The following is a 141097-nucleotide window of genomic DNA, read 5'->3' as shown; positions in this document are numbered from 1 at the left end:
TGAACCCCAGTCCTGTCCCTCTGGATTTGGAAGCTGTATCTTTGCAGAAATAGTTACGACGGGGTCATAGTGATGTAGAGTGGGTCTTGCATCCAATCTGAATGATGCCGTTACAGGAGGGGACACAGAAAACCACAGGGAGAAGACACCATGTGAAGACAGAGGCAGACAGTGGGTGGAGCCACAAGCAAGCAAAGTCAAAGCTGTCAACAACCAGCAGTAGCAGGAAGGAGTGCCAAGGGCTTTGGACAGAGCACAGTCCTATCAATATTTCATTTCAGGATCCTAGCTCCCAGAATTTCCACATCTGTTGTTTTGAGCCATCCAGGCTGCCATACTTTGTTTTGGCAGCATTAGAAATCAATAGTGTGGGAGGGCTGGAGAGATGGCTCAGTGGTTAAGAGCACTGACTGCTCTTTCAGAGGACCTGGGTTCAATTCCCAGCACCCACATGACAGCTCACAACTGTCTGTAACTCCACTTCCAGGGGACCTGACACCCATGCCAAAGCACCAATGCATATAAGGTAAAAATTAATAAATTAAAAAAATCAATAGTGTGTTTAGGTAACAATATTGTATACATAAAGTTTTTTATGTACATGTGACCCAAGAAGGATCATATATATATTTTTGTGTAAAAAAAAAAAAGTGTTTTTTAGGCCAAGTGTGGTGGTACATGCCTGTGGTAACCCCAGCAACTAGGAGGCTAAGGTAAGACTATCATGAAGGGAGCCAGGTGGTGGTGGTTCACACCTTTAATCTCGGGAGGCAGAGGCAGGTGGTTCAAGGGCAGTCTAGTCTACATGAGGAATTTCAGGTCAACCAAGAAGATACATAGTGAGCCCAGCTAAAAAAAACAAAAACACGGAGAAAAAGGAAAAAAGAAAGGAAAAGAACAATGTTTTAATTGCTTCTCACCCTTTTGGCTAAGATCACATATAAAAATATTTTAAATTTATTTCTTATTATTGCTTATGTGAGTGTGCGTGAGTGGACGTGTCTGCCGCAGAGCACACAGAGGGCAACTCTGTGGAGTCAGCTCTCTTCTCCCACCTTTATGTGGTTCTGGGCTCAAACTCAGGCAAACAGGCTGGCAAGCCAAGCACCTTTACCCTCTGAACTGGTTTGCCAGCCCAGAGCACTTTTCTTTTCTTCTTTTTTTTTTGGGGGGGGGGGGGGGTTCGAGACAGGGTTTCTCTGTGGCTTTGGAGGCTGTCCTGGAACTAGCTCTTGTAGACCATGCTGGTCTCAAACTCACAGAGATCTGCCTGCCTCTGCCTCCCTAGTGCTGGTATTAAAGGTGTGCGCCACCAACACCCGGCTCAGAGCACTTTTCTTAAAAACAAACTCTTATATCTCTTTATGAACTTTATATGCATTAGGTATCTTGTAGTCAAAGTCTTTGGAGATCAGGAACACTTAAGCCAGAATTATCAATGGAGACTGAGTCCCCCCCTAAGGCAGCCCTAAGCAGCCCCTGACAAGAGTGGGACAGATGCCAGACTGGCGGCCAACAAAGCCAGCAAATGATGGAGAAGCACCACGAGGACCAGGTAACACAGCTTGCCCAAATGTCACGAGGAAGAGCTACAGTTGCTTCTTACACAGTCCTAGATCACGGAGGAGGAATGGCCGGCCGTGGATTATGGTGGTGATGGGGCATGGAGGTGCAGGCTCGTCACCCCACAGAATCCCAACAGCACAAAGATGTATGTAGTCAGATTCTAGCTGGCCCACCATCTCTCTACAAAGGTTTTATCTGATGTGCTCTCTGTATCAGTGGCAGGAATTGCCATGTCAGTGGGAAAACACCACCAGCAGCAGCAACAGCAGCAGCCAGGGCACCAGGCCACCCTGGCTCAGAACCTTCCTTCAGTTCCTAAAAAACTGCTTTCCATTCTTCCCAGACTCTGTTCCCATCCACTTTGTCCCCAGCAGCAAGGGAAAGGCCATCTGAGATGGCAGGCACTCAGAGACTGCCCATTTTTCCCTAATTCCCAGAACTCTCTATTCCAGGCACCCTCCTCCAATGACCAGTTACCTCAGAAAACAAAACCAAGTGTGACTGAGAAGGGAACACCTTTGAGCCAGCTCTCAGGTACAGTCACAGACCTCAGCCCACCTACTTTCTGCAGAGTACCCAACCTCAAAATAAAGATGGCATGTGCCCACCCTCAGGATGTCTTCATCACGGTTCTCCTACTTGGTTTTTTGCACTAGAAATGTGCTCAATAACCCTCATGACCTGTATTCCAAGTTCTCCCCAGGGTCTGGATCATTCCGCTGTTCAAAATGTCAAAAATCAGTGTTTCAGACCAAACACAGCTTTGAAGTGTGTGTTCAGAAACCCTACCCTCTCACCCTTTCTCACAGAAGGGCACTCTGCAGAAGAGTGGGTGGGTTGACTTACCATCAGGAAACTGACTCAGGCTGGCTGCGTGTGGACGGCCATGGCACAGCCTAGTATTCTCAGTAGGGAAGGCCTTCAACACACATTATTAACCTGGCAGAGAGCAAGATTAAATCCCTTTCTGGGTAAAAGGGCACTGAAGAAAATAAAAGCAGGAAGCTTTTGCTCTGCAGGCAGAGGCTGTAGGACCTGTCTATGGGGTTCAGTGCTCGCTCAGCTGAGGAACAGCGCAGTGCATACATGAAGGAGGGGGTGCTTCTGATGTCTCAGACCCTTTACCTGGGGAAGGACATCAAATGAGGCACAGACAGACAGAAACCTCAGAAGAATGATGACACGAACAGCCCTGCCTGTGACGCCTCCTCATGGTCCCCATAGACTTTGTATTCTAGCAATGCTCAGAAGAGCCTGCAGAACCCTGGCAAAGGCTCCTCACACTTACGGTGTGCTCACTATTAGTCAGACTCTGGCAGGTTCCTGTTTCATGGAGCCCCTTGCAGCACCCTGAGCACGTGCTGGACTGAAGCCTGTCCATGAAGGTGGCCTTTGCAAGATGCCCTACATTGGAGGCAGCATGCCCAGAGCCATTTTCACAAAGTGGGAATGGACACGTGCCCTTTTGCCAATCACTTTACTTCAGGAGCACTGCACTCTAACAGAGTCCCTGTCCTTGTGAGTTCTCACGGAGGATGTTTCTCTCCAGCTTTAGGCAAGCAAGCCAGTCCCCATCACAGTACTTTCCTCATTCTGAGGTGGGCACGAAGACCTGTGTGAGTCTGCAAGTTGAGAAGTGAACACCAAGTTCACGCCCAGTACCCCGTGCCCAGCAGGTGCTTATCAGAGCTCTTACCACAGATGAGCTTATTTACAAGAAAAAGAGGAAGGCAGGGCTGGGGCAGCTCAGGGGAACTTGCTGAGCACCCATAGGGTTCCTGGCTCAATCTCTAGTGCCACAGATCCAAGTGCTTCACAGCTGGGCTGTGGCAAGACTCTAGCCTTATTCATTTCTTCATTCTGAAGCAATGAAGGGCCTGCCAATTCCCTAACTCAATGACACTGTATCCATGTCCTCCTTCCTTACTCATGAGTAGAGACCCAGCTTCCCCACATAAGAGCCAGCCCAGGTCTTCACAGTGTGAATGTGTAGGTTTTTTTTTTTTTTTTGCTTTTTTAAGATATATTTATTATGTACAGTGTTCTGTCTGCATGTATGCATGAAGGCCAGAAGAGGGCACGAGCTCTCATTATAGATGGTTGTGAGCCACCATGTGGTTACTCGGAATTGATCTCAGGTCCTCTGGACGAGCAGACAGTGCTCTTAACCTCCGAGCCACCTCTCCGGCTCCGTAAATGTGTATTTTGACTGAAAACTGTCCACTGAGTTTAATTCAGGTTGCACACTGGAGCATGGACACCAGTAGTTATCCCACTGAAGAAAATGCTTCCCTACCAGCAACGGTTAAGTGCCATAGCTCCTCAGGGAGGGTGGGGTTTCATGAGCCCCTCCTCATTTATGATGGAATGACGCTGGCTCCGTCTTGTGCAGCAGACACAAGTGTCTTTAATGTGAATGTTTTCAGTAACATCCAAGTGCTTACATGTCAGCAATATGTGGGAGAAACTGTCAATCTGTGTGAGTGTGCATAACTTTTCAAATAGAATTGTTAACTGTGGTACCAGAAATTTGGTATTCAACTGTATGGCAATAAATAAACATGGAATTTTCAGTCAGTTTAAAAATCAGTCCCCACAAACAAAACAATCATGGCAAAGAGTTCTTATCATGCTTGCTCCCTTCCTCTGGTTTTGATATAATTTGGAAATCTTTTCATAATTTCCTCAAATATACACAGCTACCTTTCAAAGGCAACCAGCCTAAGAGGTGATTTTTATGACTGATAAAGTCAGGCCTTAACGAGTGACATAATGATTTTATAAAAGTCAGTTTAAACCAGTAAAGTTTTTTTTACCCAAAACATTATCCTGGATTCTAAAGATTTCAGAAGAAAGTTATAAAAATGTATCACACACAAAACAACAACAACAAAAAAAACAAAAAAATAAAAAGCTGGCCAGTAGTGGTTCACACCTTTAATCCTAGCACTTGGGAGGCAGAGGCGGATCTCTGAGTTTGAGGCCAGCCTGGTCTACAGAGTGAGTTCCAGGACAGCCAGAGCTGTTATACAGAGAAACTCTGTTTCATCCCCCCAAACAAACAAACAAACAAACAAACACAACAACCAGGGCTTGGGCAGGTTGGCAAGATGGATCAGTGGGTACAGCACTTGTCAGGCATGCTTGACACCTCAAGTTCAATCCTCAGAACCCAATCAAAAGGAGAGAACCAACTCCTGAAAGCTGTCCTCTGTCCTCCACAATTCTGAGGACTGTGGCACACATGCCTGCGTGCACATGCGTGCACACACACATGCACACCGTACACACAATACTAATAAATCATTGTTTTTCAAAATTTTAAGGGGGGTTGGGTGTATAGCTCAGACTGTCCAAACCTAACCTAGACTGTCCAAAGCCCTCAGTTTATCTTCAGCATGGAGGAGGAGACAGAGAAGGGAGGAGAGAAGACAGGACTCAGTTCCCCAGAATTTCTCTAAGCAATATCCTTCTATTCTTCCTTAAAAAGTAAGTCTGAGGTGATCCCACACTACACTATTTTCAAAAGGAGGCTCCTCTCGAGTCTACAAAATGAGGAGTCCCTGCTGCTGCATCACTGTTAAGGCGTCTCTTGAACTCGCTCTGCTGGCACAGCTGCCACACTCTGGAGCACGGCATTAATGTAGTGGTTTCCTGCGGCAGTGAGAAAGAGCGAGGGGAGAGAGACAACGGCCCAGCAGGATCACAGCGGCGAGGACCTCTGGTTAGAGCATCCACTCAAGGCAGAGACCCCATGGAGAAGGCCCTACAGAGACGGGAGGCCCTTCTGTGGACACCCATCCCTTACAGGGTGTCCTGACTAGTATTAGTCAATTTGAACCTGGCTCTACCAGACATGTTTCTTTAACTTTTCCAAGCCTCAGTTTTCCTATCTGCAAAATATGGATAATACAACTCGTCCCACAGTCTTAGCAGGGTTCGATGAAGTAAGACAATATTGGGAAGATGTCTCTTATTAGATCCCAATAAATCCCTTACCATCAAGGAAACTGGATTTCAGGTTGTGCACAGTGGCTCATGCCTGTAATCTTAGCACTGGTGGGTCTGAGGCCAGCTTGAGACACAAATCAAGTTCTAGGGTAGGCTCAGCAACATGAGACTACCTCAAACAAAACAAGTCAAACACCCATCTCCTAAGCAGTAAGTGCAGCCTTCTACCTGTGAAACGTTTGTCTTCCTCTCCTCCTTGCAGAGGAGTGCCCTTATTCTCTGGCATGTACTTCTTGGCAATGGGCAAGGACATCAGCCGAATGTGATGGATGAAGGAGCGCCAAGTGTGAGCTCCCGAAAGCACTGGCTCGGGTGCTAAGGAGCTAAAAGGCTGAATTACAAAGTAGGCAGTGAACAAGATTAATCCCAGAGTTAGGAGGACCTAGAAGGAAAGACAAGAGTGACATTAAGAATTGCCCCAACAAGAAAGTTCCCTAACACTGAGGAGAAAAACAAGCCTCTTCCGCTACGTCCAGTGCACCTAGAACTAATCCATTCTCATAAACGAGCCATTTGATTGCACCTCCAAAAGCATTTAGAGCTCAAGATCTATGAGGCCTGCACGACTCCCCAAGCTTCCATCCCAAGACCAGGGGCTCCTCTACCACACACACACAGCTTTCACAAGTTCCAGCCGAACCACAGTTCCACTTCCTAGTAACAGACAGAAGAGCAGTGGCTTGTTTATGCTAGAAAAGCTTAGTTCAGTACTGGGACCCGTCAGCAGTAGGGAAGGGAGCTGTAGCACCCGACACAGGCGTGGCCCGTCCAGCCGCACTTTACCTTATACACAGCTAAGAGGAGAGGGTACTGGGGTGGCCCCCTCTGAGGTTCATTCTTTTCCAGTAGCTGTCTGATAAATTTTTCGATTGCCTTTTCTGACATGCCACACTGATGGCCTGTCTGTCTCACCAGATCGACAGTCTCTGAAAGCTTGTCATAGATGCTGATCTCATTAGCAGCAAGATCCATGTCTTCCAAAACGAAATCCCTGAGAGGACAAAGAAAGGTGAGTCTTTCTTTCTTCCTTCCTTCCTTGCTTTCTTCTTTTGAGACAGGTTTTCTCTGAGTATCCTGGAAATGGCTCTGTAGAGCAGGCTGGCCTCAAACTCACAGAGATCCCCCTGCCTCTGCTTCCCCAGTGTTGGGATTAAAGGATGTGTACCACCACCAGGCAAATGACTATTTCTTTAAAATTCTTTCTGCTCAAGGCTACTTCCTTTCAACAATGTTTCTTGATCATCTGAGACAACAGATTTTGTTTTTACTCCCAAACCACACTAGTTCTATCAAACACAATGAGCATATACAATGTCAAACTGTTGTATGTGCAACACTTTTCAGATTTCTGTTTTGAGACCTTATCTTGCTATGTCGCTCAGGGTGTTAGAGTTCTCGGGCTTGAGTGATTTTCTTGATCCAATCTCTCCAATGCTGAGATTACAGTCTCAGACAGGCCACTGCATCCAGTTAGGCATGGGTCATAAAATGTCATTTAACTGGGCTGAGGAGTGGTCACACACACCTTTAATCCCAGCATTTGGGAGGCAGTGGGAAGTAGATCTGTGTGAGTTCCAAGCCAGCCTGATCCACAGAGTTCCAGTCCATAGTTAGACCCAGACTCAAAAAGTTTTTTAAAAAATATGTTTAGCGTTTTTTTCATATAGGTGAAACAGTGCTTAGCGCCCCCCCCCCAAAAAGCAGAAGGTCCTCTTACTTGCCTACTTTAATCTCAAAGTGCTTCTACCCTTGAAAAGCTCTGACACAGAGCCTGTGGGGTCTTCAGTAAGAAGATGCTGTAGAGTAGGTCAACAGTCAAGCAGCTCCACAGGGAAGCAGTGGCCTCCTGACTGTCACCGCTCAGGGCACAAGAGTGCAGCTCCTCTTCCTGAAATGGGGCTCCTGTCTCTCATGGGCATCTTCTGTTTGGTCTCCTTTCTGTCTACACACTTGGTCCACAACTCTGAACACAGCCTGCACATCGGAATCACCTAGAGATTTTTCAAGATTGCTCTACCCTGCCCCTCTTGCATGCTGCTCTGGTCATGCTACCCCAGCAGACAGGAGTCCAGGGTGAGTTCATGAAGCTCTATTCCTCACCATATCTGACTTTGAAACACAGCCACCCCAGGGGATGGGACGTGGAGGCTCACTGTGTTTTGATCTATATTTCTCTGAAGGGTGGTGATGCCGAGCATCTTCTCAGGTGCTTACAGGCCATTTAGAGTCCCCTTCTGTAGGAATGACTGCCTCATGCACATTTCTATTGGGCTGGGTCATTATTAGTCTGTAGGAATTCCCAATATGCTCTGTCCTGGACAGCAGGCCCTTGTCAGACACTGCAAACATTCCCTTCAGACATCTAAGCTCACCTTATTCCTGCTGGCAGTACTAGGGTTGAACCAAAGGCTCAGCTCCATTTCTTTTTCCTTCTTTCTTCCTATATTTTTAAAATGTTTACTTATTTATTAAGAAAAAGGTCTCACGTAGCCCAACCTGGCCACAGACGATGTGCAGCAAAGGCCTTGCTTTGGTGTGCACTACCACACCTAAGGTTCTATTTGACTTCCTTTTTGTACCTTTTCTCTCTTTTTTTAAGCTATGTATGTGTGTATGAGTGCAGGTACGTGCACACGTGTGCAGGTGACTGTAGAGAGAAAAGGTTAGCATTGCACTAACTGGGTGCTAGGTACTTGGATTCTCTGTAAGAGCCCGCCTCCCACCCCAACTCCACTCTCTTGATGGCATCTTTTAAACTCTGCAAAATCAACTTCTCCCTCTGCCATTTGTGCTTCTGCATCACACGGAAGGAAACAGCGCATCGCTCAGTCTCACTGAGGTTTTCTTAGTTTTTAAAGGTTATTTTATGGAAATGGGTATATGGCTGCATACCCTATGTGTGCATGGTACACTTGGAGGCCAGAGGATGGTATCAAATCCCCCGGTATGGGAGTTATAGACAGTTGTGAGCCACCATGTGGTTGCTGGGAATGGAACCCATGTCCTCTGGAAGAGCAGCCAGTGCTCTTAACCACTGAGCCATCTCTCCAGCTACACAAACGCTTCTCTTTATGTTTTCTTCTAAGAGTTTTATTAATTATTATTTTGCTTTTTTTTTAGTAAAAGATTTTATTTATTTATTATGTATATAGCATTCTGCTTCCATGTATATCTGCACACCAGAAGAGGGCACCAGATCTCATAACGGATGGTTGTGAGCCACCATGTGGTTGCTGGGAATTGAACTCAGGACCTCTGGAAGAGCAGTCAGTGCTCTTCACCTCTGAGCCATCTCTCCAGCCCTATTATTTTGCTTTTGTTTTGAGACAGGGTTTCTTTGTATAGCCTTGGCTGTTCTATAACCAGCTCTGTAGACCAGGCTGGCCTCAAACTCACAAAGATCCACCTGCCTCAGCCTCCTGAGTACTGGGATTAAAGGTGTGCGTCACCATTGCCCAGCTCTAAGAGTTTTATACTTTTAGCTTATACATTTAGTTTTTTGAACCACCTTAAATTTATTTATGAGTGATGTAAAGAAGGATACAACTTCACTTTCTTATAATGGATATCCTGTTGGTCAACTACCACTACTTGAAGACTCGTGTGTGTGTGTGTGTGTGTGTGTGTGTGTGTGTGTGTGTGTGTGTGTGTGTGTGTGCGCGCGCGCGTGTGTGCGTGTTGCAAGGCTGGAGGCTGAACCCAAGGCCTCACATATGCTAGGCAAGCACTCCACCACTGAGTGTTTTTACTTAGTGCATAGAAGTCTGAAGCAGGAGGGTTAAGATTTCAAGGTCAACCTGGGCTTGGCTGCTCATCAAACTCCAGAGCAGCCTGGGCTATAGAGAGAAACCCTCTTTTATTGTGTATTTGTTTTTAAAGGAATACACATGTACCATGTCACTAAGTTTTGAAGTTAGAATCATTTGGGGAATGAAGTGTGTGAAATAAGAGCTGAAAACAATCAGTAAACTACTAATGGGGATGTGATATTTTATAGGACAGGCACTGTGGGAAAACAGCTATCAGTTTTAAAGTTAGACAATGAGTTAACATGTCATACAACAATTCTACTCAAAACATATGTCTACACCAATACTGGAAGACAAATGTTAGCAGTGGCATTATTCCTAACAGTCCTAAAATAGAAGCAATCCAATGATGTAATGAATGCAGGAACAAAACGTGATAAATCCACTAATGAAATATCACAGGAAAATAAAAAGTGATGGTGTCCTAATGCAAGCTATGTGACCCAGCCTCGCAAACACTGTGCTGAGGGGAAGACAACCACAAAGACCCCCGAAAGCAGGTGAGTCTACAGTATAAAAAAGGAGACTAATGCTTGCCTAGAGGAAAAGAGTGGAGAGAACAGGGAATAATTATTGGGCAGTGTTAGGGACTTTTCTCTAGAGTAACAAAATGTCTTCATCTTAATCATCAATGTCGGTCATACAAATTGTGAGCATAAACTATGCTTTCCAAGAGGGTGAACTTGGTGACAAATTGTATCTTAATAAAGGGCTAGTGTATGTTTATGAATTTTAACTTACCCTGTTGTGGCATTTATTATTGTACACTGTGTTCCATCTCCTCCTCTAAAGTCTATGAGGGCAGGGCACACACGGTACATATCCTCACCAGAGGTCAATGTCTGGTGCATACAATAAAGATTTGCATATACTAGGTGACAAAGAGAGTGATAAACTGGCTGAGAGTCGGCAAAACCAATCATAAGAGGATTCTTTTAGAAGTCTATGGGTCTGGGGGATGTGGCTTAGTTGGCAGAGTGCTTGCCTAGCATTCGTGAGGCCATTAGTACTGAGTAAACATGGGCATGGGGATCAGGAGTTCATCCTCAGTTCACAGAATGTCTAGGCTGGCTTATACAGCCCTGGCAGGCCTAGAACTCACAGAGATCCTCCTGTCTCTGCCTGGGCTCAAAGGCATGTATCAGGGCTGGAGTGATGGCTTCGTGGTTAAAAGAAGTGGATTTTCCTTCAGTGGACCTGGGTTTGATTCATAGCACCCGCAGTGGCTCACAACTATCGGCAGCTCCCTTCCCAGGGAATCTGATGTCCTGTCTGGCCTTTGAGGACACTGCAAGCATATAGGGCACAGACACACATGCAGGCTAAACACCCACACACACTAAAACATGAACTATTTGAAAAATAAAGTTGTTTTAAAAGCATCCATCACCATGTCCAGCCCTCCAATAGAGAATCCCTAACCGATGTGTCCCTAACTATTAACTACTTGTTAGTGTGTGCAGAATAGAACAAGTCACCCAGTTGAACGCTTTGACTTCTGGGTGAAGGAAAGACACATCTGAAGCCAGCCAGCTGCACCTGAGCTTCATCTGGCCCTCACTTCTTCCATGAAGCCACTCTTGATGAGCAATCAGGAGGGACTATAAAAGCACCGCACCAAGAGCCACTCCAACGACAAACCAAACAAATGAAGATTAGTGTTTCCAAGGCAGGCGCTGGTGGCCCAAACCTTGTGATCCTAGCACAGTGGGAGGGGTTGGGAAGCTGAGGATGGACTCAGTGGGCAGAGCACCTGCTCACTCGCGCAAAGCCCTGGTTCCAGTACTGTAAGAAACAGCATTTGGCAGGTACAGGCAAGAGGATCAGAAGTCCAAGGTATTCTGGCTACAAAGCAAGTTCAAGGCCAGCCTGAAATACATTACCCCCCTCCCCAAACAACAAAAAAAGGAGACATTTTCAAAGAACGATAATTAGGTGATCTCTGTGATTGTAAAAACCCCACTGCTACTCTTATAGAGCATCACTGGGCACAAAAGGAATGAGCACTGTGAAGGAAAGACAGTCATGGTGCACGCACCACAGCACTCGGTGACTGCTCCAGGGAAAAGGTGAGGGCCGTGTGGGTGCGGGCGTGTGTGTGTGTGTGTGTGTGTGTGTGTGTGTGTGTGTGTGTGTGTGTGTGGTGTGGTGTGGTGTGGTGTGGTGTGGTGTGTGTGCGTGGTGCAGAGCAGCTGTGGCAAGAACAAGGCTCTGGGCTCAATTCTCAGCATACATTCAAAGGGGAACAAAATGCCAATACCATATGATCCTTTTGTGCCTCCTAATTCCAGAAACAGCACTTTCCTGTTTAAACTGGAGACTTGAAAAATTATCACACAGAGAGAACGTTAGTAGGTGGATGTAATGTGAATTAGGTAACAACGATGGTCTCGCCCATCTAAACACATGAAACACAAAGTCACACTGAGCAAGCACAAGAAGAATGAGGGAGTCGGTTGAGGCTTGATGACAGACAATCCATTTACCTCCAAAAAGAGGGTCCAGACTGGCAGAAAGGAGCTTTGTCTCCGAGGGAAGTTCGGAAGAATGAGCTTGAGTCTGTAACAGTGGTTTAACCCTGCAAGGGCACAGGCAGGGTCACCAGGGGAGTTAGGAAACCCAGGCCTCTGTCCCACCCCTGACATACAGTCGTCCTCCGTTAGCACTGGCGAGATGTTTCCAGGCCCCCCCCATGCAAGCCTGAAACCACACTGGACTGAACTGTTAGACACGCCAGGCTTTCCTCATACACACTTATGAGTAAGTTTAATTTGCCAATTAAGCAGTGAAATAACAACAATAACTAGTGATAAAATAAGAATAATGACCATACACTCTAATAAAAAGTTATATGAATTTAGTCTCACTCTTAAAATGTCTTGTACTTACCCTTCTTACGATGCTGTGATGGGCTAAATGCCTCCTCAATCACATGAGGTGAAGGACACAGGCATCAGGGTTACCCTTGGCAAGACACTGCTATGTTACTACCAAGTGGGTGGCAGGCACAGGACGGGAACACTGACAAGTGATGACTCTGCCCCAGGCATCAGCACACTACTCAGAAGGACACACTAGAAATGTACACTGCTGATGAAAGGTACTAAAGCCACAGATACTCGAGGCTACTGTACTGAGTTCCTAGAGTCCTGGGAGTGCAAGTGAACAAACGCTTTCAAGCCTCTTTCTTCCCTGCTGATCATTACAGGCACACTCCGGGCCAGGAGTCTCGCTCAACAGAAGAGCCAGCCTTGGTTCGATGCCCAGCACTGCAAAATGAACCACAGTAACAAAGGAACACTCCCTTTAAAGGTGATTCCTTCAGGACAACAGCTCTCAACCACGAGTGAGTCTGTTCTTGGGGGCCATTTGGTGATGTCTGAAGAGTCCTATTAGCATCTAGTGGGTAAGGACCAGCGTCACACAGGGCCCAGACAGTCCTCCACAATCAAGAACGGTCCTTCTTAAAGAGAAAGAGCTGAGCCTGCCAGGGGTGAGCCAGGGTGCTGGTTCGCCGTGGAGGGGAACTTCAAGAACAGAAGCAGGGGCAGCTCTGATGAGATGTTCCCCACAACTCGACCTGGGCCTCAGTCCCTGTGGAAACAGCATAGGAGCATGGCTCATGGAGCTGCTGGGACAGAGCTTGTCAGCAAAGTTTGTGGAAGAGCTGAGCACGGTCATTCTCAGCTATAAATCAAGTTCAGAACCATCTTGGGCTATGCAAGATCCTGATTCAAAAACAAACAGGGCTGGAGATGATGGCTCAGCAACTAAGAGCACTTGCTACTCTCACAGAGGACCTGGGTTTGGTTCCCAGTACCCACAGCATGACTCCCAACCACCTGTAACTCCAATCCCAGGGAACCTAATACCCTCTTCTGACCTCTGCTGTTGGGCCCCAGCCCCCACGGGGTCTCTGTGAGTTGTTTGTCAGCCAATAACCACAGGTGCATCCTGTGTTCTAGTCCTGGCTTACGGCCTCGGCCTCACCCCACTACACCTGGGAAAACACGAGCTCCTCTTCCACGAGCTCTTCCACCTGGGGTTTCTCCACCGTGCTGTAAGTGTGTATAAGGCTGCTCTCTCCCTGAAGTAAGGAAGAGGAATAAAGCTGGACAGATGCACATAGCATAAGCGGTGGGACGACTCTACTTTTAATTAAATCTCCATGCTTTCGCCCGATTCTCAGACTTAGTCGTGGCGCGGACCCCAAGTGGAGGCTTCATTATTTTAGTCGTGGTGCAGATACCACACTCTGCAGGCACTACACACATAAGGTACACACACACACAGACAAAATGAGTACATTTTATATAAAAGTCAAACAAGTTTGTGGAAAGCAGAAGAGGCTAAGAGAGCAGAATAAATGTAATTGTCACTTTTGTACTAGCTTGTCCAGTGACATGTCCTGAACACTGCCCAGCAACTCTAAGATACAGCGCTGCTCCATTGATGCTTTGGCTACAAAGCGTACATCCCAGCTGCTAACAATAAGGACAATACCCAGTGAAACTTCTCCTGTTGGGTTCCCTAGTTAGCTGTGGGGTGTGCTGTAGTACACTCTTCATGAATACACTCCATTGTTCAGTGTCACCCCAAGGTTCTCAATGAAGACATAGTCTACTAAAGAGAACAATGCATCCATTAGGTTGCGATTAAAAGCTACCAAAAGCCAGGTATGGTGGTGTATGATTTTAATCCCAGCACTCCGGAGGCAGAGACAGGTGGATCTCTGAGTTTCAAGGCCAGCCTGGTCTACAGAGTGAATTCCAGAATAGTCAGGACTGCACAGAGATCTTGCCTCAAAATAAATAAAAACACAAAGACTACCAAGAAAAAGCTGAACATATTAAAGGGGAAATAACTGATAAAACATTAGAATGATTTAATTCAAAACTATAAGTACTTAAAATTTACACACTGTACATTCATTTTCACTGTTGGTAAGTACGAAAACTTAAATAACATGGGTCTGTTGGAAATGAACAACAGATGATTAGCATCCAGCAATTGTACATGTGGAGAGATAGTCAAAATAAGTGAAGCGTGGTTTCTGAGGAGATATCTGCATCCCAAGGTCACTGCAGCACTCTTTACAACAGCCCAGACAGAAGCAACTCAAGTCCACTCACATGTTAGTGGAGTTGATTTACACTCGTTAAAGAAAAGGTGGGCATAAATACAATGGGAATTAGTTAGTCTTAAAAAGAAATGCTTAGTGAAGTCACACATAATACTATACAACTAATGTAAACCAGGAAAACATGAACAAGCCATGATGAAATAGCAACTTGTAGGGGGCAGGGGGACCCCCAAAACTTAGTCAAAGATCAGAAAGTTTTAGGAGGCTACCAAGATGGCACAGTTGGTAATGTGGCTCGCTGCCAACCCTAATATCCTGAGTTTGAGCTCCAGGACCCACATGGTGGAAAGAGTGCCAAACCTGCAGGTCACCCCTGACCTCCACATATGCTCCACAGCAGGTGTACACTCATACGTGAATATATTATACACACAAAAATGTGGTAAGGCTTTAGTTATAAAAGAAAAATAAATTGTAGAGATCTGCCATATGGCAGAGTGCCTAGAGTAAATACTGTACTCTATACTAAAACTAGGCTTAAAGAGACTTTGAACACAGCACAATGATTGAACACTTTCGTAGCACAAAGAGGGCCCTGGGTTTAATCCTCAAGCCAGAAACAAAATCAAAATAATGGCGTCGGGGGAGATGACTCTGAAAGCGAGAACACTTGCTATACAACCCTGAAGACCCAAGATCAATCTCTGGAACCCACAGGGAAAAAAATGCCTGATACAGTGGTAGGCGCTCCTATGAGCACTGTAACGCCAGCGCTCCTGTGGGCAGCGAGGAGAGAGGCAGGGGCTAGCTGCTCAGCATAGTGGCTGCCTCAAAGTGGAAGAAGAAAACCGACTCCTAAGTCGTCCTCTGACCTGACCTTCACAGGTGCTTAATGGCATGTGTTTATCTGCCTCACACAATTCACTAAATAATGAAGTCTCTGAAAATAAAATGTTTTAAAAATGTTGAGATAGATCTTGTGTATAATGAGGCAAGAGGAAACCTTCTGAGATGGTGGACAGGCAATGGCTGTGTGGTGATTTCAGTGACTACTTCTCTCCAGCCCCACCAGGCTGAGCATCTTAAAGATATACAGCTTTCTGTATGCTGAATATACTCGGAAGTTTAACATGTCAGGCATGGTGGTGCGTGACTATAAACCCAGCAGAGGCAGTGGGTTCTCTGTGAGTTCAAAGCTAGTCTAGGTCACACAGAGAGTTCCAAGACAGCCAGGGCTACACAGAGACCTTGTCTTAAAAAATCAAAAAGGGGTGGGGAAAGAAAGACAACTAGTTTAACACAAAAATTACAGTCAAGGAAAACTTTACTGTTTTTGCATTCTATCATGTGACCTAATGAACCTCTTTCTGTGCATCTCTGTCTGGCAGGACTTGAGTGGGTTTCTGTTTTGTTTTGTTATTTCTAGCACTTCTGCACTCTTGGCAGATCTACCCCTTCCTACCTTGAGAGAAAACAGCCACCCCACCCCAGACTTTTTACTTTGAAAGATTTCTAACTTCTGGAAAACAGAAAGAACAATGAACATCTGCACAGTGTTCACTTGAACCCACACGTCTGTTGTCACCACTGGTCCACAACTTGTTTCTGTTTTTATCAGAATCATTTGAAATGAACTGTGACACATTATTAAATATTTCACCCTAAATATTTCACCATCCCATAATAAGACTCCTGTATGCAACAATGAGCAGGCTTCGTTACCATTTTCACTAAAATTACTAATTCTCTAACATTACCTAATAATATTCAGTATGTAGTCAAATCTCTCTCTCTCACTCTCTCTCTCTCTCTCTCTCTCTCTCTCTCTCTCTCACACACACACACACACACTCTATATTTTTTACAAATCCAAGACCTAACTAATGAGCTTGACTGCTGGCTCTATGTATTCAATACAGACATTCCTAGTTTCACTTTGTCCTCTGACCTCGCAGCACAAGTCTGCACATCATTAAACTTACCTCTGTCTACTTCAAGCCTTGCTTTTTCCTGTTTCTACTATTTAAAAACTGTCCCTCTGATTTGTAGTAATCTCTCGGTCTCTTCCCTTCGGAGCGGAACGCAGGAGGGGATGGTCTCACTTACTGTCTTCTTCCTCAGGGTTCCATCCCTCCACTAACCTGCTGAATCATATCCCTGCAACTTCGCTTGACCAATCCTTTTCCCGGTGCCAAGTCCAAAGGGCATTTTTCAGTGACCTCTACTAAGCCCTGGCCATTACTACCCATGTTCTCCCCAGTCCTCTCCAACCTTGGCATGACTGTGGTTCTCATGCTGGTTAACATTCACCAGTTGTTTTTGATCTTCTCATGCCCCAAATCCACAATTCTCGGATAGAGCCCAAGAGCCACCCATGTAATTACCAAACTGTGGAAGGGGGCGCATGACTGAACTTGTCTTTCCTGTCAGCTCATTCGCCCCTCAACTCCCTTCTGACATGTTTATTGTGCGTGCATGCACACACGTGGAGGTCTGCCCTTCTACAGATCCAGTCATGCCATCAGACTCTGACCTGCTGAGCCATCTCTCAGGTCCTCTCTTTCTTCCTTTTTAAAAATGAAGATACTAGTCCTCTGAATTTAAATTGAAACTTTCCTGTCTGCCTCATTCAGCCAATGAAACCACCCTGGATCCTTTTGATTCAGGTGTGATGTCCATAATTGCAACACTCTAGTAGCAGAGGCAGGAAGATCTCTGCAAGTCTGAGGCCAGCTTTGATCTCCAGGCCAACCAGGGTTATAAAATGGAGATTTTCTCTAAAGAGTGAATAATTAACAACAAAAGGAAGTTTCTACTGTGGCCCATCACACAGATACAGTCTGGCTCTGAATTCCCAGCCCTCTTCTTCAGTCTAAGCTTGTTTTTGTTCATAGTTTTTTTCTGAAACGTCATGGGTCAGGGTTAAGTACCTGCTGATCTTCTGGGCAAAGCCTGGTTGCTAAGGACACGGGAGCCAGAGCTGGGAAAAGCTGGATCCACCTAGCTGCTTCTAAGTGTTGACAACCTCCTTAAATCTTGCATGTTTCTTTTCTAAAACAGGGGTAATGAGCCAGATGAGGGGTACACATCTATAATTCTAGCACTCAAGAATTAGAGTCAGGCCGGGAGGTGGTGGCGCACGCCTTTAATCCCAGCACTCAGGAGGCAGAAGCAGGTAGATCTCTGTGAGTTCGGACCAGCTTGGTCTACAAGAGCTAGTTCCAGGTCAGCCTCCAAAGCCACAGAGAAACCGTGTCTCGAAAAACCAAAAAAAAAAAAAAAAAAAAAAAGAATTAGAGTCAGGAGGATTAGGAGTTTCAGCTACAAAACCTGGGCTACATGAGACCCTGTCTCAAAAAAGGGGGTGGGGGGCTAATTATAGCTACTCCAACCGAGGATTATACAATGGTATATGTGGAATATTTGTTCCAGTCTCTAAGTAAATTAAATACCTAATAATAATTGTTCTAAGATGAAGTCTAGGGGCTGGAGAGATGGCTCAGAGGTTAAGAGCACTAGCAGCTCCTCCAGAGGTCCTGAGTTCAATTCCCAGCAACCACATGGTGGCTCACAACCATCTGTAATGACATCTGGTGTACAGGCAAAACATGCAGATAGAACACTGTAAACATTATAAATAAATAAAATTTTAAAAAAAGATGAAGTCTAAACTACTTCTCACAGCCCTTTTTAATCTGGCCACCACCTACTGATCCATCTCATTTTCCATTAACCCTTTCTCATCTCCTGTTTCACAGCCATTGGCTTTTGTACACATAATTTCCTCTTCCTAATTTCCATTGCTTTGTACAAAGAATGAACATGCTAAACCCTCACCCTGTAGTTTGTCCTTTGAGCCTCATACAAGTCTATCACTTAGTGCTTCCTCCTCCATCTCCCTCCTCACTGCACTGTGAGTTCTTCAAGGCAGGTGAGTGAGAAAATGCAGGCTGCAAACATGGCTGTGATCGATCAGGTCCACTTACTGACATTTCAGAGGACCTGGGTTTGGTTCTCAGCACCCACATGACAACTCACAACTGCCTATGCTTATCTCTCTCTCTCTCTCTCTCTCTCTCTCTCTCTCTCTCTCTCTCTCTCTCTCTCTCACACACACACACACACACACACACACACACACACACACACACACGCCAAGAACCTGGCCCTCTTCTGGCCCCCTGCACACATGTGGGACACATATACTCACTCAGAATCACATACATAAGAATTAAAAGATAACAACTTGGGGCTGGGGAGGTGGCTCAGTGTTTAAGAGCACTGGCTGCTCTTCCAGAGGACCGGGGTTCAATTCCCAGCACCCACATGACAGCTCACAACTTCTGTAACTCCAGTGTCAGAGGATCCAATGTACTCCCACAGACCTTTGGTCAAACACCAATGCATATAATAACAATACTTTTAAAGAAGATTTTTTTTAAGTGGAGAAAATAAAATGAAAAACTAAGACTAGATATGGAAATTCACTTCAGTTATGGCACCTGATAAGGTGAGTTCACACAAAGGGCCCACAGAGCACTCTGTTTCCAGACTGTATCTAGGGGTTGGTTCATGTCACTTCCTTTGAAAAGGCTGGTGAAAGTTATTGAGTAGCAGGCTTGGAAGATAGTACTTGGTGTGGTACAGAGTAGATGGGGGACAGGGACTCAACTGGGTCACAAAAATGCTCCAGGCAGAAAAGGCAACACCAAAGTACATAAATGAGTAAGTGGAGCAAACACAGCTGTCAGGTGGCTCAGTGATTATGAGTGACCACTGCTATTTCAGAGGACCTGTGTTTGGTTCTTTCCGGTACACATGTTAGAGTACATGAACACGAGTCAAAACTGCAAGGCAGCAAAGGCGGGCTTTTCCACATAAACACACGTGTGTGTGTGCATGCTATACACTATGTGTACACTTGGGGGTCTTGGGGGTGGGTTTGTTAAAGATATGGTTTCATATAGTTCAAGCAAGCCTTGAACTTCTGATTTTCCTGCCTAGAATTAAAGGCATTTATCACCACGCCTGACTTAAGTATGTAATCTGTTTTGTTCCCTTTCAGTACTGACAACTGAACATACTAGTCCAGCACGTCACACCATTCCCTTCATGGTGTGTTTTTTAAGAGACAGGGTTTCTCTGTGTAGCCTCAAGCTCACAGAGATCCCCCTTCCTCTGTCTCCCAAATGTTGGGATTAAAGGTGTGCCACCACTGCCTGTCTCCCTACATGTTCTTAAGAGAGAAACTGAAATAACTTCAAGTTAACCAAATGAGAGAGAAATGTCTGTAAAAGGTTCTACCTGGAAACTACCAAATGAGCAATGAGAAGGACTAGCGCATACTAAGTATGTAGCAGTCTGTACTACCAAGGGCATGGTAACTAAGAGAACATTCAATACCCAGGCTGTGTGAAACAGCAGTTTCCAGTTGTGCCTTGCCCTAAGTGGCTCCATGTCATGAGCAGCGTTTGGAGGCTCTTTAAGTCAAGATGCAGAGGCAGGGAGACCACACCACCACCTGTCAGCACCTCTCACAAGGCACAGATTGACAAATCCCTTACTTCTAAAAGTAAAGCACATAAACCTTTTCACCTATAAACTTATCAAAGGAGACAGAGGTGGTGGCACAGGCCTTTCATCCCTGCATTTGTGAGGCAGAGGCTGGCCTCTTTGAGTTGGAGGCCAGCCTGGTCTACACAGTGAGTTCCAGGTCACCCAGGAAGAAAAACAAAACAAAACCCAACCAACAAGCAATCAAAATAAATTGGGATCCTATGAGCACTGAGTGTACTGAATTCCTAGCAGGAAAACCAGATACATTAGACTGATCCAGCCAGCACCCCTACTTGGACCCCATGAAGAGGAAGACTTCTAACCCTGTAATGGCAGCAGCCCCTACATGACTGGTCATGTGACTATGAGTGTGTTCCCTAAGGGCTGACAGAGAACTCCTAACTACCCCTGAGCTCAAGCAGGGCCAGAACCCCCCCACACTGTTGACGCGGCCACCTGTCTGTCCTTCTGGATAAGAAGCTCACCTCCATGGCAAGCTCTAGCTCAGGGCCTCCCTGGGCTCTGAGAGCCTCGCATCTTACCTGAGCACTTGCCTTTTCCTGTACATCTGTAACCTTCTGTAAGGCCTCTTTTAACTCTGCTGTGGCCTCTTTACCCCCAGTGCAGCCCCTCAGTAACCCATACAGTGACGTAATTATTGTGGATGTGTGGTGTCACGTGAGAGAATCTCTCCCCGCCCCCCCCCATGAAGACTGGAATAAAACAACGTTATTTTTTGTCAATGGCCAGCTGTCAAGGGGAATCTCGAATTCTTGGCAAAACCGCAGCCCCTGGGGCCCAGTCTGTGACTCTGTTCTTGGACAAATCCTGGCACCGTGGAAAGGCAAACGTGTCCCTTTACGCGTGTCCCTATCGCGGCATACTCACGACATGTGGCCTGCAAGGTTAAGTCTTAAGATGCGATGGCACAGCGGGCGGGGGTGGTTTTTCTCGACTGCAGACAGTCCTTTTACACTCGGGTCAGTACGGCAGAGACAGCGTACGTTCCCTTCTGAAACCTGAGGCGCCAGGCTTATCACGTTAGGTCCACGTTTTGTTTTGCTTTTTTTTTGTTTGTTTGTTTTTGTTTTGTCTTTAAATTAAAAAGAAAAATATCTCCTCCTCCACAGTTGGGGGAGGAAGCTGTCTGGGAAGTGAGGGGTGTGGGGATGGACTCTCGTGATGCTACAGGGAGGGGGATCCGTGCGTGAGTGACCAGGATGGCCTCGCCGCCCTCGGCAGGGCCTCCGGAGGTGTCTGCGGGCGGGCGGCTGGGGCCGGGGCCGGGGCAGCGGAACGCGGGAGGCCGTCGCGGAGGGACGGGAGCGGAGGGAGAGGCGGCGGCGGCGGCGAGCTGGGGCGGGCAGGGGCGGCGCGAGGCTGCGGCGGCCGCGCAGGGCGAGCGGGCGAGCAGGGCGAGCAGGGCAAGCGTGCGGGCGGGCGGACGGGCGAGTGGCCTCCCCCCTCCCGGCCTCGGGCCCCAGTCACTCACATGCGGGCCCGCGCCCTCTCGGGCTCCTCCCGCCTCGGGGACACCAGCCGCCGGGCCAGGAGGCTGGGCCAACCACTTCCTGCTTCCGGCAGCGCGACCCGGAAGCGGCCCTCACGCCGCCGGCCGGGCCTCGAACACAAAGGGAAAAAAAAAACCTCCTCGCGCCCGGCGCTCCCGAAACGCGGTCCGACGAGGTCTCGGGGCGCGCGGAGGGAGGACCGGCGGGGCGGGGGTACGCGGGACTCTCGCGGTGTCTGGGAGGCCTGTGCGCTTGCGCCCCCTGGCGTCCACCGCGCGCTACTGCGCCTTTTCTTAGCGCTCGCGATGCTCGCCTTCGGGAAGCAGGTCCAGGTCTCTCCCGTGCGCGCCTTGCCTCCGCGTTAGTGTTTATTGCCGATTCCGCCGTGGGCGTTACTGAACGGTACTGCCCCGACGATTCTGTTGTAGCATAAGCATTCTCACCACGCTTAACCCTCTACCGGCCAAGCGAGCTTTTACGGAGCTGCTTAACGCACTGGAGATTTTTCTCACAGGTAGGGAGGGTGTGGCCGTCCGCACTGGATGCCAGATTCTTCAGCCCAAATTGCCTGTGACGTTAGAACTTAAAAGAAAAAAAAAAAGATGACATTTTACTCATTTTACTCATGTGTCTGTGTGTCTCCATGAAGGTGTGCTTCAGGTGAGCACGTGCGCCCTCGGAGGCCAGAGGCACTGGCCTCGCAGAGAGCCGTGAGCCGAACGACGCAGGATCTGAACTCAGATCCTTTGGAAGGGCAGCTCGTGCTGTCACCAGCGGAGCCATCTCTCCAGCCCCTGTGTCAGAGCCTTTCACTCACTTCTGCACGGGACCTGCAGGCAAAAACCTGGGCTCAGCCCTCATGCTACAACAGGGTCGGACAAACCGGAGAGAGAGGGCAGACTCAGGGCCATCGGGCCACTCTGTGCGCTGACACACACACACACACACACACACACACACACACACACACACACACACACACACACACACACACACACACACCACCAGTACAGACACACCTACCATCGGCCACTCTGTGCGCTGACACACACACACACACACACACACACACACACACACAGTACAGACACACACCATCGGGCCACTCTGTGCGCTCACACACACACACACACACACACACACACACACACACACACACACACACACACACACACACACACACACACCAGTACAGACACACCTAAATCTCCTCTCCCGACACCTGCTCCCGATTACCTGTTCCCTTAGCTGACACACCGAGACTGTTGGAGCGGACCTTTTTTATTCACCCTTTAAAATTACACCCACGCAAGCCGGAGCAATGGTCAGCAGTTATCAACACTGGCTGCTCCTGCAGAAGACCGGGGTTCAGTTCCCAGCACCTACATAATGTCTTAAAAGTGTTACTCCACGGGACCTGATACCCTCCTCCCACCTCCGTGCGCACTGGGCACACATACATGCTTTCGGGCAAAACACGCATACACATGAAAATAAATAAACCCAAAACAAAATTTAATTCCAGGTCCACTATGAACTAGAAAGAATTTGGGTTAATTTAGCAATTTTAATTTGTGTTAGCACCACTTACTTCTAAGCCAGTCTGGCACCAAGGAAACTGTATAAAAACATAAACACGTATAGACAGAACACACACATGTGTGCAGAGATATGTGCAAAGCACCGAAGCAATCCTTACTCCCAAATCTGTGCTTTTTAAATTACATGAGTTTTCCTAGAATCCTGGTAGAGAACTTACCGTAGAAACATGGACCTGGAGCCTAAGTTGGCCAATGATAAGGCTTAAGGTACAGATGGACACCCAGACTGAAGCATGCATTTGAAACTTGAAGCTAGTAGTGTGGACGGAGGCAAGACTTTCTCCTGGTCCCAGTGATGAATGGCACAGGAGGAGATGACTTCTAGATGGAAATGGCTTCCACTCTGTCACTTTAGGCCAAAGTTTTGTCTTTTTTTTTTTTTTTAAGATTTATTTATTATGTATACAGTGTGCTGCCTGCATGTACCCCTGCATGACAGAAGAGGGCACCAGATCACATTACAGATGGTTGTGAGCCACCATGTGGTTGCTGGGAATTGAACTCAGGGCCTCTGGGAGAGCAGCTAAGTGCTCTTAACCTCTGAGCCATCTCTCCAGTCCTAGGCCAAAGCTTTTGACTCTTTTAACTAATGGTGAGCTGAACAACTTCCCATGCTTGTATGCCTGTCTAGAACAGTAGGGGGCGGGGTTGTAAAAATAGAGATGGCTGGATCAGGCATCGTCTGCCTGTCCTGTGCCAATGGAGACTATGGAGCCCTTCCCAGACCAGGCTCTGCAGGTCATCCAGTGTCAACTGTTAACCCAGCTGCTGTGGTCACCAACGCCCAGGCTGTTATTTGGTCTGCGAGCACCCCTGGTAGGCTTCCCCTTACTGGATTGGAAGACACTGTCTAGCCAGTGCCATGTTCAAAGATACAGGCAACCTAGTAGCTAGGCCTTCAACCTCTTACAGAATAAGAACCTTCGAAGTTCTAGAAGCCTCTTCTTCAGAACATCACCTAATGAGAGTCCTGAGGAGAAGGCCATTGGAGTTCCTGCTACTTGGAGCTGTGAAGAAGACCTGTGAGGTTGCATTGAAAAGGAAAGAGCTCTTTCCTCTGAGGGTACCTGCTTCACAGGGAACAGTGCAGGTCAGAGTAGCAGCACCTTAGACAAGAGGCTAGGAGAGAATGGAGAGCACCTTTAGGATTTTAGGGTCCAGGGTGAGAGAAGATGGTTCAGCAGTTAACAGCAATGGCTGCTCTTCCAGAGGACCTGAGTTCAATTCCCAGCAACCACATGGTGGTTCACAACCATCCATAATGAGTCCTGGTGTCCTCTTCTTGTGTACAAGCAGAACACTATATACATAATAAATAAATAAATAACGCTGGGGTTTGTCCAGAAAAACAAAAGCAAAGAAACCAATAGAATATCCCAGCATTCAGGAGGCAGAGGCAGGTGAATCTCTGAGTTTGAGGTCAGCCTGGTCTACAGAGCAAGTTCCAGGACAGCCAGGGCTACACAGAGAAACCCTGCTTCGAAAAACAAACAAACAAGACCCAGAACAACAACAAAGAAACCAAGATAACATGTAAGCCTTACATAGCAAGGCAATCCAACCAAGCAACACTCTGGAACACTCACCCACGATGCTTCAGATGGAGACAGGAATGAGCCCCCAATATGTCAGGTGAAGGTGACAGAGACATAGATTGACAATGTCACCTTTAGCTGCCCAAATTGGTCCATTCATCTTTTAGAGATCTTGACTCAGGCAAACTCAAGGATTCATGACCTGGATACAGCAGAGATTTCCAGGCCTAACTAATTTAAAGCAGAGTTGGAGATTTTTATGAAGATATTTTTAATGCCTTAAGCCATGAGGATTAAGGGAGAAATAGAGGCACTCAGAAAGACAGACATATCTAAGCACAAGGATGCTGTTATGTGCTTCCCAAGGGAAGGTAGCTGAAAGGAAGCCTGAGATAAACCCTGCCCAAGGAGGAGGGGGAAGGAAGGGACGAGGGAAAGGAGGAGGAGGAAGGGACAGGAGTGTCTATGCGGTAGCCTGCTGGGATGACCCCCAAAAGCTCTGGGGAGAAACCCCCTGAAGGCCTACTGATGCATGAGGAGTGACTCAGGCTCACCATCACCTCATCCAAACTTACAAATACAGCAAGGCTGACAAGTTGGCTCACACAACACATGGATCAGAATGTGGGTCAGAGAGGACCGCACATGGCACTGAGCTGAGGGCCTGACTTGACCCTGGACTTTTAAGTCAATGTAGCTTGCCTTAATATAACACAACACAGTTGTAGAACACATTGAAGATGCCAAAACTTTAAAGATGTTTCAAAACACTTCAAACACTTAAAAAAAAAAAAGATAAAAAGCACCTATGATGTCAGGCTGTGGGAGCTAGCTGCTTTGATGTTTCAGTGTGAGCTTCTAAAATGCTGGGCAAGTGCTCTACCACTATGAGCTATAGCCCCTGCCTCTGGTGTGTGTGTGTGTGTGTGTGTGTGTGTGTGTGTGTGTGTGTGTGTGTGTAGATCTTGCGGGTGTCTGTTATTCTCTTCTGCTGTGTAGATCCCTGATTGAACTCAGCTAATTAGGCTTGGCAGCAGAAGCATTTATCCTTTGAGCCATATCCCCAGCCTAAGAGACTATCGCTCTTGGGGATGGAGAGATGGCTCAGGTGTTAAAAGCACTTACTGTTTTTGCAGAGGGCCTGGATTCTATTCCTAGTGTACACATTCCAGCTCAAAACTGCAGGTAACTCCAGTTCTAGGGGATCAGATAAACTGTTCTGGCCTCTGCGGGCTCATGAGTGCCCATAGACACAGGGCACATACACACACCAGATACACACATACACACAAAATAAATAATAATTAAAAAGTCACTTTTATTTATCTAGCCTTTGATGGGAGAGTTCCCCATGAACTCTTATCCCCAGTTCTGTTTGGTGTATAAGTCTGCTGCATGCCAAGGGCTCAGATTTCTGTAATATCTTTTGCTCAGTTTTCTTGGGAACTGAAGGTTGTTCTGGTTTACGTTTGCTTTGTTTTTGCCTTGCTGTGCAGGAAGTGGGCAGGTGGGAGGGAGGATGCATCGTAGAACTGAAGAGATGATGTAAATATTTCCCTACTTCTTTGTTGTTAATTATGGGATGTTTAATATAAAACATACATTTTCCTTGTGGCTCACTGAACTTGGAGCAAGCTGTGTTGTGCTATACAGGTTGGCCAGCCAGCTCCATGGATCCTTAGGTCTCTGCTTCCCCAGGGAGGTCATAGGTGCATACCCGCCTGGCATTTCCATGGATGTTGGGGATCTAACCTCAGGTACTTGTGCAACAGGCACTTTACCTCCAGCCCTAATAATACTAGTTTATTCATCCCACCTCTGTCTTGTCCTCCCTCTGTACCTCTTGACCCTTCCTTGTTGCTCCTGTCACCCTGAACAACTTTGGGGTGGCAATCTATGAAAAGCCAATGGTTTATTTTTATTTATTTATTTATTTTTGAGACATGGTTTCTCTGTGTATCCCTGGCTATCCTGAAACTCACTCTCTAGACCAGGCTGGTCTCGAACTCACAGAAATCCTCCTGCCTCTGCCTCCCGAGTGTGTGCCACACAGCCGGGCGCAGTCACTTAAGTCCTGTCATCCTCCTTCCCAGCCTTTTCCTTTTTCCATGCGGTCTTTGCTTTGGAGGCTGGAGGCTGGAGGCTGGATGCGGCACTTAACCGCGGGGCCTCAGTTTTCACATCTGAAAACCAGGAACACTGTTGTCTACAGGATGGCTTTGTAAAACACATGTAATAAAAAGTGATGGTGGCGCACGCCTTTAATCCCAGCACCCTGGAGGCAGAGGCAGGCGGATCTCTGCGAGTTCGAGGCCAGCCTGGTCTCCAGAGCGAGTTCCAGACCGCCAGGGCTGCGTACTTAGTATTTATATATAGCTCATTTCCGAGACATCCAAATCAGGGAACTAAAAACCGAGTCCCTGTTTGGCCATCCCTCAGAATGAAGACGGCCTAAACAGACCAATCACCGACCCGGGGCGTGGCGCGGATCACCGCTGAAGGAGCTTGCGCTCGTCCGGGTCCCTGCGCTGCGTACCTCCTCTTGCACCCGCCTCCCCAGCCTCCAAAGAACCCCTTCGTCTTCCTTATCCCAGCGCCCTAAACCCTATCACCAAAACCGGCTGACCGGCGGGAACCGGAAGTGTGCGCGCCCGGAACGGGTCCCCAGCGGACTCCGCCGGAAGTAGCCATTGCTAGGGGCTGCCTTCGCTCAGCATGGCGGCTATCCCCCCTGACACCTGGCAGCCGCCCAACGTCTACCTGGAGACCAGGTGAGGGTGGGGGCTGGACGGGCCGAGGAGACCCGGGCCCCCGGCTGACAGAGGCCGGCCTGGCTCGCACGTGGACGGCTCGGAGCTGCGGCCGGGAGTACCCGTGAGTTCCCGAGGGGCCGCAGGGAGCCCCTCCAGCGTCGCGGCCGACCGCGGCGACTCCTGTCTGCGGCCCTTTCCCTCCCGGTTCATTAGTTCTTTTATCTATATCCGTCTCCTCGCATTCATTCATTCACTCACTCACTCACTCATTCACCCACCCATTCTCAACAAGTGTGAGTTGAGTCCACAGCCATGCACGCAGGACCTGTACTTTTGAGGGCACCCAACTAGATAAAGCGGTGTGTTATGGTGAGGGACACAGATGCGTGAACACGACGGGGAGAGTGGTGAGCACGGTGCTTTGAGAGGAGAGGAAGACGAATTTTCCCTCCAAGAGTGTGGTCTGGGCGCTGGGGGTAGAGAGGGCCTCCCTCGCCGAGGTCGCTGCCTCCGTCTCCAGCACCGCAAATGTGGTGTGTTTGGCACGTCTACTCCTGGCTCTCTGGAGCTGGCAGCAGGAGGATCAGAAGCTCAAGGTCTGGGTTGGCTGGGGACCGGTAGAACGAACTGGCTCTGGACACCAGGCCGGCCTTGAACTCATTATCAGAGGTCCGCCTGCCTCTGCCTCCCAAGCGCTGGGATTAGAGGTGCCCGCCACCGCTCCTGGGTCTACTCGTAGCTTTCTTACTGTGGCAGATGCTGTATCTGTTGTCTTGGGTCCGTATTTGTACACCCGGACTCTTAGGCAACTGTAACTTTTCTTAGAGGACAGATATTAGAAGTTGAAATTGTTCAGGGACACATTAATTATATAAGTGCTTCATTCTTAGTTATCTGTTGTATTTAAAAAATTCCTGCTAGGGCTGGTAAGATGGCCTAGTGGGTACAGGTGTCTGCCACCAAGCCTGAGGGTGAGAACCGTAGGATCACCGTGTGATGGGAGGAGAGGCCTGACTTCTGACCTGAAAGTCACCCTAACCTCTTTCTGTGTGTCACGGTGTCACGGCACATTCTCTCTCTCTCTCTCACACACACACACACACACACACACACACACACACACACAAAATAATACGTTAATTAAGAGCAGTACCCATCAACACACAAAATAGGAAGGAAAAAAAATCCCACCAAAATAAGCTCCCAAGAGAACAACACCTCAGGTGGCGCCTCCCCACGGTGGCATTGTGACTAAACCTGTGTTGGTTGGTAGCCGTCAGAAAGATGAATTTCAGACATGGAGGCTGCCAGAAAATGCTTTTCTAGTACATCTGTATTCATTTGTGTATTATAGATTTATTTGTTTTGTTTCTTTGAGACAGTTTCCCAGTGTAGCTCTGGTATCCTTGAATTCAATCTGTAGACTAGGTCTCAAACTCAGAGATCTGCCTGCCTCTGCCTCCCAAGTACAAGGATTAAAAAGGAATATGCCACCAATACCAGGCTCTACTGGAGTACTCACACTGCTGGGCCCCCTGTCTCTGGGCCTTATAGACATCCGGTCCCTAGAGCTCAGTGTGTGATGACGTAAAGCATGGGCCCCTTGCCTTGTCTCTTGCTTCTCCCTTAGCCATAGAGGTACTGGAGGGAGAGAATAAAAACCCTCCTACTGGGAGTGTGCAGACATGTGCAATAAACCAGCCTTGGCATCTGTTCTACACATTTGCTTCTTTCGAGGCCAGAGGTATCAGATTCCCTGGAGCTGGAGGTACAGGTGGTTGGGAGCCTTCTGATGGGAGAGCCAGGAACTGAACCCCTGTCCTCTGTAAGAGGACATGAGTCATTTCCAGCCCTGTGTGACCCTCATTTTAACACACAAACTGCTTTTATTTTTCTATTCAATTTTGGCCTTAATAGGTGATATATTTACACGATCAAAAATATAAATGTTAGAAAAGGTATTTACTGAACATCCTGCCTTTTATTTGGCCAGTCACTATCCACCCAACCTATACAAATGTATATAAATTCCCCACACTGTAATATCTTTTTATTAAACCTACAGATGACATGTGAGGCCCTTTTTCCTTGTTTAGGGTTGGTTTCGGAGCATCAGTATATGCGCTTAGAATCTTGACTTGTCTGTGGTTGTTTTGCTTAGAGCATATGCCAGGAGCGGTTCTGTGTATCACACTCGGGTGATTGGCTGTAGCCTTGTTGCTTTGTGGGTTGTTTCCTTCTGGATATGAACCCTGGTCACAGTTTGAGAAGGATGAACTCTGGTCACGGTTTGATGGCTCACAAGGTTGAACAACAGAAGTCCTAGTAACCCACTCTGCTGCTTGCTGTGACCTTGCCATGACCTTGCTGACTGCCTGTGTCGTCTGTCCCAACTGCAGCATGGGGATCATCGTGCTGGAGCTGTACTGGAAACATGCTCCAAAGACCTGCAAGAACTTTGCAGAGTTGGCTCGGCGGGGCTACTACAACGGCACCAAATTCCACAGGATCATCAAAGACTTCATGATCCAAGGTGGTGACCCAACGGGGACAGGTACAGTTAAGCCATCACAGGCTGTCTTATGTCTCACCCTGCCACATCTGAGTGGGAAGGCAGCCGCAGCTTGCTTTTCCATTTGCTGGATCTGGTTTGTTTTTCTTTTGAGACTGGGCCTCATAGCCCAGGCTGGCCTCCTGCTCACTGAGAATGCTCTAATCCTCTGATCTTCCTGACTTCATTTCCTCGGTGCTGGGATTTCTGTGTGCTTCTGTAGTGCTAGGGATTGAACCCAGGGCTTCCGGTACACTGGGCAAGCGCTCTGCCAACTGAGCTGCATCGGTAGCAACACCCCCTCCCATCTCTCTGGCAGATAGGCTATCAACATAGCCCAGTTGTCCTTGAACTCATGATCCTCCTGCCTCCACCTCCCACATACTGGATTGGGCACGAGCTGGCTCTGGGTCATTGATTCTTCTGGTAGTTCCTGCCTTCTTCAGACTCATGTGTGTCACTCACTGGAGAGTAGTCCTCACTCCTGAGCATGAAAGTTCTTCATGACTTTCTTGTGCCGTTCGCCGTTCACAGACGATACCGCCAGAATCCTAGTGACATGGAATTGAGTCAGTTAGAGCAAAACAAGACGATCCCAGGTCTTGGAAAATGAAGTATTAGGTTCCCTTATTAACTTGTTCACATGATATATGTGGAGCAGCTGCTGTGTCAGTGACTCTAAGCTCTCGGGATGCAACAACAACAACAACAAAAAGAGTGCAGGCCCGATTCCCATCTAGGCGAGAAGTGCATGGTGGAGTAGGCTGCTCTGGGTGGAAGTACAGGCATGTGCCCCAGGACCTGTTCACGTGCCCTGGGAGCCCAGGCCTGTGCGTCCCCAGCCCAGCACGTTACCTTGGTTGAAGATTTGCTGACAGACTGAACAGGTGGTGCTCCTCAGGAGGAGATGGGCAAGGGTGCATCCGAGGCCCTTGACTGACAGTGAAAGGGGGAGGACTGAGTGTGGAGGGGGGAGGGCTGAGTGTGGATTGGGAAGGGCTGAGTGTGGAGGAGCCGGTTGGACTGGGAGGTCAAGAGCTCGGTCTTTGTGAAGATTTTGGAAATACTTCAGAATCCTCAAGGAGGATCATGTGGGGTCAGAAGTTGGAACTGAGTGTGGGTTAACGGGAGGTCTGGCAGGGAGGTGGGAACTGGGAGCCCCAGGTGCTTAGATGGCATTTTGGTCTTTGTATTGGGGTTCTGTGTCTCATGTGTGTGCCTGCGTATGAGGGTCACAGGCTGACGACTGGTGTCTCCCTGGAATGTGCGACACTGTATTCTGTAAGGGGCTGCTGTGGGGTATTTGTACACTGTGTGAAGATGTGTTGCTGTGATTGGTCTAAGAAAAAGCTCAACAGCCAGCCAGGCAGTGGTGGTGCGCACCTTTAATCCCAGCACTCGGGAGGCAGAGGCAGGTGGATCTCTGTGAGTTTGAGGCCAGCCTGGCCTACAGAACGAGTTCCAGGACAGCCAGGGCTGCAGAGATAAACCCTGTCTCAAAAAACAAAAAAATAAAATAAATAAAAATTTAAAATGTTTATTTACTCATGGTAACTTTTAAAAATATTATTTTACATGTATGTTTTTGCCTGTGTGTATGTCTGTGCCATGTGTATGTTTGAAGGCCAAAATCCCCTGTACCTGGAGTTACCACTGATGGCTGTGAGCTGCCTTGTGGCTATATTCTGGTGGATTTGGCACTCAGCGCATCGCTTATTTTAACAAGGGCTGGGGGCAATGTTTCCTTTTTCAAATACTCTGTGTGTATGTGGTGTGTGTGTGTGCGTGCGTATTGTGTGGTGTATGTGTATGGATGTATATGTGTGTGTGTGTGAGTGAGAGAGAAGGGGGGAGCTTTTCTGGGTTGATTCTTACCTTCTTGTGTAGTTCTCTCTTGTTTGCTGCACAGCCTACTTTGAGTAGCTAGCCTGGAAACTTCTAGCAGGTTCTTCTGTCCCTGTGACCCATCTTGCTGTGAGAGTGTTGAGATTATAGATGTGCATCACCACAGCAGTTGTTTTGACTGAACTTGGGTGGTCAGGCTTGCATGGCAAGCCCTTTTCCCAGCTGAGCGGTCTCTGGCCAGGGTTCCATCTCTTGCTTTTGATTTCGAGGACTGAGGGGGTTCTATTTTGGGGTTTGTTCCTGTTTCAGACTCTGCCTGTTGCCTTTGTACTTTAAAAGAGACCTTGAGTAGGTATAGTATTGGAGCCACCTTCATCCTCAGATCTTTTTTTAGAAAAGTCTAGTCGTAGCCTTCTGGTTTGAATACAGCTTCAGGAAATCCAAGACCAAATGTGCTCCCCTCAGTACAGGGAGTCAGAGCAGCCTGCTGGAGCACTGCCTGACCTGGCTTACTGCGTTCTATGTCTGTCACATTTCCTGTGGTCAGCAAGGTGGCTTTCCCTTTCCCTGCCTTTGCTGACACCCGCTCAGACCTTCCCTCCGCTTACCCAGTTCTAGGTGTTTGCACTGTTGAGTAGCTGTGTTAACTCTATTAGTGCCACTTGGGTCCCCGGCTCCGCTGTGTCTTTTCACCTCCCCTGACTTTCTTACTATGGTCTGCAGAGTCAGCCCTCCATGTCTTGAGGTCCTCAGAGATATTGCCCTCCCTCCTCTTCTCCTGTTGTCCATCCATTTGCTGGGGTCTGTCCCACACCATTTCTGTTGATGTTGGGATCAGCACATATGTTGTCCCTGCCTTGTTTTTGTTCGGGAAGGCTAGCCTCTGCCTTGTCTTCCCAGATTCTAGTAAATTCTGTCCCAGAGTTCCTCTGTCCTCACCCCAGGCTCCAACTCATCCCCCAAATATGACCCTGAAGGTAGCCAGCCCTGCCCCACTTGTGTGGTGAGTATGGGCTTGTGCGCTAGGGCTGTGCCTGGCGCCCTCTGTTGGCTGTTCTGAATTGCAGGCTGGGGGACTCTGTGCCTAGCGCCCTCTGTTGGTTGTTCTGAATTGCAGGCTGGGGGACTTCTCAGGGCCTGGCTCAGCCTTCAGTCATCCAGGTGTGCAGGGAGAAGTGACTTTCTTTCCTTGGTCAATTCTTCAGAATTTTACAAATATTTGTTCCTCTTTATTTAGCAGGGTCTTGGTGTGTAGCCCTGACTGGCATGGAACTCATAGCTCCTCCTGCCTCTGCCTCTCCAGTGCTGGGGTTAAAAGTGTGCAGCACCACGCCAGACTGTTTGTTTCCCTTTATTTTTGCCCTTGAAAAATCTTTGTGTTTTGTTCATTTCACTGGGTATTGAAGCAAGGCAAGGCTGATGTTCACAAAAGTCCTTCCTGACTTTTCTCCCTGTCTGTTCTTTGAAACAGGGTCTCATTGTGTAGCCCTGGGTGTCTACTCACTCTGTAGACCAGGCTGGCTTTGAACGCACAGAGATCCACCTGCTTTTCCTCCTAAGTTCTAGGCTTAAAGGCGTGTACCACCACACCCCTCTCTCCCTTTCATTGCTATAATGAAATGGGTTTTAATCTGTCATGCCAGTGTGCCCAAAGCTCGTGCTGTGTGAATGGGAAGCAACTAGAAGTAAACTCTTGGCACAATGCTCGTCTGTGTCTCTGTAGTTGCTCTGCCATTTTCCTAATGTCACATTTCCATGGTGTACTTTTAATGAAATTGAAGCACTCAAAAGATTTCCAATAACGCTGCAGGCTCAAGTATAACAAATGTTTGCGCAGCCTGCCAGCAGGTCTGTGAGAAAAGCAAGCAGGAGGCAGCTCTCCTAGGCCCTAGACTATGCCTGCCAGCGGACGAAGAGACAGCTTTTGCTAAATGCTCAGGTAGATACCTGAGCAGGTAACATGGTAGGTTGTCAGCAAGTTGGGTGTTTCTTCTCCATTCCTGCTGCATGCAGCCTGGCTACTCAGGAGCCTTCCTCACACCCATGCTCCTCAGGGACATTCTCGGTTCAGGTGCTCTCTGACTTCCTGCATTTCACTCTTGAGCCAGACCCCCCCCCCCACCTCTACCCTGCCCCTTTCCTCGGCTTTCTGTGAACCTTTTATCTGGTTCTGCTTAACCTTCCTCACCCTCTGGCGTGTCTGCTGACATTTGCTCTGCTCTTGGCCTTGATTAATTGCACAGGGTTGTCTTACGAGGCAGCTTTCCTCTGATTTCATCTCCTCTTGGTAGCCCCAGGAACACCTGAATTTGTCTTGTGGAACAGCAAGCCATTGCTAGTTTTCCTCATTTAGGGAATCTTTGCGAGAGTCGGATGGGTAGCCTGCACCGTTTCAGGCTGTGCTAAAGCACAGACGCTGAGGCGTTCTCTCCCGTTATGGAGCTCCCAGCTCCACAGGAAACAAGCTGTTCGTTTTAAGAAACAGGAACATGGTGACGGCATGAATGTGCAACTTTGTGCTGGCATCGTGTGGTTGTGTGTATCAGGTAGGTTGGATACCATGTAGTGAGGGACTGGTGCAGTGGACTAGGGCCAGCCTGGAGAGGAGGCCTCATGGATGAGCCTTGCAGGAATCATAGAATGCAACTCTTGGGAAGCCAAGGGCAGGCACGGGGTGGAGTTGGATGATTCTGACCTGCACGGATAGAGAAGAGGAGAGGAGCAGTTTGAGCAGATTGAACACCTGTGGGAAAAGCACGGGTCAGGGTAAGAGGGGCCCAGATAATGCCGACTCCGCTGGCCAAGGGTGCCGGTTCAATTCGGCATGATCAGGTTTAATTTGGCACTAGGGACTCTTGTGACAGGAGTAAGATGAAAACACCTAAGAAGCTGAGTCCGGCTGGGATCCATGACAAGGTAGAGTAACATCCAGGTGCCAGGCAACAATGGGGGGGCCCAGTGTGTTAGATCCGAGTCCTGCCTCACGCAGTCGCTTGTCACACATGTACAGCTTAGGTGGAGAGCATGGCTGTCCATTCCTCCTGGGGTTATTGTGGGAGCTACATGAGCTCATGCTGGTCATATGGTTGGCAAAGGCTTGGCACAGAAGCAGTGCAAAAGATTATTTTGGTTAATCCACTTAGTTCACAGGTATCTGCTAGACTCCTGTCGGCTCTCTGCATGGGCTGCAGTCCAGCAGGGAGAAAGCCCCAATGAGACGGTGGAAGGTGATCCGTTCCGATGGAGTGCCAAGTCATGACAAGTGACTTGAAAATAGTGGCTGTAGGTGGGAGAGCAGAGTGTCTTCCCTTGGCATTATCGGTTGAGGCGACAGCTCTGATGTGGGCTGGGCTGGCACTGAGGGATGTTTAGCAGCTGGCCTGCCTGGCATCTACCCACTAGATAGTAGACCATTCAGTTTTGACAACCAAATATGTTCCTGATATTACCCAGTGTCCCCAGGCCACAGGATGGAGCAGTGCTGTCTGGGGTAGTGCACATAGGAAAGGCCTCTCTGATAAGGTTGAGTAGACTCTGAGTACCAGAGGCAGTGCAGGAACACTGCAAAGGACATCACTCAGGCGCCTCAGAGCAGGCTACTCGCCAAGACACAGTTCAGGAGGCAAGCCACAGCAAGGCAGGGAGGGGACAGTGACCACAGAGTGTCCTGTGGGGCGGTGGTGTGAGTCTCTCCTGAGTGCGGTAAAGTGTGGTGACATGCACACAGGATTTCAAGCAGGGCAGTGCAGGCTCCCCAGCCTCTCTCTACATGAAGAGGCTGCCTGTGGAAGAGGAGGGTGGGGGTGGAGTCCAGAGAGGGCCTTAGTTGTCGGAGCTAAGATAGTTGTAGTTTGGACCAGGGTAAAAACAACTGTTTGATCCTTGGAAAGCAGATACCCAGGCAGTTAGGTGTTCAGAGATTAACTAGGGGAGACAACCAGGGAGAAGAGATATGTTTTCAGGACACCACAGACTGTCCCCTGAGAAAGAAGGTGCCAATGGAGAAGGAGCTGCCAGAGAGGGGGATACCAGGACAGTCCTGGAGAAGGGCAGTACTAGCTGTGAGAGGCCTGGGGCCTCAGTGGAGCCGTGGGACGAGTATGTATGGGGAGTCCTCAGGGCAGAATGAGGGTGGTGCTCCCTAACTCTCAGGCTGAAGTCAGAGTGAGGAGATAAGCCATCTGCCCATGTGAAGGGGACCCAGGACAGGACTGTGGGGCTGGGCCTTTGCTCTCATTTTAAGACAGGAAGAGAAAGCTGAGGCAGGAAGGGTGGCTGTGGGCTTCCTCGCAGGTGGTGGGTAATCTGACAACATCTCAGAAGTAAGGGAGACATGCCAGGGAGGGAGAAGAGCAGGGGAGAACCAGGATAAGTGGAGGACGGGAACCGGCCAGGCTGACTGCTGGCCACTATAGATGGTGACTGCCTGCTGTCCTTGTTAGTGGGTCCAGCATTCCTGATAGCTTCCGTGCTCACTTCCTGTGTGCCTACATGACTTCTGAGAGTCTCTGCCCTACTGTTACTAAGTGGCTGTGTCATTAGGTGGTACGTTTGGCTCTAAGTAACCAACATGGCAGTCATTGTGTCTGTGTTGTTTCTCCCACACTATAAAACACCCTCAGGAAAGCAGGGTTCTCATTGCTTCACTTCCCAGCACAGTTGTCGAGGGCCAAGCCTGCTGCATGTTCCTATGTGCCCCTTTTAGTCTTTGACCTTTGATCTTGGACTTGTCTTATGGTAGCAAGAGGGCTGCAGCTGCTTTTGAAGGAAGATGAGAAAAGGCAACAGAAAATGCATAGGAGAGGGCTCGTCTGCATTTATTTGGAGGGTGCTGGCTTCTTGGAAGCTTGACCTAGTGGGCTTGTTTACGCTGTAAGACAGAACTGGGCCATGAGCCTCAGCTAGCTGCAAAGGAGCCACCCTGTCCTTGTCTTTGAGGCCAGAGAGGGTGGGGGAAGCACTGGGAATGCCCAGGTACAGTGACCTGAAGTGTCCCTTGGAGGCTCTGTTGGTCAGCTGACCAGGTGTCCAATGCCCATGTAGTCCTCCTTATGGACGCTGCCTGCCATGGTTCCTTTTGGCTTGGATAGGAATCTGCTGCCTGTCATGGGTGGGATAGGGACAAGTGGCACCAAGCATGGTGACCCCTGTGTTAGCCCACGCTTCTTGTGTCATGTCTTAGATGTCAGTCTGTTCCTCTCCAGGATTCTGGGGGTGGGGAGCACTGGAGAGTCTTGGAGATAGATTTCACCCGTCTGTCTGTTGTCTGTCTGTCTCCCCAGCTGAGACAGCGAGAAAGGTGATTTATTGTACATGAGTAACAGTTGGCCACAGGTGAGACCAGAACTGGTCCAGGATGCCTCAGACCCAGGGCTGTTGCAGTTGTGAAGCAGGGAGCGGATGGTGACTCTTCCTGTGTGATGCTGTTCCCCTGTGCACATCACTTACCACCATCCCTGTCCCTCCCTAAGCTGATAGCTTTCCCTTTCCCTCTCACTTTGGGGAAGCAACAGCCACCTTGGATCCTTCTACAGCAGGTGCCTGGAGTGGTGGGTTGGTAGAATTGTGGGCAGTAAGCACAGCAGGGAAGGTGTGTTGGTAACAGAGTCTGCGGTAACAGAGCCCCACTGGGCTTGGGGCCTGGGCACTCTTGATGGAATACTCCAACTCCCTGTCGGGGCATGAGTGGAAGGTTTCTGTAGGGGTCAGGTACACCATGCCACTGCCCCTGTTCTGTTCTATGCTTCCTGCATGTTGACAGTGAACATTCATTTAATGAGCAAATGTTACTGTTTTACCTGAATGAAGCCAGTGACCGGAACACTGTAATGTGTCTACTGGTGGCTGGGTTGCTCGCTGCCTGCAACATCCCTGTGCTCTGAAAAGTCCTTTGACCTTGGGCTCTTCTTGTGTGGTAGACTGTGGGGCTGGTGGGTCACTACTTGTCTTCTGATTGGACAGGTCGCGGTGGCGCTTCTATCTATGGCAAACAGTTTGAAGATGAACTTCATCCAGACCTGAAGTTCACTGGTAAGTATGTGATCTGGCTGGATGGGCAGGAAAGGGAATGCATAGTGAACGCTTGCTTTTTTGGCTGTGGTTCAAGGTACGTGCTTGACACCATGGCATGGCGCCAGACAGCTGCCCAGCCAAGGCGCCACAGAGTGCCCTGGCAGATGAAAGAAAACAGCGCCTCTAGAGAGTCCTTAGCGATTCCGAGTGCCGGCCTGTGTTCTGGACTCTACCCACTTGTTAAATGCTGTAAAGTAAAGGCTCTGAAGCATCCTCACAGGGAAGCAAGGCCTTGGGGCTCTTGAGAGGAATGAGTAACATGGGCCAGTGGCCAGCAGTGAGGAGCAGCAGTGGGCCAGTGGCCAGCAGTGAGGAGCAGCAGTGGGCCAGTGGCCAGCAGTGAGGAGCAGCAGTGGGCCAGTGGTCAGCAGTGAGGAGCAGCAGTGGGCCAGTGACCAGCAGTGAGGAGCGGCAGTGGGCCAGTGGCCAGCAGTGAGGGGCAGCAGTGGGCCAGTGGCTGGTGAGGAGCGGCACAGGTGAAGCTGGACAGAGGTGGAGGTAGAGGCAGCACGGCTGTTGGGGTGCTGCAGGAAGAGTGGGCAGGCTGTGGGCCCTGGAACTGGGGTTAGAGACGAGGGATCCTTGCTCATGTTCTTCTCGCTTCTCATCTCCCCCAGGAGCTGGGATTCTTGCAATGGCCAATGCAGGGCCAGACACCAATGGCAGCCAGTTCTTCGTGACCCTCGCCCCCACCCAGTGGCTGGATGGCAAACATACCATTTTTGGCCGAGTGTGCCAGGGTATAGGGATGGTGAATCGAGTGGGCATGGTGGAAACGAACTCCCAGGACCGCCCTGTAGACGATGTGAAGATCCTTAAGGCGTACCCTTCTGGGTAGGTGTGATGCTGTCGGGGCACACCCAGGTCTTCGACGACGGTCCTCTGTGATGAACCATCTTCCGATGGCAGAGTGCCATGTGTCAGTGCACACCTATGCTGACACCCTGGGACAAATGAAGCAGAGGGGACGTCTTTGGAGGCATTTGTATTCTGGTCAGCAGTCACAGACTTGAAAAGCAGGCAGTGTTGAGGCATTAACTGCACAGCCCCTTTCAGCCTCCGTCATGTGCTCTTCCAGGAACACACACAGCTTTCTACTTTCCCTCAGAGCCTGAGCATCAACACTGCCGCTTCTGACACTAAACATCCCACGCAAAGCCATATTGAATTTTTGCCAAATGAAAAACGCATCCAACAATCAAGTTGCTAAGAAGGTGTCGAGTGGGGAATGATAATGCTTAATGATGGAGAAATAGGTCTCTGAAAAGGAAACAGAAGCGTTGACCTTTGCCCCCTGGGAAGGACTGGCAGTGCACTGAAGGCCAGTCCTTCAGGAGCCTTGCTCACATACACTGACGTTTGTTAGGGCTTTAGAGAAAGTAGGTAAGAGGTTTTTATACATGACATGTTTGTTTTTTTTAATCTTTCTGGATTTACAAGGGGCATGGGGTGGGAGGGAGGGTGTTAATACCTGTGTAATACATAGTCATTTCCACAATAAAGTACCTACCATTGGTGTCTGAAATCAGAGCTGTGATCTTGGATTCTTCTAGATCCCTGCCCTTGAGACTATAGGGTGTCACTCTATAGTATTTGTGGGCCTTACTATATAGACCAGGCTGGCCTTGAACTTGGAGAATACTTTAGCCCTAAGTGCTGGGACTAAAGGCATGCTCTTGGCCATTTTAGTGTTGATGGTGGTGAGGAGTGTTGTAACATTCCTGTCTTCAAGATTCACACTCCTGGGTTTGTGTGTGTCCTCCAGCTTCCCCCATGCAGGAGCAGCTTCTGTTGAAAGAGGCAGAACCAAAGGAAGCCTCCAAGGGATGTCAGCTAGTGTTCTGAGTGAGGGCTGAGCTAATGGTGAACCAGACGAGTTTTAGTTTGCTCTTCTACTGCTGTGCTAGGGCACCAGCCAGAAGCTGCCTGGGGCAGCAAGGGGTTGTTTCATCTTCCAGTCCCAGGCCACAGTCCATCATCCAGGGAAGATGGGACAGGAGGCACCAAGACAAGAACGAAAGTGATGACCACGGAGAGACGCTACCCACTGGCTTGCTGGCTCAGCCACCTTTCTCAAATAACCCAGGCCCACCTGCCCAGGGGTGGCCCTGCCCAAGTCACAGCCTGCTGTGCCCTCCTCTATCGGTTAATAACCAAGAGGACACCCACAGGCCAGATGCAGGCAGTTCCTCAGTTACGTTTCCTCTTCCCGTGTGAGTTGATTAGCTGTCACAGGTGGGTATGCTATTGGGCACAGTCTTCCCTGAGGCAGTGCGCTGTGGCTTTGCTTCCTTACCTGGGGAGCCTCTTAAGGTACTGTGTGCCCCAGTGTCGTTGTCTTACCTTTTGGGAAGTGACCCAAGTTGCATTCCACAAGCCTTCACCTTCAAGCTCTTTCTTCTCTCACCAATGAAAAAGCCTTGCGATGTCCAGAAGTCAGCAGCCATTAGGTCCAGGAAGGGTTCATTGTCTTCCATTTGTCCAGGGCTAATGCACTGTATTAAATGTGTAAGGTCTTATGTGCATGGGTTTGAGTACAGAAACTAAGAAAACTGTCTCAATAATGAAGAAAAAGGAAAAGCCCTGAAAATGGCTTCGGCATGCAGAGTCCCATACTCTGTATGTCTCCCAGCCTGGAGCTGCTTTGCAAAGCAAAGCACAAGCCACCCACTGGCTACCTCACAGAACTATAACTATTGGACTTTTCCCCTACAACACAGGGCCTCTAGGAAGCCTGAGGCGCAGATACCTGCCTCCTGTCCGGGAGCTTGCTTAACAGGATCCTGCTGAATTAGCCTGTGAGTTGTGTCACTGTGTCAGGGTAAGAGCCATCAGACTGTTGGTGTGACTGGGGTCCACTGTCGGAAGCGGGGAGGGGATTTATGGTAAGCACCCGTTTGTGACCGAGATAGTAATGAAGGAGGCAGTGGGACTTCTGGGACTCCACAAAGGACGGAAAAGAGGCAGCCTTTGTGGGAAGAGTGTGGAGCTGGAGAGAAGGTTTGAGGTTGGGAGTAAATAAGCCAGTGGAAGAAACCTTCAAACAAATGTCTAGAGTAAGGTGTCCTTACTTGTGCAGCCTGGCCTGTCACAGGTGGCTGTCTTCGTTGAGGCTCTGTTCATTAACCCTCAGTCCCCTGGAGATGGTAACTGCTGGTCCAGATGCCACACTTTGTTTGAGTAGCAAGGTCTAAGGTCATGTTTGCTCTGACATGAACCTGAAGAGGCAGCTTTAGCAACCATGCAGGGTGAGCAGGCCCTTGACCCTGTGGTCTGCCTCCGAGGACCTCCTCTGTCTCTCCTGGCTGGAGAGAAGGAAAGCCCAGGCTGGTTCCAGCATTTCTCACTTAAGCTGCTGAGATGAACACCAGGGACAGTGCCCTGCTGTGTCCCCTTAAGTGCAACAAGTACCACAGTGCCTGAGGTGGGGCAGTAGGGGTCCCAAGGACCCTCATATGGCTGTGAAGCGACCTGGAAACATGTCTTTATTTATGGACCATGTTGTTTGTGACAGGTTCATATGTATCCCAGGTGGCCCTTGACTCTTTGTAGCTGGGGATGACCTTGAGTTTCTGATCCTTGATGTGGGATGTCTTTCTGTATGCTGTGAATGTGTTTACATGTGACTGTGTTAATAAAGAAGCTGGTTTAGCCAATAGCCAGGCAGAGTAGATCCAAGTGGGAAATCCAAGCAGAGATACAGAGAGAAGGGCAGAGTCAGAGGAGACTCCATCTAGCCTCCAAAGGAGAAAGATGTCTGAGCATCACCTGTAAGCATCACAGCCATGTGTTGATACACAGATTAATAGAAATGGGTTAATTTGAATGTAGGAGCTAGCCAATAATAAGCCTGAGCCACCACCAAACAATTATAATTAATATTAAGCCTCTGAGTAATTATTTTATAAGTGGTTGCGGGAACTGGTGGGCAGGAGAGGAACGTCCAACTTCAAATCCTCTTAACTCTACTTTCTAAAAATCAGGATCAGAGGCCAGCCTCGAACCCATGGAGGTCCTTGAAGATGGGATCACACTACTGCTAATGGCAGAACAGGTGTTCAGAGCAGGATCAGGTACTGGGAACACTTCTTAAAGTCAGCTTTTGGTAATAGTAGACATTAAAGCCACTACACACCTCTTCAGCTGTGTGTATGTTCATGCCTGTGTGTGTATGTGTGTGTGTCTATGTGTGTATGTGCGTGTGTGGTGTATGTGTGTGCATGTGCATGTGTGGTGTATGTGTGTGCATGTGCATGTGTGGTGTATGTGTGTGCCCCTGCTCCTTCATTCCACTCCAGTGCTGGGATAGAACTCAGGACACCGCTTGCTGAACAAGTGCCCTACCACCCCTCCCCTCCAACCCCCAGCTTCTCTATGCTGGTCTGCCAGGAGCTTGCCCTCACAGCCACTCCCCTCCCTGCTCTGACCTCAGAGCAAGGCCAGGCCTTATTCTTATTCCATGCTGCCTTCCCAGCACCTGGGGAATGCTTTGAGGTTGTTGCTGAGTGCATCAGATAAAATATTCTCCCATCAGGAAAAGATGGAGGCTCACTGGCAGAAATAGCTATGCCCAGAGTCACGGGCCCGGGCTTTGGCTGGCGTGGCTGCAAAGCCTTTTCCACTCAGCCCTCTGGAAGTCCTCAGTTTATTTTTGGACTCTGTCTCCAGAATATGTCAAAATAGCTTTTCCCACAAATGGCAAATGGCTCCTACCCCCAGATCTTGGAGCCAATCTGAGTCTCCCTGTGGCCCTCTGGCACCACACCGCAGGCTGTGGAGGAGGAAGCATGACAAGCACATCTGTTCAAAGTCAGCGCCTCCTGCCAAGAAGCACTTGGTGCCCTCAGAGCCACACTCCATAGAATGGGCGCCTGTGATTCAGAGAAATGCCAGGACAGGGGACGGATGTTCCAGCAACTCTGGACGAAGCACAGAGGGAAAGCAAGGGAGGTAAGGCTGGTTTGGTCTCAAGAAATTGGGTTCCTGTTTGTTTTTCCAAACTAGTGATTCAGAATCTGTGGTGGTGAGATCCCTTTCTCCAGGGAAGAAGAAAATGAGACTCCCACCTGAGTTGGTGAGGGGGCTCAGTGGTTAAGAGCACTTGCTTCTCTAGCAGAGGACCAGGATTCAGCTCTCAACACCCACATGGCGATTTACAACTGCCTGTAACCCCAACCCCTGAGGACCCAACACCCTCTTCTGGCCTCCATGGGCTCATACACTCATGCACATACTCAAGCAAGCACACTCAAAATGTTAAAGTAATCATTTTAAAAAGATCTCTGCCTTCAAACGTGTGGATGCAGGAGTGCGAGATCTTTGTGTCACCTTGGGGAACCTCATGACATCTGGAATTTGGTTTCCTTGTTCATCAGGCTAACATCTGAACTAGGCCTTTTGAGCTTCAAGTCGAATGTAGGTCAATTTGGGAAGATTCCTCCTGCCGCCAAGTTTGCATTTAGCATGCTATTTTGGGAGTCTGCCACTAGAGGCCACTATGAATACAGTTTAGCCTTTCAGCGGCTTCAAGAGGCTTGCCAACACCTTTCATGGTTTTACTAAGCCAAGGCAGCTGCTGTCGAGATGTGGAAACCAGACTGCTCAGATTGCGATAGACTAGAATTGAGATGTGAGCCCAGCAGAGTGAGCCTAGGAAAGCTGCACGGGTTGAGATGTTCCAATCTTCTGTCAGGCAGAAGCTCCCGAGTCCAGGTTGCAGGAGGCCTGAGCCTGGGCTTGACTGTGTATATACCTGGTCCTAAAAATCCAGCTCCTCCCCTGTGCCGTGAAGTCATTCTTTCTAAGGTAATCCAGAGCCCCTCACTGACACCAGCCAGGTAATAATTTCCCTTGAGAAAACAGTTCAACTTGTTCAACACCCAAACCAATCTCAGAGGTTGCCCTTATTATACCCATTTCTGGATGAGCAAACTGAGGACCAAAGCCAAGTATCGCAAAGCCCAGTAGAGTGAGTGAACAGATGGAATAATAGGCCCAGAGCTGCTAGCTAGGAACAGACTTGGGGATTCCTGGCTGTGAGTTTAGTTCTCTCAGTTGTCCCCACCTCTGCTACATAGAGGGAGGAGATGAGGTTCAGGAAAGAGCTGGTCTCTCGGGGGTGGGGTGGGGGAGTGGGAAATTGGGCTCGAGGTGGCAGGCGGCACTGGATGACATCACCCTGCCTGCTCCTCCATCTCAAGCCCCTTCCCAAAAGCAGGCCTTCTGGGGCCCAGGGCACAGGTAACCCTAATGAGCGGGTTGATTGGGTCATAAGCATAATAGCCACACCACTCCGCCCTGCTCACAGAAGTCATTATCCTCTATGAGGGCCTGGCCAGGCTCTATTAAGAGCTGTGCCCTGTGTATTTAGTACAGGCAGAGGCGGTGTGTGGGAGGGGCCAGGAACCTCTACTTCCTCATTAACTGACAGAAAGAGACCATTCCTGGGTTGACATATAAGAAAAGCCATCCAAGGAAAGAGAATCCAGGGTTCACGGTTGTCTTCAGCCACAGTCAACACTGAAGACTGTACTCTGTGTCTCCCTATTGGGATGTGGGACTGAGAAGGGTTGATGAACCCATTTGGTGGAAGACTGTACACCCCTGGTGCCAGTGAACCCCCAGTGCAGGGTGGCAAGATCCCCTCCCTCCTCGAGGGATGGCTTTGTCCCTCTGTCACACTGGAAACTCACATCTCCTCCTTTGCCCCCTCCTCCTGGAAGCTCAGACAGTAACAGTTTTTTGAGCCAGAATTGGTCAATGCTTGGTCCTTCCCTGACCTCGTATTGTCCACACTCATGCTAAGCCCTGCTGGTCTAAACACCTGTGATTTATTTATTTATTTATTGTGTGCACGTGTGAGTGTGGACGTCTGAGGACAGCTAAGGGCTCTGGGGGACGATGCTTTTACCCACTACTAAGGGCTCTGGGGACAATGCTTCTTTTACCCACCAAGCTATCTCACTGCGCTTTTATGGCCCTTGCTTCTCTAGGGAGCTCCCAGCAGATCCTCTTACTGGAATCTTCCTGCAGACACTGGAGGAGATGCAGGCACACTGAGCACTTTGTTAGCCAGTGCATGTGTGTCTGCATGTGCTGCACTAGAGCCAGGTACCAAGTATGTGCCACAGAACTATACCTCTGACCCCACTGTCTGCGATCCGAGGACGGAGGGAGGTGAGAAGCTGTCCTGGGCCATGGCAGCTCCTGAACCTGAGACCTGAGCTCCCACATGGGCACTGATGGGATTACCAGAGAAGCCATTTCCCTCAATCAGGGCGGCAGCTCGTAGCCAGAGGTAGAGGAGACAGGCCACCAAATGTGCCTGATGAGCTGCTGGGGGTGGGAGGAGAGCTAATAAACTCAGGCAGCTGAAGACTCCAGTAGGCAGACCAGGGCAGGGCCGCTGGGACGTCCACCTGCACACAAAGACAGGCTTGTGGCGTTCTGTGCACATTTCAGTTACCTCCACAGCCAGGCAAGCAAACATGAGTGGTTTGGCATGAAAATCAATTTAGAGCTTAAGGAAGGAAAAGGAAATTTCATCCTTGGTGGCTTCACAGGCTGCCCTAGTGCAGGTACAGCCGGGAGAGAGGCTAAGGTGCTGGTCTGGCAGAACATTGGGGCTGTGGGGCGGTGACAGCCTCCTCTTCTCCCCTCCCCATTTTTAGGTGCCTGAGAGAGGGAGTACCAGGGTCTTTTGGAGCCAGTTAGGTGGAGTTCCAGGGATGGGATTGGCCAAGAGGCTGTGTCTCCCTGCTCCTCCTCGGCTTGAGTGTGCCAGTCATGCTTGCTGGTGGGAGGCTGGCAGTACAGGGAGGGGCTAAGTTTGCTTTGGAGATTGAGAACAAACGTGAAGAGTCTTCCATTTCCTAAGATGCTCAAACAAGGGGAGACAGTCTCACAGGGAGCAGCCAGTTCTGAAAGCCCCAAAGCAGGCCAGCCTGCCACACCAAGGAGGGGACTGTTTTCCAATAGAATTAGGAGCTGGGGGTGTAGCTCGGTGGCAGAGTGTTTGCTGGTATGGGCAAGGGCCTAGCTTCCATCACCAGCACTGCAAAGAGAGTTGGGAGGGAGAAGAATGGAAATTTAGACCCAGCAACAAAAGAGGGAGGGCTGAGGTCTTGCAAGGCCAGGCTGTGGAATCAAGGTAAGGTGCCTCCTGCCCTGCACCGAGGGGAAAGCCGTGGGGAAAGATGCTGCTCCCAAGAGAAGCACTGGGTCAGATCCTGAAGTCAGGCTAATCCAGAAGAGTGAGCATCAGAAACTCGGAAAGGCCAGAGCACTCAAGCTAGCTGGTGTGGAGCCTGTCGGCAGGGGTAAGGGAATGGGGCTCATTGTGGGATCAGAAACAGTACATCTTTGTGTTAATGAGATGCAAATTACAGCAACCATCCTTCATAGGAGGAGCCCAGGTAAAATAACTCATGCCTATAATCCCAGCAATCGAGAGGCTGAGAAGGAGGATAGCCTAAGAGATCAAGGGCTACACAGTCAGATCAAGGCCAGCTTGGACCTAGGCTGGGAATATAGCTCAGCTAGGAGAGGGCTCGCTGAGCATGGATAAAACCTTCAGTCCAACACTGCATCAAACCAAGTGCTGGGATCCCAGCACTCCAGAGGTGGAGGCAGGGAGCGTATCGAGCTTGAGGCTAGCCTGGGCTACATGAGATCCTGTCTCCAAAAGGAACAACAATAACAAAAAACCCAGACTCTAATTTGAGTCTAAGCATTTATTAACTTTAATTGCTAATTACCACTCACCGGCAAACAACCCCAAAGGGGTTTCTTGCCCTCTGTGGTCCTCAGTTTCCAAATCTGCAGAGCCACCTTTTAAGCCCTTTGCAGCACTGAGGCCTGCGATCCCCTGACTAACCACACCAAGCCCATAACAGATTAAGTTTGTGAGGGAGGAAAATGAAGGGAGGTGACAGGCTTTGCTGTCTACACTGGGATGTAGTGAGACCCAGAGACAGGTATTCCTCTGAGGATTGGGAAAAGGTCTGCATGGTGTCAGGGTTTCAGCCTACAAGACCCCAAGGCTTGAATCCTGTCCTTGCCTCTTAGCTCTGTGGGCTTGGGAGAATGAATTTGTAAAGAGGTTCAAGTTCCTCAGCCGATTCCATCCATCCATCTGCAGCTTTCTCAGGAAGGAAACTCTAGACATGGGGGTCTGAAATGCCCTGCACTGAGCTCCTCATGCTGTGTCCACCTCAGCCCTCCACCCTAGAGAGAGTCTCGTGCAGCAAGTAATGCAGGGGTAGAGATTTGTTAAGTGGGACACAGCAGCATGGCTTGTGAGGATTGAGTGGGCGGCAGATGTGAGATTCTCCCAGTGTGTTCATGGCGGGTTCTTAGTAAATAAGATGGAGACATCCAACTCAGGCTCTGGCCCCAGACCCCAGCAGTGTCAGCCAGATTGTTGACACACAGTTCTCTAGTTGCCTTTGTGACACACGCAGAACAAGTGTTTAGTGATGTGTGTGACAGTCCTCTGATGGCATTGGGGGTCCATATGCTTCCAAGGGCAAAAGTGGGCTTCTCATTCACTCATCCGACGGATCAGGCACCTGCCAAGTGGGATCTATTTGTGACTGCACGGTCCTCGGGTGCTGGGAATCAACAGTGAACAAAACAGCCCTTGTCTGTGTAAAGCTTTTTCTAGTGGGAAAATCAACAAGAGGAAGGAAGATAGAGGTAGGAAGCGGTGAGGGACAAGCTCCTAAGTCAGGGAGTGCTCCAGGAGGTCTCTGTGAAGGCCTGGGGGCATTGAAACAGACTGGGGACATTTTTCCAGACAAGAGAAAGAAGATAGTGGGTACCAAGGCCCAGGAAGGGGCCAGTGTGGCTCCTGTGGTCACTAAAGTGATGAAGGAGATGCAGCTAGAGAGGTCGTGGGATGACAACCAGGGAGGTCTGGAGCAGAAGGGCGGCGATTGCTGTGTGAGCTGAGTGTACCCCCTGCTTGTGAAGTTTCCAGGACCGGACTGTAAGAGCAAGAGGCCCCCATCACCTGGAGAGGGGATGGGGGGAAAGCGTGAGAGAAAGTCAGGCTGGGAACTGGTCCCAGGAGAAGGACATCCTGGGCACAGCAACCTCCTAGGCTGCACATTTTGTTGGTAGCACCAATCGAAATGGAGAGGGAGATCCTGGGGAACAGAGGACATTCTCAGGGAGTCTGACATCCTTCTTGTCTCTTCTACCCCAGTGGAAACGGCTTCGCCCCACTCCATCTGAGGCAGGTCCTCACCACTCTTGGGTATCTAGTCTCACTGTTATTAGTGGGGTTTCTCACTAGGGGTGGGCGGACACCGGACGATCTTGAATTTTTCACTCTCCTGCTGGAAGCTTTTCAGCAATCAAAGGGGTTTAATCTACACAGTCTCCAATCCCAGCCCCTTCTAGTATTTCTATTAATGGATGGAATCACGCTCTGCATCTTGCCTTCTTCCTCCTGGTTTCAAGTTCCCTCCTGCCCCCTGGCTCTCCTTCTCCCCCTGAGCCGCCATGCATGTTTGCTGCCTAAGAACTTCCAAATAAGCAGCTAAGTGCGGGGGCAGGGGGTCGAGTGCAGCCCACACCTGCCAGGCCCAAGGCTGCATTCATCCAGCAGACAATGTTCTCAGGTGTGGTATGGGCGCCCCCCCCCCCACTACCGTCCCCTTGCACACTCCCGATCCAACGCAACTCTTACATTAGTTTTCTTCTGTTGTAACAGGGCAGATCCGAGGTCAGCACTTACTCAAAGTGCCTCTGCAGGGGAGAGGGGGGAGAAAAGGGCCCACAGCAGCTGCCTCTTCTGCTCCGAGCTCAGCCCCCCGCCCCCGCCCCCTCCCCGGTGCTTTTCCCTCCTTATCGATGCTGAGAGTTGCCTCTCAAAATTGCTCTGCTGTCATTAACACCACGCATCAGGTCAGATGAAGGCCGTCTGCAGTCTTGGACGGCGAAGGCAAAGTGCTGATGCTGATTATCCGACATCTTCTGGGCATGGCCCATTCCGTGCTCGTAGTTCTTAATCAGAGGGACGGCGCTGCTAACTTGGAGGGTGGGCCAAGGTCAAGGTTGCTTCTAGCCTGGGTTCCAGGACCACAGAGCCGGTCTGGGGCACGTGTTAGGTCACCAGAAGAAGGCTTGTCTGGATGTCACAGGTAGCCTGGTGACCCAGTACTGTTTCACCTTCATCCAAAGGCAACACCCAGGGGATTCATTTGAGCCAAGGCCCGGAAGCCTTGCTCTTGAGACTCACCGGCAAGTTTGGGGTTCTGGGCCTCACTCGTTGGTTAGCCATAGAGTAGAGAAGTGTCTCTCAGGGCACCTCTCCATTGGTGCCTCCTTTTGGACAGGCTGGTGGCCTTTCAGCTTCCTGGTCTTAGCTACCTCCACCAATTTTTAGCCTCTACTCCACACACACACACACACACACACACACACACACACACACCATGGTTGCCAGGCATAGATCTCTGGCCTGGGCTCTACAGGTCTCCCTGAAGAATGCGGATCGGCCTCACTCTGCTGTCGTGCATTAAAAGTTAAGCCCAGTGCACTTGTGTTCATGTTGACCCGCTGAGTCTGCATCTCAGGATGACATCTTCCTTGGCTCTGGGACCATCACTGCCACTGGGTCACAGTGTCAGGCTAGAAGCGTGAGAAGGTGAACCCCTCTGGGGCAGGGGAGCCATGGAGCTGACAGCTGGCAGAAGACACACAGACATTCCCTGGCTTGGACAGATGGGGTCTGAGCAGAGTCCTGGGACTGAGTCCTTGTGCTGGGTCAGTGGCCTTCCCAGCCACCTGCTATCCATGACATCTCAAACACTTCTGTCCAGTCTGTCTCAGGGTCAGTTCTGGCACCCATACCAGGGCCTCACTCTCACCGTCCCATCCTTGTCACCTCCCTGCAGGTGCTCCTTCTCCCTGACCCTTTGTGCCAACTTCCACAGCGCTCCTAAATGCTGCCCAGTTCTGTCTGCACGTCCTGAAGCCCCACTAGCCTGAGACTTTTGCCCCTTGTTATTTTTGAGACAGGGTCTCTCTACACAGCTCTGTCTGTCCTGGAGCTTACTATGTAGACCAGGCTAGCCTGGAATTCAGAGATTCTCCTGCCTGTAGTGCTGGGATTAAAGGTGTGCGCCACCACACCAGGTTTTTTTGTTTTGTTTTGTTTTGTTTTTTGTTTTGTTTTTTTTTATCCAAATCTAGGACAGGACTTGGTAAAGAAGTTACCAGATAGGGGGCTGGAGATATGGCTCAGAGGTTAAGAGCACTGGCTGCTCTTCCAGAGGTCCTGATTTCAATTCCCAGCAACTACATGATGGCTCACAACCATCCATAATGAGATCTGGTGCCCTCTTTGGGTCTGCAAGGACACATGCAGACAGGACACTGTATACATAATAGGGATAAATAAATCTTTAAAAAAAAAGAAGTTACCAGATACAGTTTGTTCTGGTTTGCCAAAGAGAGCCAATGGAAGCGCAACAACCCCGAGGGATGGGACAATACAGACTACAGGCTTCTGCAATGAGACCCTGGAGTCAGCACTCCAAATGCTGTCACTTTTCAAGGCCATCAACAGACTTTCAGTTGAAGCCTCCTCTCTATGCTGCCATCACAAACAGGACCTCAGAGAGAGAAGGAGGCTGCCCATTGAGCATTGAGCAGCACTGCCCTGGTCCCATGACACAGCATGCGGTGGTGAAGGGGTAACCTAATCTTTGCCCAGCTGCTTAGAATTGTGTTTTAAAAACAAAGTCCTAATCATAAATTTTGGCAAGTTACTTCAAACCTTCATCTTTTGTAGCACCCAATAGCGCCATGTTAGACACTGGACTCACCCTAAGAACACACATAGAGCACTGTGCGGCGTGGGAACTCCTCAGGCTCTGCCATTCCTTCTATCTCATTACCATATCGAACGATAGCTTCAGACATATATTGACTAGCGGCTCACTTGTGGCTCAGACTGGATTTTGTTCTAAATTTGAAATCAATTGAAAATTGAAAAAAAAAACAATTAAAAAAAAAACAAAGAAATAAGTGGAGACTGGGTTGTTATTTGTGAAGGGAGGGCCCAGGGGCCCAACCTAAAAGTGAGTCGTAGTCCCTTCCTCCCCTGCCCCCACCTTCTTGCTTTCCCCAGGGGAATACCAGTGCCCCTGGCTGTCTGCCCCAGGTACAGAACTGGAGCTACAGAAAACACTTGTGCAAGCCCAGGGAAGGTGGTTGTCTTCAACTCTGGTTGACTGATGGCACTGAAAATTGATTTCAAACGGCATCCGTGTGGACCTGTTCCACTGTGCCACTGTGCCACTGTGCCACTGACGGCGACAGTGGGGGGGGGGGTGGGCAAGGAAGTTGAAGCTCCATCTCAGCAAAGCCTACACCGAGGCTGAGGAGAGGCTGCGGGTGGATTTGCTGGAGAGGAAACTACGTGCACAGCCTCCAGGAGCCGGCTTGGCGATGCAACCTCAAGCCCAGAGGGCAGGCCGGGCCGGGCAGGAGGCTCCAGGCTTGGCTGGAAGACACCGCCTGGGAGGTGTTTTGACCTCCCCTCGCTCCCGAATGCAGAGCTCTGAGCCCGGTGTACTGCGAGCTGGTTGCAAAACCCAGGGAGCCGAGGCCATCCTCTCAGTCTTATGGAGGAAGCTTCCAGACCCAGGGAGTTGGCTCAACCCCTATGGTCACGAAGGGAGGAGGAGGACGAAGGGGCTGGGTAAAGGTTCGGGCGACTGGCCGAGACCAGTGTCGGCGAGCACCAGAGGTGGACGAGCAAATGTCCACTGACCCACCCTACCTGCTTGGAAAACCAGACCGGCCCTCTCGGCGCCAGGCTCTGTTACCACCGCCCCTTTGGGGAGATAGGAGGAAGCCAGCTCTGGGCTCAGACCCTCCGGTGGTGGCGCGCACACTCAGCAGAGCCTACTTCCCCGAACCCTGCCTAGATGCTCCCCAAACAGGTGCCCCCTGGACAGTCCCCTCCCCCAGCTCGCAGACCCTGGACAAGTGGGGTGGGGGAGTGGCGCAGAGGGCGGCGCGCGCCCTGGGACGGTCTCCGGCTGTCTCCAGCTCTGTCCCCGTCATCCAGGGCCGCGTCCCCACGCCCGCCACGCGCGTGCACACACACACACGCGTGCACACACACACACACACACACACACACACACACACACACGCTCACCGCTCCCACACTCGCCCCGCGCAGACCCCGCCCCGGCCCCGCCCCGGCCCCTGCGGGCGGCCCCTCCGGCGCCCGCGGACCCCGCACGCAGCGCGCGCGGCTGGCGGGAGGCGGCGGCGACTCTGGGCATATTTGATTTTCCCGCAGTCCGGGCGCCCCGGAGCCGGAGCCGGAGCCCTAGCAGGAGACGTGGCTCTGCGCCCCAAGCCCGAGGCGGCGCGGTCCTAGCCCCCTGAGCCCCCACGCCCCCTCCGGGCTTCCCTCCCCGCTGCGCCCCGGCTCCCTCGCCGCGGCTCCCGCCTCCCCGCAGCGGCTCCCGCACCCCGTTTCTCCGCGGCCCCCGCTCTCCGCCCCCTTCCCGCTCGCACTTCCCACGCCCCCTCTTCGCGTTCCTTTCCTCCCCTGGCCGCCCAGCCCAGGGCTCCAGCCGCTCCGGAGGAGGCGTGAATCGCGCAGGAATATTGACTAATTTGGGGTGGGGTGGGGTGGGGGGGACAGTGGGCGATGGAGCAGCCCGAGGACATGGCGTCGCTCAGCGAGTTCGACTCCTTGGCGGGCAGCATCCCGGCTACCAAGGTGGAGATCACCGTGTCGTGCAGGTGAGCCGCCCACCGGCCGGGTCCCCCTGCCCCGCCCGCCCCGGGGCGGAATCCCTCTGTATCCATAGCTTCCATCCTTGGCTATGCGAGCGGCTTTTCAGTGTCCTGGTCTCTCAGGCGCCCCGCTGCGGGTCTTCGGAGACCCCCTGCCCAGTGGCGGGTGGCGATGATTGAATGGGCAGCCAGGCAGTGGTCAGGTTCCCAGAAAGTTTGCATTCAGAGCTGTTGCTTCCAGGACAGCAGGAAGACACAGGGACAGGGGTCCCAGCATCCGAGTGGGAAGGGGAGGAGAGGCCCCAGGGTCTCGCTCTGGCTCTCTCTGATTTACCCTTCCCTAAATGGGGAAGTGAGAGTGACTGGCACCATGTCTCCCCTGCATGACTCCCTGTGCCTCCCGTGACCTCCCTTCTCCCCCCTCCTCCCCACTTCTGGTCTGTGCCCCAGCCTCCTCCCCCTTTTAGAACCCAGGTTTTGAAAGCCTTCTCTTGCAAGAGTGATCAGCTGGGACTCTCTCAGAGTGCGGGAAGCCCTGGCGAACTTAGAGTGGCGCCATTAAAAACCAGTAACTCAGATGGAAAAATCTTAAACCAAAGGAGTGAGGGGCTGGTGGTGAAGTGTCAGATGGTGTTCTGTAGGCTGCCACCCCCGAGTCCCCTGTGATACCACACAGGCTGGGAATAACTTCTCCTAGGAGCTGGGCCTCCCAGGTTCTCCTAACTGACTGCCCTGAGGCTGGACAGGCGTGCACATGACCCTGGGAACACTGCTTTGACATAGCTGTGAGGGACACTGTGGTCCAGATAGAGCTTGCCTTGAGGTTCTGGCAATAGCCCACAGCATTTCTGGAGCCCCGTTGTCCGCTTGTTCCGGATCACTCGCCTCGCCTCTGCTTCTTGCAGGTCACATTTGGATTAGACTTTGTCCACCCGAATGTCTCCTCAGCTCTGAGTGGCTGAGCCAAGATGCCAAGAAAGTGTAGGTAGGGCCTGAGATGCTGGCCTGGGGTGTGAGAGAGGTTGGATTCTGGGGAACTTCTTCCAGAGGTCTTGAGGTAAGGGCTGCTGAGGTGGTGTCCTCAGGCAGGGGGCCTACTGTGGTGACTCCCAAATGTGTGTCCACTCCCCCCCCACACACCTCAGTCCCACGAAGAAGAGACATTTGAATCTGCCTTTACTCTGCTGGGAGGTTCCTGATAGCCCATTAGTGCCAGCCTCACCTCCTCAGCTGTCAGCAGCTGCAAACTTGCCCTCCTCCTGCACACAGCCCTCCCTGCTCTCCTCCTTCAATCATGCCTGTCGCCTTCAGGCTCTTCAGTTGTCTCTCAGAGCCTTCCCACCTCTGGGCCTCTGAACAGTCTATTCCCTACACAGAGAGGCTTTGTGCTTTCCATTTCCAGGGACATCCTCCTCTTGCCCCTAAAGACGCCAGCCTAAAGCACTGTCTTCAACATCCCCCCAGACCCTGAGTTCAGAGCCTCTCCGTGCACATGGGACACAGGGATGCCCCTGTGATGGGCCCTAGACCCTTCCACTCCATGGAAGGAAAGGGTGATAGACTCGAGACTTGCAGTCAGACATCTTGTGGGGGATTCCTGACATGCCACTTGTGGCAAACTTTAAGGCCCAGTTTCCCAGGTGTCAAGTTTGCTTCCTCCCCCAGAAGCTTGCTCCCAGAGGGAACTGACACGTTAGGACACATAGTGGGTACAGACACCACAGGTGGAGGAAGTGTTAGGTCCAGAGAGTGTGCCACACCGAGCAAGTGGCCACGATGATCAGCTCGAGAAAGAAGCTTTTAGTCCCTCTCCATGTTCTAGAAACATCCCAAGGGTGTAGCTCTCCTGCACAAGATGGGTACCTGCCGTAGGAGCGTAGGAGCGTTCCTAGAGGTTGGGTTCTGGGTTGACCCTGGTGTCCATCCCTCTGAAGGGACGGGATCCACATTTTGTAGAAGACCCTGCCCAGGCTCCACCTTCTGCTCTCCTGAAATGGAAATGAGGGAGATGCGGTTCTGATGATGACAGATGAGGATGGGAGGGTCACTTGGAACAGAGGGGGGAGGTGGCAAAACCATCTGGGTGGCCTTGAATCTATAGCTCCACCTCTGCTTAGCTGGGGCCAATGGTCCAGTTCAGGGGAGGGTGGAGATCTGAAGAGCCATTGTACCCTTTATTCCATGTTAGAGTTCCCTTTCCTGTAGCCTGGTCAGCACCAACTGGAGCCCCCTCCCAGAGTGAAGACTTTGGGGTACCCTACCCTGAGCATCTCAGTGACACTTTCTGGCAACTTCCTCCAGCTGGGGAGAGTGTTTTCAGGTGGCTGATGAGTTCTTTGGCTCCCTTGATCCAGCCCCAGAAGCTCTGCCTTGTCCCAGGGGCTGTTCTAGACACATGCTGTGCCTTCTCTGAGCTCTTCAGCAGAGCAAGGCTGCCTGGTGCAGGGGCATGATCCTATGCCTTACTCAGAACTTGCTGGCGCTTAGTGTGTGTGTGTGTGTGTGTGTGTGTGTGTGTGTGTGTGTGTGTGTGTGTGTGCAGAAGGCAGAGGACACCATGGATGTCAGGGCCTCTGCCTTCATAGAGAACATCTTGGGTCAATCTGTGGTAAGGCAGCCTCTTGGTTAAGAATGTGAACTTGGTGGGATGGTGGTGGCACACACCTTTAATCCCAGCACTCAGGAGGCAGAGGCAGGAGGATCTCTTTAAGTTCAAAGCCAGCCTGGTTGGTCTACAGAGTGAGTTTCAGGACAGCCAAGGCTACACAGAGAAACCCTGACTCGAAAAACAAAACTAAATAAATTAAATAAAAAAGAATGTGAACTTGGCCAGGCAAGGTGATTCATGCCTTTTATCTCAGCACTTGAAGACAGAGGCAATAGTATCTCTGTGAGTTTAAGAGCAGTGTGGTCTACCTAGCCAGTTCCAGGACAGTCAGGATTACCTAGAGAGACCTTGCCTCAAACAAACAAAGCCCCAACAACAACAGTATAAGCTTGGCTTTAACCCCAGCACCCACGAGGCACAGGCAGGCATATCTCTTGTTATTTTCAGGCTTACTTGGTCTATGTAGAGCTTGACTCTATCTCTCTGGGTTCAAATCCCAGCTTTTCGTGTGTGTGTGTGTTTGTGTGTGTGTGTGTGTGTGTGTGTGTGTGTGTGTGTGTGTGTGTGTGTACTCCTGGCAATTGAGGATCAAACCCATATTTTGCAAGCACACAACCACTGAGGCACACCCAGCTCTGTTCCTAGGATCTCTGATGAGCTGATTGATGCTCTTGCCTGGTCTCAGTTTCTCCCTCAGTAAAAGGGCATAGTGATCCCTATCAATTATAGGAATTTGAGGGGCCAATCTGAGAATGGTGGCTGGTGTCATCAGTTAGTTGATGTCACACGGTAACAAAGATCTACATATCTGCAGGGATGTGTGGAGCCTTGGAGATGACTTGATGTAGTGATTGCTGGGGGAAAGATGGCTCGTGCAACTAGATTCCAGCAAAGTATGAAATGTGACTTTAAACACCCTGGAGCCTGGCGCTCTTTCTCCTGATGGTCTGTTCCCAACCGTTCCTGACCAGGAATGTTAGCCATCCTGGAGACCCAGCCACAGCTTGCTTGTCATGTGACCCCTTCTTCCTCCAGAGGCCCTGTGAGGCCAGCATCCCTGTCCTATGCTGGTAGCTGCATCAGCTCCATGGTTGGGAAGAATGGCTTACGTTTTTCATATTACAGGAAGCCTTTGTGCTTGGTAGGGTCGTATTGGAGAGGTGTGCAGGGGTTTCTGAGGCCAGGGCAGGCTGGATGTCTACTTGGGATCTCACACAGCTTTCCTTCCCCCACCAGCTGGTAGGAGTTGGTGGGCGGCTAGGCTTCTGCCCTAGAGGTTGATTACTGCTGTCTGTTCAAGCTAACATACAGCAGGCACCTTGTGGAAAGAGACAGCCTAGCTCTGGAGCTGTGTCTTGGGCCTTGTAGACAGGCGTGAGTTCACTCTGAGCACTTCTGACAGGCAAGTCACATGGCAACAGGAAGGGCCTGGGGGCATGGTGGCATCGGTAAGTTAGCCTTAGGGAAAAGAGATCTGTTTAACCATTGGCCACACCCACGTATCCAACAAAGCCAGGGAAGGTAATCGTGGCACAGGTTGGACACTTACTCCAACTGAGCAGTTGGCATCCCTGTTAGACAAGCCCATACCTGTTATGTCCATAGTAGCGGTTGCCATCTAAGCCTCAGATCACACTGTCTTAGAAGATCAGGGTGTTAGTTGTCAGCTGCTGTGGAACAAATGGCCACAGTTTCCTGAACTCCCAACTCCCAACTCCTAACTCCATGTCTCGGGGCTAGGACTTCACCCAAGGTACAGGCCTTGACCAAGTTTGCTAAGGGCAGGCAGCTGCAGAACTGAGGCTCAGTGTCATTGCTGGTGAGGACCGGAGTGACCTGCAGCCAGTTCTGGGGGCTGTGGTCCCAGCAAGCTGCCTCCACAGTAAGGCAACTGATCTCATCAAGGCTGGAGGAAGGTTGGCTCCTTCAAGGGCTGGGACAGTGAGATATGAGTCCCTGGAGTCACAAGAAGTCTATTACCTTTCCTTTGTCATCACCTGGTCCCAGGAGCCCCACATCCAGCCCACATCAAGGGGAGGGATTCCACAGTGTTCTTATGGAGAACAGGATACGTCTGCCTGCCCCAGCTGCTGGAGCTTCTGTTTTCCTTTCTCCACCCTTGTCCCCGTGTGTGTGTGTGTGTGTGTGTGTGTGTGTGTGTGTGTGTGTGTGTGTGTGTGTCTGTGTGTCTGTGTGTCTGTGTGTCTATGTCTATGTGTGTCTGTGTATCTGTGGTATGTCTGTGTCTATGTCAGGAATCATCCTTGGTTGCTTGTCCACCTTATTCATTGAGGCAGAATCTCTCAGTGAAATCCAGATCCTCTGTCTCCACCTTCTGGGGACGGAATTACTGAAGGCTGTCATTCCCACCAGATGTTTCTATGGGTTTCTGGGAACCCCCAGCTCCAGTTCTCATGCTTATAGAACAAGTGTTTAGGCTGCTGAGCCATCTCTCTGGCCCCCCACTGTGGCTTTTTAGCTCCCTGACAATCCTCTGCAGTAAATTGCAGTGTTTCCTTTTCTAGATCAAGGCCCAGAGAGGTGGAAGCACGCATCTGAGGTTAGTGCCAGCAGGGCTTGGAGATGTGTGCATCCACAGTCTGTGTGTGCCCTCAGTTGTCAAGGGGGTCGGGCTCTGTGGAAATCATAGTGGGACCTTAGTAGCAGCCATTGTAGGTAGGACAGGTCCTCTCTCAGGCATGGGAAAGGCCTTGCTTGCTCTGAGAGGCAAAACACAGACTTCTGCAATATAAGCCAGCCTTCTGTGGTATCCAGACTGTTGGGCAGGGGGTGGGGGGTGTAGGTTCCTACCCTCCTCCCCCAGCTCACATTCCTTCTGCTCAGACTCAAGAGCTGATGGAGGTGGGGGAGATGACCCTCCTTTGAGAACAGAGGGGAGGGAGGAGGAAGCTCAGGGAGCTGACAGGCTCGTAGGCTGTCTGTGCATAACAGGAAACCTGACTGCTCGTAGCCTGGACCTGAAATAACTTGTATTCTCAGATGAAGTGAGCCTAGAGGTAAGCTGTCTCAGGGCTGGTTTGCCAGCCACTTTGCCAGGAAGAACCTTACCATCATTCTACTTGGTTGTCATCCAAATGGCAAGCTTCATTGTTACAAAGCCCACTGCTCTGTACCCAGTGTTGCGACCACATCTAAAGACTGGAAACAAACAGTGAAGCAAAAGTTCTTTCTGGGAAGGTGCTTTGTTCATAAAAACACAGTCTTGCACAAATCCTGAACCATCCCAGGGAGTGGCCAGAGCTGGACCTCATGTCCACTGCTGCCATTTTGGACATAAGGGCGTGTCCATCACATCAGGACCTATGTGGAGTCTGGTGCTGGCTGGGCATCCATGGCTTGCAAGATGGCTCCATAGGCTACCTGGGCTCCTTGAAGCTACAAGGGGCCTAGTGTTGGCCTCTTGTGGTCTGACTGCTCACATTCTGAGGTCAGAGGACAGACAGTATTGGGGACAAGGAATCAGTTTTTCCAAGGAATCATCCGGATCCCTGAATACCTCTCCGTGTAGTGTGACAGTCAAGAAAAGCCAAGTTGTGTGTCCTTGTCAAGCCCTGCCCGGAGCCTCTGCCCTCAGTCTCCCTCGTGCCCACCCTTGCAGTTCCCACAGTAGAACAGCAGCATAGCCCAGGGGGCTGCCTGAGCCTGGCTGTCCACTTGCCAGATAATGTGAGGAGTTAGACCTCAAGAGGCCAATGCTAGGCCCCTTGTGTGTACATTCTACTTCCCTGGAGGCCGGAGGTATCAGATCCCCGGGTGAACCATGGATAAGGATGCTGTGAAATGAACTTGGGTCCTCTAGAAAAGCAGCAAGTGCTCTTAACTGTGGAACCATTTCTCAGGCTCAATTAACTGTCATTAAAAAAAAAATAGACTCAAAACTCACAAGAGATGAGGGAGTATGTGTGTATGTGTGTGTGTGTATTTATATGTGAGTGTATGTCAGTGTGTGTATGTGCCTTTCACAATGCCGTCAATGGAACCCAGGGCCTGACTGTTTCCCTAGCATTGAGCGCCATGCCTTGATGGTTCTGTGAGACAGTGTCAGTGTGCACCTGCCGCTGGCCACCTCCATCTCCTCACCTCAGCATCTGCAGTGCTGGGCTTACATGTGTTCACCACCATGTCCAGCTAGTCACATTTTTGTTTTGTTTTGTCCTTTGAGTCAGAGTCTTACTATGTAGCTCTGGCTGACCTGGGACTCCTCACTACACAGGTTAGGCTGGCCTCAAACTCATAGAGGTCTACTTGCCTCTGCCCCCAAGGGCTGAAATTAAAGGCTTGTGCCACCAGTTCTGTCCCATGAGCATTTTTGTTAGGCAAGCAACATGCATGGGCTTATCAGCAGGTGTGTTCATTCTCTTCAGATGGGGAGGTGGGCGAGATGTACACTGAGACCCCAGGGGAAGCCTTGGAGAAGAGAGATTCAAGGAGCAGGAAAGTGAGTGCAACGGCCCTGGGGCAGAAAAGGCCTGGCTCTGCTTGGAGAAGTACAGGGGGGTCAGTGCGTCTGGAATAGTGTGAGCAGTCAGGGTGCACAGATGAGATCATAGGGGGGCTATAAACTGTAGCTTTGGGAGCCACACGGAGGAGTTTTGGCTTATTGTTCTCCCGGCATTGGGGGATGGATCTCATTAAGCGGTAGTTGTGATTAACTTTTACGAACAAGCCTCAGGTTGCTGAGCAGAACCTAGGCTGGTGGGGAGTGGGTGCATCAGGAAGTAAGTGTGTTGCTCGGCGTGCCGAGTGGAGGGTGGTGAGGGTGGCATGGGAGAGTGTGGAGTGGCTGGAAGTAGAATCGTCAGAGCTCACTGAGTAGAGTAGGACTGGCACCAGGGGAAGAGAGCAACAGAGCTGGTGGCTCACTCCTGTTCCAGTTTCTAGTGTGAGCTGGTGGCTGGTGGCTCATTCCTGTTCCGAGAAGCAAATGGGTGACCCCCAGGTGCCGACAAGAAGCTGTGGTATGGGGAGATTGCTGTGTGGCCAAGCAACCGGAACTGGCCACCACTGAGACCACTGCTTTCTCCCCTGACCCTCTGCCCTGCTGAGGTCACTCATGCCAATATCTCACAGCAACAGACGTTGCGAGCCCAAGATGTCTCTCTGGACAAGACCTAGCATGGTCGTTTGGCAGGGAGATGGCACAACCAGGCAGGGAATGAATGGGACGTGAAGACAGCGCTTGGTGCCAGACACCCAGGCCCTTCCTCCTGGCCTGGCTCCTGGCTCCTCCAGTGAGGGTGGAGGATATGGATGCCCTACCGCTCCTCTATAATGTGTCATTAGGATGGATGGGGCACAGGTAACCCACATGGGTGACACTGGTGCCCCTGGGCAGCCCCAATGACTGGAACTTCAGAGGTCAGGCCTATCCCTTCTAGGGATGTGAACGGGCACCTGTTGGCATTGGGACTTAGGGTCACCTGAACGTCCCAGGTTGAGTGCCTGACAAAGGACATGGCCGGTTGTGTGAGTGGTCACCCCTCATCCACTTCATTGACTAGATGTTTGGCGTGAAATTGATTTTGAAAAACAAGGTGATACCCATATGCTCTCCGGTCCTGGGGCTCCCTGTGGGTCTATCATTGCTCCCTGGTGTCAGTTCATCTATCCCTAGCACCAGAGGCTGGTCTCATAGTGGCTGCTCTCCTGCTCTCCTGCCTAAGCAGGCCTTGAACTTGATTCTCTCACCTCAGCATTGTAGGTGACTGGGACTACAGGCCTGGGCTGCCAGGTTTAGCCTTCTCCTAACTTTAGCAGCCTTGTGGTTTTCTTTGAGAATCGGATGACAGCAGCAGCAGCCACAAACCTGCATCCAGCATACATGGACCAGCATCAATCTACTTAGTTGTAGGGGTCCATGTTCCCCGCTGAGGACCCTGGCCCAGGAATAGCTGAAGCACAGGCTCTTAATGTCCTTTCTCAGCTACAGCCAAGTGCAAGCTTGGTGCATGCATGAGAGAGAACCAGGGGGCGTAGTTACCTCGCCCACAGCTCAGGCAAGGGCAGGGGCATCCCTCTCAGAATGGAGCTCTGTCTCAGCCCCAGCCCACTTCTCTTGGGCCTCTCTGCTGCGGTGTCCCCAGGTCCCTGTAAGGGGGTCCTCGATCACCTTCTGCTAGTATCTCAGAGCCTGGTAATGTTTCTCCCAGCCTCCTGAGTTGGAAATAAGTCCTTGGGGGTGGCAGGAAGCAAAGGGCCTTGGCTCTGCTTTCCCAGCCTCGGTTTAAGGAACAAAAGAGGCGAAGCTCCAGGCTGCTGAGCAGACAGCTGAAGGATTTTATGTTCTTTTGGGGGAAAAATACATTTTGACTGTTGGGGGAATTTTTTTTTTCCTCTTTGGGCTTTCCCAAAGCAGAGAGAAGAGGAAAAAAGCTTGTAAGGTCTGGTTTAGTTTGGTCTGGTCAGTGCCCTGGTGGCTGGAGCCCTGCTTGGGGCTGAAGGCCTGGCCTCCCAGGCTGCTCTGCCTGTGTGCCTCTGGGCAGGCTGTTCTCTCTGTCTGAGCCAGGAGTGCTCAGTGGGGGTAGGTAAGGGTTACTAGGGACCTGGCAACTGTGAGGGATTCTCGGGGGCTGAACAAACATGCCTTGGGTTCTTTGGTGTCCAGTGGGACATTGAAGTGCTGAGACAAAGGGTTTTGACTCAAGATACAAAATGGCCACAAAGCCCCAACTCAAAAAACCCAAGAGAGGGCTGTGAGTCGGGCAGCAGCTAAATGCCAGCTCTGTCCTCACTTCAGACCTACAAAGCCAGATGCTTGGAAGGGCCCCAAGAACCTGCCTTTTTAACCCCTGGGAACTAAAGTGAGCCCCAGGAAATGAGAGGCCCATTGCTAACCAGTGCTGCAGGCTTCTCAGGAGCCCCATACACCCCATTTCTATCAAGTAAGAGATTGGGTTGAAGGGTGCAAGGACAAAGTGGGACAATGAGTGGTGTCAGAGGGGATCAGGATAGGGACCCAGGCAAGGGTACTCACAGCCAATGGGGACAGGAGGAGGAGCTGAAGCTGGGGGTCCAGCTAAGATGACAAGATATTCAGTGCCTCCTTGCAGGTCAGGGTTGGGCCTGGCTTCTTGGTCGGAGAAGGGTGGAGGTGGCTTATGGCTCCATTTCTCACCTGTGAGCCTGAGGGACTTATCTGGAAGACCCAGGCAATACACATGTATTGATCTAAGCAGCACTGGACTATACCAAGCCCCGTTTTATAAATGGGGAAACTGAGGCATGGTGTAGCCAAGTCACCTATGCAGAGCTGGGATGCAATGCAGTTTGTCTGTCTGTAGCTAAGGGGGGGAACATGAAGGTACTGAGTGTTGCCCCAAGCAGCCCTTGCTGTCCTGTTCTGGTTTAAATGCAGAGTTTCCCTTTGTAGCCCAGGATTGCCTCAAGTTTGTGGAAATCCCCTTGCCTCTGCTTTTCATGTGCCGGGATTACAGGTGTACACTACCACACCTGGTGCTGGGGATCAAACCCAGAGCTTTGCGTATGCTAGGCAGACCCTCTTCCAGCTGGGCTACCTCCTTAGCCCCTGCTCACTCATGTTGGCCTTCCTCTGCATTCAGGGCCTGGGTGGATTGAGACAGAGGACAGTCCTTTCCCTGGAGGGGCCCAAAGTGGTGTGGGGGGCAGGAGACCCATCAACTCCCTGGCCATGTTATACTGTGTCTTCCCGGCCAGAGAGAGTTGGGGGAGGGTGACCAGGTGGTGGGTCCAGGTTCTGGAGAGTGGCATCAAGAAGGAAGGACCGGAATCTTTAGAAGTCTGGTAACAATGTCAGTGTCATGGAGGACTGCAGGCTGTGTAATCTTTGGGTGCTGGCCAACAGGGTGACTCTTGTCCCTGGCTTATTGAGAGTGTGAAGGGACAGGGAGCCACCAGAGCTAGGAGCCATGTGCTGGTTCTCGGGTTAGTGCAGTACTGTTGGTTGAACGCGGGGTCTTGTGCATGCCAGGCAAGCACAGTACTGCTGAGCCAACCTGGGCGCCGATTCTTAGTCTAACCGTGTGCTTATGGCCCAGCTACGAAGCAGATAACTGCATTTATTGATCTTCCCGCCTCTGCCCCCCCATCCCTTTCCCCACCTCTCTCCTAGGCTGAAGCCTAGGGGCACCCCTTTTCTCACCAGCCTAGAAATGACTAAACTTGAGCCCCACACCCAAACTTGGAAGAGACTCACACCTTGGAGGAATCTGTTCAAGCTTTATCCCCTCAGCCTGTAGGAGGCTGTCACCAGGGAGGGTGTCATCATGGAGGGTGGAGGCTGGCTTCATATCCCTAGCTATTGCTGTCTTTGGCTGCACTGTCCCTGGCATCAGACCTTTCTGCTACTGTCTGGAAGTGAGCAGGTAGTGAGCGTGGAGGACCGCCCCTGTGTCATAGAGTTCCAGGGGCTCAGGGGAAAGGTGTTGGTGAAAGCCTCTAGGACAGAAAGGATGGATCCCCAACCCATTGGAGACAGTCTCCATAGGGTTATGTAGCTTCTCCATGGCAGCTGTGGAGTGGTAACACTCATTAGGACATGGTTTCCCAGCCTCGTCTTCTGCCTTTCAACTGGGACACCACCACCCAGTCTGACCTCATGGCATGTGGGGATTTGAGTTTCACTCAGAGCTCCAAACCTAATACCCCGCAGCCAGCAGGAGGCTACCAGGGCCACTCAGCAACCTTGGTCCCTGTCCCTCACCCAGCCAATCCCTCCTCTTCTAGCCCAAGTCTTAGATCCATGAGTGAACTGTTTATTTGAGGTTGAATATCATGTAGCCCAGGCTAGCCTCAAACTCACTATGTAGCTAAGATGACCTTGAACTCCTCATCCCTCTACCTCTATATATCCTGAGGGATGGGATTAGAGGCTTGCTTCACTCTGTACCCTCCTAGACTGCCCTTGAACTCTGGGTCCTGCCTCAGCCTCCCAAGTACTTGGATTATATAGACGTGACTCATCACACCCAATCTCAGCTCTGATCTTGTTCAATGAATCTGTGACCCCTTGGAGGAGTCATTCACTAATTCCTCCGTGTGCTCTGGACCAGGGAATCAGCAGGCTGTGAGAAGCATCCTGGGAGACCAGAGGCTAAACAGACCCTTTCTGGTGGGTCATATGTTACAGTGGCTGTGTTTAAACTACTAGCACCCTGGGCACTAAGGTCATAGCCTGGGTCGAATTCTGTTCCCCCAGACAATGAATGGCTCTGTTGCTGTCTGCTAAAGGTAGTTCTAACTAGATCTTTATCAATCTAATAAAACTCGAGATTCAAAGGCTAGGGTGAAAACCTGTAAGCTCAGAGAGGTAGAACAGCAACTAGCTAAATTTCTCTCTTTTCTGGTGTCCCTGAAGCCAATCCCTTCCACAAAGCCCCAACTCAAAAAACCCACACTAAGCTCCTCTCTGCTACTTCCTGTTAACCAGTTGTTAACCCTGCCTCTTTGAGTCCACGTTAATTTTATTTGATGCAAACACAATACATCTTTATACATTAACAAATGTAACACATTTACATTGTTACCAAAGGCAGCAGAAACAAAAGTAACACATTTACATTGTTAAAAAGGCAGCAGAAACAAATGTAACACATTTACATTGTTAAAAAGGCAAGCAGAAACAAATGTAACACAACTTTGCCCAGTTAAAGTAATATTCCATAACAAGGAAATGTCTGAGAAGAGCTGATATCTGAAGCTGACTGAGGTAATGAGAAATACCAGGGTCCAGGGCACCATGGTACCATCTGGAGAAGCTGTGGCTGTGGTGTGATTGGGGAAGCACTTTGAATTTTAGGAAAGCAGGGACTGGAGTGGCTTCAGGATCTCCCAGCATCTGAGTTTTTTTTTTTGAAAGACAGGGTTGCATAGAGCCCAGGCTATTCTAATTTACTCTATTGCTCCAGTCTGGCCTTGAACTCCTAAGTCTCCCGTCTCTATTCTCCACACAAGTGCTGAAATCACAGACGTGTGGCACCCTGCATGGTTTCTCGCGTTTAATGAAGTTGTTCAAGTGTGCCGAGGGACATGTCTTCCCTTTCCATTGTGTCTGAGGCTGGGCCAGAGGCTGTCTCCAGGCTCGGTACCAGGCTTAGCCCTGACATCTGTCCTTTCCATTCCAGCCAGCTAATTTCTCCTTTCTCCCCTCTTTCAGGAACCTCTTGGACAAAGACATGTTTTCCAAGTCTGACCCATGTAAGTCCTGATCTGACAGCATCAGCCATCCCAGTGACACAGTGGCCTGGTGACTAGTGACAGCGGCCACCGGCAGCTCTTAGTGCTGCAGCTGTGGGCATGGGGGGGGGCAGTGAGTCAGGGCTGACGAGCCCTGCTCTGGTGGTGTCCAAAGAAGAACTGGGGAGTTGGCCGCACTCTGCCCCCATACTTGGGAGGTCTCAGCATCTCAGAGCAGCTTGGGAGGGGTGAGGGTGTCTGAGACAAAAAGGCCTCCGTTCCCTTGGGAACGGGCACATTTACGTTGGCTGTGGTCTGGGGAAAGAGCATGGGTTTGGGAGTGCTGGGCTGTAGTCCTGAACAGTGCTGGCCATAAGCATGATCTTCGATGTATCCTTTGGCCTCCTAAGAGCCTCAGTTTCCCCCCATCAATAAAGAGGACCTGGTGACAGTAAATGGGCTCTGAAGGGACAATGAGTTTCAGGTGCCATCCTCACCACACCCGCCATTCAGCCCTCTGTCATGTCCACCCGTCTACCTCCTCACACCCAGACCCCTTGTGTGTTATAGATTGACAGCTCTCAAGTTCCCTCCTAAAAGGCATGCTGAGATCTCAGGCCCCTTTGCCAAGCCAACTGCCAGGTGTTATTTGTGGGGAGAGAGACCCATTGTGGGCCTGGAGATGTAACTCAGTGACAGGCCACTTGTCCAAGGATCTGGGGGCCAATCTCAGTGCCTAGATTACAATTACAAAGCAATTGTAATCTAGGCTTGGGGGCCAGTCTTACCCCCACTCACCAAGACCCCAGTTGCCTGAGCAGACACCCACCCTTTCCCCAGACCCCACAGAATAATCTAAGCTTCCTCTTGGACTGAGATATTGACCTGTGTTCTTTTCTTCTCATCCCCAGTGTGTGTCATGTACACTCAAGGGATGGAGAACAAACAATGGCGGGAGGTAAGTGCCACCCCTTGCCCACCCAAAAAGCACCAACACTGTTGTTGACTGCCTTAGAGTGGTATCTCTGTGGGTACTCCAACCTGTAGTCCCAAAGGCTGGCAGGCAGGGCAAGCGGAGGGTGCAGAGACCAAAGCCAGCAGGCTGTGCTCCTGTCCTCCGGTAGCTCTGGTCAGAGCAGAGATGAGGCTATGTTAGTTGCTTTGTGTAACTAAACAGCTTGAAGGAAGAAAGATGAACTTTGGCTCACATTTTGGAGGGTTTAGCCATTGTTGCTTGGCCCCACACAACTTGGTTGGGGGAGCATGTGGTAGGAGAGACTGTTCACCTCATGGGAGACAGGAAGCAGAGGACAGGGAAGCACCCAGGGACATGGTCCCACTGACCTGCTTCCTCTACTCCAGCCCCACCACCCAGTCATTCCACAGAATCTGAATGCAGGGGGTTAAACCATTCATTAAAATGAAAACAAAAAGCAAACCCATTCATTAGATCAGAGCCTTTATGATCTAACAATCTCCAGAAACCCTCTCTCCTACACATAGAGATGTGTTGTAAGCCATTTGTGGTGGCGCACACCTTTAATCTTGGCACTTGGGAGGCAGAGACAGGAGAATCTCCGTGAGTTCGAGGCTAGCCTGGTCTACATAGTGAGTTTCAGGACAGGACTGCTAAGAGAGACCCTGAATTGATAAGAGGAGGAAGAGGAAGAAATGTGCTTTATCATCTACATGTTTCTCAATCCAGTTAAGCGGACAGCATTGACTACTGAAAATCTACCCCTGACCCCCACAAGGGGGTCTCATAATACAAAATGCATTTAGTTCATTCTCCATAGTCTTAACAGTCCCAATAGGAGACTCAAGGCAACTCTTAGCTGTAAACTCATGTGGGAAAAAAAAGCAAAACACATTTCCAAGATATAGTGGCCCAGAGTACACGTTCCCATTTCAAAATGGAGGGATCAGAGAACAGCAAAAGTGGTGCCGACCAAAGCAGGGCCACCAGAGCCACCCCGAAGAGCCACCCCTAAATCCTGTAGCTCTGGGCCGGTGAGTACACTGGTGTCATGATGTGCAGCCTAACCAGAGCCCCCTCTCGTGCCCTTGCTGCCCACATGGTCTCTCTCTTAGGCTCGGGGCTTTTTGCTTTTCTTTCCTTCTGTATATCTTACTTTCACCCATTCTCGTGTCTGTCCGGCAGCTGCCTGACTTCTTGTCCCAGGTGTGCCCCTCTCACTCTCCCTTGTTCTCTCCTCCTCGTTCCTCTCTAGGTCCAAGCTTTCCCCTCCTACTTATTCTGTCTGCCTGACAGGCCCCTCCTATCCTTTCTTGCCAGCTATTGGCCGTTGAGCTTTTTATTAGACCAATCAGGTGCCTTAGGCAGGCAAGGTGAAACAGATGCAACACATCTTTTCATAATTAAACTCGCATCCTTACATTGTTAAACAAATACAGCATAAACAAATGTAAGACACCTTTACACAGTTAAAGTAATATTCCACAGCATGAACAAATGTAACACACCTTTGCCTAGTTCAAATAATATTCCACAACACCCAGCCTTCCCTGAAATCTCAGAACAGGCATAAGATATACACAAGTCTTTGTGGGAATAGGCTGTGAATGGCTTCTTACCCCGAATTTTATGAGCCTGGCCTTGGCTGCTTCCATTGCTGTTGGTCTTCCGGATTTCACCAGAAGCACCAGTTAAGCTCTGTCTACAGCTTCCTAAGGCTGTCACCTCTTGTGACGTTTTCAGCTCCTTCCCTCAAACCAGCTCCAAAGACTTAAGAACCATCATAGGGTCTGTTCGTCATGGCAGTGACCCTATTTTTCTGCTGCATAAATGTCACACATACCTGAAGAAGTCAACTTACAGGGAGGAAGTCTTAATTTTTGCCCATGATTTTAGAGGGTTCAACCCATGTTTTCTTGGCCCTTCCTGTTCTACCGAGAACAGGAGCATTTGAAGGAAGTGGCAGTTTCACCTCATAGTGGACTGGAAGCTGAACAAAGAAGGAAAGGGCCCCTGAGCAAGATATAACCCAGGGCTGGAGCGACGGCTCAGTGGGTTAGGAGCACTTGCTGTTCGGTTCTCAGCATCCACAGCAGGCAGCTCACAATTGTCTGTAACTCCAGCCCCATGTGGGTGCCCCACACAGATACACACATATACATAATTGAAAATAAATCTGTAAAAATACTTTTTGAGCTGGGCGGTTGGTGGTGCACACCTTTAATCCCTGCACTCAGGAGGCAAAGACAGGAGGATCTCTGAGTTTGAGGCCAGCCTGGTCTACAAAGCAAGTTCCAGGACAGCCAGGGCTACACAGGGAAACCCTGTCTCAAAGTAAATAAATAAATACATATATATATATATATATATGATTATATAATACAATTTTTTAAAATCAATACAGCCCCCTCCAGTGAGCTCTTCCTCCAGCCAGAACCCCTTTCCACAGTTCTACTTCCTGCTTATAGTCTATTCAGAGTTTGAATCCATCAGTGGATTAAGCCTTCTAATTACAGCTCTAGAAAAGAACGTCTCAGGCAAGCCGGGCTGTACTTCCCTGCTCTCTAGACTCTTCTTAACCCAATCAGGATGACAAAGTTGGTCATCACAGTGGTCCTGTTCTCAAGGACCCCCAGTGTGAGGAGAAATAACCATCCTCAGGGACACTCCGACACAAAAGGAGGAGTCCAGGCTCACATTGCCCTTCTTGGTGCCTGGGGGAGGGCTCCCTTGTTCACCCTGTGTCTCCCCAGCAGACTCCCTGTCCCGTGTTTCTGGCTAACATGAACGTAGCTTCAGTGAGGGAATTCCCTGCTGAGAAATCTCTCCCAGCTCTCCTCTGCTTGGATCAAGCCCCCACTCCTCGGCCTGGCTTCTATACCCCACTGCAAGCCACACTTTTCCAGTCTGGATCAGTTTCCAGTGCTCAGACCCTGCTCTGTATGCCCCTATCCCTTGTCATTGAGGCATAGTGGAAAGGGCCTTGAGCCACAGTGACCTCAGGAGGTGTATGAGGTCCAGATGCCTCCGACTCCTCCCATGCAGCCACTGGGAGGGTCCTGCTGAAAGTTCATCGAATTCTATCCTTTCTGTGCCCACAGCTGTCCAGTGGCTGCAACTAGGCAAAACTCCGGGCCTTCCAGGGCCCGCCAGGCCCACCTATTCTGACATCCTTTACCTGGGTAGCTGACCTCACCTCCTATTACTTGTCCCCTCCATCTCCCTTGCACCCTGTCCAGGGCACCTGGAGATCCTCCTCCCCAGGGCCTTTGCACGTGCTACTGGTCCATTCCATGCTCTTTCTTACATCCCGGTGCTCCCTCCGTGATTTCTTCGGATCCTGACACCATGCCACCCATCATAAGGTCTTCTCTCCTCAGTGAGGGTCCCAATCTCCCCCGAACATCTCACATAGCTCTCTTTCTCTTTCTCTTTCTCTTTCTCTTTCTCTCTCTCTCTCTCTCTCTCTCTCTCTCTCTCTCTCTCCATTACCCAGACTGGTGTCAGTATTTACCTTGTCACATGTAAGCTCTAGGGGCAGAAGATTCCCAAGCTCTTCAGCTACTGCTCGGTTTGAGCACCTAGAACAGCACACAGCAGGCACTTCATAAATGGTTGCTAAACACAAACAGTTTAGGAACGGGATTCGGACCCAGGCAGGCTGCTGACCAATGGCAGCTGCTGTCTTTTTCCCACCTCTGTCTCCTTGCCCCTTGTTGAGCTCCCAGCAGAGAGGAATGAGCTGGGGGGAATCTGATGGTGGAGGCTAGTGGCCCGAGAGCACCTGTCTTCCTTGTTAGACACAAAAGGGGTCCTTCCTGCCTCTTGAAGGCACGGGCAGAAGCAAGGGGTGAAAGGAAGAGTTGTTTTCTTTCGCGGAGGGAACATGCAGTTCCTTTGGCCTATTGCTGAAGTGGCTTCCTGTGACTGTCCAGGCTGCCTGAGGAGGCTGAAGGTTGGGCCTGCTCCTTCTGCTGTAAAGTAAACTAACGATCAGACAGGAAAGGGTTGACTGCGGTCTTTGCAGCCTTGGATTCTCCTCACCCCCCCCCCCCATCAACTCCTGGGAAGGAGTTCCAGGGGTCTCTGCATGGAGACTGCTTGGTGTCTCTTAAAGTCCTAACATGCCTCTCAGGAAAGGTCCATAGTGAAGCTGGGAAGAGCAGGCCTCAAGCCAAATCACCAGACTTAGTGGAAGCAATGGGTGGGGGTGTGGATTGAATCTGAGAGATGGATTTCCTTCCACTGAGGCTGGGCCGATGTGACTTCACTCTCTAAGGCTTGAAACCCATTGAAGCCTAACCAGATTGCTAGGGAACCATTTAGCCTGCTTAAGTAGACTAATTACTTCGGAGGCCTTTGGCCGAGGCTCTAGACTGGAGCGCCAGGAATACACCCGTGGCTTGGTGATTCATTAGAGCAAGTCTGGAAGGACCTCTTCAGAAGGGCACTGCTTGGCGGACTGTTAATTACATTCTATAATTGAAAATAGTCTCCGTTAGTTAGGTCCAGGCCTCCAATTGTCCAAGTTTCTTTGTTACACTATACCCCCAACCTTGGCCAAAAAAACGCACACGCAGGGCGGGGCATGGACACACCTGAGCTTTGCTTGGGGGTTCCAGGCCCTTGTGGAGGTGGAACCCGGATTGAATTCCACACATAGAGATGAGGATATGGCCTTTGATGTGAAACAAAATGTTAGCGGTTAAGATCCCTGGTGCCTTACACATGGCTCTCACCACAGAACACCTGAGTGCCGGTCTTACTGGCAGCTCTCCCGGTTAATCAAAGTTTGCAAAGCACGGCGGATGTGAGTGAGATGCCAGCAATGCACAAAGGGGAGGGGAAGCGGGAAAGGTGGGGGTACAATACAGCATTGGGAGTGGGACCTGGGTTTTGCAGTGGTGTGTGGCATGTGCGAGTGTGTGTGTGTGTGTGTGCACGCTTCTGGAGTTCAAGACCAGACTATTCTACACAGTTTCCAGGACAGCCATGACTACATAATAGAGAGACCCCTGTCTCAAAAAACAAACGAAAAAGGTTATATTTATTTGAAGTGGGTGACGTGTCATGGCATGCTTGTGGAGGGCAGAGGACAATCCCACCATGTGGGTCCTGAGACTCGACCCCTGCTTAGACTTGCTGGCAGGCTCCTTTACCAGATGAGCATCTCGCTGGCCCTGTTTGGGTTTTTAAAGAATTCTTTTAAGAATATGATATGTGTGTGTGGGTGTGTTCACACCATGTTTATTCATGTGTGTGGATATGTTCACACCATGTTATTCATGTGTGTATGTTCACACCATGTTTATTCATGTGTGTGTGTATTTTCACACCATATTTATTCATGTGTGTGGATATGTTCACACCATGTTTATTCATGTGTGTTTGGATATGTTCACACCATGGCACATGGGGGAGTCAGAGGGCGACTTTAAACTGGTTCTCCCTGTTGTGGTGTAGGTGTCAGGGATCCGACTTAGGTGGTCAGGCTTGGTGGCCAGCGCCCTTACCCACTGAGCCCAGCGTTTGGATGTTTTTGGACACCATGAGACACGTGACTCTAATGTACAAGTCTCAGGTTCCACCACTCGGCTGGCCGGAGGCTGCAGCATCATTGTGCTTTACCCTGTTCCGTCAGAGGGCACACTTGAGGCGCGCTGGATTTCAGGGACATAACATAGGCGCATAGCAGCAGAAATGGTTGTGGAGGAAGAAGACAGATGAGCTGAAAGAACAGGCCCGCCCTCGTGTCCTTCGGGGAGTGTGATAAAGGGATGGAGGGCTGAAGAGATGCCAATGGCTGCTCTTGACGAGGACTTGGGTTCAGTTCTCAGCACCCATATGGCACCCGCAACCACCTCGATCCTCTTCTGGGGGAACCCAATGGTCTCTTTTGGCTTCTCTGGGCTCCTGCATACATGTAGTGCACATAAACTCACAGAGGTACACACATACCATAAACATATTAAAGAGATGAATGAGTATTAGCCAGCTTTCCATTCATCTAACAAAATGCTTGTGGTCACTAACTCATAAAGAACTTGGTTCTACCTCACGGTTGTTTTTGCTTGTTTGGTTAGTTGTTTTTGTTTTTTCAAACAGTCTCTGCGTAGCCTTGACTGGCATAAATTTTACCGTGTTGACCAGCCTAGCCTCGAATTCACAGAGATCTGCCTAGCTCTGCCTCCTGGGTGCTGGATAAGCCTTGGGCCGCCACACCCTGGTTGCCTCGCAGTTTTTGAGGTTCTAACCCATGCTTGGTTGGCCCCACTGACTGGCGTGTGGTGAGAGTGAGCCGTGGAGCAAAACCTCTCACATCTGAACATAGAGCAGAGACTGGGGTCCCACAGCCCCTTCAGATGCGGCCTCTAGTGACATAAGACCCTCCCAATAGGCCCAGTCTCCCAAAGGTTCAGCATCATTGCCCTGGAGACAAAGCCTCCGACACATGGCTCTTAGGGGGTCATCAACATTTGAGCAGCAGCAGTGGGCTTAAGGGGGCACAGGAATGGCAGTGGTGGGAAGCTGAGACTGATCCAGGCCAGGCTGTGTAACGGGTGGTTGCTGGGGCCCCAGGGGGACTGCTAGCCAGAAACAGGAACCTCATGGAGGGACACTGTCAACTCAGGCCACCTCACTCTTTCTGGGCACCATTTGACCTACCTCCTCAGCCAGAGCTGTGTGGACAAAGGTGGCAGTAGAACCAGAGTGGCCCAGAAATGACCCAGGAAATATAGCCCAGGCAGATGGCATGCAGGGCAGGAGGCTTCAAGATACAGGCAGCTCTTGGCTGTCAGTCTCCTCCAGGGCAGCTGCTGTCTTCAGATCCGGATGCAGGATCAGAGGGTCTAAAGGGCTAACAACAAACTCATGGGGTGGGGCTAGGAGAGCCCAGCCCCAGGGGCCAATCTGGGACCCAGGTTTCTAGCTTTTTCTAGAGAACGGAAGATGTGATAAAACATCTGGGGGGATCCGAGCCCTGCTTGCTAGGTGCACTGTGTGACTACACAGTGGAAAATCCCTGTACCCATCACTGTCCTAGGAAGGGGGTGCTCCTTTCCAGTAGGCAGGGGCTAGGTGGGCCACTGCATCTGCGGGTTCCTTTCCTGGAGGCGGACAAGCCTCTCTCTTTACCAGAACATTGGATGTGAGCCGAGCCTACTGAGGCCAGGAGAGTCAAGGATGAAGTCTCATCTTAAACCTGCCCACTTACATCTTGTCCTGGGAAGGAGGAGGCTGTGCCCACAGCCCCTGCCTGTCAGCTTTCTGTTGATCGTAACCATTTGGGTCATTTTCGTGCCTTCTGAGAAAGCCCCGTCTCTCAGCACCTAAATCTGTCACCACATCTTATGAAAATTGACTCGAAGATGTAATTTTAGCCTAGGAAATCGAGCACTATCAGAATCAAGCCCTGCCCGGGCCTCCTGTGCATCCTCAGGTGGCCAGTGGGGCAGAGTCTCAGAAGGGGCATCTTCTTCTCAAAGAAGGAGCATCACAGGGCCCCTGAACCTGAAAGTGTGAGGGGTCCCACTTCTCCCTCACCAGCTGGCTATCCAAGCTGAGGTCCCCATGGAAAGGAAAAAGATAGGCAGCAAAGCCTCTGGTGACCTGGTCACCCCCACTAGGACACGCAGCCCAGGCCACCACCACAGCCACCCAACAGCTTCTTCCGTCAGAACACTACTACTCAGAGAGCAATCTCAGACCGTTAACATCTTAACACCAAAGAAACCCTGACTTGAAAACACCCCCCCACCCCCCCAAAAGACAATTTCAGGGTGGAAGGGTTTGAGCTCACAGGTTACATCGGCTTTGGCCACGAAACTCAGGCAGACCGCAGAGGAGGGCAGGCGTGGAGACGAGCACCCGCACACAGTTTTATGAGTATGCTTAAACCCTTGGGGCTCTGTGATGGCTCAGTGGGGAGAGGTGTCTGCACTAACCTGACGACCTGAGTTCCATCTCTGGGACCTGCAAGGTAGAAGGAAATAACTGACTTTTGCGGTTATTATTAAGTAATAAATACTATTAAATAATTAAACAATAAATAATATTTTAAATTATTAATGATTAAATTATCAATAAAAATAAAATAATTTAATTAGATGATATTATTAAATAGATATAATTAAATAATAAATTATTAAATACCTGGCCTCTGGCCTCTACGTGCACCATGGCGCACACACACCCCTTCACACACCAAATACATGAATGTAATAATCAGAAACACCAACTGGCTCTGGCCTGACAAGGCCCTGTCATGGGTGTCCTTCACACCCCGTCTTTGCCACTTGACTCACTTGTCCTTGTTTCTGTCATTAGTAAAAAGGGATTCTGGTGCCAGTGCCCTTAGGCTTTGGATTAAGTGACAGGATCCATGGTACAATGCCTATTTGGACTCAGACAGATAGAGGAAAGCTCTGCCCCTTTCCTCCCTTTCCTTAAGCAGGGACAAGTGGCATGTCTGCGCCACCGAGCATTCCTCATAGCAGTGGCTTCTCTGCTGCCCCCTGAGCCCTCACTGCACCATAGAGGAGATGACAGGCTCGCTGGGTACTTATTCACCCAGTAATTTCGCTAGACTGTGGACTGAGCCCAGAGCCCTGCCCAGGCCACTGAGTTTCAAAGTGGGCTTTTTTGTTCCACCGTGAACTCATGTGGGCCGGCTCCTGCCCCACCTTCAACCCAACACGGCCATTATTTCTGGGTGGTATCCAAGCTCTCATCCACAGAAGGGAGTTTGTGATTCTGGGAGCCTGGAGGTTCTAGGCCTGGTCCCTTGGTGAGCCTCTGTTATCTGTGGTGTTAGTCTCCAGCTGCCCTTTACAGCTGTGGCAGAGCTGTTTCGAATGTGGTTCCAAAGTCAGATCCCAAACCAGCTTCCACCTGTGCCTGGGAGAACTCGGGCAGGTCCTTGGCTCACACAGGCTGTTGTGAGGATTCGATGTGTTCAGTCGTGGGTTGTGCACACACAGCCAACAATGGTTCTTCCGCTGAGGGAGAACCCTTGCTTCCTCCAGAAGGAGGGACTCTGATCACACGCCTGCCCACATGGGAATTTGGGGTGAGCTGGAGGAGAGTGGTTCTGGGACCTTCCCCTTGGACTTGCTTGCCCTTGCCCATTTCCACAGCTTGATGAGGCCAAGGAGGGTGGAACAATGTGGGAGGGACTGGTTTGCTGGTGGCTTGGCAGCCAAGTTCATTGGCAAATGGCTATTGCCCCAGGGAGCTGGGACCATTTAACAGATTATGTGGAACAATGGCTAATTAGGAGCTGAGGTTGTTGGTTTTTTTTTTTTTTTTTTTTGCAGGAAGTCTTTCATTATAAACAGCTTAGGATTTCACATCCCAAGCTAGGCACCTTCTCCATCCTGCTCCAGAGGCAATGAACACACACACAGACACACACACATAGAGACACACACAGACACAGAGAGACATACACAGACACACACACACACACAGACACACACACACACACACAGAGACACACACACACACAGACACACACACACACACACACACACACACACACACACACACGTCTGTACTGCTGTCCTCCACACCTTGATGCTCAAACAGAATAGGAGACTGTGTGGGAGGCACTGAGCCCCAGAACACCACGACTTCTTCCATCGGGGATTCCATTCCAGACTCAAAATGGTAGCCGGCCTGGAATAGAGTCAGATCTCCATGTCCCTCCATCCCTCCAGTGGGTCAGCAGCTGGGCACACAGCAGGGCCCAGCTCTCAGCCTTGGGAAGCACCCCTTCCTTTTCCTGCCCTCTGAGGCATATATGGCTCTTGGCCTCTAATTTTAATTCTGGAGAACGTGATTCATGATTGGCCAGGGCTGGGTTCTTCGGCCAGGCTTTCAAATCCCCAATTTAGGAGTCATCAGTACTCTGTGAAAATTGCAGGGGAGCAGGAAGGAGTCAGAGACAGGAGCATTTCTGTGAGTTCCAGTCCAGCCTGGTCTACAGAGCCAGTTCTAAGGCAGCCTCTTCCAGAGAGTTGTCAAAGGCGGTGCAAGCAAGGGCCAACCATCTTTCTTTCTTTCCTTCTTTCCTTCTTTCCTTCTTTCCTTCTTTCCTTTCTTTCTTTCTTTCTTCCTTCCTTCCTTCCTTTCTTTCTTTCTTTCTTTCTTTCTTTCTTTCTTTCTTTCTTTCTTTCTTTCTTTCTTTCTTCCTGCCTCCTGGAGTGCTGGGATTAAAGACATGGTGTTGTAATATTTCCAGAGGGTGGCCACAGTAGGGGACGAACATGCCAGGCAGACAGAGCTTCAGTGAGAAGTTTTATTAGAAAGGGAGGGCAGGAGGAGAGAAAGAAGAAGAGACAGAAGTCCTGTCTACCCCTTCAGAGGAACAGCGGGGAAAGAGAGTGGAAGTGGGTGGAATTTTCCTCTTAAAGGTCCTTTGTGCCTGCAAGCAGACTATGTAATTATGCAGCAGCCATTGGGTTAGTCAACCAGGGTACTGCCTGAGTGCATGCTGCCAGGTGATGGGGGCAGACCAGCATAATGCCTGAATCCTTACATGTGTGCCATCACCACCCAGTGCCTCCATTTCTTTTTTTTTAAAAAAAAGTATTACATTTACTTTTGTGGGCAGGGAGTACCTATGCCCCAGGGAGCTTGTAGGGGCCAGAGGAAAAGTTTAAGGAGTCAGTTCTCTTTTACCCTGTGGGTCCTGGGAATTGAACTCAGGTCATCAGGTTTGGTAGCAAGCGCCTTTCCCAGCTAGTCATCTCGAGGGCCTTTGCCCATTTCTTAGGTGACACACATGTCACACAGTGGATTTGAGTGGAACAGACTGAGGTCGGGGGCTGCTCTGATGATGGAGTGGGCTGGAGATTATGTTTGTGAGAGAGAAAGTCCATGTTGGCACTCTAGTGGGAGGGAATCTACCTCTGGTGTCTACTGAGGTTTCCAAAAGGGCTTTCTTTCAAAGGCATGGTGGTGTGACTGAAGAAGTGTTGTCGTGGGACAAGCAGCAGTGAGGAGCTGCTCCCAGCCCAGGGCATGCAGCCTCCCCAGTATGCCAGGCCATTGACCCTATGGGCCAGTCCCCTTCTGGCCTCACCAGGGAAGCAAGCATTAACGGATACCTTGCTTGGTTGGCCAGGGTTCGAATACTCTGCTCTGACATGTTCAGGGGACGCTTGAGCGTGGGGACTCACCTGTGCCCAGAAACGTCAGTTCTTCTGTATGACAGAGCCCCTGGGAACCACTTAATTCAGTCCCTGAAGAAGTTTCAAGTCTTGCCTCTCTCTGAGGGTCTCAGTGGACTGGATGATCTGCAGTTAATACCGCTTAATTGATGTTCGAGGAGCTTAGTCATCGGAACCCTTGGGAGCTGCTTCCTTGAAGAGCTTCGCTAGGTTTGTTGCTAGGGACAAAGCCTTTTCAGAGGGCAAATGTGCTCATTTCCAGGCTCCTTCTGGTTTGTGCTTTTTAAAATTTTTTTCTCCCATAGGAGGTGTCCAAGTCCTGAGGTCAGGGAGCCCCCCCCCATCTGTTGTTCATCTAGCTCAGGGTACCCCAGAAGGTTTTATAAGTCTCCTGCATCTCTTCCATGTGCTGGATACCTGGCTTCACTCAGCCTTAGTTCATTGGGACCCCTGTGCTTGTCTGGGCTTGCTTGGGGTTCAGGTTGCTCATGCTACACAAGAGTCCTTCTCTCTGGCACTCCGAGCTCAGAACTTGGACCAGGCAGTGGTTCAGAATGGACTAGAGGGGTGGACAAGTGATTCTGAGAAAGTGTTGCTCCAGGCTCCAGGCTCTGAACAGTGAGGGGCCTGCCCTCCTCCCATGCTCCTCCAGGATGGGGTGCACACAACAGTTAGAATACAGGCAGGCTCTGGCTCACGATCCATCTCCTTAAGGCCATTCTGCCTGGAGAACTCTGCAATTCTACGAGAAATACAGCACCCACCCAGGTCGACTCACAAACCCTCACCATCATCAATTCAGTTGTACTGCCTTCCTTAGCAGGAGTGTATGTTGAGCCTGATGGAGACCCCAGTGTCCTCTTAACTTTTTAAAATCTGAGTTTCAGCACTCTCTCTCTCTCTCTCTCTCTCTCTCTCTCTCTCTCTCTCTCACACACACACACACACACACACACACACACACACACACCTATTATTAGTCCAGCTAATGAAAGCCGTAAAGCTTCCTTAGCAGGCCCCTGGCTGTTGATTTCACAGTTGTGATGTGCTTATGTTAATTACATCTGAGTCCTAGAAATCCTTCAAGCCCCTCCATGTACCAGGGACCTTCGGAGCCCCCTTCCATCCTGTTTCCAGGGGAACCCCATCTTCTCTGGCAGTGAGCGGTCTCCAGGGAATCCCCCTTGTCGAAGCTTCAAGTGCCATTTTCAAAGCCGCTGCTGTCATCCTCCCTGGGTGGGGTGGGGTAGGGGTGGGGCAGGGTAGGGGTAGGGGCGGGTAGGGTGTTCCATGGGGGCTGTGCTGGGGAAAGGGGTATCTGTCAGACCTGCTGGGAGGATGCTTCAGGCTAGAGGTGTTGAAGAGAGCAGTAGAGCACTTCTCAGAGGGGAGTCTTGTCTTTCCAGAGAATTCTCTGAAACCTAAGTGTTTACCTGCAAGCCTCCTGCAAGGAAGCCATTAGGAGAGATTTTCCTTTTGTCTGAAGACAGGAGGTTTGTTAGAGGGGCGGGTACATGTGAGGGATCCTTTGCATTGGGTGCCATCTCTGTGAGGTGGCTCCGGAATGTAGAGGAGAGAGAAGAACCTGGAGTGTCCCCCTTGCCCCCCATTGTTTGCACACAGCAGGGCTGTCCCCAGTTTTGGAAAAGAAACCTCCTTATCTGGTTTTCATCAGTTCAGAGGACTCCCGGCAGTCGGATGAAGTAAAAAAATATAATGGGCTTTGCAGTTCCTTGCTGTGTGGCCGTGGGCAGGTTACTTAACCTTGCTGATTTGTTTCTGCGCTTGTAAAATGGGTAATAATGCTCAGAATTTTTGCAAGAATTAAATGAGATAGCTTAATGATCCACTTGATCTACAGAGCATTCAGTAGAAGCTCAGTAAATGTTAGTTTTCTTCCTCCCTCCCGCTGTCCTCATTCATTAGTGGCTCTCAACCCCATGGGCTCGTTAGCAGTGTCTAGAGACCCTCCCAGACTCTCAGTTGTTTGGGCCCCACGCACTTCGATTCGATTTTAATTGTCCTGTGGAGGGGCTGAGCGTGGGTATTTTTATTTTTAAGCACCTGTTAAAGCATAATTTTTAAAAAATCTGACTCTCACACAAAATGAAATGAGCACAGGACAAAAATCCGTTTAGTTTGTCACACCCCATGAGACAGCGAAAACAATACACCGAGGTGCACGGTGACTCTGAAATAAGTGCATGGGTAGTTTGGCTGTGTCCACGAAGGCTTGGGAGGGGCCCGTCTTGTGCTGCATTCCCTATGCTCACTTGTCTAGGTCAGCAGGGTGTCCTGCACTGGAGCTCTGTGCAGAAGGTCTCAAAAGCTGTGTAGAGCCTGGGTGTGGCTCATGGCTCCATGGTAAAATGTGTGCCTAGTGTGGGCAAGCAACCTTTGTGCAGTACAGAACGGGCTTGAATAAGGCTGGGGAAGTACGGGAGGCAGTGCAGTCTCCATCCTCGGATGGTACCTCACAGGCAGCTCCTGAGGGGGCTGAGGCTGTACTACAATCATTCTCCTCATTGGTCACTTCAGAGTGTCTTCCGTGAGCCGGTCTTAGTGTGGATCTCCGCATAATACCTGTGGCACCTCATGGCCAGAACTCACAAAGCCCAGTTTGTGCCTTCAGGCCAGCAAGTCTCAGCTGTGAGGTCCTGGACAAGTTATTTGGTTTCTCTGGGCTTCCATCTTCTCATCTGTAAAAGAGACCAGGACACAGAGTGTTCAAAGGGGGTCCAGGGCATTGTGTGTGTTCACAGTCCTGTAGGGTAGAGAGAAAGTCCATGAGTAATTTCCAGGCAGTGCATGGGGACAGTGGCAACGGAGCAGGATGGGGAGCCATGCCCTCAAGCCTCGGGAATCAGCCCACGTGGAAGAGCCAATAGGAGCTTGAGACTTGCAGAGGAGGTGGGGCCAGGAGAGGGGGTGTGAAGATTGGCAGGGCAAGGTGGGAAGACACTGAATCTCCCTTAGCTGCTTGCTTTATGAAGGAGCCTCCACGATGGAAGTTCCATGGTTGACAGTACAAGCTCTTGAAGGACATCTTGTAACCTGTGTACCTTCTGTTTATCAGAAACTAGCCCAGGCTACATAATGAGCCCTTGTCTCAAAAGGAAAAAAACCAACAGGAATGTGTGTCAGGTCCAGATTGCACGCCAAGGAGGACCCTCTAGGAGACTGCCCCCCACCACCAAGTCTCTGTCCTGGTGACTACAGGTGGGGTGCCAATTATGTAAATACCTAATCCAGGGGTACACTTGGGACGTAGAAGCAGGAGTTCAAGGTGGGTCACTAGCTACTTAGAGACTTTGAAGCTAGCCTGGAGTACATGAGAGCTTGTCACACGCACACTGAAAAAGCTATCCCCTAGTTGTGGGACCTGTCAGACACATCCGTGGTTATGGGGTTGATACAAGTTCAGTGGTGACTCAGAGAAGTAAACCGTTGCAGGGGTGGAGGTGGAGGTGTGTGTGTGGGGGTATCTAGAAGTTTTCTTAGAGGAGGTCACATCTGCTATGGGTGTTTCCGGATTGGAGGACCCGAGTGCTGATCAGTTTTATGTCAACTTGACACAAGATGTCATTATCAGAAAGGAAGGAGCCTCAGTTGGGAAAATGCCTCCATAAGATCAGGCTGTAGGCAAGCCTGTAGGGTATTTTCTTAATTAGTAATTTATGGTGGAGGGCCCAGCCCGTTGTGGGTGGTACCATCCACGAGCTGGTGGTCCTGGGTTCTATAAGAAAGCAGGCTGGGAGCTGGGGGGTGGTGTGGTCCATGCTTTTAATCCCAGCACTCAGGAGGTGGAGGCAGGTGAATCTCTGAGTTTGAGGCCAGCCTGGTCTACAGAGCAAGTTCTAGGACTGCCAGGGCTACACAGAGAAACCCTGTCTCAAAAAAAAAAAAAAAAAAAAAAAAAAAAAAAAAAAAAAAGAAAGAAAGAAAGAAAGAAGGGAAAGGAAAAGAAAGAAAGCAGGTTGAACAAGCCAGTAAGCTGCACACTCCATGGCCTCTGCATCAGCTCCTGCCTCCAGGTTCCTGCCCTGTTTGAGTTCCTGCCCTGATTTCCTTCAATGATGAACTATGATATGGAAGTGTAGAAAAAAATCCTTTCCTCCCCCAGTTGTTCTGGTCTTGGTGTTTCACCCCAGCAACAGAAACCCTAACTAGGACATCCTGCCTGGTGCTGAAGGGAGTCTAGACACAGGGCATGAGGTGGGTTAAGGGCAATAGCAGAATACACAGGGCCACTCAGGTATGACACCATCTACCCTCCAAGAGATGCCTGGAGCTCATGTCTGGAGAGGGATGGAGGGATGGAGGGGTGGGAGTATGGAGAGAAGCATCCCCGCCTGTAGGGGGCAGCACCCAGAGCCTGCAGCCTTGTGTCCTGGGGCTGGAGCTGAGCTGGCCTATCACACCAGCACCTTCTCTTGCAGTTTGGACGCACTGAGGTCATTGATAACACGCTCAACCCAGACTTCGTGCGCAAGTTCATTGTGGATTACTTCTTCGAGGAGAAACAGAACCTCCGTTTTGACCTGTGAGTGGAAGGTGGGGCTCAGGCTGGAGTGGTGGGGGAGGGGGTGGTCGTGGTGGTAGATGGGGTACATGGGACCAGGGCCTGGGGTGGCAGGGTACATAAGGAGCAGCAGGGAGATTCTGGGAAATCAGGAAGACGAAAGTGACAGGTGACATCTACCTTCGGCCTTGCTACAGTGTGGAAAAGAGGATGCCAGATCTTATCCTGCATTGTGTGTGTGTGTGAGAGAGAGAGAGAGGGGGGGGGGTGAAGTGCCTGACTCTAGGAAGCATCCATGGAAGCAAATCAGTCCTCCACCTCTTTGACTTTGGCTCCCTGGCATCCAACGTACCTGCTGGCCTCTCTCCAGCGTCTAGTCTCCTCTCTACAGAGGTCATAGGACAAGTAGGGCTCTGATGGTGTGTGTCCACCAGAAAGAGGGACAGGGCCATCAGGAGGACTTCCCCCTGGATGACCAGGCAGGGAGTTTGTGTCATTTCCAGGGGCTGTAAGGGAGAGGGGTGGGTTTGCAAAGGGCAGTGTCTTGGAGAAGAATCAATAGAGTGGGTAAGAAAGGGTCTGGGGACCGGGGGATTCTGGCGAAAGGGTGTGACTGGGGGAGGTAGAAACTTGGGAGCTGACCTAGGAAGGACAGACAGGCTGAGCAGTGTGAACAAACATGGCGCATGACATGACAGGGAAGTTTGGTGACAGTCTCGAGAGGCAAAGTGCTCCAGACAGTGGGTGGTGATCCCCAGCCCTCAGCAGGTCTGTGCATGTCAGCGTAGAGCAGGGGAGGCTGCTGGAGGGAATGTTGCAAGCAAGACCCTGGGAGAGGAGGCTGCAGCTCAGTGGGCTCCATGAGAGGGGACCAGCTCAGCTGCAGGAGCGGCCTGCTTACAGCAAGCCCACTCAGGTGGAGGTAGCCATGCCTCCCGTTCTTAGCAGTGACCAGGCCCAGGTAAGGAGAAAGCCTAAGTGCAGAGCTGCCAGACAGCCAGACGGACCACACTGAGGCTGGGAGTGATGGGTAGGGTGACTCAGTCACCTGTGACCCAGACAGGAGACAAGGTTCACTTGCGTCATTTTCCATTCTTAGTGAGATAGAACACCTGTAGGGGGAAATGCACAAATTAAAAAATAATAATTAATTTGTTTGCTCATGTTGAGTATATGTGTGTGCCATGGCAGGGTATGGAGGCCAAAGGACAATTTGTGAGAGTTGTCCTTCCTTCGTGTGGGTCTTGGGAATTGAACTCAGATCACTAGGCTTGTCAGAAAGTATCCCTACAGTCAAGCCATCTCACCAGCTGGGAAATGCATCAATTCTGAGAGACCCACAGGACTAATCTTCAACCTGTCTTCACTGAGATCAGGATGAATGAGCCTCCAAGATTCCCAGTGCCCACAGTGATGCAGCTCACAGGAGGGACGTGACTCAGAGCCCCAGACAGGGTTAGGTGGGATGTCCCCTGCCTGCCTTTACCATGTCTCTGTGTTCCCTGTAGATATGATGTGGACTCCAAGAGCCCGGATTTATCTAAACATGTGAGTTCTGCCTGTGACTGCCCAGCAAGCCCAGACTTTCTTAAATGCCATATTCTGACTGGGCCCTGGGCTTCAGTCAGAGAACGTGTATCCAGGCTGCATGTTGTCACCTCAGTGGGGGTGGGGGGGGAGTGGCTGTAAACATGGTGGCTCACACTGGTCTCTTCTGCCCATGGGCATGCAGGACTTTCTGGGCCAGGCCTTCTGTACTCTTGGAGAGATCGTTGGGTCTTCTGGGAGCCGCCTGGAGAAGCCACTCACGTAAGTGTAGGAGGGGTACAGCCTGTCAGGGTGCCCCCCTCTGTGTTGAACCCACCCTGCTGAGAGCCTGCTGGTATCAGCATTAGGAAGCCAGGGCTTTCAGAGAAGGACCTTCAGTGCTTCTCACCAGGTTAATTTGGAGGGATCCAGGCTGTTATTAGAGCTTGTATTCCTGAGGGGAGGAGCGTGACTGAGAACCTTCAGGTCAGTTTGCAACTCTGCCTCTCTAATTGTGTAAGGGAGAGACCAGAGAACACCAGGGGAAGTGACACACCTAAGGCCACACAGACAGCAAGTGGAAAAGCTGGAATCTGAACCTGGGCTTTATGTGCACAGAGCATCCCTCAACTTACTCATGTGTGTAGGTGTAGACCTGAGCTGGGAGCTAAGAACAGGCTGAAGCTGGGGGGTTGGGGAGGGGCTCTGGGATGGGGAGTTGGCAGGATTCCCTTCATGGAGCTGTGGATGGCTTGTCATTATTCCTGAGGAAGCCCTAGGGACAGGCCCCAAGGCTAGGGCAGGCACAAACTAGGACAAATGTCCAAGCCACAGAGCAGGAAGGAGAGAGGGGGTTCAGACTAAGCACGAACCCCTCACTTGCCTGACCTGCTTCTGCCTAGTTCCTGCCCCCACACTGTGGTTCATAACTGTAGTGTATATCTGTGTAAGTGTGTGTGTGTGTGTGTGTGTGTGTGTGTGTGTGTGTGTGTGTGTGTGAGTGCGCATATCTCTCTGTGTGTGTGGAATAGACTCTCCTAGATCTTTGCCTGTAACTCCTCAGTAACTACACGATAGCATTGGAACCCCAAGAAAGGTTTCTTTTCCCCTCAAAAGCCCCATCTTTTGCAAGCAAAGGGTTCCCAGAAAATAATAATAGCTACCATTTATTGAGATCGGGGGAAACTCAGGTTTGGAGGCTCTGGAGCTTAAAGAATTTGTGGTATTCTTCAAAAAATATGATACAAGAAGTTGAGGAGATGGCTCTGTGGGAAAAGCACTCAAGCACGAAGAATAGATTCCAAACACCCAAACACAGGCTCAATGTCCTGTGGCCCCGGCCTCAGAGGTACACGCTTGGCTCTTGGCTGGTTATATGGCTGAATTGCAAATCTCTGGGCTCAAGTGTGAGCCGTTACCTTGGTTTATAAGGTGCAATGTGATGAAGGAGATCAGGCTCTGGGTGCGCGCGCGCACACACACACACACACACACACACACACACACACACACACACACACGGTACAAATTCACATTTGCCAGACAATCCCCAACATTATCTTTAATTGATTCTTTAAAAACAACAGAACTGGGTGATCTGGGTGATGGTGGCGCACACCTTTAGTCCCAGCATTCAGGAGGCAGAGGCAGACGGATCTCTGAGTTCAAGGCCAGCCTGGTCTACAGAGTGAGTGCCAGGATAGGCTCCAAAGCTACACAGAGAAACCCTGTCTTGAATGCTCCCCCAAATAAAATAATAAGATAAAAAATGAAAAGAACAACAGTATGGGGGGGGGTGGTGTGTGGCTCAGCAGTTAAGAGTGCTTGCAACTCTTGCAGAGGACTGGAGTTTGCTTCCCAGACCCACATCAGGCCGTTCACAACCACCTGTCACTCCAGCTCCAGGGGACCCAAAGTCCTCTTCTAGACTCCAGGCACCTGCATGCATATACATAGGCGCACACATGTAAATAAAAATAAGACAAATCTTAAACAATTTAGATCTCATATATCCCTGGAGGTTCCAAAGCAGTAGGAACACATAAAGTGAATTAAATAAAGTGTTTTTATTTAATTCATTTAGGTTTCTCACAAAAACAACAAAGATTTAATTTAGAATTTTAAGTGTTTTTTTTTTTTTTTTTTTAGGTTTTGCATGTGGGTTTTTTTGTTTTGATTGTTTTTTGAGACAGGTCTTTCTATGTAGCACTAGCTTGCCTGAACTCACTATGCAGACAAGGCTGAATAACAGATTTAAAGAGGCTCCAAATTTTTGTCCAGTTCACAAGACTGGAAAGATGGCTCATGAGTTAAGAACACATACTGTAGGGCTGGGAAGGTGACTCGGTGGTTAAAAGCACTGGCTGCTCTTCCAGAGGACCTGGGTTCAATCTCCAGCACCCTCATGGCAGCTCACAACTTCTGTGACTCCAGTTCCAGGGGATCCATGCAGGGAGTTGGATCCAATTGGTGTTCTACCAATATATGTAAAAATAAATCTTGAAAAATTGAAAAAAAAGAAGAACACATATTGCAGCCAGGTGTGGTGGTCCACAACTTTATCCCTGCACCACATTGGGTGGCTTACCACCATCTGCAACTCCAGCTCCAAGGGACTGGATACCTCTGGCGTCATGTGCACACAGCCACAAACAGACAGACAGACACACACACACACACACACACACACACACACACATACACACACACACACACACACACACACACACACACACACACACACAGTTAAAAATAGTAAAAACAAATTTAAAAAGGAAAGAAAGAGCCGGGCGTTGGTGGCTCTTGCCTTTAATCCCAGCACTCGGGAGGCAGAGGCAGGTGGATCTCTGTGAGTTCGAGGCCAGCCTGGTCTACAGAGCGAGTTCCAGGATAGGCTCCAAAACAATACAGAGAAACACTGTCTCAAAAAACAAAAACCAAAAAAAAAAAAAAAAAAAAGGAAAGAAAGAAAAGTAGGATTTTCCCAGGAGATATCACAATTAGCTCTTGTTCAATAGCCATGTTAGTTTCTCTCATTCAAATTTATGTATTTAAATTTATTGTTGCTCTGACAATCTCACACATGCATACAATGTGTTTTGATCATCATGGTTCCCAGTTGCCCTCTCTCATTGCCCTCCTCTGGTCCAGAAGCCCAGGGGTGTGTCTACACTTCCCAGCTCCCACCTGAGCCCACACCCAACCAGTTACAGGTCCATTTCCTGCTTGCCCTCTGTCACTGTCACCTTGGGTGGGGTATGGGGGGATCCTGCCCACAGAAGATGAGCCCAAGGATGAGCAAGATCTGAAATGTGGCGTCATGGTATGCTGTGGAGGAGGCAGGGCCTTCCCCCCAGAAGGTCCTGTGTATCTAAGTTTAGCCTCTCATGACTAAACCCCAGCAGCAGCTTCTGTTTACTGGGCCTCTATTCTGGAGCAGATGTGAGGGGCAGTGTTTGCTGGTGAGAACTATGCAGGAATTCCTCAGTGTTCCACCACACATATATACTCCATCAACTTAATTTTTTAAAAGGCTGCATATTCCTGAATACCTGGCTTCCTGGTCACTATTCCCTGGAAGACATGGTACGGCCAGCCTATGCTCGGCATTTACTCTGTGTTAGGTATCATAAATCACATAAGGATGGCTTGAAATGTAAGCAACGCCAGCAGGATGGTGCATGCATGTAACCCAGCCCTTGAGAAACAGAGGCAGGAGTTGTTCAAGGTCATCCTCAAGGTTGGAGGGCAGCCTCAGCTACCTGAGACCCTGTTTACGGTTTATTTACAATAGGAGATTAAAATGTGCAAGAATGTGTGTGGCTCATCGTCTAATACTGTGGTGGCCCTTTAAGAGAAACTTGAGCATCCAGCGGCTCTGTTGTCCCAGAGTGGGCTGAGAACCAGTTTCTTGTGCCCGTGAGCCAATTGACAGCATTGGTTTGGGTTCCTTGTGTTTGAGGGTAGAGGAGAATGTTTTGCAAGTCTCGCTACAGGGCAGCCTCAAACTCAGGATCCTTCTGCCTCTGCCTTGTGAGTACAGGATTGCACGTGTGCACGCCACATGGTTTCCTTTGAGTTTTTGAGTTCAGGGTCCCAGGGTCTTCATCTATAGCCCAGGAAGGACTCAACAAGTCTTTCTGCCTCATCTCAGCCTCTCAAATGCTAGAATTATGAGCACACCCTGTCCAAGGGGCTGACTGGGTTCATTTCTGCTAAAGCTGCTCTCCTTGGCTTGGGATGATTGTAGTTTTTCCTCTCTTGGCTTCACGGAGTCACCCTTCTGAGTGTGTCTGGACAGTAGACTCCACCCATGTGACCTCAGTTCCTTATCAACTCTCTTTTCTTAAAGTTTTTTAAAAAATGATTTTTATATAAGTGTATATGTCTATTTGTGTGTAGGTATGTGTGCTTGAGGGTAGGTTCCCTCACAGTCCAGAAGAGGCCGTCAAATTCCCAGAACTGACTGTGAGCCTCCTGGTGTGGGTAATGGGAACCAAACATGGTTCCTCTGGAAGAGCAGTCCTCGCTCCTAACTGCTGAGCCATTTCTCTAGCCCCTTCAAAGGTCCTGTCTCCGAATACAGTCCTATGGGGTGCTGGGGTTTGGGCCGCCGGCATGCAGATGGGGAGGAAGAGCTAAGCCACTGAGGCCCGGTCATGTGACACAACCCATCTCCACCTGCAGCAGATGTCCAGGTCACCTGGAGCAGAGGCTGGGCTCCACCTCAGGGTTTCTGAGTAGGTCTGAGGTGTGTTTGTGATGCCTGCCCAGGGGCTTCTGGTCTGGGACTCCACTCTGAACACCTCAGGGGTACCATGACTCACCCAGGGCTTCACCCTAAGGTCTGGGAAGTGTTCCTTCTGTGGTCTGGGCTTTTGGTCCTGTTTTAATGACTTCCAGGACAGAAACCTGGCTACAGGCATCCACAGATCAAGTGTTCTGGCCCACAAAGAAGGGTTGTCAATTCATGCTTGGCTTTCTCCTCCTCTGTCTCCACAGGATAGGAGCTTTCAGCCTCAACTCCCGGACAGGCAAACCTATGCCAGCTGTGTCTAATGGGTAGGTCACCACACAGCTGTGGCCCTCTTGTCCATCTGCCCTCAGCCAGCTCTCCAGAGGCCACCTGCCTCTGACCCCAGTTCCTGATCCCTGGGTGGGAAGATAAAGGGTCCCGGATCTCTCCTAAGGTCTCAGGCACCAATATGACAGTCTGCCCTCAGAGCTGGAGCCTGCTGAGCCTGGTGGCACTTGGGACTTTAAGGAATAGGGAGGGGTTCAGAAGGATGAAATATGCCCAGGTGGGTAGGTCTGGGACCTCCCAGTTCCCTGTCTCCCTCCCAGCTCTCTCCCATTCCCTCTTTCCTCCTTTTTCCTCATCTACTACTCCACCCTGGCTCACCCTCCTCCATGGCTTCTTTGTTAAATATCAGCCTTCTCCTTCCCATGGGGTTGATTCCGCTTAAACACCCCACACACACACTGCTTCCCACACACACACACTGCTGCCCCCCAACACACTGCTACGCACACACACTGCTCTATACACACACTCACACACACACTGCTACACACACACACACACACACACACACTGCTCTCTACACACACACACACTGCTCTATACACACACACACACACACTGCTACACACACACACTGCTACACACACACACACACACACTGCTCTATACACACACTCACACACACACACTGCTACACTCACACTCACACACACACACACACTGCTCTATACACACACTCACACACACACTGCTACACACACACACACACACACACACACTGCTCTATACACACACACACACACTGCTACACACACACACACACACACACACTGCTCTATACACACACACACACACACACACACTGCTCTATACACACACTCACACACACACACTGCTCTATACACACACTCACACACACACACTGCTACACACACACACACACACACACACACACACACACACTGCTCCCCCCACACTGCTTCCATAGCTCGACAGCTACAGAGTCCAGTCCCACTTGGACTCCGTGCTTTTGACTGGCCTCGGGGCCAGTGTAGCCCTCTGTGATCTTCTGGCTCCTCCCCTGAGGAGAGCCTGCATCTTGGTTTCTCTCTCACACTGTGTGGACCTAAGGGCCTTTGGGGCTGAGGGAGGGAGTCCTACCCAGCCTCCTGTGTATGAAGGAGTCTGGAGAGGCCTATTCGGACCCCTCACAGCTCAGGACCAGCGTGGCTTCTGGCTTATGAGGAGATTGGATAACCTGTGAGCTGAGAGGGGATGTAAGCAGATGTGAGAGAGGGATAAAGTCCAGAGGAAGAGAGGTAGGGAGAGGAAGGCCAAGCTGGTGGGAGCAGGTGCAGGCAAGAGAGGAGGGAAAGCAAGATCAGAAATAGAAGGAGGAGTCCAAGGCAGAGCAACAGATGGAGAGCCAGGGGTGGAGGAGGCTGAGGACTCTGTCTGGTCTCTACCAGGCCCGTGTGTGGGGAAGGCTGTCCAAGAGTAGGGAAAGTTGCTCCACTGCCACCTGCCTGGGGCAGGTATGGCCCCCACTCTGCTCATCCAATTTGGAGAAACTGGGCTGTGTCTTCAGCCCCAGGAGGCTTCTCTGCTGGGAATATCTCCCTCCCTCTCCTCTCCCTCCAAAGTGATGCTGGGGAAGGCTCCCTCAAAGGGTTCTTTGCACACAGCACGCTGCTGCCCTGGGCTGGGCAGGAGATGGGGTCTGGATTTCACAGTGTCCCACCTCAGTGCAGCAGGCTGCAGGGAGGGTCTTCTCCACACCAGGCACCGTGGGCATACCAGGAAAACAGATTCCGTGTCGCTCTCGCGTATGCACAGGGGCAGAACCCTAGCCACAGCTTCCTACAGACTCTTGTATGACTCTCCCTCTCAGTGACCCTATGATCCCCAACTTAGTCTCAAACCATAGAGAGGCATGGGCTAACCCTTGGGGCATGCCCCCCACTCCCACTGACAAGAGAGGAGGCAGTGGAGTGTCCTGAGTAGAACCCCTCTCTGACTTGCCTTTCTGGAGGAGCTTCTCTGCTGCAGATGGCCCTTGTCCTGCATGGCCCCTCACTAAGTGGGGTGTCTTTTGGCCCCAGAAGACCCCAGCCAAGGAATTCAAATGGAGGTAGAGCCATGGAGAGGACTCCCTTCCCAACAACTTAGCCCACCCTCGGCTACTCCTCCCTAGCGAAGCAGACTGGCTCAGAGCTGGAACACCAGGGGGCCCTGGGTAGCTGGGTAAGGGTGGCTAGCCCATAAGGTCTTTTGCCCACAGAAGTGGTCTTTGGATGGAAAGCTTCAGAACCACTGATCCGGAAGCTTCCGGGTGAGTCTGGGTGCTGTTGCCATTCTGAGACCTCCCTGGTGGGCCTTGGGAGCAGGGGGCGGGCCACCCAGGCTGAGGGCCCTGACCCCAGCACACAGCGCTCGCTCAGCCACACTGCCCAGACACTTCTGGGTTCTTTCTCAGGGGTGTTGGGGTTAGATGCTTGGATGGCACGGGGCGGGCGTGGGAGCAGCTGACCCAGGACTGTCTGGCTTGTCATTTTTGTCTCTTCTCCCTCAGTGGTGTCCCAGGGAAGAAGTGCGGTTCGATCATCCTGTCTGCAGAGGAACTGAGCAACTGTAGGGTGAGTAGCAGGGGCTGCCTCTCCATGGCCCAGGATGACCCATCCCTGGAGGGAGCTCTGGGTAGACAGGGCTCCTTGTGACCCGGCTGGCATGAGACTGTGACGCAGGAGCTAGAAGATTCCATCCTTATGGCTGAGCAGAGTGAGACCCAAGGCAGGAAGGACAAGTCTGCACCACAGAGCCAGGCTCCTTCCGGGCCTGATCACATGTCCCTCAGCCCAGACTGCACCAACACCAGTACTAATGCCAAGCTTTTCCGGCCTTGGGCACTTGACATTTGGTTGTCACTTTTCACTTTGTCTCTGGCATAGGATGATACCCTCTATGGAGCAGAGGGAGAACATGTGTGTGTGTGTGGGGGGGGGATGAGTGTGAGTGTGTGTGCGTGTGCTTGGGTGGACATAAGTGTGGGTAGGTATGGCTGGGCGTGGCTGTTGGGAAGCCAAGCATGTGCAATCCCCAATAGCCATTGTGGAGAAGCCTGACACTGAGAAAGGGGGCAGGGCTCTGGTGGCTGATGACAAAGGGGACAAAGGGAAGATATTGTAAGGGTGCTGGTCATTTGTCAGGTGATGGGAGCTATCCTTGTTCGCTTCGGGTTGCTGTGACAAACACCAGGACCAAAAGCGGCTTGGGGAGGAAAGGGTTTGTCTCACGCCATAATCCCAGGAGATAGTCCATTGTCGTGGGAACTCAAGGCAAGAGCTTGAAGCAGGAACTGTGAAGGAGAGCTGCTTACCGGCTTGCTCTGAGGGTCATGACCATCACCCTTTCTTATATATCCCAGACTCACCTGCCTAGGGATGACACCACCCACAGTGGTCTGGGCCCTCCTCCATCAATTAACATCAAGAAAATGATGAAGGATGGCTCAGTGGTTGCAAATGTATTGTTCTTGCACTGGATCTGAGTTTTGTTCCCAGTGCCAATGTCATGCGGCTTACAAGGGCCTGTAACTACAGCTCCAAGGGGGACCAAATGTGTCTGGCCTTCACAGAACCTACATTCCTGTGCACACACCCATACACATAGTTAAATATAATAAAATTAAATCTTAAAAAAGAAAAAAGAAAATGCCTCTCAGAATGGCCATGGACCAACCTGATGGATGATGGTCAGCTGAGGTTCCCTCTTCCCTGGTGACTTAGGTTTGTGTAAATTTGACAGCTGAAGCTGACGATGACAGACACTGACACTGGTTCTAAGACCTAAGATGAAAATCTTGCTTGTGCAAGGGAAGGACTTGAGTGAGATTCCCATGTCACCAGAAACTGTAGCTGCTTTCAGGAACAAGAGGATGCAATCCTGGGCTCTATACCAGGTCAGGCTGACGCTAAGATCGGGGCTCTGTCCCCAAGGCCACCCAAACCAGACATCCCTGAGGTCAGTGAGGAACCCCTCATGAGGCAGGAGGATTGGGGGGCAGGGCAGAGGTTGAGTGACAACCCAAGGCAAAGCCTGGGCATCTGGGGACAGGGCTCCCCTGGGTCTATAGGAAGGAGAAAGAGAAACAAGATTTCTGACCTGCCTGGATCAGAGCACTCTCTCAGCAGTATCCACCACATTAGAAACTATGACAGAACAAGTGTGAGGTTGTACACTAGTTCCTTTTAGGATAATTACAGCAGAAAACATTAAAAATCAACATAGTATGACATATGAAGCAAGCTTGTTTCTAATTTGAACTAAAAAAATTAAAAATCAACATAGTAGCCAGGCAGTGGTGGTGCATGCCTTTAGTCCCAGCGCTCAGGAGGCAGAAGCAGGTGGATCTCTGTGAGTTCAAGACCAGCCTGGTCTACAAGAGCTAGTTCCAGAACAGCCTCCAAAGCCACAGAGAAACCCTGTCTTGCCTTGAACCGCCCCCCCCAGCCCCCAAATCAACATAGCAGCCAGGTGTTGTGGCACACGCCTTTAATCCCAGCACCTCGGAGGCAGAGGCAGACTGGTCTCTGTGAATTTAAGATCTGGTTTACATAACAAGTTCTGGGACAGCCAGGGATACATAGAGGTACCCCATCTTAAAAAACAAACAAAGAGTCAACATGGGAGACGGGAGCGATGGTATAACGGTGAAGAACACAGGCTGTTCTAGCAGACGACCCAGGTTTGATTCTTAGCGCCTGCACTATAGCTCACAACTATCTATAGCCCCAGTCCTAGAGGGGCCAACACCCTCTTCTAGCTTCTGAGGGATCAGGCATGCATATGGTGTACAGACATAAATCCAGCAACACTTACATACATAAAACACACACACACACACACACACACACACACACACACACACACACACACACACTAAAGAATCAACATAGGGTCTTGGGGTCTCAGCTGGCAGAGTGCTTACTTAGCAAGTATGAAGCCCTGGGTTTCATCCCCAATACCAAATAAGCCAAGCATGGGTGCAGGCCTGTAATACCAGCACTCAGGTGGGAGCAGCAGGAGGGTCCAAAGTTCAAGGTGACCCTCAGCTCCACAGTGAATGCAAGGCCAGCCAGAACGACACAAAACAGTTCCATCAGAGAGAGAGGATGGGTGTTAACGTTAAATTAACATTTTCCAAAAACCGGATATTTTGGACAAGAAGAGTGGCTTTGTAAATCTAACGTTTGAGGTCCTAGAAGATACCAGAGGGGGCTGAGGTAAGTCTCAGCTTCAGAGTGCTTGTCCAAGTGGCGGAAGGCCGAGTATCCATCCCTTGAATGGGCCACAGGGGGGTGGACAACTGGATAGTCACATCTGTGTAGGTAGTGTGCTATTTAACGTAACCTGTGTGATGATTCTAGGCCAGGCCACACGAATGGTTCATAGATGTAGACTTGTTTACATGTCATCTTGTGTAGTGTGAAGTTTCTAACATTCGATGGTCAAGGTCCCCAATTACTTTTTTTGTTTGTTTATTTTTAGAGACAGGGTTTCTCACTGTAGCTTTGGAACCTGTCCTGGAACTCACCATGCAGATCAGGCTGGCCTCAAACTCACAGAGGCCGCTCACAGAGGCCTGCCTCTGCCTCTGCCTCTGCCTCTGCCTCTGCCTCTGCCTCTGCCTCTGCCTCTGCCTCCTGCCTCTGCCTCTGCCTCTGCCTCTGCCTCTGCCTCTGCCTCTGCCTCTGCCTCTGCCTCTGCCTCTGCCTCTGCCTCTGCCTCTGCCTCTGCCGAGTGCTGGCACTAAAGGTGTGTGCCACCACTGATCGGCGAGGTCTACAATTTCTATGAGGAGACTGAAGTACATAAAGATGAAGCCCAGGGCCACACAGTCACCCAGTAGAAGAGGTTTGGACCTAGGCAGTCTTTCCTAGAGCCCCAGTCTTTAGTCAGCAGGACATGGAGTCATAGCCCTGCTTTTGGGGGCTTCTGTCTGGAAACAGAATTGACTAAAGAGTTGACCAGAGGAGTGCTGGCACAGCTGCTTTCCTGGTAGTGGCCCTTCCTGTCTGTTCAGTTGGTGAGTGAAGGATCAGACGTCCACAGGGAATCAGGCTCGCCCAGAGTGTGCACCCTGGGCGGGGCTGGCTGCTGTGGTTGGTGTGTGCTGAGGATCTGATAAGAGCCTAGCCAGGGCAAGCCCAGCAGAGCACTTACTGATAACAAACACTGTGTCAGCCGAGAGTCTGGTTGCCTAGAACCAGGACACATTCTTCTGTTTCTGAGCACAGAGCCTCAAGGTCCCCCTGCTATGGGTTGGGTTAACTGATGAGGATGAAGGTGATGAGGATGGCAATTGCCTGATAGATGCTCAGGAGAGGCTGTGTGGAAATTTCTTGACGGTTCCCCTGAGCTCTGAGCCCAGCAGTGACCTCTTTGGTGCATCTTTAAATAACATCAGCTAGGACACTTTGGACATCTAAGCCTAGGTGGGCTGGTGCTGTTAACTGGTTTCCAACAGCTTATAAACATCTTCGTTACCACCTTAGACCCCCTCCTCCCTCCCCTCCCCTCCCCCCTCCCCTCCCCTCTCCCCTCCTCTCTCCCCTCCTCTCTCCTCTCCTCCTCCCCTCCTCCCCCCTTTCATCCTCGGACACAGTAGTTTCCTTGCTCGAGGCTGTGCCTGCACTGGGGAGGTTTGGGGGCTCCCTCCCTCCCTCTCTCCAGAGGCTGTCGGCTCCCTTCTCTTCTGGCACATCTTTGGCTGAATTCTCTCTTTCCCTAGAATCCTTGCAAGGAAAAGAAGCTAATTCTCAGCATCTGGCTGAATTAAAATAATTACATGTGAGCAGCTTTGCAACTCGGCTTTTCGGTGGGAGGATCAAAGGGAGAGGATGGGGTGTGGGGCCTCCCGCCTTCAAGCCGAGCCTGTGTGGGTGGCCAGGGACAGCAAGGGATGGAGTCGAAGCCAGCCTGTCACAGGCTTACTTTAGTAAGTAATAGAAAAGCCTTGCTCATGTAGAATATTAATGCCAAGAGGGTTCCTACAATCAGGCTTGATGCCAATATAGTCAGGGTCCTTATGTTGACAGGGCGAGGGTCAGATCCCTAGTCACCCACATTTCCCCATGCCAGGTGGGGATACTGCTGTATTCCTGCAAGAGTCCTCAACTCCCTGAGGCTCTTGTTCACAGACACACCTTATCTGGAGATTGAACCCAAGACCTTGCTCGGGGTGGACAAGCAATCCACCACTGAGCTACATCACCAGCCCTCTTTTTTTTATTTAAAATAAAAAAGAAAAGGGTCAGGTGTGGCAGTTGGTGCATGCCTTTAATTCCAGCACCTGGGAGGCAGAGGCAAGCAGATCTCTGAGTTCCAGGCCAGCCTAGGCTATATAGCGAGACCCTGTCTCAACCAGAATAGGCAAGGGACAATTTCTCGTCCCTTGGAATGGTAGGCCTGTAGGTTCTGTGGGCTTATAGCCATCAGGGGAGAAAGCCAGCTTTGAACACTGGAGGTGGAATTTGGAGCGATGGTACCGGCTGCACATGCTGTGGAAGACCTGGACCTCCTCGGCTTTTCTGGTTGGTTAGATCACCATGATTGGTACCTATCCTCCAGGCTCCTGATGGGGGGCTGGAAACGGCTTCACCTCTGCCCGCCAGGGAAACCCAAGCTTCATACTGCAGCATCCTGGGGTCTCCCCACCTGTGAACCATTTCTAGACTGCTCAGGAATTCATTTGTCTCATGTCAGCAAGTAAATGTTTCACTCACTCTGCCCGCTGTCCCCCAGAGTTCTAATTTAGTGTGAGAAACGCCAGCCGGCATTCCCAGCCTCTCTACCCTGGCTCTCTCTCCACCCTGTCAGACCTGATGCCTCTTTATCACATGTACTTCACAACACTCTTGATCCTGAAGGAAAATCCGCGAGCATTTTATTATGTGCCCATATGGGAAAGCAGGTAGGAGATAAGTTCTTGCAACCAGTTCCTTGGGAAGCAGGTAGCTTAGGCAAAGACCCTGGAGTCAGGAGATGAGAGGTCAGCTAGGCTGCAGATGGGGATGGTTGGGGGGGCTGGATTCTTTTTCTTTTCCTTCTTTCCCTTCCCCCCTTTTTTTGGGGGGGGTGGAATGCGATTTCAATATGGGGTTTCTTTGTATAACCCTGGTTATCCTGGAACTGTCTCTGTAGACCAGGATGGCCTCAGACTCAGAGATGTCTCTGCCTCTCGAGTGCTTGGACCAAAAGTGTGCAGCATCACTGCCCAGTGAGGGGCTGGATTCTGTGAAACCTTCTAGCCAGGGAGTTCTGAGGACTTGAGGGTGGTGTTTCTCCTTGCTGTAGACTCTGGAAGGGACTAGCCATGGGAGGGAAGGGGTGAGATAAGAGGAAACAGTGGGTGAAGTGGGTGTGGGGTGTGGGGCCTCTGACACTCAGTTGCTTTCAGACTGAAGGGTAGGGAGGGCGTGTGGCCCACGCTAGAAAACACACGAGCATCCTCCCTAAAACGCAATGTATAATTTCTTAGTCTCAGAAATAATTTCTCTAGTCAAATCAAAACAAAACAAAAACAAAAGCACTGTCTCAGATGCTTAAATATATGTGTATGTAATATCACATTAACCATATTAGCCCTGGGGAGATGGCTCAGTGGTTAAAGCAGTGTCTGCGCAAGCAATGGGACCACAGTTCACATCCCGAGAGCCCACGTGGACGCTGCTGAGTGGGCATGGCAACCTGTAATTCCAGCTTCTGAAGGTGGATATGGAACCCCCCACCCCCAAGAGCAAGCAAGCCAGCAAGCCAGAGCCACAGTAGCCAGCGGTAGGTTTGATTGACACCTGCCTCATAGAATAGGATGGAAAGTGATGGAGGAAGGTGCCCAACATTAGCCTCTCCTCCAGCCTCTACACACTCAAACACATGTGCACACGCACTTGCACACAGTTGTACCTCACATGTGAACATACATACACGCGTACACACATGTGGAATGGAACAAAGAAAAAGCACCATGTTAGTTCTGCAAATGTTGGGAAATATAGAAAAAAATTGCCCCAAGATAATCATTGTTACTGACATTTGGAGGACTCTTTTGTGTGTGTGTGTGTGTGTGTGTGTTTGTGTGTGTGTGTGTGTGTGTGTGTGTTTGTGTGTGTGTGTGTATGTGTGTATACATCTTTTGGTACCCGATTGGTTGGTTGTTTTGTTTTGAGATAAGGGTCCAGGCTTTTGCTGGCCTGGAATTCACTATGTAAACAAAGCTGGTCTCAGATTCAGACATCCTCTTGCCTCTGCCTCCCAAGTGCTGAGATTAAAGGTGTATGCCACCACGAGCAGCCAATATGGTACCTAGTATTTGGGCTACAAGTTCCTGTTACTGGTCTTAGAAATGAGTATTTCATAGCTACCTGTTAATCCTCATTGGGTGGGTGGACCATCATTTATTGAATATAGTTTCTTCTGCGATACTGCGTTGAGCATCCTAAGATTAAAGACATTTAGATGTATTTAATCATTTTTACATGTATTGTGCACATGTGAGTGCATGTGTGTGTACATATGCCACAGGAAGCATGGGGAGTCAGTTCTCTGCTTCCACCATGTGGGGTCTGGGGTTAAACTCGGCTTGGCAGGCGTGGCAGCAAGCACCCTTACCCAGAGCCGCCTTACCCGCCTTCATTTGTTTGTTTGTTCATTTTTGAGACACTGCCTCATTCTGCAATCCACGCTGGCCTAGAAATCCTACATCCCACAGGGGTCTCAAGCTCCCAGCAGTGCTCCTCCTTCTGGGATTACACACATGCACCACCTCGCCCTGCTAGCATCCTATTCTGATTGTTTCATTTTCTTCCAAGCAATGGATTTAGGTCAGCTTCCTAAACGCAGGCAGGCACAGCGAGTGGGAGGGAAAGTGGTCAGCGGAGGGTTTTCAGCTTCAGGGGATCAAATCGACACAGCTGATTGGATTGTTTGGGAAGTCGCCCATTAGCACAACAAAGAAAAGCCAGCTTGACCCAAGGCCCTGTCACAGTTAGTGTACCAACAGATGATACTCCCCTGGCTGTGTGACCGCCACCTGTTTCTGAATGGTCATCAGCCTCCTCACCCCTCCATCTATCTTTCTCCCTCTTCCTTCCTTCTCTCTCTTCTCTCCTCCCCCCTATCCATCCCCAAACCCTCCTAGGCTCTAGGTTGAGTCACCTCCTAATGGGAAGTAGTTTCAGAGTCCTAGATAGATTTGGTGTGTGTGTGTGTGTGTGTCTGTGTCTGTGTGTATGTGTCTGTGTGTGTGTCTGTGTGTGTGTCTGTGTGTGTGTCTGTGTGTGTCTCTGTGTCTGTGTGTGTCTCTGTGTGTGTGTGTGTCTCTCTCTGTGTGTGTCTGTGTGTGTGTGTGTGTCTGTGTGTGTGTGTGTGTCTCTGTGTGTGTGTGTGTGTGTGTGTGTCTCTCTCTGTGTGTCTGTGTGTGTGTGTGTATGTGTGTGTGTCTCTGTGTGTGTGTGTCTGTGTGTGTGTGTGTCTCTCTGTGTGTGTGTCTGTGTGTGTCTGTGTGTGTGTCTCTGTGTGTGTGTGTGTCTCTGTGTGTGTGTGTGTCTGTGTGTGTGTGTATGTGTGTGTCTCTCTCTGTGTGTCTGTGTGTGTCTGTGTGTGTGTCTCTGTGTGTGTGTGTCTGTGTGTGTGTGTCAGTGTGTGTGTGTATGTGTGTGTCTCTCTCTGTGTGTGTCTGTGTGTGTGTGTGTATGTGTGTGTGTCTCTGTGTGTGTGTGTCTGTGTGTGTGTGTCTCTCTGTGTGTGTGTCTGTGTGTGTCTGTGTGTGTGTCTCTGTGTGTGTGTGTGTCTCTGTCTGTGTGTGTGTCTGTGTGTGTGTGTATGTGTGTGTCTCTCTGAGTGTGTGTCTGTGTGTGTGTCTCTGTGTGTGTGTGTCTGTGTGTGTGTGTGTGTGTCTGTCTGTCTGTCTGTGTCGGGAGTGGTGTATGCACTCACCTGTGTGCAGTGTCCATGCAGAGGCCACAGAAGGACATCAGGTGTCCTCCTGTATCACTTTCCACCTCACTCCTTTGAGGCAGGAACCCTCCCTGACACTGACACTGCAGGTTTTTTGGGTTTTTGTTTTGCCTGGGCCAGCAGCTGGCAAGCCCCAGCTCTTCCTGTTTCTGACCTCACAGCACTGGGGTTACAGGTGCTCATGAGACCTTGTGGTTTGTTCCGTGGGTGCTGAGACCTGAAATTAGACCTTCAGGCTTGTGTGGCAAAGCACTTTACCAACTGAGTCATCTCTCTAGCATCCTGATCCTACCCCATCCCCCACACACATATACACACACACATACACACACACACACACACACACACACAGCGCCTTTTTATCTCACTGAAAAGAACAATGTGCTAATTCTAGGGAATTTGGAAAATCCAACACACCAATAGACAATAGATAACACATGGTCTCGTTGTCCATTTGAAAACGTCTTTCAGGGTTGGCTTGTAAGTTGATTAAGAACTCAAGTACCATTGTTTGCCAAGTGTGTGCCTCCAGGCACGTTACTTGACTTTCTGTGAATCAGTTGCTTTGTTTATAAAAAGGTTCCTCGATCAACATTTTAGTGTTCTGTTTATCATGGTTTTTTTTTTTTTTTTTTTGCATTGATTCTTTTTAGAGATGTTAAAACATTTATTTTGATCACTAAATCTTTGAAGTGCCCTCAAGTTTCACAGTTGCCCCCTGAGCCAAGGCAGCAATAGTGGGCACCATGCCTGCTGACCTCTGCACCTGACCTCTGACCTCCTCAGCTTTCCTCCGGAGCTGGGAGAGCTGAGTTTCTGGAGCATGCCTGGCCCTGCTGCAGAGAAAGGCTGCCTGCTGAATCTCCGTGGCAGCGCAATTAGCATTCGGGGATATGCAAATTGAAGCAATCCTGCTGTTTTAGAGAAACTTAATATGTTTTTTAAAAAGATAGGGTGAAAGGCAGAAATTGCAGGAAATTATATATCTTGGGAGCGGGTTTTATCTTCCCTGCCACTGATTCCCACGGGCTCCCAGACAGGGAACAGCATCTCTTGGGCTCAGAGAATCCCAAGGCAGCATCAAATCCCCAACGTGACCCTCACAGGAACCCTGGGATCCAGGCCATCAGCCCTGCTCTCCCTGCCTCTTCTCAGAGTAACACTGTGTCAAGAGTTCTACCCGTCTGCTAACCACATTGATGGGGAGCAGGGAGGTTCAGACCACCCCCCCTCCCCTGGGACAGGCTTCGATGCAGGTGGGGGATAAGACTCGCCCAGCATGTGCCAGGCCCTCGGGTTCCATCCTCTTCACAGGCTGGGACCTTCAGACATTCTTGCGCCCAGGACTTCCCCACCGAGTGCTCATCCAGGTGACAAGTTGGAAATCTCTCTGAAGATCTGTCTTGTCTTCAGAGGTGCTGGGATGAGATGCAGCAGTCATGGAGGGCTCTAGGCAGTTGTCCCTGTGTGTGTGTGTGTGTGTGTGTGTGTGTGTGTGTGTGTGTTAGGATCGAGGTGAGCCTGCTGCGGCCTCACTTATCTCCCACAGACAGGAAACCTGCTGTCACATTGTCACACCCCGGCTGAGCTTTCCACCCAGAGGGAGTTCAGAGCCTGCCTGTTTTTTTTGTTTTTTGTTTTTTTTTTTTAACTAGTTTGCACAGAAGCCCTTCTAAATGGATTTCACACTCCTCTGCCTCCTCCACTGGAGGTTATAGAACATAATTAAGCTTACCTTGGGGATGCAGGGTCATTATTTAGAATTTCAGTTACGCATCTCTGGAGCTGTACTGTGTGACTCCAGCTCTCTCCTAGCTGTGTGGCTTCCAGCAAGGGTGTCACCCTCTCTGGGCTTACCGTTCTTTCTTACACTTATTTGTGTTGTGTTGCACGTGTACCTGTACGGGCATGAGTGTGTGAGGTAAACACAAAGGTCAGAGGACAACTCGCAGGAATTGGTCCTTTGCTTCCACTTTGTGGGTTCCTGGGATTGAACTTAGCCTCAGTGGGCCCTTGTGTGTGTGTGTGTGTGTGTGTGTGTGTGTGTGTGTGTGTGTGTGTGTGAGCGAGCACATAAGCACATGTATGTGTATGTGTGTATGTGTGTGATAGGGTTTCACTATGTGTCCCTCCCTGGCTGGCCTGGTCTGGAACTCTCACTACATAGACTAGGCTGGCTTTGAACTCACAGAGCTCCACCAGCCTCTATCTCCTGAGTGCCCAGCTCCCTTCTGTGTGGAATAGGCAGGAGACCAGTACTACCTGGCTGAATTGTTGACAGGATTAAATGAAGCACAAATGGAAAGATAGCGGTGAGGAGAAGGCCCAGTGGGTGAAAGTGCAAGCCTTGAGGACCTTCGTTTGAATTCTCAGAATCCACACAAGAACTCATACTCAGTGTGAGCAGCCATCATCCCAGGGTGCCTACAGCAAGGCCACTTACAGGATAGTCAGCCAGCAGTGAACAACAGAGGTGGAAATACCTCAGTTGCCCTCTGCCTTCCACAGCATGCTCTCTCTCTCTCTCTCTCTCTCTCTCTCTCTCTCTCTCTCTCTCTCTCTCTCTCTCTCTCTCTCACACACACACACACACACACACCTATTGCAACAAAGCCACACTTCCTAATAGTGCTGCTCCCTATAGGGGCCAATTACATTCAAGCCACCACACTTCCTGAGTTTACAGGGTAGATACTGCCATGGACACTGAGCACAGAGAGGGGAAGTGCCCTAGGTCCCCTAGTGGGGAAGGAATGTGGCTGCCTCAGGCTGTGTCTGTGCTCCCGGCTGGCACATATGCGTGGCTCAGCCTCCCCACTGTCACTTAGCCTGGTGGTGGTTTTGTGCCTGCATCTCCACCACCATCATTCACCCCCAAAATCGAGGAAAGAGGAGCTGATGGACAGCAGCCTGGACTCCAGGGTCGAGCACGGCAGAGCTTCCACTGGGGAGGCCACACAGGGCTGGGTGAAAAGGTAGACACAGACTGGGCATCTGCCATGCCTGGCCAGGGGCTGCCACAGCTGGGAGGCAGGGCCGTGAAAGGGAAGAGTCTGGGAGGGCAGATCCAAGGAGTGTGTGTATGTGTGTGTGTGGGGGGGGGTGAGCCCTGAGGGGGAGGGGTTGGGTTAGCCTGAGAAGGACTAAGCCTGAGGGGGCGGGGTCTGAGAGGGGCATGATCCTACCAGGGAGGGAGGCAGGGTCCTCAGAGGGCCTGGCCGCCTCTTTGCTGATGTCAGGGCAGTGGGGCAGGGAGCTGGTCTGGAGGTCAAAATTAGCTGTGCTTGATGAGAGTTGAAAGCCTCTTCTTATCCACCATCCCCTTCCCCACACCCCACCCGTTCCCTGCTATGAGCCTTGGATTCTGATTTATTCCTTGCCCCACCCCCCCCTTAGAGTGTCATGTGGCAACACTATGGGTAGTGGAAGAGGATGCCTAGCTTCGAGTGTACTCTAGGAACCACAGGGGGCACTGTGGGCAGTGCCAGGCTTTAGGGCCAGCAGGCCACGCTCAGAACGGCCTATGGTTGCCATGTCACCATGGTGTGCACTAGGAGGGTTACACAGGGAACACTTCGTATCCTTGACCTCCTGTGCTGCTCACTGCCACCTGTGAACTCCAGCGAGGGGAACAGAGGCTCTTCAAGGTTCACAGCCTTCCTTGGGGTCATACAGCTCCAAATCGGTAGAGCCAGGGTTCGAACCCAGGGCAGCTTCAGATCCATCTGCTTCTCAAGCCGCTGGGCCTCTAGGCCTGTGCACTGCTGACTGTTGGTGAAGCAGCTCCTCTGTGCCGGGTAAGCCTGGGGCTTGTGGCAGGCATGTGTAAGATGCTACCCTGTCTGATGTGGAATGGTGGTGGCAATGGCAGCACTCGGGAAGCAGAGGCAGGTGGATCTCTGTGTGCCAGCTCAATGCCAGCCTGGTCTACAAAGTGAGTTCCAGGACAGCTAGGGCTACACAGAGAAACCCTGTCTTGAAAAACAAAACAAAACAAGCTACCCTTGCCTGTCCCTCACCACTCTGTCCTCCTCCTTTCCAGGATGTGGCCACGATGCAGTTCTGTGCCAACAAGTTGGACAAGAAAGATTTCTTTGGGAAATCTGACCCCTTCTTGGTGTTCTACAGGAGCAACGAGGATGGAACGTGAGTTCCCATGGCCCTGCCCAAGGCACCTGTGCACCAGACAGGGCTGGGAGGGTGTGGGGCCCCTGCTGTGTGGAGCTGATGCCCTGACACTGGGAGATGCTCAGCAATGGTGGGTCCTGTGTGTGCCCTGGGCAATGTGCAAAAACAGGGTTAGGGCGGAAATGCCTCATTCTGCACAAGCCCCTCCCCTCACACATCTCAGAACACCCTCAGAGATTCGCCAACTGTATTATCAGACCGGGCAATGCTGTGACTTTTCCCCACTGGCCTCATACTCTTCCAAGCATATGTTCAGAACTACAGAGTTGAAAGGCCCTACTCCCTCCTCCTTCTCATTAAGCTAGATCTAAGGGAAACATACACCAATGTAGGTCAGCAACATAGAGAAAGACCCTGGCTGAAGATTCCAGAACCTAGGTGCACCCCCAGCTCCCAACCACCACCACCACCAAACAGCTCTGTGACCCAGGGCAAGTTAGGCCCACTCTCTGGGCCTATTTTCTCATCTATGAAATGAAGCGGTTGGATGAGGTGGTCTCCATGGTCTCTTTAAGCAGCCGGTTCTGGGATTCTACAGAAGGCGGAAGTGATAAGGGCAGGAGGGTTAATTGGAGAAACTCAGCCAGGAAGAAAATGGGTCCTTGGGGTGGAGCGAGGCTGCTTGACAACCAGAGAACCAACCTTGTGCAGTGCTAGAGCCCAGGGCATACTGGTTCCTCATATTGAACAGCCAACGTGAGCCCTCATGGGCTCTGTGTGTGTGTGTGTGTGTGTGTGTGTGTGTGTGTGTGTATTGGGGGCAGGGCAGCAGCAGGCAAGAGGTGTATTTCGGTGCAAGAGAAACTGATTTTTAAACCTGAACTACTGAACAGGAAATTAGGTGTGATCATTTGCATGACAAAGGGCTTTGTCTCTTGGAGGACTCCCAGCGGGGTTCTTTAAATATTCCTGAACATTCTGACTTGGTTTTAGTGGAGGGAGGAAAAGGAAAAGGCTCTGGTTGCTTTACTGGGGTGTCCACATACTGTCCCCTCCCGAGAGGCTGAGTCCTGGCCCATGGGGCCCTGGTGGAGGGCAGGAGGAGGGTTGGGGGCAGGAGAGTGGTGCTGGGAGGGCTGTGTGCAGTGGGTTGTGTGGGAAGGATCTGGGGTTCGTGACTGTGACTGACATGGAATCGGGTGGGAGGTGCCCGAGCTGAGCTCAGCTGTGGGTGGGAGCAGGGCAGGGAGGGGACATAGGGGGTATCATGGAGACCCGTGGAGACCAGCGCTAAAGCCTCTTCCTGGTAGTAGAGCGAGTGCTGGGGATGCCAAAGGAACTGGTACAGTAGCTGTGGTCTTGGGAGTTATCTGGGGGATTGTCACTCAGGTGTGACAGAGCCTGTGGCCCGGAGACCATGATCCCTGGGAATCCTGGTGTTCCCTGTCAAGGGCCACTGTATCACTTCTCCTTTAGCTGTGATGAAATGTCCTGACAACTTCAGGGAAGTTCTGTTTGGGTCACAGTTGGAAGGTACTTCGGTCATGGCGGGAGGTCAAGGCAGCAGGAGCTAGAGGGCCACATTGCACTTGTACTCAGGAAGCAGAGCTTCCTAGTCCAGGAAATTAGTGGCGTGTGTGTGTCTGTCTCAGTATGTCTGTGTATGACTGTGTATGACCGTGTGTGTGTGTGTGTGTGTGTGTGTGTGTGTGTGTGTGTGTGTGTTTGTGTCTGTGTGTCTGTGTGAAACTGTGTGTGTATCTGTATGAAACTGTATGTGTGCGTGACTGTATGCATGTGTGTGTGAAACTGTATGTGTATCTGTGTGTGTGTGTGTCTATTTGTGTGTGACTGTGTCTATGTGTGTGCATGTCTGTGTGTGCAAGTCTGTGTGTGTCTATGTGTGTTTGTGTGTGTCTGTGTCAGAAGATAACTTTTGGGAGTCTGCCCTCTCTTTCCACCATCCGGGTCCTAGGGACAAGTGCCTTTACCCCTGAGCCACTTCCTCAGCTCTCTTCTTATGCTCATTTTTCCACTAAGGGCTCTCAGGAGAGACTTGCTGGGGATGCACAGCTGGCCCCAGGACTGGTCTCACATCTGTCTGACAGATGGGTAACACTCTCCCACACCCATGCTCCATCTGTGTGTCAAAATGAACTGTCTATGGGGACCACTTGGTGTAGTGGAGCCTGGTAGCTACCAGGCAAGGGCAGCAGGGGAGCTAAGAACCCTGTGGAGCTGATGCTGGGGACAGCAGGGTTTAAAGAAAGCAGCTAGTGCTTGGGACAGAAGCAAGACCACCCAGGGGAACTGGGCTAGCCGCCTAGGAGACCTGCTTGAGCTCTTGGGCCCTGAAGGAAGATAGAGGTTTGCGTGGGAGGACAGGCAGTGTGGTAAAGTTGCCGTTTTTTTTTTTTTGTTGTTGTTGTTGTTGTTTTTTTTGTTGTTTTTTTTTTTGGTGGAATGCTCCAGGGTAGATCCCTGAAGCCCAGGATGTTTCTGCAGTCTGGCTCCCCACCCGTCAGCTGTTCCTTGTCACTCTCTGTTACCCTCAGCCACCTGCCCCAGCCCTAGGCATTGGGCCCCTCCTGCCCCATGCTGGTTCCCTCCTCCAGCTCTAGGTTAGCTACAAGGTCTCCCACGTGGATCTTGCACTCCAGTGGGTGGGCGAGGAGGAGCACAGAAGAGAATCGCTCAGCCTGGTGACAGGAGTGACATTTTGACTTGAAAATTGCTGAAGAAGAAACTGTGCAGGCTGTGTGGGCTCGGGTGGGCCCTGGCGCTTCCTGGTGACCTTTCCAAGCTGGAATGTCTCTGGGGTGGGTGCTGGGAGAGCTTTGCCCATCCTCAAGGCAGGACGCCATGTGAGGAGCGCGGAGACAGCCCATCCCCAATGGTTAACAAAGCAGGTTCTTGGATTCCATCTGGGGATGCTTAAGGGTCCCAGGTGGCCCAAGGAGAGGGTTTTGCCTCTACCTGACTGAAATGCCCACAAAAGCTGTAGAGTTGCTCCTCTTTATCTATGATGCACACAGTTCCTGCCTAGGTTTTGTATGTTTTGGTTTTTTTTTTTCTTTTTTTCTTTTTTTTTTTTTTAAGACAGTCTCTCACAATGTAACCTTGGCTGGCCTGGAACTCAGAGAGACTGGCTTTCCAAGTTCTGAGTCCAAAGATGTGAGCCACCATGCCTTGAAGCTCCTTTTTATTTTATTGTTTTTTGTTGTTTTGTTTTGTTTTAGCAGGGTCTCGGGCTGCCATAGATAGAGCTCAGTGCTATCAAGCATCTACATCTACCTACTAAACATGACTGGCCCTCATCAGTTCCTTTTAAAGTTTGACTGGAAGCCAACAGCGGTGGCGCATGCCTTTAATCCCATTACTCAGGAGGAAGAGGCAGGAGAATCTCTGTGAGTCCCAGGCCAGCCTGGTCTATAGTGTGAGTTCCAGGATGGCCAGGGCTAAACAGAAAACCCTGGTCTTGAAAACCAACAACAAAACTATGACTTAGGGCTTGAGCGATGGCTCAGCCATCAAGAGCACCTACTGTTGTTGCAGGAGATCTGGATTTGTTTCTCAAAAGCCATGCTGAGTGGCTCCTAGTCACCGATAGCTCCAGTTCTAGGAGATCCAACATTCACTACTGGCCTCCACAGGCAATTGCAAAAATGTGGTGGTACATACAAACTCCCTCAGGCACATACAAGACAATTTTTTTTTTTCAGACAGCCCTTGTCTGTCCTGGAACTCACTCTGTAGATGAGGCTGACCTCGAACTCACAGAGATCTACCTGCCTCTGCTTCCTGAGTGCTGGGATTAAAAGTGTGCACCACCATACCCAGCTACTTTTTTTTTTTTTTTTTTTTTTAATAGTCAGGCATGGTGGTAGTTCTTAAAATCACAGCACAGGAAAGGTGGAGGAAGAAAGATCGGAAGTTCAAGTCCATCCTAAGTGACATGAGATCCTATCACAAAAAAAATAAACAAAAGATGATTGACTACTAGGGCCAGTCATTGTTCTGGGACACCTCAGTCATCAACATCAGGAACACTTTTAGTTCTTGCAGACCTTCAGTTTTACTGACAGGTCATAACAGAATGTTTAAGGAGAGAGACAGACCATGTCAGATGGTGACAAATGAGATGGGAAGGAAAAGCCTGGAAGGAGAGAGACAATGGAGTGTCACGGTCAGGGTTTGTACATTTGAGACATAGCAGTTGGAGGGGTTCCTGGGGGTGATGTCTGGCTAGATGGTGGTAAAGATGAGTGCAAAGAAGGAACCAGGGATTGGAGAAGATATCCCAGGGAGGGGGACAGCAGGCACACACTCACCTAGGCCTGAGGTTCAGCTCCCGGGTTCCCAGGAAAGGAACCCAGTTTCCCAGGAAACTGCCCAGAGAGAAAGGGCTTGGTCAGTGTCACACAGCAGACTGGCCCCAGGACAGTGAACTCAGGTCCCTGACACTCCCCGAAAGATGTGCTGCTCCAGTCAAGGCCCTGCCTTCTTCAGGGACTTCTCTGCTGTGCCATCTTGTGTAGCCTGGCTGTGGCTGTGAGGGTGACTCCTCCTGTCACAAGAAGTCAGAGAAGGGTGCAACATTGGCCATTTGAGCTTCTGGCCTGATGCCCTTCCCTCCATTCTTCTTGGCCAGGTTCACCATCTGTCACAAGACCGAGGTCATGAAGAACACCCTCAACCCGGTGTGGCAAACCTTCTCCATCCCCGTGCGGGCCCTGTGCAATGGGGACTACGACAGGTGAGATGGGGAGTCTCAAGGAGCAGTGCATGCGGGTACCTGGGGTGTCTGGATGCCCTGATGTGGAATTCTGTATTGCCTTGGGAGGGGCAGATGGCAGCAGAGATGAGGGATGAGGGGGGTAGAGGCAGGAGGAGCCAATCTCCAGCAACCTCACTCTTGGCCACTAGACTCTGGAGTCAGGATCCCAGGGACACACCCTGACAGCCTGGTGGGCATAACCTAGGGGTGGGGTGGGGATGATAGCAAAATTAGGAAACATTTTATCGTATTGCATGCAGACTGTCCTCTTCCGCATCTCCATGCATTGGTGCCAGTGTTGGAGTTCTGCCCCTGATTCAGGGAGCTGTCAGCCTGGGCAAGCTCTCACCTGTCAGTCTCTCCACTGTCCTTCCCTGGAGAATGAGCCCAGGAGTCCTGCTGACCTCCCAGGGCGCTCACATGAAGCCAGCGGGAAGAGTGATAACATACACAGCTAGCATCCTGTTTGCTCATTTACTGAACCCCTGATGCGTGCTAGCTGGAGCTGGGAAGTCAGCTGGGAGCAAATGTGCCCACCTCACCCTCTACCCAGCGTCACAGAGCTTAAGTGTTCGTGGGGGAGGCAGACATTCATCCAGTAATCACACTGAGAAACATGTCATTACCCACTGCAGAAGGCGCCGGATAGAACAGGAGTGTCACAAATAGTATTGGTCAGTATGAAGTCACCTAAGCACTGGCTGAAGAAATGGGGTGTCTGCTGGCCGCTCCCACAGAAGCCCTGGGGCACCAGGACAGACTCCTTGGGGGTGCACTGGGGCTCTGCACAGGGTTTCCAAGGGTGTATGTATAGGAGTGGTGAACAGATGGATGGCATCCTGGTGCCCATCCCCTCTACGGACACTTACAGGCACTCATGAGACACAAGGTGGCTGCCTTTTGTCCTCTTGGCTGGGACAGCAGTCTGTTCCCCAGGTTTTCAGTGCTTTATGCCCAGTGCCGAGTCTCTGACTAGGTGGCATTCAAGGGCAGGTGGCATTCTCTGTCTGCTGGGACCTTCTGGTCTGACCATGGGAGCTCAGATACCCACAAGTTCCGTAGACAGCTAAGTAATTGTGCGGAATGAACTGGGGACAAAGCGAATGCCCTGGTCAAACAAATCTCTGGTATACACCTAGCTGGGAGCCAGGGCACCTGGAGTTGGGACAGGATAGCATTAGATTCTAAAGGAGGCTGGGGACAGCTGGAAGGTTGGGGTGTGGGTACCAGACAAGGGGCTTGGAAAGGATGGAGAGCCAGGAGAAGATGGGAGGGCAGATGGTAGAGTCACATAAATCTGCCTCTCTAGGGAGGGGCTCTCGGTCCCCCAGAGCCCAGCTGTATCAGAGATAGGCAGGGACAGGGATAGCATGAGTGGGACCTGGGTTAACCACTGGTCCCCTGGAGGAGGTGAGTGGTGAGAAGTGCAGACAGGCCTGAGCCCAGCTCCATCTTCCTCCAGGGTGGCTGGCTCTCCTTCTCCATGGTTGGGCACAAATTGACTGTGACATGATTGGCAGCAGAAGTAATCCAGCAGCCAGTGTGTCTGGCTGACTCTTACCACGGCCTTGTATTGCTCCGAGCACCCACGGAGGAGGTACTGTGTCAGAAGCCACTATCTCTCTCCTGTAGGCTCTCTGGCAGACTCAGACAGAACAGAGTGTTGCTGTGCTGGGTGTTTTGGGGGCCCATTGACATCTCAGGTTGTTCCAGGCCAGTGGGGAGGCAGACTGGCCATGATCACAGCTAAGGCTCTCGGTGACACTTCGCCTCACACTGGGTCTACAGGACACCAGTGAACTGAGTCCATCCTCCTGGCAACCTGGATAGAGCTTCCAGCATGGCTGTGCTTCATAGATGAGAGGGTGACTCCCAGAGAGGACCGGGGACAATCCAGCATCCTGCTTCCAGCCATTGTGGAGAAAGACACAGGAGCTAGTCCAGGCTGGCTTTAAAAACTGTTCCTAAATGGCCATGACAGTGTGACTGGTCATCTGGGGAGACTCAGAGAAACTTTGTTCAGAGATAAGGGGCTTGAGCTCTGGGGACCTGAGATGGGGACACCCCAGCGAGGTCATTTCAATCCTTAAAGCATTTCAAGGTCCTTTTGACCATCGTCCCAGATGGTTCAGAGAGGAGAGGGAGCTGGGAACGGCAAAAAGGAAGGTCCAAAAGACCTTGATATCTGGCTGGCTGAGGGAGACAGGAGTGTGCTAAGCTCTCACTTGGCACTCAGGATCACCGAGGGAGGTGCCCAGTGACAGAGAAGTGTGACAAGGCCAGATTCTTAGAGAGTCGGTTGGTCTGTGTGGGTTTTGTTTTGTTTTTGTTGTTGTTTGTCACAGCCCATAGGCCACCCACAGCCAATTTGGGAAGAACAATCCGAAGTTAGGGAAGTTGTGTTCATGTTTGGAGATGAGTTGTGATTCTAATCCTGGGAAGAAGAAATGTCTGAAGACTAGACACAGCTCAAAGGGGAGGGGACAGAGACCATGGCAGTGAGGCCACAGAGCAAGGAGGAAGAGGAGGTGGGTTGGGAAGCAGGAAAGGACTGAGGGAGGGCCACTGCCAGGGAGCTAAGCAAGGAGACTATGCTGGAACGCTGGATATCTGTACTGAGAGCTAGCAGTACCTCAAAATGATGGGGTGGAAATAGTTCGTGCTGTTAAAATTATGGGATACTTAGGATGTGAGTCACACTAGTCCCAATTGGTTTACACACATTTTCTTACATCTGAAAAATAGCCTTAGGAGCCTCACTTGTGACGTGCCCATTTCACAGATGAGAAAATGGAGGGTCGAAGTGTATGTCAGAGCAAGACAATGCCTTCCCTTCTGTAGATACCACCTCTGGGCTCAGCCCTGGTCTGGGGTCCCCTTTGCCACTCTCCTGTGTGTCTCTATTCTCAAACAAAGCCAAATCTGAATGGCCCAGCTGAGCAGAGCTGAAGTCAGAGGAGGGAGTAGGGTCAGAGCCCCTCCAGCCCTGGGGTGGCAGACAGGGCCCTGGTGACAAGGACTTCCCTGGTGTTCTCAGATTCTGTCCTACTGTTTATAGTGTTCATGAGTTGAGGATTTCCCTGATTAAACCAGGTCTGCCCGGGTCAGGCTGCTGTTATCCACTCGTGCCATGACGGTGAGCAGACAGATTGCCCATGTGGGAACACCTGAGCTGGGAGTGTTCCACCACCAGCAGCAGCTTGCTTCTGTGGGACCACAATGCTGAACGGTGGCATAGGGAGGGGCCAGGCTCATTACCGAATGCTTCAAGCATGGCTGCACGGGCTGCTGTAGCACATGGAGAAACTGGCTTCGGATGGGACGGTCCATACCCATCTCCTCTCCCAGCTGCTATGGTGGAGGCACAGTCTTTCCCTCACCACAGTTTCTCTCAGAGTATCTGCTAGGGGAGAGAAAGCCTTGAGGGCCTGTCAGCCCTACAGCCTTGTGGACAGCATGGAAATCTCCCTTCTCCTGTCCTGAGCAGCCATTAGTACCACCACGGTCCAGAGATGACCACAATGAATCCTAACAGGCTTTCTTTTGGACCACCACCAGCTCCCAAACTATGATACAGGGACTTCTTAGTTATGAATGCTCATCCTATCTTATCCTTGTCCCACTAGCTCTTATAACTTAATGAACGTTTTGTACATGAAGGGCTTTTTACCTTTCTTTCATTCTATACGCCCTACTTTCACTGCTTGCTCTGTGTCTGTCTGTTTGGCAGCTGGCTGGCTCTAGTGTCTGCCTGGCCCCCAGGATGGAATCTACTTCTCCTTCTCCCTTGTTCTGCCTCTCTTCTTCACCCAGCCTAGATTTCTCCTCCTACTTATTCTCTCTGCCCACCAGCCCCGCCTATCCTTCCTCTGCCTACCTATTGGTCATTCAGTTTTTTTTTATTAGACCAATCAGGTGCCTTAAGCAGTCAGGGTGAAACAGCATCACTTCATTATATAATTAAACAAATGTAGCAACATTTACATTGCTAAAGTAATATTCTGCAACATAAAAAAATGTAACACAGCCGGGCACACACCTTTAATCCCAGCGCTCGGGAGGCAGAGGCAGGCGGATCTCTGTGAGTTCGAGACCAACTGGTCTCCAGAGCCATTCCAGGACAGCCTCCAAAGCAATACAGAGAAAACTTGTCTCGAAAAACAAAAACAAACAAACAAACAAAATAACACATCTTTGCCTAGTTAAATATTCCTCAACAGTGTTTCCTATGGTTGTTACTCAGGGAGGGGGCCCAGAGATTTCACCTGCATCCCCACCCTGCCAGTTTCACACCGATGTGGCTTTGTGGTTTTAGCCCAGGGTGTCTGGAGCCTGGGACACTGACTCCTGACCTTTACTCTGGGCATGCTCTGGTGCCTCCCTCGGTGTTTTTGTGAAACCAGGGAACTGTTTCCAGCATAGCCCAGTCACAAAGGTGTTGGGTGATCCCTGCCAGCTATCAAGTGCTAAGTGCCTCATAGCTGCCAGGCACCATTCTAGAAGCCAAGCCTATGACAGTGAGCAAAACCAATCATCTCTGATCCATGGAGGATGCTCTCCCAAACAATAGGACTGTTTGGCGATGGAGAAAAAGTTGAGTGGGCCTGACAGGGACAGAGCCATGTGTCAGTGCCAACAGGGTGGTTGGAGACAATTTACAGAGGAGCAGAGTCTCCCAGGGTGGAGCCATCAGGGCTGCACGGTCATTGCCTGCAGGATCTGGGGCACCACCCTGGGCTACTGTCCCCAGAGTGATGCCCTTCCCTGCCCTCCTCTTTCCCTCTTCTGAGACTCTGAGTTCTCAGCCTTTTTGTGTAAAATGGGTGTTGGCTTTATGGGCCATTGAGATCTGTTTTCTTGCCCCTCTCACACAGGCTTTCTTTTGGGTCTTATGGCTAAGCCACAGCCAGGCTGACTTTAGCCTGCAGAGCCCAGGCACAGAAGTCCCAAGTCCCATCTGCTGTGTCCTGGGCTTGCAACAGATTGTAGACAGTGACAACTGGCTTCTCCCCAGGCCTTCCTGTGTCTGGGGCTGTTCCTTCACTTTCTTCTCCACCCAGGCCCAGACTGGAAATGTAGCCTTTGAGCACAGCAGACCCTCCCAGGCTGCAGCAGCCCAGGAGCCTAGGTTGAGGCCAAACTGGTATCCAGGGATCTCACAGCCAGCCTCAGCTGCCAGTTCCTGTCCCCTTGGGAGCTTCTAGTCACCACCCGCCACGCTGCACCCCCAACCTACTGATTCTGAATCAACCAGAGTGAGAGCCCTGTCCAGTCTAAAGAGGGCTAGCAGCTCTGCAGCACACTGGGGCTACTCAGAGGATTTTTCAGAGCCGTTCGTAACCAGAACCCCAGCCAGTGAAATAAATCAGGCCCTGAGACCTAGAGATTTAACTTTTTATTACATTTATTTATTTATTGGTGGTGGAGGAGGGGGCTATGCACACCTATGGAGGTCAGAGGTAAACTTTCAGGAATCAGTTCTTTCCTTCTACCGGTTGGATCCCAGGGATCAAACTCAGGGAGTCAGGCTTGGCCACAGTGTCTATCCACTCCTCCTGTGGTACCTCCTCCTGTGTTCTGTGGAAGCAAGGGTTATTCTCACCAGGGTCGTCCATCTCACAGAAGTGTTAGGGGACCTTCACCAGCTACAGGATTTTTTTTGTGTGTGTGGTTGGTGGTTGGTTTTGGTATTTGGTTTGTTTTGTTTTAATGGAGTCTCATTACGAGTACCCTTGGCTGGCCCAGAGCTTGCTATGTAGGCCAGGCTGGCCCCCAACTCACAGAGATCCACCTGCCTCTGCCTCCCGAGTGCTGGGATTGAAGGTGGGCACCACCACAAGTGGCTTAGCTGCAAGATTTAAGGACAGTCTTCTCATCAATTTTTCAAAAGTAATTTTGTGGATACCCAGGACTGTCACCATAACTAGGGGACCTCTGGTAGCTTCTATGCATATGGATGTCACTTTCCTAGTCTCCCAACAGGCTGGTGGCCAGAGGAGGGGTCTCCTGCCAGAGTCTCTGAAGGTCTCTGTGGGGAAGCTGGGAGATGCCAGGAAAATGGGAACTGTAACTTGGACAAGGGCAGGGAGCCTCTCTTCAGCCTCACAGGCAGGGCTGGAAGGCAGGGACCTGCACTTGTCGTCAACAGCTGGGTGGCCTCTGCTTCATCCTGTGGAAATGAGGAGTGGAGACACCAGCACAGGCCACCTAGTCACCAGTGTCCCTGCAAAACTTCAGGCTTGGAGAATGACGGACTGTGTGGAGGATGGCCAAGTGGCTAGACTTAGATGACACTGAGGGTACTTCCAGCTTTGTCATTCTGGGAACCAGAAATTGCAAAGTCTAGGAGCCCAGGCTCAAGTGTCCTCTGATTTAAGTACATTTATTTATTTATTTATTTATTTATTTATTTATTTATTTATTTATTTGTTTTCCAGTACAGGGTTTCTCTGTGCAGCCATGGCTGTCATGGAACTCGCTCTATAGACATCCATCCCCTGCCTCTGCCTCCCCGGTGCTGGGATTAGAGGTGGGCACCACCACCGCCCAGATTTAAGTAAATTTCATATGAAAAGGTGTTCATGCATGGCTAGATGAAAATGTGGAAATCAAGAGGCATTTTCTTAGCCACCACCACCCCACCCCCAACACACACACAGAGTGAGCTATTCTGTAAGGCCCCTACTGTCTCCATTTTATAGTCAGGGTTTTTGGCTCAGGGAGGTTAAATGCCACTTCAAGATCCCACAGCTGAGGGCCGGTGTCCAAGCCGAAGCCACCAGTGTCACATGTGGCCTCCTTCCAGCCCTTTCAGAAGCATAGGCATGCCAAAGCCTGTCCTTTCACGTAATCATCCAGCTCAAGGAGCCAGAGTTTGTTTTTATAAAATAGGAACGCAAAGGATGGTTCTAAACCATGCTTCTGTATCTGCTTCACGTTGTATATTGTTTCATTTACAGAGAGCTAGCCCATGTATAACCTTCTGGGAATCCCAGGGTTCTATTTTGAAACTTTCTTCTGCCCCATTCTATGAATCTGCACCCTGCCCTCCCACCCCCACACATAGCTTGAAGATACTCATCTGAAAGGAGACAGCGCCCCCTTCTGGGAGATGCAGAACTCCCAGGCCGACTCCTGGCAGGGCTGAGATGGACCACACCACGGATGGGATAGATGTTAATAGAAGAGAAACCAGTTCAGACTGCTTTGTGCGTCCCTCGTGGAGCTCAAGGCCAGAAACCCCTGCTTCCTGGACCTCTCCCACCTATCCTAGACCCCGCAGGTGCTGCCTGGCAGCTTCCCCATGCCAGGGCATCCCAGAGGACAGAGCTGACAGCACAAGGGTTAACCGGCAACCCTCCACCTCCTTCCTCCTGCTTCTGGTCGGCTAGCCTGTTGCTATGGGAACACGGCTAAAAATAAGATGGGCTCTTATAGCCCAGCCCCATGCTTAGGAGTCAAAACAAACTAATTAAAGCAGCCTGGGCTAGAATGTGAAGAAAATTCCACCCTTTATCAGGGGCCAGTCTCAGGGATGGGAAGCTCAGGGTCTGGGGGTCCTTCCTTGACCTGCAGGCATGGGGGTGTCTCTTCACCACTCACACCCTGAACTCAGCCCCCTCATGACCCTGCCTCAGGTAAATGCCAAACTTGGCTTCCTGCCGAGGCTCCTATATCATCTAGGGAAGCCAAGGTGGGGTAAACAGAAGGCTGAGGCCACTTCAGCCAAATCTTTGAAGTCTCAAGCTGGCCCACTGGCTCTGAGTGGCCTCCAGTCCTAAGATCTTTGCCTAAAGGTCTCAAGATGGGTCTCTGGTCTCTCTTGGGTTGCTTTCTCTGCACACCGGCTTGGAACATGGAGGGAGCCCATGCATGTATCCCTCCTGGTCCATCGGTCCTTGGACCCATCCTACCCAGGGTTCTTTGCTGTTTGTTTTCTAGGACCATCAAGGTGGAGGTATATGACTGGGATCGGGATGGCAGGTAAGGGCAGGGGCTGAGAGGTGTGCAGGAAGGTGAGTAGACCTGGGGAACTCTGGGAGAGCTGAGCCAGGCCCATCTGGGTACTCTGAGGGGCTGGCCTCCATGCAGGAGGGTTTGTTCTCACAGTAGCTCAGCTCTCTGGGGTCCTGCAGGACAGAGAGCCTGAGAGCCCTCCTCTCCCCAACAAGGCTGCCAGGAGCCAGCCCATACCTGCACTCCCCTCACTTGCAGAATCGGGAGTGCTTTGAAGTGCTCGTGTTGGGGGACACTGAGCAATCGTGTACACTTTGTTTCTCTGTGTGACTAGCACTGAGGAAGACCAGGCTAGAGAGGATGGGTTCAATGCCCAGAGATGCTCACAGTATAGTAGGGGCTCACTCTAAACCCAGAGAATGGACTTGGGTCTAAGAGAATAACTGTAGGGACAGCCACAGCAGGGTGTTCTAAGGCACAGGAAGGGGACAAGGCAGTGCCTGAGGAAGGCTGGGACTGGCCTGCAGGAGGGTGACTTCTGCTTGGGGACTGAAGGGTAAATGTGGCTGGCAATATCTAGTCAGAACAAGAGCCTCTGTCTCAAAGCAGGAATCCAGAACCCTCGCTGTCTCCCACTTGTCTGTTCAAACAAATGCAGACATATCATCCTGGCTCCTCGTGGGCCACTCCTTGCTGGGACATTACTAATGGGCAGTCACAGTTGGCATCTCTCAGATCTGATATGGACTGGGGTTCATATCATAAATTGTGCTGTGCCAGCGTAGCTGTCAGTTCCAAGCCATGGAAGAATCTCCAGTGCCCACCCTGCCTCTGTTAATCCCACCCCTACCTTCCTCGTCCCTTTCAGCAGGCCAGGTCAGCTCTGCCACACTTCCAGCCTGATTGGCTTCATCCCCTCCTAGCAAGTCTCCATATATCTCCTTTACCCAGGGAACCAGGGACAGCCACCAGGTGCCACAGGGTCATACCATCCAGGGAGCATCCCCAGAAGTCCGACAGCTGCGAACCTGTAGTCAACACAGTGTGGAGCTGAGGGTGGAGCTCAGTGGTAGAGCCACCGCCTAGCATTTGTGAGACCCTGGTTCCATCCTGTACAAAAACTAAATATATAAACTCTCAGGACTGGCAGATGGTTCAGTGGGCAAAGGTGCTTGCAACACTAACCTGACAGCCTGAGTTCAATCCTGGAAGTCCACATAAGGCAGACAGAGAGAACCTACTTCATAAAGTTGTCCTTTGACCTCCATACACCCACATAGAGAGAGAGACACACACACACAGACACACACACACACACATACAGAGACACACACACACACATACACACAGAGAGAGAGAGAAACACTAATGACCAGTAGAATTAAATAAACCCCTCCCCTAAAACAAAGTGTATATATCCATGAAAGTGTCATAATGAAATCCACTACTTTGTAAAACTTTTTAAAAAATCAAAACAAACTACTGTAGGCTCATAGCAGGACATGGCCTTAGAGACACCTGGGTGCTCACGGTGTTCTAGCGAGGATCCACAGCTGGTGGGAGTGCTGTTTGGTGCAAGCTCTTGTTGTCTTTAATATAAACACACTCTGGGAAAAGACTCCTGCCAGTGGGCTGGATGCCACTCTCATTGTCTATTTAGGAAATGTTAGTGAGAGGGCCTAATATGTTCAAGACCCAGGGCTCCATGCAGCACCAAAGGAAGGTTGGGAAAGATTCAACTGTGGCTTCCTGCTATAATCCCCACAATTGAGGAGTCTGAGGTGGGAGGATCGGTTTGAGACCAATCTGGGCAATATGAAATGAATAATTAATGAGACAGGCATATAGTGGCCATGCCTATCATCCTGGCACTCTGGAAGTAAAGACAGAGAAATCAGTAGTTCAAGGTCATCGTTGGCCACACAAGTTCACAACCAAACTGGGATACAAAAGACAATGTCTACAAAAGCCCAAGATAGAAATCAAATACAAAATAAAAATGATAATTTTTAAACATGTTGTTGAGCTGGGCACAGTAGCCACACCTTTAATGTTAGCACTCTGGAGGCATTGACAGATAGAGCTCTGTGAGTTCTAGGCTAGCCCGGTCTACATTAGAAAGTTTCAGGCCAGCCAGGACTACATAGTGAGGCCTTGTTATTGGAAAACCTGTCTCAGCAGGCAGGAGTTAATGAATGCCTTTAAGCCCATCACTTGAATTTGACAATTGTTAAATTTCACTGTTTGCCTTATCTATATTTTATTAATGTAATTTAAAGGAAATTCCATCATGGCTTTACCCCTAAATATTTCATTAGACTTGTCTAAAAAATAAGCACATTTCCCCACGTAACTCTGAATGCCATTATCCCACCTGACATACTGAGCAGTAAAGCTTGACTGCCATCCAGCATTCACTCTGCAGTGACTGTCCCCAAATGCCTTTTCTTGCTAGCTCATTTAAATAAGAATCCAAGCATCTCCTTCCTCCAGGACCCTGCCTTCTGCCAAGTGGCTTTCTTGGTCCATGAGTAACAGAGAGCTCCCCTCCCATATCTGGCTCTCTGTGCCTTAGAGTGGAGGCCCTGGAAGAATGGGGCCAGGGCAGGGTGGGGGTGGGGCGGGGGCAGGCTGTGGGAGAGGTTAGGATGAGCTAAGGCATTCCCAGCCTGGGCCTCCAGGCTCACCAGCATCTTTCCTTGCAGCCATGACTTCATTGGGGAGTTTACCACCAGCTACCGAGAACTGGCACGTGGCCAGAGTCAGTTCAACATCTATGAGGTGAGATGCACTGGGGGTGGGGTCGGCTGTCATAAGAGTGCCGGGGTCATGACAGTAATGACATGGGAGCTCTGAGAGGGGCTGGGGACTACCATGTTGTCTCACAAGATGGTTTCATGTTCCCATTCCACAGAGCCCCCCAGACACACACTCATACACCATACACACACCCACACAGCATACACACACACCACACTCACACCGGTATACCACATATACACACACAGCACACACACACACACACACACACACACACACACACACACACACACACACAGCTAACTTATCTGACTTCCAAGTCCTTCAGCTGCATCATCTCCTGCAAAACACTTCTGACCAGGGATGGGGCAGTAAGAAAGTCCTGGGGGCTGGAGGAGAATTTCAATAGATAGATACATACACCACAACACACACACACACACACACACACACCCCACAGGAAGAGTCTTCAGGGTTACTTCCAAGCACCAAAAAGAAAGGAAAGGAGGCTGTGAGTCTAGACCCAAGGTCCTGACTTGAGAGTGACCCTATGTCTCAAAGCTTGTGGCCATCTGGAGGAGCAGCCAGTTGTCTTGACTGCTAAGTCAACCCTCCAGTCTCCATGGCTGTGGGTTTAGGGAAGGACTCTAGAATCATGCATTTCTCTGGGCTACCCAAGTCTGCCAAACCCAAGCAAGGCAAATTTTACTTTTCCCTGACCTCCTCTGAGGAGGATCCTAGCAAAGTGGATGGATGGAACAGTTAGATCTCTTGGAGTTTGGCTTCTGGTGGCTGTGTAGACCTGGCTGTCCTGGAACTGTCTGTAGACTAGGCCAGTCTCGAACTCACAGAGATCTGCCTGCCTCTGCCTCCAGAGTGCTGGGATTAAAGGCGAGCGCCACCACTGCCAGGCTGGCTGTGAGATCTTAAGCAAAATGAAAATGGAAAGTATGGCCGGCATGGGCTCCTTCCCGTAGTCAGCCATTGACCGTTGACTCTTTGCAATCAGCACAATACGATATGAGCTGCCACTTGGGAAGCAGTGGCTGGAAAAGCCAGCTTGGGAAAACAACCAGCTTCCATGGCCCCACAGGCAGCTTTGAACCCAGGGTTGTTGCTAGGAGGAGAAGTGGGCTCAGGAAGGCCTTGCCAGAGTCAAGACTGTGTGAAAGAAAGCTCTCACCACTCAACACCCCATCCCCAAACCTGAAACCACCTTGGCGGGATGCACTTTTACCCCAGCTGTCTGTGGGCCAGGATCCAGCCCCTGCTAAAGACTGACTCACCAGCCAGGCCTTTACAAATGCTGCCCCCTCCTCCTGCCAGCCCTGAGAGAGATGCCTCCAGTCTCCAACCTCTCAGGGTCATTATCAACATGACTCTCTACCTCCTGAGCTCACCAATCTCTCCATGGTGTGAGCTTTGCTATAGTTTCCTAGCCTCTTCCATCCTCAGTAACCAGAATGCTCTGGGTGTGGACCAAAGAAGGCCTGGCCACGGGTGAGCTGCTCGGAAGCCCTGTGCTGCCTTGAAATGAGCTTCTAATGTGCCTGCTGCAGCCTCCAGGCTGTCCGAATAGAAGATCGCAGTGCTCACCACAGCTGAGCCCCACTAGCCTGTAGAGGGAGAGTGTGCCCCTTCCATGAATAGAGGCATACCACGTGCCTGTCCTGGCGGTGATCTGCTCTGCTTCCCGCTGTCTGTCACTTCTGTACTCTGAGGCTGTTGTCCTCTATATAGCCTCCTTTCTGCAGCTGCTTCCCCAAGGACCCCTCTGCCACTTCTGATTAATGTCTGTGGTCCCTGGAGACCTTCTCAAATGCCCCCTCCAGGAAGCCATCTCTGCCTTGTAAGTCTCCACCCACACACCACTCCTCCCCAGGGTGTGCCTGGGGCCCTTCTGAGACCATGAGGTTCTCAGAGGTGGGGCATTTGTTCTACATTCCCAATAGCCTGTGCACACACAGGAAAGCCGATTTCAAAATGGGAAAGGTAGCCTATTGAGTGGGCCAGCTCCTTACAGTGTCTCTAGGAGGCGCTGTGGCCCTGTGTAGAACGTGGCAGCCACTTGTGGCTAGAGAAGAGGTTCTGGGGAAATCCCAGGAGACCTCAGAGCAGACAGGGTGCTAACTCACTATCCATTCAGATCTGACATCAACTGTTGCTTTAACGTAGAAAGAGTAGCATAGCGTCAGGGAGCGGAAATGTGACTGCACATTGCTTTAAAGATAAAGCAGACGGCTTCAAAGAAATGTGTCAGACGTGGTGGTGTGTGGCTGTGTGGTCCCACCACTCAGGAAACTGAGGCAGGAGGGATATGAGTTCAAGGCTAGCCTGGGCTATGCAGTGAGACCCTGTCTCAGAAACAGAAAGCAAAATAAAATGAAACAGAGGTAATACAAAGAAATCCACACCCCGAGCCTCATTTCATGCTCATTCCCTTCTGCTGAAGGTTCCGGTTGTCCAAACGCTATAGCATTGAGACTGCAACTTTGTCTGGCCACCTGGGCAGCCAGGAGCCAATGGTGGAGTAGGCGAGGGATGCCCCATGACTAGAGAGGCACCTCTGGCTGGTTCGGCTCTCAGACCTGGCCTCAGTCCCACCTATACATTCTGCCAGCCCTCCCATTTGAACCTGTCACTCATTCATCAAGATGACAGCCCCATCATGTGTGCACCGATGGCCTGGAGACAGGCTTCTAATCCTGTGTCTACCCAGATGGCTGTGTGACCTTCAGCAAATCACCTGGCATCTCTGTGCTCTGATGGCCTTTGTCTCCAGAAGTGGGCATCAATCCTCAGTAGCTCAACCACACCGCAGTTAAAGACAGATCAAAGGCCCCCAAGGGAGGCATGAGCCATGTGGAGGAGGGGGATGGGTTCAAGAGAAGCCAATAGGTGACCATGTGGGCGGCGGCTATGGGAACTGCCTTGCTCTGTTGATGGGACACCAGAGAAAGCCCAGATTTCCCATGCTGAGCATGAGGACAGAGAGCTCAGTGTGGCCGTGCAGTGTATCCTCTCCCTGGCCCCAGGGTTTCTCCGGCATTGGTAACATCTACAGCTGGGTCAGCATCCTGACATCCCACTTTCTCCCCAAAGTGATGTCAACTGTCAACAGACTTTAACAAATGTCAAGGGTGTCAGTGGCTGTCACTAGCAGAGAGCAGAGACATCCCAAGTCATTCCTGAGCCTACTGTGTAGGACCCTGTCACAAGAGGATCTGGTTTGGAAACTCCCTACTGTGGGTCATGGTGGCAGCCCAGAGCCAGATTCAGAGGCTTGGGGCACCTCTGAGTGGGACCCCCAAAGGGGATGGGGAAGGCAGGGCTGAGGCAAGAAAGGTGTGTGGTGTGAAGGGGAGGCCTAGCCAATGCAGGCAGGCGTGGGCAGAGCTATCTTGCAACACCCAGCTGCTTTGGGAGGCTTTGAGGGTATTGGAAGACAAAGCTAAAGAAAGTGTCCCAGTGTGTTGGATCCTGGGACGCAGGGTTAGCTATGACTCCCAGCTTCCAGCATCCCACAAGGCCTGGCAAAGCCCTTCCCCAGCTGTGGTCACACCCCATACCCTCCTGGGCTGGTGCCCAAGCCACACCCAGGGCTGGTGGGAGCCCTGAACCTGCCCTGACTGCTTTCAAACAGTAAGCTGCTTTTCCCTATAGGTGATAAACCCAAAAAAGAAAATGAAGAAAAAGAAATATGTGAATTCTGGCACGGTGAGTAACCCCCTCACCCCCGTTGCAGTGGTGGTGGTGGTGGGTGGACATTGCCCTTAGCCAGGCTGGAGTGCAGGGGTCCAACCCAGGTGAGTGGGTAGCAGAGTCATCAGCCTGGGGAATCTCTGCAGGAAAGAAAAGGAAAAGCCAGCATGCTTATGGGGAATTCCCCAGGCACTGGGCTTTGTGGAGAGGAGCAGAGGCTGCAGTCTGGGAAGTGACTCAGCCAAGGTTACACAGCCTGGAGTCAGGCAGGAGTGAGAACCGTCTTCCCTCTGTATGGGCAGCAGGCATCCCCTGCTTCACTGTTACCACCAGGGTCAACGCTAGTCCTTGGGGGCTGCTCAGCTGGACATTCCCACATTTATCCAGCAGATATGTGCAGGGCACTCAGTAGTGCTATGCGGACAAATGACACAGCCAGAAAATGGCAGACCTGGGTCCCCGGTGCTGGTAATTAGGGGAGACAGAGGGCTAACTAGTATGGGTACCTGTACACACATCCGTGAAGTGATCGAAATAGGTGTGGGGGAAGTGATAACCGAATAGAGTGGATATTGAGAATATCGAAGAAACCAATAGCATGTGCAAAGGTCCTGGGGCAGAGCCCCAGCACTGCCCTAGAACAAGTCAGTATGTTTGCTGTGCAAATGTACTCTGGCATCTTTGGTTTGGATTCCCCCGTGACTGCAGGGAATCTAATAGTGGCCTTGGAGGATGAAGTACTGTTGTAGGCTGTTTCTGGTTGACTGAAAGCCACCTGGGAGGAGGTTTAGTGGCTTCTAGGTGCTCCACACACTCTCCCCTTACCCCCCCCCCCGTGGGGCTTCTGGGTGGGGTTTCACACACTGTTGCCCTGGATAGGGCTCTCTGGGGGCCTCTGTACACAGACCTTCTGTCCTGTTCTTCAGGTTGAGGAACATCAGCTTTGTCACAGTTGGTCTAGCCAAGATGAGGGGCTGGTAGAATCGTCAGATCCACACCAGCAGGGGCTCCTTGGTTTCAGGGCTCCCCCTTTCAGGTGCCTCACTCCTCTCTATGACCAAAAGTCTCTGTGACAGGCTGCCTACGTGGACAAAGCCATTGCCAAAGTCTCTGAGGGAGCGCGGGAGGCTTCAACTAGGAGAGGGATCCTGGGTGTCAGGCACCTGCAGGGAAAAGATGGGCTGCTCAGAGAGTGTTGGGGCGGAAGGGGCAGAGGCTGAATTATACCCCAGAAGTGTGCATGACAGGCGAGGCTGGAGAATAGGACAGACACAGGAGTGGCGATGGATTCAGACAGAGTAGGTTCATATCCTCACTGTGCCACATCCTGGCAGCATCCTTGGAACCTCACTTCTCCTTGGCTGTAAAATGGGGGTGAGAGTCCTTGGTGGGGGTAGTGACGGGGTGAAGTCAGCACCTGTCAATGATGGTCTACACAGGCCAGATCCTGACCACCCTGGGGCGCTCCGCTAACCACACCCCCTTTCTTTCCCAGGTCACACTGCTTTCCTTTGCGGTGGAGTCAGAGAGCACCTTCCTGGACTACATCAAAGGAGGGTGAGAGAGATGGGGCTGGCCTCCCCCCTGGGGAGAGAGCAGGGCTCCATACCATGTAACCAGAGCACACCCCTTGAGACCCCAGCAGAGCCTGACACAGGGCTGTAAACAGGCCCTGACTCTGAGCTGAGCGCCCCGCCCACTCCTGAATTCTGAGCGCAGGAGGCCTGCCTGGGTCATGTCAGATCCCTGAGCAGAGGTTAGGACCCGAAGCCGGTGGAGACTCCAGACAAAGAGAGCCAAGGTGTGGGTGGTAGAAAGTGCTCTGGGCGGGGCATCAGGATCCCTGTTTGCCTTGGCTTTACTGAGTTACTACGGTGAGTCATGTTCTCTCTGTGGGTATCAGGGCCATCCAAGGAATGGAAGGGGTGAAAGTTGAGCTCCTGATGGGCGTGGGACAGGGACCTGTAAGGACAGTGAGGTTAGGGGACCCTCCGTCCCCGGGTCAGTGGGTGCCCAACCTCAGCTTGAAAGAACAGAAGAACTGTAGGGGGGTGACCCGCAGGCCAACTCAGCAGAACAGCCAGGAGGCCTCAGCTGTCAGCTTACTAGACATGGCCCAATTCCAAGGAGGGGGCCTCCCTGGCACGCTCTCTGCAGGCAGCTGCCAGGTCAGGGTGTGGGCAGCTGAGAGCCCACAGGTGCAGGAGAGCAATGACTGCACCTGCCTGAGAGGAGACGGGCAGGGCAGCTACCGAGGGCGCATCCCAGCCTGGCAGGCACCTGGCTGCCCTGTCTCCTGGGACATTTCTCACTTTCCCATGACACTGTTCCTTCATCTCCTGCACTTGCAACCTCAAGGTTACAAGCCCTCCTTCTGCCTACAGAGCACCCCTCTCCTCCCCCCCCCCCCCCGGCACCCAGAGGTTTCCTCTAGCTCCTCTTTGCATAGATCCACTCCCTGCCTCCCTGCCTCCACAGCTTTCCTTTGCAGAGCTGGGGGTGCAATTCAGTGGTACAGTACTTTCCTTTCATGCAAAAAAAAAAAAAAAAAAAAAAAGCACAAACCAAAATTCTCCCTTCTTTATTCCATTAAGCAGCCAGCCCTCACATTCCATTGCACCTGGCAATTTTCAAACAAGCTTCATTTTGTTCACCCTCTCATTTGCATAGCATTCCTAATTTACATACAGGGTGGGGCGAAGACCTTATCTCAATTTTGCACCCACCTTCAAGGTAGCCTGGCTCCTTTTGTTCCCAGCTAATTGGTAATCCTTGCCTGCTCTGTTGTTCCCCACGGGCCTAAACACAGATGGAAGCTGAAGAGGCAGGGGGCCGCAGAAGCACCACGCAGGTCAGACCACTAGAAAGAACACTCTGGAGGGTCTGAGCTAGACAATTGACTATGAAAATATAGGGGCATGTCCAGGCAGGAGGCTGACAGAGATGTCTGTCTGGGGACCCAGAAGGAATGAGAATGACGGTGGGTGCCTATTCCCTGGGACAGGTGAGGCCAAGAGACAGAAGCAACTTGGCTGCAGGGAGTCGTCCGCAAAGTGCCTGCTTTCTTTCTTTCCTTTTTTTGGGGGGGGCGGGGGTGCTGTTCGAGACAGGGTTTCTCTGTGTAGCCCTGGCTGTCCTGGAACTTGCTTTGTAGACCAGGCTGACCTCGAACTCATAGAGATCCACCTGCCTCTGCCTCCCAAGTGCTGGGATTACAGGCGTGTGCCACCACTGCTTTCTGATTGCTTCCTTCCCCTATGTTTTCAGGACTGTGAGTAGAAGAATAGTTAGGGAACAGGCCAGCCTTTCCCCTCATCCTGGTTTTGGAAGAGACAACCTGGTAGTTGGCTGTAGTCCAGCAAGGCGGAGCCCATCCCCTCAAGGGTAGCTCCTGAATCAGAGCTTTTGCTCTCCAGGTGTCTCCTTTCCTTTGACAAAGATGCTGTTATTTTAATGCCATCAAACAGTCTACTGCTATAGCAAGGAGTCCCCAGCCACAGGCTTCAAACAAGTATCCGGCAGTGCTGAGTGTGGCAGAGATTTACACAGCCATTCAGGGGCCCAGGCTCTTGCTCTCTTGTGGCTCTTATCTTACAGACTGGAGTCCAGGGAATGCTCTGTCCCCAGCTCTCAGAAAGCTGGGATTGCCTCTGCCTAGAAAAGCTGGCTTGTCTCCGGCTGGCCATGTACTTGCCCCTTCCCGGGGGACAAAGGTCTTGTGTGCAGCAGCTTAGCTGTGATCAGGTGATAAAAGATCTTGGATTTCTAACAGGAACCTTCTCTAAGTGCAGTTGAAATGGGGCCTGGCTTCTGTTACATCCTCCACATCCCAAGCAAGGCACCTCCCCTCAGTGTGACCCCAGTATTTTTGTTAAGCAGATTCTGAGGGCCCCACCTCAAACCAACTGAATGGCCACAGGGAGAGGGCCCTAACCCTAACCCTGTGAAACCTCCAAGCTATAGCATTGAGAGTGGAGCCTCAAGTGACTCCCAGACTCTCACTGACCTGCCCAGACAGTCGGAGTCTAGTGTCCCCCTCACCCACTGTCCATGAAGTGTATCTCAGCTCTCACCCATCCCCAGGTCCTGCAGAAGGTAGCTCTAGAATACAAGGCTTTCTCTTCATAAAACACAACACAGGGATTAAAGACGTGGCTCAGTGGTTAAGAGTGCTTCCTGCCCTTGCAGAAGCCAACACCCACATCAGGTGGCACACAACAGCTCCAGAAGATCTGACACCCTCTTCTGGCCTTTTCCAGCACTACACGCAAGTGCACGTTCACACAGAGACACCCAAGAAAGAAATGTTTTAAGCATATAGCCACACTATGTGATCCCAAAATAACTCACAATGCATAATAATCCCATAAACACTGAAAAATTCACAGTTCATTAATACCAGACTCGAAGCAGTTTTCGATTGTCCCTGGTTGTCTTAAAACTTTTTTAAATTGATTGATTCCAAAGTCCAGTCAAAATCCAAATGCTGATTGATATACTTCTCTCTTAATTCTGTTTTCATCTTTGCAGAATCTAGAGGGGACGAGAGATTCCCAAGTTCGGGACTGTGGTTCCTATAGCAATCCTATACAGTTTTTCATAGACTCTGGCTGTGTCCCCAGTGACGTCATTTAACATGTCCCCCTTCTGTTCCCTGTATTTTCTGTAAGAACTTAGAGACTGGCTGTGCTTCTAATCCAAGCACTTAGAAGGCAAAGACAGGAGGATTTCTGTGAGTTCAAGATCACATAGTAAATTCCAAGGCAGCCCAGTGAAAACCCATCTCAAAAACTAAGCAGAAAACAAACTAACAAAACAGCAAGGCAAGCAAGCAAACAAACAAACAAAAAAAAACAGAAAAAAAAAAACCAAAAAAACTAGCAGACAGCTGTGGAGGCTCAGCTATGTTTTGACTTTTGTCATGTTTTAACCATTAGTCCGATTCTGAATTTGAACCAGAAACCCAGTGAGCCCTGACCTCACCTACTCACTCACTTGGGCACAGGTTCAGAGAGGAAGGGACAGCAACCCACAGAACAATGTATGTCCCCACAACATAATCAGAGTGTTGTGGGATGCTCACAGTGGCCTCACAGAGGGGCTTGGCTGTTTCAACTGTCCTAGATTCCCAGAGCTTGTGTCCAAGTGGCTTCACTGAGACCACATGCCTAACACACATGGGTGCCCAGTGGTTTTCCCTCCTTGCCCGTCTTCCCCAGGTGACTCCAGGTCTTCTCCTCTCTAGGACACAGATCAATTTCACCGTGGCCATTGACTTCACCGCCTCCAATGGTGAGTGGGGAGGAGTCGGGGGTGGGCATCTCTGGGCTGTGGTAGACAACTCGGCCATGAGCCAGGTCCCTCATACTCCCTCTTCTTCCTGTTGGGACTATTCCTAGGGAGGTGTAATCAAGCATCTACTCCCCCAGTTAGGGAACTAATAACAGACCAAAGTACAAATATTACCAAAGTCCAGTGTGAGTTTGCTGGCTTGCTTACAGGGGTATGACTGAGGGGTTACTACAGGAACATAGGTGAATGAAAGCCACCCAATGTGGGTGACAACCTAGGAAATCTGGGATCCTGAGGCTCTCTGCATAGCTTGCAGGCAGTTTAACGGGGCCTTGCTGTGCCTTGTGAGTGGTTTACTTCCTGAGTCTCACGGAACTGCTCTCTGAGAAGGAATGCTTCAATTAGAAGGCAACTGCCCACCAGAGAAGGCTTCTATGTCCACACAGCCAAAGTTAGAATGGGGAGGTCTCCGCACGCCTTTGATCTTAGCACTGGGGAGGCAGCTGCAGGTGGATTGCTGTGAGTTTGAAGACAGCCTGGTCTATACAGTGAGACCCTGTCCCCCGAAATAAATAAATAATTTGTTAATTTAATTAAATTAAATAGCCAAGAAGTGAGGCCTCCCCATGTCAGGTGGCCCTATACTGGTACACCTGTGTTGAGGGGGGGAGCACAGTCCCAGCCATTGCCCTGATCAGGAGCACCTCAGTCTACTGAGGAACAGGAGAATGCAGCATTCTAGATCTGGCTGTGGCTAGGTGGACAGGACCCATCACAGTGCCTAAGTGTACCCTGAAAAACAGCACAGAGCTTCTTCTTTTTTTTTTAAAGATTTTATTTATTCATTATGTATACAACATTCTGCTTCCATGTATATCTGCACACCAGAAGAGGGCAACAGATCTCATAACGGATGGTTGTGAGCTATCATGTGGTTGCTGGGAATTGAACTCAGGACCTCTGGAAGAGCAGTCGGTGCTCTTAATCTTTGAGCCATCTCTCCAGCCCCAGCACAGAGCTTCTTGTGGGGTCACCTGGTGTGTCAGAGTTCTTCTATGGCTATAAGGCATGAATACTGGGCTGTTAGAGCCGGGGACCGGGTGTCTTAGTACTGATGCCAGAAAAGACAGTGCAGGAGATGGCTCAGAGTGCTTGCTGTGCAAGTGAGGACCGGAGGTTTGGTCCCCAGGACACACATGCATGGCAGGTGTATTATGGGGTGGCCCGTCTATAATCAGCCTAGTGAGACTAGCCATGTTGGCCAGCTCTGGGTTTGACTGGAATTAGGTGAATTAGGCGGAAGAACAAGGGGGGGATGATTCTCAAATCAACCTTGGGCCCTCCATGTGCAAGTGCATGTTCACACGCGCACGCACACCGTCACTCATAGACATGCGTGCACACAGACATAGACATGCATGCACACAGGTGTGAAAATGGAGGGCAGACAGTTCTACTTACACCACCCATTTGGTCCCTGTGACCCTAGGGTGGGGCAGATGCCCCTGACTTACAGGGGGTATCTCTAGCAAGGAGAATTAGGCTGAAGGGTGAAGATCACACAGCCAGTAGGCGGTGAGATATTGATAGTGCCCTGGGGGTGGGGCGGGGACCAGTAATGAGTGGATCCGTGAAATCTGAACTCCTGCGGTACAGAGGCAATGGGAATACCGTGGCAGGAGAAGGGAAAGGGAACTCAGGGGTAGGGGGACACTACTAGAGGAAGGCCATACTGGGTCGGTGGCCGTGGAAGAGAGACAAGGAGGCGAGCCTTGCGAGTGTTCGGGAGAGACACAGGCGCTGCCAGGGCCGTGCGGGGAGGTGTGGAGAGACCTCGGGCTGGGAGGGTATGGGAGGACCGGAGGCCAGTCCAAGGGGATCCTGTGGCTTGATGGGCTCTGGGGTGACCTGGGTGGGATGTGGGCTTCGGGTAGTTCAAGCAAGGGTCTGGCCTTGGAGTGGGGCTGGGCAGGCCAGTGGGTAGTGTGCACTGCAGATAAGGGCAGAGTAGGGGCAAGCAGGGGCCATGGCGAGGCTGCTGCTGTCCTGTACACCAGGCGGTGGTGGCTTTGAAAAAGTGGGATACTGGACCTGTTCCAAGGGCTCGGCAGTCCCTCCTTGCTGACTGCTGAACTAGGATGGACTGGAGGGGGCGGTGGAGAGAGCTGTCCAGTTTGGCAGACGTCCCCATGCCTCGTGTTGCAGGGAACCCCTCGCAGTCCACATCCCTGCACTACATGAGCCCCTACCAGCTGAATGCCTACGCGCTGGCGCTGACCGCCGTGGGAGAGATCATCCAGCACTATGACAGCGACAAGATGTTCCCTGCGCTGGGCTTCGGGGCCAAGCTGCCCCCCGACGGCAGGGTGTCACATGAGTTCCCACTGGTAGGAGGTGCTAGGCTGGGAACAAACAGTAGGGGCCAGGAGTGTTCCTAATTCTTGACCTTGGCCTAAATGCTTGTAAGCTCCAGAGGCATGGCCACCTACTTGGTTTGGGGTTTGAGCTAAAGGCAACTAACTATGCCTCTGCTTCCCCCCTGCCTCCCTGGACCAGCCCTGCCTCTGCCTCCCACCCCCTACCCTCCCACCCTGCCTCCCTGGAACTGCCTCTGCCTCCACCCCCTACCTCCCACCCTGCTCTGCTCCCACCCCTACCCTCCCACCTCTGCCTCTGCCTCTCACTTCCTACCTCCCGACCCCGCCTCCCTGGGTCTAGCCCTGCCTCTGCCCTTTCCCCTGCCCCTCCCTTCCCGGGCCCAGCCCAGCCCTGCCCCTGCCACCTTCCTGCCTACTTGAACTCAGCTGTCTCCTCTTTGTCCCAGAATGGCAACCAGGAGAACCCCTCGTGCTGTGGCATTGATGGCATCCTGGAAGCCTACCACAGCAGCCTGCGTACCGTGCAGCTCTACGGCCCCACTAACTTCGCCCCTGTAGTCACCCACGTAGCCAGGTGAGCCTCGGGCAGGTGGTCTCCAGGAAGCATGACTGGAGGGGGTAATAGAGCATCTCATGTAACCTGCCCACCTTTCAGCAAGAGGCCCAGGAGATTCCCTTGGACCCCTTACCAGAGTGTTTGGGAGCCTTGTATACAGGGGGCCTGGGCCAGAAGCTTTTCAAGACACACCTCTTTGTGTGCCCACCCCCCCCACCCCCCACAGGAATGCTGCAACCGTGCAGGATGGCTCCCAGTATTCTGTTCTGCTCATCATCACTGATGGTGTCATCTCTGACATGGCACAGACCAAGGAGGCCATCGTCAATGTGAGTGGAGAATAGGGGTCTCCCTCTCTCTCTCTCCTTCCCTCCCTCTCTCCCTCTCTCCCTCTCTCCCTCTCTCTCTCTCTCTCTCTCTCTCTCTCTCTCTCTCTCTCTCTCTCTCTCACACACACACACACACACACACACACACACATGGGGGCGGGGCTGAAGCATCTTGTCCCACCCCTAGGACAGCCTGGTGTGGGGATGCTTCCTTTAAAGAAACATTGGGGGTTCTTTCCCTGTCCCCACAATGCTTCCCTAAAGGGGACCCTCCTTTGAGTCCCTTCATCCATCTAGTTGCTGGAGGGAGTCTGGCAGGCCTAGGAGAGAGCGCTGGCGAGGAGGCAGGGGGAGATAAAAGAAGCACTGGATCTCTGGGCCGTTGGACTCTGAGCCACACAGCTGCCCGTTCTCTGGGGGCCATGGCTCCCTCAGTCACACACTCTAGGTCCCAGCTTGCCTATCACGTAGAGGAGGTAGGGGTCCCAGCGTGAAGAAAGTTTGCACCCCTCACAACCCTGACCCATGGTTTCCCTATAAAAGGGGCCCCAGCCCCAGCTGCCCTGGTCCCTCATGATGGAGCCCCAGACCCAGAAAAGAGGTGGCTCACAGAGGCAGAAAGACCCAGCACCCCTGAAATGCCTCCTCTCACTCTTCATCTCCATGTCCTCTCCCTATCCTCTCCTCTTCCTTGGGGTTCCTTGAGGTCCCCTATCCTTTACTATCCATTCTTTCCCCAGGCCCTGCTCTGCTCTCTCTTCATTGACCACCTTCCTGTCTCTACCTATCCCTCACCCAGGACTTTCCCCCTACCCTTTCTTCTCCCAGGCTGCCAAACTCCCCATGTCCATCATCATAGTTGGTGTGGGCCAGGCTGAGTTCGATGGTGAGTCCGGTGCCCCCTTCCCAGCTGTCTCTTCCCACAGCAAGAGCTCATGTCTGGGTGGGCTTGTGACACACCAAGAGGGTGTGTCAGTACCCACGCATGCCTCGGCCCCATCCCGGGACTGTGCCGCTCCTCCAGGCAAGGAGCCTGGACAAGGGGAGCAGGGCCCTAGCTGCATGTTGGTCTGGGTCTCCACCTGTTTCTGTGTGTGTCAGGGCAAGAGCCCTCGCCTGGCCTGGGACTGGAGGGTAGGTCCTGTCAGATGTATATGGACACTGCCACAAACACACATCCCTTGTCCCCACAGCCATGGTGGAGCTGGATGGTGATGATGTGCGGATCTCCTCCCGGGGGAAACTGGCTGAACGGGACATTGTCCAGGTGAAACAGGCCCTCCAGCCAGACCAGTCTCAGAGCCCCTGTGCAAACTCCCCAAGGGCAGACCCTGGAATCCCCTCCTAGGCCAGTGTTCTCATGAGATCATGCCCCTCCCTGTCCCTCCCTGCCCTGCCCCTCCCTGTATGAAGCTCCCTCCTAACCTGAATGGCACCCCCACAGAATCCAAAGCCCCCCAAAAGGGCTCTGTGCTCATGCACTTTCTATAATCTATGATACATGGACTTCCCGAGGCATGGAGACCCCTTGAAGATGGAGGCAGTGTCCTTAGTGTCTAGGAGGAGGAGGGAAGAAAGGAGCCAGAGAGAGGTTTTGGTGGTGGCATGGGTTAGGCATGGGTTTAGAGAAGAAGGGGCCTAGGAGACAGAAAGAGAGTCCCTCTGGAAAGAGGTGGTAAAAGGAAAAGAAGCCATCAGGCCGGATTCAATCAAGCTTTCCCAGAATCCCTTGCGCCTCTGTGCTCATTGCTGGAGTCTCAGATGAAGGGATTGGGTCAGTGTTAGGTCACATCATGAAGTAGATATCCGTGAGACCTGGGCAATCCTTGGCGAAACTCACAAAGTAAGGGTTGGGCGTAGTGGGCTCTCTGGGAGGGGACCCAGATGCCACATCCTGATCCCAGTTTCCTGTCTGTCAGTTTGTGCCCTTCCGGGACTATGTGGACCGCACCGGCAACCATGTCTTGAGCATGGCCCGCCTGGCCCGGGACGTGCTGGCTGAGATCCCTGACCAACTGGTGTCCTACATGAAGGCACAGGGCATCCGCCCACGCCCACCACCCGCCGCACCTCCTCAGTCGCCTCCACAGTCCCCAACCCACTCACCTCCTGGGTCCCCCCTGCACACACATATCTGAAGCTTTCAGGACCAGGAGCCTGGAGGCTAAGGCCTCACTCCTTGTGGTCACCTTCCCAGACTCTTCTTGGAGGGCTGGCAGGAGATGGGGTGTCCATGGCCTCACCCCACTTCCTGGCCTCAACTTCCCACCCAAACCCAAGGAACTGGGGGTGGTGTAGAAGACAAGGGGTACACAAGACTCTGCGGTTGAGTAGACTCCCCTACCCTAGGTTGGATAACCCCAGGACTCCCATATTCTTGCAGCCCAGCTGGCCTCCTCCAGCTCCTCCCCTCCTCCCTAGTGTCCAGTGTCCCCACTCCCTTGAGATCCCTCGTCCTGTTTCCATGGAACCCTAGGCTGGTGGGCTACCAGGGATGCGTGTTACTGACCTTCTTAGGGACTCCATATGTAAGCAGAGCCTGTGAGCGATCAGGGGCTGTGATGGAGGCATGTTAACATAGGGCCCCTTCACGATGCTCAAAGGTTCAGTGGTATGCTAGAATGTTCTAGATAGAACTCTCACGGGTAGCGTGTGGCATTAAGTTGTCTCCTGCTCACCTCGGAGGCCACTCACCTGCCGGGCACAGGGCCAGCCCCTGCACTCCCACTAGCCTCCTCTCTGCACTTCAGTGGCTCTGGGACCCAAGACAGGAGCCCTGAGCACCAGAGTGTCCCCACCCACATCCAGCAGGAACCCACCCAGCACAGCCTCTGCTCTCTGGACCTCAGTGTCCACACCGATGTGACGACAGGATTGGTCAGGTGGTCCAACGTTTCCTGAGCCATCCTGAGGGTCCGTTCCATTCCACATCCAGCCTTCCCGAACCCTCTTCGTGACCACCATCCACACCCAGGCTGTCTAGACTCTGGGGTTACCCCATTGCATCCTGTCACCCCACACCCCAGCCCTTCAGTTGTCAGAACTCCTGCCCCTGCTGTGGAAGAGTGGCAAGGAGGTTCTCACCTACATTTACCCCACCGGCCACCGTCCTTTGTCCACTGGGGCAGGTCTTGCATGTGTCCCCTGTGCCGCATGGGGTCCCCGCCTGCCATCTCCCATCCCACCTGCCTCTCTCATGCATGGTGATGGTGGTGTTTCTACTGTCTGGTCCTGTGCCTGTCTGAGACCGTCTCTGTGGAACTTGCCTTAAACTGAAGTAAAACGGTTCTTTTAGTAGACCCCCGTCCCATCTCTTCAGAGAGCGGCTCTGTTGCTTGCCCAGCATCTCTCTTTGGTTCAGCCATGCTTCCGTCAGACTCTGTGTGAGTCATGGGTGTGTGTGGCAGGGGTGGAATCTGCCCCCACAAATATCACGGAAAACAGGAAAGACAGCAAGTGTGGAGACACTCTGGTCTGTAGCCTGGCTTCAGACAGCGAGCAGGAAGGGTGGGGAACAATGGGAGAGAAAGAAAGAATAGATATCAGTGGTGAGATGTTTTAGGAGAGAGAGTCAGATGATTCAGGGGAGCCCCAGGGAAATGAGCCAGGAGCCACGCTGATGCCTGAATAAAGAGGGCACTGGTAGTGGGCTAAGGGCAGAGTTGCTGAGGTAGGAGCCTGGTGTGTTTGAAGGGGGACGAGGAGGTCACTGTGATGAGAGCTAAGTTAAGGAAGAGAGTGCAGGGGCTGACATCTGGGAGGGCCTTGTGGTTCATGGCAAGGCCTCTGACAATTTGCTCTGGAGAGGTGTAGCCATTGAGGAAGTGAGAGAGAGAGCGCAACTGACCGGGATCTCTCCGATGTGTGGATCACTGTCTTATTCAATCGCTTATTCCCTCACCTCTCAACAAATGTCCACTGAACATCTGTTCCAGGCCTGCTCATGGGTCAGAGGCACTGGCTCACCCCCCAGTGTCACCCTCCAGGCTAAATCAGCCGCCACAGGGCAGCAGTGCCAGCCAGCAGGAAGGACTGGGAGCTGTGGCACTAAAGGGCACTCTGGCCCATCCAGGATGATGGGGTGTGTACCCAGCTGGGGTGTGTACCCAGCAGGTAGGGTACATGTGTGCACTGATGGTGTGACATCCCCAGGGCCCTGTGTACTTTAGGCACAGAGTAAACATCTTTCTTGGTCCCTCTTCACAGGTCAGGGCCATCACCAACCTGGATCATGTGACAAGGACTATACACACACAGACACACAAACAATGCATGCTGTCCATTCAGCCCTCTGGACAGCCATTCTGAGTCCATACCCAAGAGGAATCCAGTACTAATTATCCTCTAGTTCAGGGCTTGTTTACTCCTGATGACTTCATGGCAAATTAGAGCTGACTCATAGCCGTCCCTATAATCAGATGCGCTACGACTCCCATGACGCCGCCCGCCATGAGTGGGAATGGGGTGGGGTCGTGGCTCTAGAGAAGGGAAGTTCCCATAACCAGCAGCCTATTTTCCATCTCCTTGGGCGCCATGGAAAAGTGTAGGGAGGAGATGGGTGCCGGGCAGGGGAATCCACACACAGAGCAGCTGCCCCAGGCATGGGGGGTGGGGCACACCCCACCCCCCCTTGTATCTGTGACATGGCTTCTCTGCTGGGTTCCTTCCCAAGAGTGTTCTCCAGAACCTGAGGCAACTGTTTTCTCTGAGTCCTCCTTGGGTAGCTTCAGTGGCCTTTGGGACTACCAAGGCCCTGGCAAGGTCCATAGCAGAGACTGGTTTGACTGGATTCAACACAATAGTCCCTAGGGTTTTTGACCACACAGTCAGACTCCACTCCCCCTTCTCTCTCTCTCTCTCTCTCTCTCTCTCTCTCTCTCTCTCTCTCTCTCTCTCTCTGTGTGTGTGTGTGTGTGTGTGTGTGTGTGTGTGTGTGTGGTGTATAACCAGTAATGTTAAGCTAAACAAGCTGTCTTGAGAATGACAATGGACACAGCCTTCCTGGTTCCAGGGCCAACATAGACGCTGAGGCCACGTCTAAAGAGTCAGAGAGAGAGAGGTGGACCCTAATGGGTAGGAGCAGGCTTTGAAAAAGACCCTTCCCAGCCACCTTAGAAAAAGAAACCACACAGAAGAAAGGGCTGGGCTCAGCAATTCACCAGCCCAGACTCTCAGCCCCACAGTAGACTTAATTTTTGCTCCTGTCTGGGACTGAGGGTGTGTGGGACAGAGCTGGAGGGGGTGGGCAGGGATGGGCAAAGCAGATGAACGACTCTCTTGGACTCTCCTGGCTGTGGCAGCCTGCCCTTAGCCCATGGCCTGCAGGACTAAGAACCCCAGGGTGGTGGACCCAGAGTGGTCCTGTTTCTGTCCCCTTTGATCCACTCCTCTCTAGTGCCCAGAATTAGTAATCGTAAGATGGTGGCAGCACCTTGGTAGTGACCTGCCACTCACAAGCTCACTGAGCCCCTCCCCCTCCTCACACATTTTAAGTGGGTGCCTCCTTGAGACCATCCTGTGAAGAAGAGATTCTCATCCCGTTTTGCAGATGAGGAAACTGAGGCACAGGGAAGCACAAAGGCCCAGTATCACAAAACCATAAGGTTGGGAGCCCACAGGTATCTGAGCTTCACAGCTCTTCCACAAGTGTGAGCTGTCACCTCTCCAGTTCACTGGCTGCTGTTCCCAGTCTCTGTGACACGCTGTCTGTGTCCCCATGAGAAAGTGGAGAGGCAGGGTCTAGATGACTAAGGCACCTCCTCTCAGCCTGGAAGCTAAGCTTTTCTAGGCTCAGCCTATTGTCTAGATTCCTGCCATGTCCTCTTCAGAGCATGGAGTCCCTGTCATGGCCAGATACTTCTCACTACCCCAGGAAGTGCAGCTGTTCTGGACCTTCAGAAAACGGCCCTGAGTCCTGCTCGGAAAGGGTGATAGAGGCAGAAGCAGAGGACAGGGCTAACAACACGGTTGGAGTAGGCCAGCAGGGTACACAGGCCACAAAAGCCAGTGATGTGGCTTGTGGGAGGCCCATGGCAGCCACACAGCCCAGTGCAGAGCAGGGTCCCCAGTGGGGGAGGGGGGGAAGAAGCCCAAGGGCCGAGTGCATAGGTGCCAGCCCACATGGCCGAAAGAGCAGCCCAGGCCCAGCAGGCAGGGCAGAAAGACCAGGGCTCCCAGCAGTGTAAAGTAACAGGTTGCTCGAGGCAGGCTAAGCCACAGGAGGCAGGCCAAGCCACAGGAGGCAGGCCGAGGGTCTCAGGGGTACCTGCCACCTGCTCTAATACCGTCACCCACTGGAACAGCCAGTTGGGCAGCGAGATGGCCAAGCCCAGTACCCACAAAGCTCCACAGAGCAGCAGTTGGGCACCTGGGCTGGCTGGAAGAGCCACCCTGGGCCAGACCATGGCCACATGACACACAAGTGCAGTGGCTGCCATGCTGTAGAAAGTGCAGAACGAACATGGTGGCTGTGTTGGCAGCCCGGCTGGTGTGCAGATGGCAGGGCCCAGCCACTAGCTCTGATTCGAGAAGCTCGGTGGCCGGGAAGGAGCTTCGAAGGATAAGAAGTGCCAGTAGGACAGTGTCACATTCGCCATTAGGCTGGCAGTTGACACCAAGAGTGGGTGAGAAGCTTGAGGACCGAGAGCCACTGCTAGTAGTAGGAACTGATTGGCCAGCAGCCCCAGAAGCAGGAGGAGGCTGAAGATCCCCTCAAAGGTCAGGTGGAGCCACCTCTCCTGGGTGGAGAGTGACATTCAGCTCCATGCTGGTGAATTCTGTAAATGATGGTATTTCACTGGGTGGTAGTGGTGCACTTGGAGGCAGAGGCAGGTGGATTTCTGTGAGTTCGAGGCCAGTCTGGTCTACAGAGTGAGTTCCAGGACAGCCAGGGCTACACAGAGAGAAAACCTGTCTCAAAAAAAAGACACCAAATGACAGGATGAATCTGTGTGTGTATGTGTGTGTGTGTGTGTGTATGTGTGTATGTGTTTGTGTGTGTGTATGTATGTGTGTGTGTGTGGTGTGTGTATGTGTGTATGTGTATGTGTGAATGTGTGTGTATATGTGTTCGTGTATGTGTTTGTGTGTATGTGTGTGGTGTGTGTATGTGTGTAAATGTGTGTGTATATGTGTGTTTGTGTATGTGTTTGTGTATGTGTATGTGTGTGTGTGTGGTGTGTGTATTGTGTTTGTGTATGTGTTTGTGTGTGTTTGTGTATGTATTTGTGTGTGTATGTGTGTGTGTGGTGTGTGTGTGTGTGTGTGTGTGTGAATGTGTGTGTATATGTGTGTTTGTGTATGTGTTTGTGTGTATGTGTGTGTGTGGTGTGTATTGTGTTTGTGTATGTGTTTGTGTGTGTTTGTGTATGTGTGTGTGTGGTGTGTATGTGTGTGTGTGAATGTGTGTGTATATGTGTGTTTGTGTATGTGTTTGTGTGTGTGTATGTGTGTGTGCGTGCGTGCGTGCACACACGAGCACGGGTGTGCATGTGCATAGGACCCATCTCTGCTCTGAGCATCCACATCTTCCTGTAAGAAATTCTGAATCACCAGCCTTCAGCCCTGCTTCAGGGCCATGGGGGTAGCTCTGCGGGTAGAGTGCTTGCTTAGTATGCCCTGTGTGTTTCCCCATTGCCACATGAGCCCCATGTGAGATGGGGGTGTAGTTCTGGCCTGTTAACCCAGCACTGGAGAGGTGGAGGTGGAGGTGGAGGCAGAAGGATCCCAAGTTCAAGGTCATCCTTAGCTACACACTCAGCTTAGGACATCTGAGACCTGTCTTGAAGAGAAGAGAGGAGGGAGGGGGTGGGACCCCCTGCACCCAAATAAAAAGCAGATTACAGCTACATGAAACTGCAATCCCAGTGCTGGAGGGCGGGCACAGGCAGATCCTGAGAGCCAGTGGCCAGCCAGCAGAGCTGAAATGGCAAGCTTCTGGTACAGTGGCAACCCTTTCAGGTTAGAAAGGTAGTGAGTGGCAGAGGAAGACACCCAACATTTGACATTTGACTCTAGCTATTGCATGCCCGGACATGGGCACAAACGCCTGAACACTCACATGCATGTATCACACATACACACACACACACACACACACACACACACACACACACACCACACATACACTCACACATACACACACACACATACACACATACACACACACACACACACACACCACACAGAGAGAGAGAGAGAGAGAGAGAGAGAGAGAGAGAGAGAGAGAGAGGAGATAAACATCAATCCAAGGCCCAGTGGTGCAGCCTAACGGGTTCTCAGGAGGCAGAGGCAGGGGGATCACAAGTTCAAGCCTGGGTTGCAGTTGGTTCAAAACCAGCATGGGCAACTCAGAGAGACCCTGTCCTAAGATAAAGTAAAAAGAGGAACTGGTGACATGGCTTCCTTTGCTACCAAGTCCGAAGACCTAAGTTTGATCCCTGAGGCCCTACCATGAAAAGACGACTCCAGAAGGTTATCCTCTGACTTCTATACTCCTCCCCCTCACCCCCCACAAACATACACACAAATAATGAAGGTAAGTATTTAAGCTTCTTAAGTAAAGAGAGGGCTAGGGTGTAGCTTACTGTAGAACACTAGCCTAGCATGCCTGGGACCCTTGGTTTAGTTCCCAGAGCCACAAAGACAATCAAACAGTTCTGGCCTCTTCTGGCAGTATTTGGGAAGCAGGCTCGGGAGGATCATGGGTTTGGGGCCATCCTGAGCTACATAGCAAGACCTGTAGCAACAAGAACAAAAACTAAGACCTGGCATGTGACTCAGGAAGTGCTGGTCTAGGTTGGATTCTCAGTTCCATCTCCAGCATCACATAACCAGATGTGACACCAGCACTCATGAGGAAGAGGGAAGATCAGAAGTTAGGGTCATCCTCAGCTCCATAGCGAGTTCATGGCCAGCCTGGGCTACATGAGACCCGGTCTCAAAACAGAGGAAGTAACAATAAAATCCACCCAGCTCATCACACAGGGCGGCTGTGATACTGGTTATGTGAGGCCATTTCTCAGAATGACACCCGATGCGCAGGTCCTGAGTAAATAATGGCTGCGGTTTGCTCCTGCTCATCCTCCACTTGCAAGGCCTTTTCTCTAATGCCCCAGCCAAGCCTCCATTCCATTCCCCCTCCCCTTCCCAGACCAGGCTCCTCCCTCCTCGCACTCTGAGCCTGGTCTCTTCAGCCTTTTCTTTAATCGGCCTCCAGCCAAGCCATAGCCAGATTCCCCTAGGCTGCCGTACTCTGAAAAACATGTCCGGCAGTTCCCTCTGAGGTCTACCTGGAATCCTGCTGCTGTCCTTTGCCCACCTGGGGTTCCAGTTATCAGCTTAATGACTTGTGAGCCCTTAGCTGTCCAGAGGGCTGACACCCCAACACATCTGGGCTCTGTGGCACATGGTGGACCCAGCATGCCCAGGTAAGTTTTCTGAAAGGCGTCTCTTCCCAAACCACACCTGGAGGGAAGCTGGAAGCTACCCCACCACCACCACCACCAAAGAGTGGCTGGCTGCTGGACCAGTTCCC

General features: G+C 51.0%; 3 protein-coding genes and 1 long non-coding RNA gene across 12 annotated transcripts in view; 3 read left to right on the top strand and 1 right to left on the bottom strand.

Annotated features, from left to right (window-relative positions):
- C1H6orf89 (chromosome 1 C6orf89 homolog) overlaps window positions 1-21723 on the bottom strand; it is a 33809-nt gene extending 12086 nt beyond the window's left edge. The window contains exons 1-5 of one of the 7 annotated variants that reach the window (XM_027394440.2): window positions 21518-21722; window positions 12276-12980; window positions 11873-11964; window positions 6361-6568; window positions 5746-5959 (exon numbers count right to left, since the gene is read on the bottom strand). In XM_027394440.2, the coding sequence (XP_027250241.1) occupies window positions 5746-5959; window positions 6361-6549 (403 nt within the window). In that variant the 5' untranslated portion in view covers window positions 6550-6568; window positions 11873-11964; window positions 12276-12980; window positions 21518-21722. Of the gene's footprint in view, window positions 1-5745; window positions 5960-6360; window positions 6569-11872; window positions 11965-12275; window positions 12981-13386; window positions 13411-20913; window positions 21353-21517 lie in introns of those variants that run through there. The other 6 variants (XM_035451938.1, XM_027394441.2, XM_035451937.1 and 3 more) reach the window with 6 other exon arrangements.
- A 5492-nt stretch (window positions 21724-27215) lies between these two features.
- Window positions 27216-39366, top strand: Ppil1 (peptidylprolyl isomerase like 1). Of its 2 annotated transcripts, none has more exons than XM_027394443.2 (4): window positions 27216-27443; window positions 29825-29979; window positions 37783-37851; window positions 38511-39365. In XM_027394443.2, the coding sequence occupies exons 1-4, from the start codon at window positions 27388-27390 to the stop codon at window positions 38729-38731; spliced, it is 501 nt and encodes a 166-aa protein (XP_027250244.1). In that variant the 5' UTR covers window positions 27216-27387; the 3' UTR covers window positions 38732-39365. The 2 variants fall into 2 exon arrangements, with proteins under 2 accessions (XP_027250244.1, XP_027250245.1); XM_027394444.2 differs by having other exon boundaries at window positions 27414-27546; window positions 38511-39366.
- Window positions 39367-40611: 1245 nt separating this feature from the next.
- Window positions 40612-42032, top strand: LOC118239592. The gene is made up of 2 exons (XR_004772155.1): window positions 40612-40714; window positions 41877-42032. It is a non-coding gene; the product is annotated as an uncharacterized LOC118239592 (long non-coding RNA).
- A 10544-nt stretch (window positions 42033-52576) lies between these two features.
- Window positions 52577-134861, top strand: Cpne5 (copine 5). 2 transcript variants are annotated; one of them, XM_027394445.2, is made up of 22 exons: window positions 52577-52671; window positions 65427-65467; window positions 66358-66404; window positions 82036-82139; window positions 83627-83666; window positions 83851-83927; window positions 88647-88706; window positions 90950-91000; window positions 91241-91304; window positions 103727-103830; window positions 108464-108568; window positions 116531-116572; window positions 119251-119326; window positions 122969-123022; window positions 124503-124564; window positions 128253-128299; window positions 130505-130686; window positions 131124-131251; window positions 131460-131562; window positions 132391-132448; window positions 132756-132829; window positions 133482-134861. In XM_027394445.2, the coding sequence occupies exons 1-22, from the start codon at window positions 52577-52579 to the stop codon at window positions 133698-133700; spliced, it is 1833 nt and encodes a 610-aa protein (XP_027250246.1). In that variant the 3' UTR covers window positions 133701-134861. The 2 variants fall into 2 exon arrangements, with proteins under 2 accessions (XP_027250246.1, XP_027250247.1); XM_027394446.2 differs by lacking the exon at window positions 90950-91000.
- Window positions 134862-141097: the final 6236 nt, after the last annotated feature.

This window comes from Cricetulus griseus (assembly GCF_003668045.3).
Source record: "Cricetulus griseus strain 17A/GY chromosome 1 unlocalized genomic scaffold, alternate assembly CriGri-PICRH-1.0 chr1_0, whole genome shotgun sequence".
Classification (NCBI taxonomy): Eukaryota; Metazoa; Chordata; class Mammalia; order Rodentia; family Cricetidae; genus Cricetulus; species Cricetulus griseus.
Note: the sequence above shows the minus strand (reverse complement) of the source record. Positions and strands in the feature narration are given on the sequence as shown.

Excerpts from the sequence above, each read along its gene's own strand:
- Ppil1 (XM_027394443.2), top strand. The coding sequence starts at position 27,388 with ATGGCGGCTATCCCCCCTGACACCTGGCAGCCGCCCAACGTCTACCTG. Across the intron at positions 27,444-29,824 it reads AACGTCTACCTGGAGACCAG|CATGGGGATCATCGTGCTGG; the intron begins GTGAGGGTGGGG and ends TCCCAACTGCAG. Across the intron at positions 37,852-38,510 it reads TCCAGACCTGAAGTTCACTG|GAGCTGGGATTCTTGCAATG; the intron begins GTAAGTATGTGA and ends CATCTCCCCCAG.
- Cpne5 (XM_027394445.2), top strand. The coding sequence starts at position 52,577 with ATGGAGCAGCCCGAGGACATGGCGTCGCTCAGCGAGTTCGACTCCTTG. Across the intron at positions 83,928-88,646 it reads CGCCTGGAGAAGCCACTCAC|GATAGGAGCTTTCAGCCTCA; the intron begins GTAAGTGTAGGA and ends CTGTCTCCACAG. Across the intron at positions 91,305-103,726 it reads AGGAACTGAGCAACTGTAGG|GATGTGGCCACGATGCAGTT; the intron begins GTGAGTAGCAGG and ends CCTCCTTTCCAG.